At 37.2% G+C, this 144,179-nt stretch overlaps 4 protein-coding genes across 18 annotated transcripts; 3 read left to right on the top strand and 1 right to left on the bottom strand.

Moving 5' to 3' along the window:
* The first annotated feature begins 1,188 nt into the window (after nt 1-1,188).
* KIF2A (kinesin family member 2A) lies at nt 1,189-54,845 on the top strand. Of its 11 annotated transcripts, none has more exons than XM_090132570.1 (22): nt 1,189-1,633; nt 16,214-16,278; nt 22,448-22,542; nt 23,749-23,868; nt 24,255-24,309; nt 26,520-26,642; nt 27,194-27,294; nt 29,724-29,819; nt 30,473-30,527; nt 33,502-33,664; nt 36,899-36,989; nt 37,136-37,199; nt 37,607-37,698; nt 37,887-38,029; nt 39,314-39,518; nt 42,233-42,343; nt 45,402-45,469; nt 47,133-47,246; nt 48,080-48,230; nt 49,724-49,825; nt 52,363-52,498; nt 53,016-54,845. In XM_090132570.1, the coding sequence occupies exons 3-22, from the start codon at nt 22,465-22,467 to the stop codon at nt 53,099-53,101; spliced, it is 2,154 nt and encodes a 717-aa protein (XP_089988696.1). In that variant the 5' UTR covers nt 1,189-1,633; nt 16,214-16,278; nt 22,448-22,464; the 3' UTR covers nt 53,102-54,845. The 11 variants fall into 11 exon arrangements, with proteins under 11 accessions (XP_089988696.1, XP_031464084.1, XP_031464083.1 ...); XM_090132571.1 differs by lacking the exons at nt 1,189-1,633; nt 16,214-16,278 and adding exons at nt 1,918-2,303; nt 2,410-2,534; XM_031608224.2 differs by lacking the exon at nt 16,214-16,278 and having other exon boundaries at nt 1,190-1,633; nt 26,520-26,585.
* A 3,867-nt stretch (nt 54,846-58,712) lies between these two features.
* DIMT1 (DIM1 rRNA methyltransferase and ribosome maturation factor) lies at nt 58,713-66,191 on the bottom strand. Of its 3 annotated transcripts, XM_031608216.2 has the most exons (12): nt 66,036-66,191; nt 65,826-65,899; nt 64,940-65,026; nt 64,183-64,244; nt 63,981-64,074; nt 63,852-63,901; nt 63,014-63,137; nt 62,825-62,917; nt 61,002-61,066; nt 60,630-60,693; nt 60,051-60,157; nt 58,713-59,316 (listed from the first exon to the last, which is right to left on the bottom strand). In XM_031608216.2, the coding sequence occupies exons 1-12, from the start codon at nt 66,094-66,096 to the stop codon at nt 59,274-59,276; spliced, it is 924 nt and encodes a 307-aa protein (XP_031464076.1). In that variant the 5' UTR covers nt 66,097-66,191; the 3' UTR covers nt 58,713-59,273. The 3 variants fall into 3 exon arrangements, with proteins under 3 accessions (XP_031464076.1, XP_031464077.1, XP_089988703.1); XM_031608217.2 differs by lacking the exons at nt 65,826-65,899; nt 66,036-66,191 and adding an exon at nt 65,536-65,800; XM_090132577.1 differs by lacking the exons at nt 64,183-64,244; nt 65,826-65,899; nt 66,036-66,191.
* Nucleotides 66,192-66,669: 478 nt separating this feature from the next.
* On the top strand, nt 66,670-140,505 carry IPO11 (importin 11). Of its 3 annotated transcripts, none has more exons than XM_031608228.2 (32): nt 66,670-66,763; nt 67,249-67,309; nt 74,179-74,251; nt 74,560-74,703; nt 76,935-77,035; nt 79,988-80,060; nt 81,088-81,291; nt 84,075-84,207; nt 85,162-85,220; nt 87,273-87,321; nt 88,817-88,887; nt 89,406-89,598; nt 90,905-91,057; nt 91,350-91,393; nt 92,226-92,316; nt 93,750-93,797; nt 94,256-94,361; nt 97,590-97,716; nt 98,800-98,833; nt 99,024-99,064; nt 100,282-100,398; nt 102,358-102,471; nt 105,926-106,041; nt 107,774-107,850; nt 109,083-109,162; nt 109,558-109,638; nt 111,853-111,948; nt 113,364-113,477; nt 114,236-114,357; nt 131,156-131,251; nt 135,230-135,314; nt 140,129-140,505. In XM_031608228.2, exons 4-32 carry the CDS (start codon nt 74,566-74,568, stop codon nt 140,291-140,293), a joined length of 2,928 nt encoding a protein of 975 aa, XP_031464088.1. In that variant the 5' UTR covers nt 66,670-66,763; nt 67,249-67,309; nt 74,179-74,251; nt 74,560-74,565; the 3' UTR covers nt 140,294-140,505. The 3 variants fall into 3 exon arrangements, with proteins under 3 accessions (XP_031464088.1, XP_089986953.1, XP_031464089.1); XM_090130827.1 differs by lacking the exon at nt 66,670-66,763 and adding an exon at nt 66,897-66,915; XM_031608229.2 differs by lacking the exon at nt 66,670-66,763 and adding an exon at nt 67,027-67,048.
* LRRC70 (leucine rich repeat containing 70) lies at nt 119,196-131,128 on the top strand. The gene is made up of 2 exons (XM_031608230.2): nt 119,196-123,011; nt 123,519-131,128. The coding sequence occupies exon 2, from the start codon at nt 123,530-123,532 to the stop codon at nt 125,456-125,458; it is 1,929 nt and encodes a 642-aa protein (XP_031464090.2). The 5' UTR covers nt 119,196-123,011; nt 123,519-123,529; the 3' UTR covers nt 125,459-131,128.
* Nucleotides 140,506-144,179: the final 3,674 nt, after the last annotated feature.

The following is a 144,179-nucleotide window of genomic DNA, read 5'->3' as shown; positions in this document are numbered from 1 at the left end:
TCCAAGGCATCCCTTTCTTCTACTGTACTGACGTACCACTCAGCTTAGCATCACTGTTTTTCAACGGACTATAACTTTGTAAATTAAATAGACAATGAACAAACTAGAAAGTCAAAATAAGTTCTTACTGCCTTTAGTATCATAATTCCAGCATAAACTTGAATGTGATTCAAGACTTAAATTTGTCATATAAAAAATGAAGGGCAAGAGAAAGTTTTTAAAACTTATAATGCATTAAAAAAAAAAAAAAAAAAAAAAAAAAAAGTGCTATACTTTCATTCATACTTTTTTTTTTCCCTAACAGTTCACCAAAAGGGTGTTTTACACCGGAACAGATGCCAACACAAATCGCAACCAAGCAACCAAGCTGTGCAAGACAGTTGCTACTGTTTAACCTTTTGCCAGTTCCTCCCTGGCTCTGTTCCGTGTGCACTTGTATACATGCGTTCTGAAGGCCTGCAGGGGCCAAAAGTCACGAATGCCAAGTGGGTTGCTCTGGTTTCAGTGTGGGTCTGAAAGTGGAGACAGGGGGAAGCCATGCGGCTCAGAGGCTGAGGGGCCGTGGCCTGCAGCTCTCGGTGAGGCGTCAGCTCTCGTTAGGCAGTACTGGCTGAAGTGTGGATTGGGGGATTATTTTTAATAGATGGGCTTTGCTGGGGAAAGAAGAGGCTGCGTGCTAAGGCGTATTTATTGTGATGCTGCCCAAGGTGACCAGAAAGCTGTGAGAGAAGGGCAGTGTTAATCCACTGTGGCTTTGTGGCAGCTGGAACCACAAGGAGAAATCCAGAAGACAGCGTCTCGACTTCTTCTGGCATCAGGGTCACCACTCCGAAACGACGAACGCGCACTGCGCTTTGTTCCACACCGAGACGGAGCACGGGGCAGCGGCGGGGCGGAGACAGAGGGATGCTGCTGTCAGCGCGGCCTTGCTCGGCTTCGAGAGCCGCAGGCAGGCGGGCGAGCTGCTCCGCAGCGTCCTGTAAGCCGCTCCACCTGCCAGCAGCGACCCGCGAGCAGACGGCAGGCGGATAAAGCTATTAGGCTAAAACTTCAGAGCGGCTCAGCCACCATCTGGAGCCGCGCATTCGGGGACAGGTGCGGGAGGCGCAGCCCACCGGCCCGGCCCGGCCCGGCCCGGCCCGGCCCAGCGCACCGCGACGCCCCACGCGCGCGGCCCCGCGGCCGCCAGCAAACAGCTCGGGCGCCGCCGGGCAGCCCCTCGGCCCCACCTCGGGCGTCCCCGTGCACGCGGCCCCAGCACCGCCTTCCGCCGAGGCGGGGACGGGCGACTAACGAAGGCCGCAGCGGCTATGCCCCCGCCTCCCCGTCAGCCGGTCCCGCTGTGACGCCGCGGCGAAGCGCGCAGGCGCAGCGGTGGTCGGCGCCTGTTGTATCCGGCCGGCGCCTTTTTTCTCTCCCCCCCCCCTCCTCCCTCTCCCCGACCCTCCTTCCCTCCTCCCCTGCCGCTCTGCCAGAGCCGCCGCGGTCGCTCTCCCGCCGCTGCTGCGCGCGCCTTCCCGCGCGCCCGCTCGGCAGCGTCTCCGCTCTCCTCGGCTACCCCATGAAGCGATGGCAGCGGCCAACTTCGGCAAGATCCAGATCGGGATCTACGTGGAGATCAAACGCAGCGATGGTCAGCGCGGCGGGGGGCCGGGAGGGGCCGGGCCGGGCCGGCGGAGCGTCTGCCGCCGCGAGGCTGGGCGGGGAGGGGGCCTCGCGCCGGGCCCATTGTGTGCGCGGGGCCGGGGAGGGGCCGGGCCCGGCGCTGCGGTTGTCAGGGGAGCGGCGGCCGCCGGGCACGGGGAGGCTGCGGCAGCGCGGGGAGGGGCGGCGGGCGGGGGGCGCGCGGGGGGAGGGGGGGCGGCGTGGGGGTCCGGGGGGAGGGGGCGGGGGTGGGAGGGGAGGAGAGGAGGAAGGTTCGGGGAGGGGGCCTCGGGGGGGGCTCGGTGATGGAGGCGCGTCGCGCGCAGGGAGAAGTTCGCGTTCTCTCTGTCGTGGTAGCTGTGGGCTCAGAAAATGACAGCGCGGCGTGCGCTGGAATAAATGCCTTTGGACGCTGCCGTCTCCTGATGGAAGGCCCGGCGGTATTATTTCGGATGTGATTAAAATATGCGGGAAGTGCCTGCTCTTTGTGCCCGTGGGTGGCTGCTTCTCTGCTGGGACGCGGCGCTCCTCTGGCCGCAGCCGGTGTGGGGCCGGCTGGAAGCCCGTGTGAAGGAAGGGTGCTGTGCCGCGCTGAGGTGCCGGGTCGTGGCCTCTGCCAGAATGGGGAGGCACGTCTCTCGTGCCTTCGGCTCTGTGGTGTAAGTGGGAGTGTGTCATCCATTCCCAGCATCCTGAGGTCTGAGACCTCCTAGCATAGGGTGGGGTTCTGCTGGCTTCTTCTGGAAGATGTTTTATTTTCTCCAGTGTTCGGGAGCTTGAGAACAGCCAGATGTTTTGAAGAGGAGAAGACTAGGAGGTGGTCAGCGTGGTTTCATGAGGCAGAAACGAGCAGCAAGTCTTTGTGCGGTTTGTCCTTCCCGTCTCCCATAGTACGGTTCAACCCTACCAAAAAAATCAGATGCTCGGTGTTAGCTGGATGTGGTATTGCACCAAACCCTCGATTTGTGCTCGATGGCTTGTGTTTCACGTGAAGAATCTGATAATTCCAGTAGTTATTTGCATAACGCCTGTAGAGTTCAAGAGGCTTCAGAAAACTCCATTGTAGCAACTTGTACGACTGTTTTTCAAGGCCCATGTCCATTTTTCTTACATACTCCTGGCTGTTTTGGATGTCTTCTGGAAGATGAGGCATGGCAGTGCTCCAGTGTTTTTTCTTTTTTTTCATACTCTTCAGATTTCTCCTCACTTACGAAGCCAGAAGTTGAACATTAACTCTTGAACATAACAATGCTTAATTTTAATTCCAGTTAACAAATCACATGTTTTGCTGTATCATTTAAATATGAGATGCAATGTATTAAATATTACGCATCAGTAGCAGAGTAGAGGGACAGCATCTCAGCAGTTATTTTCATCATAGCACTGTAGGGTTTTGAGTATTTGCATTAGTGTGCTCCTTGTGTGAGCAGCCACACTGCAGAGTTGTACCAGGGTTAGCAGATCCTGGTTGTTGCAGTGTTTGCTTGTTTTCCATTGGGACTGACGGTAGAGATGTTCGTGGAGCACAGAGAGGAACGTAGAGACATATACAGAAGAACAGATCACACTAGACTGCATGTAGATGGCTTTGCTGTTCGGGAGGTAGGCTATTAGCAAGCTGGGCTGTGGTTGCACAGGCAATCAAGATTGATCTAGCTGCTTCTGACAAAGAGAGTGTGCCTCCGCCAGTTCTGTTGTTCTTACCGGCTGTCTCATTCATTGTCACCAATATCTTTTTTTCCTGATATAATGTATTAATTGCATCAATTTAGCGGATTTTTGATTAAGATAGTTTTCTACAGGATTGGGGAATTCAAATGACTGTCAGATGATCTGTGACCTCAGAAGTATCAGAAAATGCATGTTTGGGACAAAGAGAAGGTGTGAAGTATGATATTCTTCATTAACAGTGAGTTACCTGGGCCTGCCAAACCCCGAACTGTGTTCCATGTAGCATAAGGGCATGATATCATATGAGCTACCCAAGGCTGAAGCCACAGTTAAAATTCTTACAGAAATTTTCTGAGGAAGCATTATGTTGGCTAGTCTAGGCATTTTTTCTCATAATGTCTTATCTTAAGGAACTCCATTTCCTTAAAACTGGATTTACATTTTGAGAAATAAGTATAATTTTTAAAAATTTCTTTTATGTTTATTTGCTGAATAAAACTGTTTTTTTTTTTTTTTTGGTAATTGGCCTGTTTTGAAAAGTATATATTTTTTTCCTATCTTTCCTTCAGTTACACTGAATGCTTTTTAGAATCCAGATAATGCTTTATTAATTCCATTATTTTTCTCTAAATAATAATAATGAGGTAAGAGAATAGCTTGATTTTTTTTTTTTTTTTGTTATAAACATCACAGTTAAAACTTACCCTTCTTCACTACAACAATATTGCAAAGAATATGTGAACATATAAAACACAGTAAACGTGAGAATGAGATCAGAACCTTCTAGAAAGAAAGTTACATATTGTCATTTTGATAAGCTCTAATTAGGTTTAAGCATTTCACAAGAGACTTCTTATGTCTGAATAGAAAATAGATGGACAAATGGAAGGCATTATTGGAACTTACGGCCAAAATTGCATGAAAACCAGTATTTGGATAAAACCCAGCATTTTCAAGAACTGATGTTACGGAACTGCTTGCTGTGTATCTGTTTTTTCTCAGTAGGATTAACATCTGTAACTCTAGACAACTTTTATAACAATAATATTTCCAGTTACTATTGCATGGGATAACTTGTTCACATAATGTAAGACAAATCATCAGCTATTTGAGCTTTTTATAATCACTTCTGATACTGAAATTTATTACATATTTCAGCATAATTTATGGGTGTTACTTGAAATATGCTTTGATAATCTGCTTTGGAAATGGGAGAGAGCTTATTCATTTTAGCTTGTGAACTGCCAGCAGTAACTGTGGATCCAGTCACGAAAAATGTGCTTATACATTCAGGAGCTCGAGTGTGGGCTGTATGGGTGTTTTTCCCTGTCCAGAGATGCTTCTTTTTGAGGTCTAAAAACAGGCATTTGTCTGGTGATGAATTTCCCTTAAAAAATAATAACCCACTGCTTTGAAAGTGAACTTATACCCATGTATCCCCGCTTCTTATGCATTATCTACATTATCTTGTGCGAAGATCTATACGATTATGTGGAGAAAGAATAACTTGCATTTATTTTTTTTCCTTAAGTTCAGCATTTGATGAAATAGGATAAATCTGTTTTATGCCCTGCAGACCTTTGGAAAGCTGATTGGTATTTTTCATTTACTTTTCCAGTCCAATTGTGTTCTGTCTGTTTCTTCCTCAGGCTGTTCCTATTTTCTCTTGTCTCTATAAATCTGAAATACTACCTAGAAGAACAGAGGAATGAATTATGTAATTGCTCATTGGAAAAGGGGGGAGGATACAGTGGTGTTCTCACAGTGTCGGAAATAATGTAGCAGAGAAGAGAGAGGACCATGTAACAGAAGAGTAACTGAAGACTGGATAGAACCTCTAGGAAAAGGAAGATGCTGTAAGATAGAAAGATCATAATCTTGTTTTGTTTTGTTAATAAAAACACCAGGAGAACTGTCAGTGTTTGAAAGAGAAAACTTGAAACTGGGAAAAGAGCAGGAACTAGGAGCAGTTGTCATGTGGAACTTATTACCAGAAGACATGAATGCTGGAAGAATAGCATAATTTTAAGGAGGATGTTGGTACAGATGGTGGGAATATCCAGTTCTGTACTAAAGCCTAGAGAAACACCAAAATCACAGGCAGACATAAAAGGTAGTTTATGTTCTACCTATCTGTAGTTTAAATAACCTCTAACAGATGGGAGGCAGGAAGAAATCTTGTCTTGGTGACTGTAATTTTGTAATCATCTGCTTTGGATTTTCTGTCATGTGTCTCTGAAGCACCTGACACTGATGATCGTGGTCAAAGAAAATCCATTCAGTCCAAAAAGTTACTGGCAACTACTCTGTCCTTAGGCTTGCTAAAACATGGCAACTGTTGTCTTCAGGCACAAAGGCTACTAAATAAGGGTAAGAGCTGTGATTTTTGTTGTTGTTTCCAAAGCCCAATTTCCACAACGTAGGTTTGTCAGTGTCTACACCATCCTCTGTGTTTTGGGTAATCTGGTATGATGATCTTGACATTTATGTGCAGCTCCCAGTAGCAACAACAATATTATAGATGGTATAATACCACTATAAAAATTCTGTTCAGGCTTGGGTAGTAACCCTATTTTACAGTTTCCGAAAGACAGGTTTAAGTGATAATGTGCTTTTTTACTCTTTCCTCTGGTGACATGTATCAGTTATTTCACTGTGATTAAGTCTTTTTTTCTTACCACATTTAAATCATTTGACTGAATTACCTAATCCCCATGTAAGCCATGCTGACACAATGTCTTATTGTCCTTTTATAGTGGTCAGATCACACACAGGGCTTCAAGTCTGCTATTGTTGATAGGGCTAGAGGGTCTGACCTTCAGACTTCCTTATCCTGTTTGGGTTCTCATTTTATTGCACCCACACTTTTTGGGGATGGTTGCTACCAAAGTGTTGACCAGAAGGATGTGTTAAGTTTGCCATGTCCTTTGTAAAATCACTCTAAGCATTTGGTCTGAATGTGCAGTAAGTGGATATCCTTTGTAACCTGAAGATTTTCACATATTTATGTAGGTCTTCTATGTTTTGTATAAATAGCTCTTGAATGACAGGAGTTGAAATCCTAATCTTCAAAGAAGCTTCTCGTCTTTTTGTTCTGTGTTTAATACAGAGCTGTATATGGCTGCTTGGATTACACAGCTTATACTGCATGGTTTTTTCCTCTCTCCCATTATGTTACGGGGGAATGCTGTCTTTCATTTCTGTTCAGTAGTATTGTGCTTTCCCTGCACTTCCTATAGTAGCCTGTTGCAGGGTCCCAGTTTTACTCTTATTTTCTTCATACAGCTTTATGAACTGAAGTCTTTGTTATTATACAGTCTCATGACAGCATGGCATCAAGCATGGCTTTACACCTTGATGAGGTGGGAAGAGATGATGAATCATTGGAAAGAGGTCATTTCCGAGTGAAAACTATTGCTATTGCCAAAGTATCTGTAGGTGTTACAAAAGATGAATTACCCTTTGAGTTCTTCTAATGTACCTAGTTATTCAAAGACTGTAAAAAAAAGTTGAACAGTGTGAAGTATTTATTAGGGGAGTTCCTTTCTTGAAGCACAAAATTGAACAGCGTTTTTGTTGGCTTGACCTGTGGAATGTGCCATTATTTATTTATTTATTTTGGTGCTTGAGACTAACAGAATGGAAGAAGTTCATTTTGTTGCTTATTCTCTATCAAGTTCTTACTTTGTAGGCATTTATTGCTTACACCATCAGTATGATTTTATCTTTTTGAACTTTTCTCCCATTTTATCGTTTGTTCTGTACTCTTGCCATACTGTATCTTTGGGATCTTGAGATCAGGAATAGCATTGTGTTGCCAGCCCGCTGTCAGCACTAAAATAATGTTCACTGTGAATGTACATTACAGGGTAAAAGAATCCAGTGTCTTTTAGATAAATGTAAGGTTTAGGGTTAGGTTTTCAGAGTTAAGTTAAATTTCCAATGTAATGCAAAGTTAAAGTACAGAAGTCTGCAGTGAGGGTTCCTGAGCAGTCTGAATTTTGCTCAGTAGTGAGAAGGTGCAATAAGCAGACTGTATGGTCAATCATGATGAGAAGTCTGATATTTCAAATTTGAGAAGACGTCTGCTTTTGATATTTCTCATTATCTAATCATATAATTTCTTATCATGTCACTGTGGTATAGTTAATGTTGTCTGGACATGGAGGTGCTTTCAGTATATATTTCCAGATCTAGGGTGAAAGGTTCTGGTGGAACTGGAATTTTTTGTAATGAAGTTTAAGATTTTTAGATACTCACCTAAATTAAGCTTGTTGCAGTGATTTTTGACTATGGATGTGATTCCACGTCTGTTTTGACTGGCTGATTCTGAGCTTTTGTCTGCCCGCTGCGTCAGTATTAGTTTTTCATTAAATGTATGGGGTGAAGGGAGGCTAGGGAAATAAAACTATGTCAGTCCAGATGTAAGTTGTCATAAACTGCTATTGGTTATATCTATGAACCTGTTTGTACTACATTTGTTCTGATGTGTGCTGTTTCTTCTTTTTCTGTCCTGTTCCTTTCCATAGAACATTCACAGTTGCTATACTCTTGTTTCCATTTTTTTTTTCATTTTCACTCCAAGAATTAAAAAGACTATAGCTTGTTATGGTGTTCCAAATATAGAGATTGACAGATGGTTCAGATGATTTTCCTACAACCATGACCTCTGCAAAGGGATGCTTTGAATTCTGTAGTAAGTATGTAGCTATGAAATGGTGTTGACTGTGTCTGATACCCAGGAAATGTGTTTTATTCCTATTCCTGAAGGTATCATGATAAACAAGTCAATTGTTGGCTTAGAAAATCCATAAGCCATTGATTTAATAGAAGCTGGTGAAGAATATCTATTCTGGTAAATACTTTTCTAAAGTAAAACCACTGTTGGATGCAGAATATGGGGCTGGTGGTTCTTGTACTTTGCTACTCTTTTCTGTGCGTTGTTAATCTCCTTGGGGAAAAATAGCTGACTCGGATAGGGAGGATGTAAGAAGACTATACTGCCATTTGTCTGGTGGAGAGCGTTATGCAGAATTAATTTTGATGTCTTTGAGTTTAATTATTGCTAAATATTTTAAGTTAGATTTTTATATCTGTTAGACAAATAGCGATGATGCAAGTAAAGAATTGCATTGGAATTCCTTTTCCTAGGAAAGGGAATTAATTTATCAGATATATGCTTTTATTTATTTATGTCTGTGGTGACAGGGATTGTTTACATGAGCAGAGCATCCCTAGAAGACTTTTGATTACTATTACAGTCTCAATTCAGTTCTTCTTTTATGTTGCTATGAACCCAAGTTAATTTTAGAATTGCTTAGAGTATAGGAATAAGAGTTATTAGAGATAACTTTGCATAACTGTGCCTCTAACCAGAACTTTAACTGACGTTTTCAAACAGTTAAATTGTAATTAAGCTGTTTCTTTTCAGGGATGTTTGTTTTTTTCTCTGTAGTTTTCTTTATTTGAAGAGGCTCAGAGTCTGATATTATATTTGAGTCTTTAAAAGAGTGAGGGAAATTAGTACTTAAAGGCTTGAATATAATCAGGGAACTTTTTGTTCTTCATTCAAATAATACTGCTTTCAATGTAGCTTATTGTTTTTACACAGTGGTGTGCTGGCTGCATCAGGTATATTCAGGCAAATTTCAGGTTTCCCGTATTCATAGAGGGAAAAGTCTGCTTATTCTTTGCCACTCATGCTGTACTTGCAACGCTGATAATCCCAGGACACTGTAAAATGCAATTGTGAAATCCCAAGCAGAAATAAAATAATGTCAAGTATATAGCATATTGCATATAGCTGTAAATCTTCAGCTTTGGCTGCATTATTGGCAGTGGGATCATCATGCCTCTCATTTAGAAGGATACTATTTTGCTTTCAAGTTATCATTAGTTTCATAGACACTTTGTAGTTAAGTGCAAATTTGAATTTATCATGGCTTCCATCAGGCATGAAAGCTCTGTGTGATCCCATATGTGAGTATGGTCATTGTCTTCTTTTCCTGACCAGCTAGTAATTAGCAATTCCTAGTAGGTTAGGAATTGTCTTCAGTGGTAGAACCCACCAAGTATGTAAGTAGAGGGAGGTAGAGTGAAAGCTTTCTATAAAACTTTGTCTTTAGAAAAGCATACTTAGGCCCTATTTCTGGCTCTAGGCGAGGTAAACAGAAACTAATTTAGTCTGAAAAGCAGATGCATGCTTTGATTTCTACAATACTCCAAATTACTGATTAAGTTTTTGTTTTATTTGCATGCTCTCTGTACTGTATGTGTGAATTAAATTTCCAATTTTATCTTGATAGTTTAATGGAATAAGGAATTCAGGTGATGATGAAGGGGGTGAATGTAAATTCCAACCAGATGATTTTTAAGACACAATAAGCTTTCATCAAACCACTCAGAAGAATTAAAATAATACTCAAAGATCCCTTAGTGGTCTGATATTGAAATCCTATAACCATTCTAAGGTAAGACAAAATGCAGACTTTAAATGTGTATGAAATGTAAGGCTTCTGACTTTTAATCAGGGGCAATGTTTGACAGCTCTGAAATAAACTAAGTAATAATGAATATTCATACTTGGTGTAATATACTGCAAAATAAGAGGAGGAAAAAAGCTTTATTTGGTTGGTTAGATCAAAAAAGGAAAATAGTACTGAGTGAAAGCATCTGTAAGGGGTGTTGCTAGAAATCGGTGTGATGCAAGAAGCTATTGTTTCTGTGCAGCTATTGTCAGCTTCAGAGAAAACAGAATCATGAAAAGGAGGTCTGCCATTCATTTAAGCAACAAACAAAATGAGGAAGGGGGGAAGGGAGGGAGAAAACGGGCCAAGTCATCTCAGTATTTTGGCAGAGAGTATTCACCACTCTGTTTTAATCTACCATGATCTTAAATTCTGTTGTAGAAAAGCTGGAAAACTTCTGCAACCACTAAAACTCAGTGCTGTTCTAAAAAAGAGGCTTGACTGAATCTTTGTTCCTACAAAGATGTTGACTGAGCCTTTGTTCCTACATGCTATAACTGTAGTGAAACAAAAAGGACTTTGACCTGTAAAAATACACAATTAAAGACTGGAGTGGTAATTTCAGAAGCAGTTTTAAAACACTGCAAGGAAGCTGTCTGCAAAGTTGTTTCAAATAACTCCAAGGAATTGCTGACTAAATATGCAAGAAGATGTCAAATTATGTTTAGTCTTAAAAAAATAAAAACACAAGACATCGAATTATAAGAAGACACTGAATTATTCTTACAACTACAATTTGTAGTTGTTCTGACAGAAAAGATGTAAATGTCATTACCAGTAACTGAGGGAAAACCTTCACTTACACGGAAAAAGAAAAATGAGTTACAGGACAGAAAATACAAGAATATCATATGTTAATATCTTTTTTATCTTTTGAATGATATTTACAACTCTAATTACTTCCTCAAAACTGAGAATTGCAGAGGGCTCAAATAGGCCACGAGGGTAATAACCAATGGGACTTGGAAAACCTTGTGTGAATATTGGAAATCAGTGGTTCTATTCATTTGTTTTGTTTTGGGCTTTTCTTACAATTTGGAAAGGAGATTGCTTTGTGAAAATTAATAAGATTGCTATATGGAAAGTAAAGGATAATTTTTCTTTTAAACAACACTTTAGTGAAATTGGACAGTGTATGGGAACTGCTGAATCACTGCCTGAACCTCTGATTGATCACCTGAGGCAAGTAATGAGTCAGCCACAGGGGCACAGGTGAAAGGCAATTCACCTGTGCTGCAAGAAGGGGTGGAGCCTGGCCCCACCTCTCCTACACCCACTTAAGAGCTGACTACCAGTGGAGAAGGATCTCTTCTGGAGGTCCCTCCTCTGGAGTTGTGCAGCGAGCTGAGGACACGGGTAAGCTTTCTGTCTATTCTCTCTTTGTTATTGTAATCTGCTTTGCTAAACTCTCCAGTTTATTTCATAATTATAACATCTTTATATTCATTGACTATTTATTGAGTTGGACACTTATATATTTTTTTAGAAGCTCATTAAACGTTTCCATCTTTTTGGAATGTTGTTTCTTACCTTTAACTAAGCTAACCAGTGGTGTAACAAATGTCCTAGTGGAGCATGCTGATGGTTCATCTAGCATGCTGGCAGCAGGTGAGGTTATTCATGGAAATCAGGCCAGCGTTGCCGCTGACTGCACTCTGTTGCCTTTGTCTTTCATAGAATCATAGAATGGCTTGGATTGAAAGGACACAAAAGATTAGCCAGTTCCAACCCCCTGCCACAGCCTGGGCCACTAACCTCTAGGTCTGGTACTAGACCTGCTTGCCAAGGGCTCCATCCAACCTGGCCTTGAATGCCTCCAGGGATGTAGTGTTCACAGCCTCTCTGGGCAGCCTGTTCTAGACAGACCTCCTCACCACTCTCATTAAAACATTACCCTTATCATCCAACCTTGAGTTTAAAACCATTCCCCCTTGTCCTGTCACAGTCTACCCTTGTAAAAAGTTGATTCCATTCCTGTTTATAATCCCCTTTTAAATATTGGAAGGTTGCAATGAGGTCTCCTCACAACCATCTCTTCTCCAGGATGAACAAGCCCAGTTTCTTCAGCCTCTCTTTGTATGGCAGGTGCTACAACTCTCTGGTCATCTTTCTCTTGTATCAAGAGTTTTATATTTGGTATGTTAGAAGTCCATCTCTGTACAGTCTTGCTAAATGCGTGCTTATGGACCTACTATTTGTGGGCTTATTGAATACCCTTCTGAAGCAACTTATACTGCCTGACTCATCTCTTGTGGAAGTGAGATCTGAAAATTCACTGCTTTTTCACAAACGTGTTACTGCTTTCATCTGCCTGAAACTTGAATAGAGGGCTCCTAATTCTGGTGTTTTGGTGAGTCTGTAATTTGGTAACTATTATTTTATCTTTTCTGGTCATAAAGCTTAACTAAATCTACTTGTGGCCTTTCCCTCACAGGTGAGTGGCCTCAGGTGCTTTGACTTCTGTTTTCTTTGTTCTCTTCATCTTTTTATCTCTCTCTAATTCTGCTGCATGATTTTTTTGAGTTGTGAAGACTAGTGCAAACAGTAATTAAACTGGCTGGAGACAGCCAGGATCTATTTGTAGTTTCATAGTGCCACTTTGTTTTATTCTCTGGGTTCTTGAAGGTGGTCTGTGTTACTGGCTTTTGTTGTTGGAGCTACCTATTGAATCAGTGATTTTAGAAAACTGCAAACTAATATCTGGAGGGATCTTTTACTTGAGTTGTAACTTCTAGTAATGGCTTCAGCACTGTTTACCCCCGATTAGATTTTTCTCTTGATGCCTTCTTCTGTTTTGAAGCTTCTCTGCCATCTTTTTCTGCAGGTTTTTTTTTTTTTTTTTGAGAGTTCCTTACTGTTTTGGCATCTGACTACCCAAAAATCTGTCTTTCCAAATAGTAATACCTCAGGCTTAGTGTAATTTGGAGTCAGGCTGAAAGATAATATGTAAGTTTTTAGCTAAGATTTTTAGAACACCTGTATTATAAAGGAAAGTGACGCCTTCTCTGGCTTCCCAGAACTACAACACATAGGCTGAGAAAGGATCTGAACTGTATCATTTTGGTCAAAAGAGCCCTTCTGTGTTTCAGTAGGCATCAAACTTCTATCTTTTCCTGAATATCCCAGGACAACTGGCATATGCTCATTTTCTAAAAGCATTTTGGTGAGAAGCTACAGTGCAGTATTTTCTCTATTTTTGTACAGTCAGAGTGAACTGCCATAAAAAATTAAGTAGGTGTAGGGTCCTTGGGCATGCTGCACAGACTGCTGGGATGAACTGAAATGCTTGTACAGGTACATATCAAGTTTGAAGCTTGTCCAACATTTTCTTCTGAATTTCAGTACAGTGTTTTGTAAAGCTTAAAAATGATTAAGAGAAAGTTTAGTACTAAAGCTGTAGTGTGTTTAAGAAAGATGTTGATGGTGAACTTAATGATTTCCACTTAGCAGTGTACCTTTTGAGGTCTGTTTTGGAACTGGCTGGCTGATTTTTCTTCCATCCATTGTAGTTGTTCATTCCTAGTTATAACACAAAAAGCAACATTGTTCTTGGAAAACATTATTACTGTGCTAGAATGAAAGCATCAGCTCCGTGGAGATTTATGTCATGGGAAGAATATGAAATACGAAATAAACTGGGGTAGAACATAATGGCACTAAGTAAACATGCGTTTACTATAAAGTAGGAGTTCATAAGCAATAAGATCTAGTTAATCAACAAACACCAGTGTGAAGTGGCAAAGAAGTGCATGGAATTTCAGAATTGCTGTAATTTGGCAGTGGAGTTGTATGTCGGCTGTTGCACATCATCTCAGTTGCCAGTGTTGAAAAAGGAGATACCTGGATTGAAACAAATACTGGTGTCTTTTATGCTATTCCAGTACTGGTGTCTATGTACTAGTTATGAAAGAAAGAGTAGTGAATGACTGGCCATGTGTAATCTAGAAAAAAGTTTGTATGTTGACAGTGAGGTGCTAGTCCAACTTTCTGAGATGAACAACAGAGGCACATGGCAACGTAAAAGTGAATTGTGTTCTTATTAATAAAGGGTTTTATATAGTAGTTATGATAATATGCATTAGATATGATTGGACTGGTACTTCCTTCCAAGTTTTGTTTTTGTGGCTAAGTTATATGGTAAATTTGGCTGTTCTCAAAGTAATAGTTGACTGGCATGGTACAGTAGAAATAACTGCCTGATAAATATCTAGATATGAGTGCATCTGTTAGCTGTTGTGATATGATGCTTCTTTATGAATCAAGTAGCGTGAGGAACAAGTCTTGTCTCCTTCTGACACTGACACATATGGAAGCAATATGGAGCTGTAGCTTCCAAGTTCTACAGCAGTGAGTTCCTTTTTCAGTCTTTTGTATAGCTAATGTCATGACAGCCATTGATTTCACTGGCAATGAAAGCTTCTGAAAGTAAATAAAAGCAGGATGTGAGAAGCTCACTAATGTGAAATGTACTTTGAAATGAACCTACAAGAGTGCTGACTCCACACCTGACCTGGACGTGTATTGAAGAGAAATGAAAAACACTATGCTTTGCTGACAGGGGAAACCACAAACTTGCTTTAAATGTAAAGGGAGATCTTAGAGATCATTGTAGAAGCAGAAAAAACAATAGTCAGTTGCAGTGTGAAAAGACTGAGGAAGAAAGAACTATTGGAGTAACACAAAGTTGAGAGAACAGTTGAAGGATGCAGCCCTTGGAAATGCGTATGGAGGAGGTGTGGTCATGAAAGCAGTTAACAAACTCAGCTAGACTGAGCAAGTAGAACTACAGTTGAGTTGGTTGGAATGGAAGGATCTTGAATGCAAGGAGGACTAAAAAGTGCTTGTGTTTTGTTGTGCTGTTTGTATTTTGAAGCTAAACTTCAGAGGCATGTGAACTTTGTGGGTTGTCTTTTTTTCCCTCCTCATTTGTTTGAGAATCGTCAGTAAGATCTGTGACCATCTAGTGCAGGGAGAGACATGGTAAGCTCTGACAAAACTAACAGGAACTCTACCACAGTTGGTATCACTGGAGACATCTCAACAGAAATTCTAGTCTTTCTTGGAATTTTTCCTGGAGGATTTCAATAGATGTTGCTAGACAAAGAATTATTATGTTTCCTCTCAGAGCAGCAAAGTCCTTCCACCAGAATTCTCTGCACTGGAGTCTACAGCACAAGTGAGAGCTTTTTAGACTACAGTAAAGCTGTATTCACTGCTTCTTGATTTACAACTTCCCATCTAAACATACAATTAACATATTTTGTATATAACTTGGATGTATATTCTTTTTAAAAAAAGAGTGAAAGAAATTCTATTTTTGGCAATTTTAATTTTTGACTATCAAGTGGCAGAAAGTGTCATAGAACACGTCCGGATGTCTGTAAGTGTGCTAACACCATGTTAGTCCTTTGTGAACATGATTAGGAAAATCATGGCTGTTTCACAAATGGCCACAACAGTCCCTGGAGTAATGGATAGCAGTGGTCATTAAGTTGTACTGTACCTTTGTATTAAACTATCAAACATTTACTACTGATGCACATAAAAACAACTTTGCTTAGCTGTCCAGATCACTGTCTGAGCTAATGTAACACATTTGTGTTTCAAAAAAGTGGCAGTTACAGAGGATGTAACATAAGCTCTGAGTTTCCTTTACAGAGCATTGGATCCCTTGACATGACCATAGCCTGAGCAAGCTAAAAATAATCGCCTGGTTTTGAGCTGACAAGTCTTAAACAATTGTTCTATAATGGTAGGCTGTTCAGAGTCTTGCTGCTGTTCTGGGAGGGAGGAATGAGAAATCTCTAGAAATTATGTAGTTTTCCTTTCTGTAGCCTGATTGAGAGTGTGTACTTAGTTGTAACTTTTAGATCTCTTAAGATTTCTAAAGCTTTCTGAACTTCTGCATAAGAAGTACAAATGCAGTTTCATTTTAGGCCAGTTCACTCTAATTATTTGGGAGGGTGAGGAAGGCTACGGCCTTTCTCCAGCCTTATTTCTTAAGTTACTTGAGAGTGAAGAATGGTTTATGTGCTGACCGATGACTTAGCACAGGCTGTAATTTAGAAAATGCCAGCTCATGTTTACAGCTGGTAACTTGAGTTTCTGAAAAGTAACAGGAATATGAAAAGGGTATGAATTTAGTATTATAATGGATCATTGCTTCAGAGTTGTGGCAGTTTCAGGAAGTTTTGCAGATGGAAAATGCTGAGTCTTCTCAGAGGTAAAGATCTAAATATGGCTTGGGGTTTGCTACGAAGCAATAGCTGGTATTGCTCCTATAATGAGGATTTGTTAAAGTGTTTGATTTACCTAAAACATTTTTCTGCATCAGTGACTATTGCAATATGAGTGTTCTGTTATTTCTGCAGATATTTTTTTGCTTCCTTTACTACTTCTGAGTGGAGAGTTGATGTTTTCACTTGCATTGATAAGGGTGAGGATATTGTAATGTGTATTTTGTGGCTTCTTATATGTTTAGTCTTACTTCTGCAGTGTTGTTTTCTGTGTTTTACAGTCTGACACAACCTATTTACACAAATAATCCCCTTTTCAAATAACTTACTTTTTTGAATTCAGTAGCGGTGTAACTGTGTCCCGCAAAATTTTCTGTCTGCGATGTGAATTCTAATCACAGAATTGTTAAGATTTGGAGAAGTTCTCTAGGACTATCTCATCCAACTGTCAACCCATCACCATCATGGCCATTAAACCATGTCCCTCAGTGCCACAGATGCCTTTTTCTTGAATACTTCTGGGGGTGGTAACTACACCACATCCCTGGACAGCCTGTTTGAATGCATTAGCAATCTTTCATAGAAGAAATTTTCCCTCATATCCAACCTAAAACTCCCTGGCAAAACTTAGGACCATTCCCTCTCATCCTATCGCTGGTTATCTGGGAGAAGAGGCTAACTCCCACCTCACCACAACCTCCCTTCAGATAATTGTAGAGAGCAATCAAATCTCCCCTGATCCTCTTCTTCTCCAGACTAAGTAATCCCATCTCTGTCAGCCATTCCTCATAAGATCTGTGCACCAGACCCCTCAACAGCTTTACTGCCCTTCTCTGGGCATGCTCTAGGGCCTCCATGTCTTTGCTGTAATGAGGAGCCCAAAACTGAACACGGTAGTTGAATTGGGGACACAGCAGTGCGGAGTACAAGGTGACAGTTACCTCCCTGGTCCTGCTAATTACATTATTTTTGATATAAGCCAGGATGCCACTGGCCTTCTTCGCCACCTGGGTACACTGCTGGCTCATGTTCAGCCTATTGTTGAGCAGCAATCTCAGGTCCTTTTCCTTCTTGCAGCTTGGCAACCACTCTAACCCACGACTGTCAGAACACATGGGGTTGTTGTGGCCAAAGTGCAGGACTTGGCAATTAGTCCTGTAGAAGCTCATACATTTGACCTCAGCCCAAGTGACTGAGCCTGTCCAGATCGCTTTGAAGGGCCTTTCTACTCTCAAAAGCTGATCAACACTTCCTCCCAGCTCAGTGTCATCTGCAAACTTGCCATGAATTTACTCAAATGTATCCATCCGGATCATCATAAAGATGGTAAACAGTGTTGGTCTCAGTACTGACTTCTGAGGAGCACCAGTGATGACAATTGCCAGCTGGATTTAATTTAGTCCACCACCACTCTGAATGTCCTGACCATGCAGCCAGTTTTTTACTCAGTGAAGAGTGTACCTATCTACATCATGATCTGCCAAACACATGTGTAGAGGAACTAGAAATCAAGTGAAGAATCAGTGCATCACCTCTGTCCCTGGTCTTTCTTCTTTTGTCTTTGAGATGTCTGCAAAGATAGACTTTCTGTAATCATGTGCTTTTTAGTTAATCATAACATGCATTCGTGTTTGCATGAACATGTTTACATTTCATATTTTCATATCAGCTATAGAAAATACACCAAAAATGGGAGATGTCTTCAGCCACACTCTGCAGATTGATTTGGCTCCTGTGCTTTTAGCATTTGCTAAAAAGCTTGGTCTTGCTTTATATGCTAGACGAGGTTTATGCCAGCCTAATTGGTTGCTTGCATTCCTGAATTTCACAGCTGCTGTATTCAGCTGTGTACTAGAAAAATATAATGGCATACTGTTTGCAGAGAGCAAGAGGCAATTGTAAAGATGTAAATGTGCTTTCTGGCGGTTCAGTAACATGTAAACTCTTAATAACATATTAACAATCTCAAGGAACAAATTGTATGGGTACAATGCCAGATTAAACATTGTAGTACATATATTTTCTGTTTAAGCCAAGAATATTTGGAAGTTGGACATAAGTTTTTGTTTTTTTTTTGTTTTTAGTTCAATCCTGACTGTCTTGGCCAGGGAGTGGATGAAATCTGGCATAGAGATGGAAGAGTTATTGTGATTCTTTTTCATTATGGCATGTTAGCTTATTGTGCTTGTGAGAGGATTTAGTATTTTCTATTCATTCATCAGCCTACTTTGATCTCTTTTCACTTGCTTTGGCGAAGATTAAACCTTTAAAAAAGATCTTAATATTATTTATTCTGTATTGAAAATAATAAGACAGGGAACAGGCAACGTGATGTCTTTGTGATTAATGCAGTGTCACAGGTTTCAGCTGTGAACAAAATTTATAAAACCTGGTGACATGCTAATGAATATTATAATATTTTATACTCTGTTTTACTAACGTTATATCTTTCACATATCAGTTTTCCTTTGACAACTGGACCATGCCTTAAGACAAAAAACTATATTTATTTAAACTTGTTAGGTCTTGCCATTTCCCTTGCTGATGAAAAGTTTTTTGTGTCCTTGCAGCAAGCTGTTTGTAGCAATGGCAGAAGTGGCAGCACTACAGGAAAAGAAGTGGGCTGTGTATCTGTTTTGCTAGCAAATCAGAGAACTCATTAAAATAGTTCTACAGCAGAGTGTTCTTGAAGAAAATTTAATCACTAAGGGTTGTTTACTAGCTGCAGAAAAATTAACAGACAAGTATACTGAGAATGTTGCACGAAGAAAATTTGCACAGAAAAGTTCATCCAAAGAGCAGTTACAAAGAAGTGCAGGAATTCTCTGCTGAGTGAGTGTGCTTCAGCACGGTCACCAGCAGAATTAGGAAGTGATCCTGAGGCCAGGATGTATTTGCACAACATTGTTTGGGTGTAGAAAAAAGGAGGAACGTCAGTGCGTGGCAAGGTCAGCATGGCTGTGGTTCCTGCTCATGTGCCTGCTTTTTCAAAATCCATGCTGATGTGTACAGAGGAAAGTGAAGACTGTGCTCTTTGTGCATATTGCTTGTTGTGTTGAATGAGCATGGTGTAAACATGGCAGTGTGTGTGTCACCATTTATTTCCCCTCTGTGAGCAACTTAAGCACCAGAATTGCCATGTGAGAATCTAGATCTTGCCTTCAGTGTGCATGTGAGTGCTGGGACATGCATGGGAGTGCTGCTCAAGAAGCACAAACAGCAGTGTTTGTTAAAAAATAAATTATATGTGGTTCAGAGACATAAAAACTAGCAAACACTAGTTCCTTTTAAGGAAAGGAACCAAAGGGGGAGACTTTTTTTAATAATAAATTAACTACTACTCAACATCCTTAAGTGGAGAATTGAATCTTGTGCTTACGCTTGGGGCAAGTGCAGAGTTTAGAAGTGGTTATGTAATGTAATGTTCTCTGTGAGGTAAATGCTGCAAATGTGAAAGCACTGCTGCCTGGAGTGCCAGCTGCTGCATGCATCCCTCCATTTGCTTTTCTTTTGTCTGAGCTGTATTCAGTCCATCCCTCTGAATGCTACATCAGACTGCAAAGATCTACTCTACCTTCCTGACGCTCGCAGTATTTCTTTTTTGCCTAGGTGTACCTGGATGTGAATGATTAGGCAGCCTTTACAACAAAAGAAGTGCTAAAAACATACATCTGTTACTTGTGCTGTTAGGTGAGATAACTTGAGATACCATCTAAGAGTTTTCTTCCTTTCTGTCCCTCAGTGTTCCCTAAAAGGCTTGGAGTGTATAAATAATTTTCTCCGAAAGACTACCAAATTATGTCTGAGATATTTAAAATTCTGATTTAGGTAATATATGGAGGAGAAAACATGGGTGGATTTGGAGGCTGGAAGTCTTAGTAAAGGAGAACTACAGAATTGTTTATGATGACAAAGACTTCCAACTGTTAACCTGACCCATGAAGTCCCATTACTAGAACGTGTCCTTAGTGCCACATCTACAGGTCTCTTAACTGTCACCAGGGATGAAGACTCTACTGCTTCCCTAAGCAGACTGTTCCGGTGCTTGGCCACTCTTTCCACGAAGAAAATCTTCCCAATATCCAATCTCAGCTGCCTCTGTTGCAACTTGAGACCACTTCCTTGTGTGGTATCACTTTTCACTTCAGAAAAGAATCTGGTACTCAACTCACTGCAGCCTCGTTTCTCCAGAAAAGACAACCCTAGTTTTCTCAGCTGCCTCTTGTGTTTTTTTTTTTTTCCAGTTCGTTTAGCAGCTTTGTTACTTTTCTGTGTGTGAGTTCCAGTACCTCCCTATTCTATTTGTAGCGAGGGGCCCAAAACTGACTACAGCACTTCTGGTGTGTTCTGTCACATCAGGCTGAATGCAGAGGGACAATCACTTCCCTAGACCTGCTGGCCATATGATTTCTGATGCAGTTTAGGAAAGCATTGCCCTCTTGGCTACCTTGGCACTCAGCCGACTTGTGTTTAGATGACTGTTGACTGTCATGCCCATCATTTTCTGCTGGGCAACTTTCAAACTGGTTTTCCCCAAGCCTGCATCACTGCATGGGACTGTTATGACCCAAGAGTAGTGCCCGGCTTTTAACCTAGCTGAATGCCATATAGCTGGGTGCAGCCCATTGGTGCAGCCTGATCAGCTTCTTCCTACGCTCCAGCACATGAAAACTTGGCATTGTCTGCAGACTTACTGAGGATTCACTCTATTCCCCAATCAAGTCATTGATAAAAATATTAAACAGAATTGGACCTAGTACTGAGTCCTGGGAAACACTGCTGATGGCCTGCCAACTGGATTTAACTCTTTTCACTTAGGCTCTTTAAGACTGACTTCCCAACCTACTGTTTACTGGATAAAGAATAATCTGTTCAAGTCATTAATAGTCAGTTTATCAAGAATATGTGAAGTGGAGGAGACCTAAGCAATGACAGATGGCTAAGGGCCAAGGTGGTTTCATATTTGATGGTGGAAGCCTCAGCTTGTTTTGGGAGTGGCACACGGTTCTTTACCATTTGGAGGCTGGCTTATGATTGGGTGCACAGAGTTGGTCACTGAAGCCATCATTTGACTGTGACAGGCAAGTATAAGTGGATGCACACAAGTTGCTACAGTGTGAAATGTGGGCAGTGTGAGCTGTTTTTATGAGAATTACTAGGGTGCTGTTGGCCTTGGATAATTGAGTGGGAGGCTGTGTGGATATATGGTCTTCAATCAAGCTGAACGTGGCTTAGTAAGGGCATCTGCAGAGTTCACCAGATGTAGGAGTGCATAGGCTGTAAACCATAAATAATTTAAAATTGTACAGTTTTGAGGGAATTTATGGAAGGTTTAAGATGCATCTTGCTGTAAAGTTTTAAGAGCTTTGCATTAATTCTTTTTTTTTTCAATTCTTTTTTTTTTCTTTTGGGGAGTGATATTATTTAGAATTTATTTTTTACTTATCATTTGCATTTCCTTCTCAATTCAGCAGAGTAAGGGCTTGCTTTTTTGTGCAGTGGCTTGTTAAAGACGGGTGTCAGAGAAGCAGTTGCACTGGACTTTTGTTCTTTAGAAAGCTCGGTTCTTGGATTTTAGGGCAAAGCATGAATGTGAAATCAATGTGACACTTGGATCTTGATCCTTTTATGTCAGTGCATGGCTCCTCTGCTTTTGCAATTACTCCTTGCTACCGTATCTAGAAGAAGGGATAAAATATGATAGAAGTTAGTTAAAAAAATAATAATAATAAAAAAAAAAAATATATATATATATATATATACACACACACACGTTTAAGGAAAATCTTTATCAACTGAAACATTACTTTTTATTCTTCTTTATGCGGTCTTAGTGGCTTGAGATCTTTCACTGTGTAAGTTATATTGGTGGTATATTAGCAGTTGTTTATGAAACAAGGATTTATATTATTGTTACGAGCAACTTAATTTTAGCTGAATTACAGACTAATTGGATGGGTGTCAGAATGTAATCTTATGGCGCTTTACTGCTATGTCAGCACGTTTAATCTTGTATCAACCTAGGAAGGAGGCAGAAAGTTTTTGTGAAGTGCACCATAGTAAATTCTGTGCTGTGTTGTTGGAAATCTTAACAAAACTTATCATAGAAAAAAGATTTTAAGTGCTGTGGCTTTCAAACAGTGTTTTGTTTACTTACCGCTGTTTTCTGCTCCTTGAATTTTTTCATTGTCCCATTCTGCTAGCAGATTGTATCTCAGCCGACTTTCAGTATTTGACCAGCAATCATTTTTACTTACTCCCCTTTCTGTTTTAACCCTTTTGTTCCTGCCTCTCATCGTACAGGGGTTCAAATAAATTCTGAGATTTTTTTTTTACTTGCTAATAAGCGATCATATGTTTCTTTTCTAGGCCGAATTCATCAAGCTATGGTAACATCCCTGAATGAAGATAATGAAAGCGTAACTGTTGAGTGGATTGAAAATGGGGATACTAAGGGCAAAGAGGTAAACTTAATTATTTTAGAACCTCACTGTTTTTTAAAAATGCGTAGTCTCCATGAATGTTGCTTTGGAATTTGCAGTGGAAAGGAAGATAAAATACAAAACTGCATTTTTGGCTACAGGCTTCTGAATGGGAGCTTTTGGGCAAACATTGTCTTCTGTTGTATTAAATTTCACTTACTGATCTCAGTGTCATAGCTTTCAAATAGTGCTTTTTATTTACTGATCTTGAATCCAGCTACAAAGGCTGACCTCGTTAACCCCTTTTTACAAGTAGAAAAATCAGATTTTTTGAGAAGGAGAATGACTTTCAGTTCAGACAGGAAACTAGTGGGAGAAGTAGGTCAGAATTGCATTTGCTTGTTTTATTGAGGAATTTAACTGCTACAAAGTTTATTTACGTAACTTATTTTTGGCGGTAATTTTTCAGACTTCTTTGCTTTATGAAATGATGTATTTCTGTGTCTCAGTTATATTTTGTTGTTCCTTCCTGGAAGTTTTGAGCCTGCTTACCCTGTTCAGGGTGAGATTTAGAGAAGCATTTTAGAGATAATTACACCTTACCAGTCAGATGAAAACCTACAAAGCAAAAAAATAGGAGAATGTTCTGTGACTTCATTATCTGAGCTCATCCTTCTGGACACAAAGAATCCATACAGTAATTAGATCTTTGAAAGTTCCAGCCTGGGGAAATGACAGTCTAGAAACAAAAACTATTTTAAAGCCTTTAGAAAGCTAAGTCTCAATGGATTTTGAATGAAGAACTCTTTGATGAAAATAACATGGTAATATATTTAATATAGTTTCAAGTCACCTTTTTATTTTTGGGGTAGTTTTTGCTATAAAATACTGTGCAGCGTAGAATACTCGGTTTATTTTCTTCAGTAATGCTAGATTCTTCTGTTTTAATTTCATCACACTATTAAATTCTGAATATCTTTTCACCATTATTAATACATCTGTTTTCTAATAGCTGTACATGTCAACTAATATGACAACTAACACTTCTGATTTTTTTAACAAATTTGAAATGAGACATTTCCAGTTATAGAATTGCAGATTACAGTAGGATAAGACCTGTTGAGGAGTATTTTTGTTTATTTTGGGATATATTATGGGGTATATTTTGTTTATTTTCAAACATAACAGATATGAACAAGATGAATTTGTTCTTGAACTCATAAATATTCTTTCTGTTATTTTAAATAGATTGACTTGGAAAGCATATTTTCACTTAATCCAGATCTTGCACCTGATGAAGATATTGAACCTAGCACTGAGACACAGCCGCTACCTGCTCCATCAGCCAAAGTAAACAAAATAGTTAAGGTTGGTAAAATCTATTCATACGGAACTCATAAACATGTTGTTAATGCTTGAGTTTTTACATTTGGCTTCTGTCTGTGGATCTACTTGTTGAATATGTTCCATTTTTTCCCCATGGTGAATGAGGCTTTCTGAGAATCTGTTTGGCAGGGAGAGAGTTAGGAACTAATACAGCTAGATATAGCTCAAGGAAAAGATATATAAAAGGGGATTGTTTTGAAACAGTTTGTGTAGTTCAAATAGTCTCAATGCTAGGCTCTTCAGAGATGGATTTGACAATAATCACCTCTCTGTGTTGTATTGCTGATGTTATGCTGGAAACCTAGGTGAGGCTTCAGTTTATATTTTAAATTATGAGGTGGTCAAATATCAGATTTCTGTCTTTATAGGGTCGACGGACTGTGGCACCTGTTAAGAATGACGCCCCTGCCAGAGATAATAGAGGTAAATATTGTATCTTTCCATTTCAGGGAAACAAACAATATGGAAAGATTCTAACTTGGAGCTTTTCTAAGATTCTTTAATAATGACAATGTAGAAGACATGGTATATCATTCCTAGAATTAATCCTGTGTGTATTTAGGAATGGATGCTGTATGAACAATATTTATGTGCAAGTTGAAGCAACAAAGCATCGAGGAAGTTAAGGTGAATAAAATGAAGGTGCTGAAATTTGAAGTTCATTAACTGTGTGACATTAAATGATACATGGACTTTTTACAAATGAAAACATCAGTTTGCTTCAGCTTGATTGTTTCCATATACTACAAGTAGTGTGCTTAAAATTTTTTCAAGTTTTTGGCTCAGTTTTCTAGCAGTTAGTAGTGAAAAATTTGTAAAATCCACAAAAATACAACAGGAGGATAGATGAAATGAAGTATTAGATGAGTACAGATACAACACATTCATAATATGGAAAGGAGTAGTTATTACCTTATTTTTTCATTTTCATATCTGTTTTAAGCATAACTTGATCTAGTGATGGTGATCACTCTTCCAAACATTAATTCTGTATCATTAATTCAAACTTGACTCCATTTCATCTGTTTCAACTTACTTTTTAAGTGGGCTTGCATATTTTTCCAAGAGTTCAGACTTTTCTCAGGTGGACAGTAGAAACCACTTCCTGCCTACTGCCTTGTCTTCAGGGGTGCAAACCAAATCAGAAATATCGTAAGGAGAAAATAGCTTTTCAGTTATTATTTTCAAGGTAATATAGTCTATATTTGTGACATTTAGTTGATGGGCTCTCCTCTCATCTATATAAATTGTTATTTGTAGTAAATGCTCTTATTTGGTATGGAACTCTGCAACTTGCATTTCAGTAGGTACTGTGCATCTTACTATTTGCAGTGTACCTAAGGATTAGTTCTTTTCTTTTGTAATTAAGCTTTTCTTGACATACTTTCTTATTTAGTGGAGTAAATTCATACTGTAAAGTAGATCTGTCGTATTTGGAAGTGATCTGGGAGTTTTTGTCTGTTCTTTTTGAATGTTTCCACAGTTTTCTCTATGTTGTACAGTATGTTGGCTTTTGGAATGTCATCTCTAAGCTATTAATCAAAACTGTTACCTTCAATTTCATGCTCTTCTGGCAGAGCTCTTTACTAGCATGTACAAGAAACTGCCGAGCTGAAGCAGAAGCACTTGAAGCACCTTTTCAACAAACAAAATATTCAACTCTACCGGAGAGGCTTGCATGCTCACTCCTCACACTGCATTCACTGGGAAGAGAGAACATTGTGTCTTTAGAAAAGTGGCATTCTTATCACATATGGAATCAATGCAGAAATTTAGGTAGACGTACCCCTTTCAACTAGATCTCAAAAAAGTTTATTTCTTCCACTTGTAAATTGAGCTGCACTTGGCTGCCTTTCACTTTTATCCCTTTATTCCTTCAAATACTGTAGGTTCAGTGAGGTGAGACTATTTTTTTTAATTTCTTAAGAGTGAAAGAGTGAAACCATGGGTCCGTTTTCTTGTAAAATAAATAAAATTACAGCACTAAAGGACCATATATCTCCAAGTATATTCTTCATTCTATGTACATAATACGTTGTACTAGTTCTGTAGTAGAATGTGTAATAATTTGCACAGGCAACATAGGTATGTCATAGTTTGTGTTGGTGTATCAGAGAAAAATTTTCCTGTCATGCAAGGGGGAAAAAAAACAACTGAGTAGGAATTGTAAGAAGGTCTCAAAAAAGTACGGGTGCAAATAGAAGGGAGAAAAAATGATTAAAAGTTAAAGGTGAAGCAAATGGTCAGCTTACATCTCTTTGTTATAGAAATGAGGTAAAACAGTTATACATCACCTTCCCTAGAAGTATTCAAGAAGTGTGTTAGATGTGGCACTGAGGATGTGGATTAGTGGGTAATATTGGTGAATGGTTGGATTAGGTGATCTGAGAGGATTTTTTCCATGTTAATGATTCTATGATTCTATATGCATTAGAATAAAAAAAAATCTGCATACTGTCTTTAATAATGAACTTTTCTTGTATATATGTGTGTATATCTAACTTCCCTCCAATTCTCAGTAAATTATCTGTCAAAAGAGGCCTAGTTTTATCTTATCATAATAAAATATCTCAAAATTGGGTTGATACATTATTATTTAATATCTGGATCAGCTTTGTTCTTTTCTTTTGCAGTGGCTGGTTCTGCACGTGCACGGCCCACTCAGCTTCCTGAACAGTCATCTTCCTCACAACAGAATGGTACTGTTTCAGATATATCTCCAGTTCAAGCTGCAAAAAAGGAATTTGGACCCCCTTGTATGTAAACCGTATCTCAAGGATTCTTTCATCCTGGACATTACATGTAGATTCTCTTGGATTATGTTGCTGTTCATAAAGGACAAATGGTCTGTAGGCTTCCTAATGAAGCTTTTTCAGAGCACAGTGGCTAAACAAATGATCAGTTTTGCCATAATTGGAATTTATTTTTCTTTTATCTTTTGTTATCTTTTATCTTCGCATCATGAATTTGTGGGTTTTTTATTGTTGTTTTTTGTTTTTGTTCTACATTTGTCTAGACTTTTTTAATTCAAACCAAGAGATCACATGTACCTGTCCAAATGTTTTCTAAGGATCACTTTCCTTATATTTTTGTTTTTTAATTACTGTTCCATTTCCCTTCATTTATTTGATAAATTTTAGACACTGAATTCCTGTAATTATCCTGCACTAACCCTGATTTATTTAAAAAGATAGTAGATATAAATGTGTACCGATTATTGATTAATGAATATAATTGAAGTAGTAGTGTAATTATTAAACTCGCGCAACACTCTGAAAATATTTTAAATTATATCGTTTCCTCCAAGCACGTAGAAAATCTAATTGTGTAAAAGAGGTTGAAAAATTGCAAGAGAAACGTGAAAAAAGAAGGTTACAGCAGCAAGAACTGAGAGAAAAAAGAGCTCAGGTTAGTATTTTTAGCCTAGATCATACTTTTTTTCATTCTTATATAATTTTTATGAATGATGATAATCCTGAAACTAAATGTTTTTTCTCCTACATACAAATTTGATACGTCATTTTGCATTGCACACTGTGCATATTTGCATTGTTCCAATAACTTAGTATTTAGACAGTTTTCCCACTCTTTTTATTCCTACACAAATAATTGTGTGCAGTTACTTATTTTTCTGTGTATTATTCCATATATTTTTCCATATGTTATTTCATACAAGTGCTGACGATACCTATATCTTAAGGATAATATATTGATTAAAAACCATCAAGCTTTGGCTTGAGATAGAACAATTTATTGTAACATTGAAATTTCTGATCTTTGACGTTTTGTCAGATAAACATTTGAAGCTCAATTTGATTTTTATTTTTATTTATTTATTTTTACTTTTTTAAACTTCTTTTAAACTTCTTTAAAGTCTATGGCTTTAAAGTTTAGCTTTGCATCATGCAGGCAGGTTGGGAATAAATTCTTAGAAACTTGTGTGAAAGAGATGAATTTGCTAATCCTATCAGGAAAAAGATCTAATAATAAGTTAATTTCTGTCACAGCAGTGTAAAAGTTCAGCAAAAGTAGTAGTGTAATCTTGTTGGCAGGTTTGTGAGTATGTGTTAGTCTCTCTAAAGAGCAGTACTGATCTGCTGCTGACATAAGTACCACCACTGAGTATTTAATTCACCTAGTTTACTTCATGCTTTAATAATGTTTCTAAGCTGGACTAAAAGGACTGATGTTGAATTCATGTTTTCTCACTTTCCTTTGCTTAAACAAATACAAAACATAACTATATGTGAGGAACAAATAATTTTTATTTTATAACATGGTATGAAACCTGAGATTCTCTTATTTTTTCTGTGAAGACACTGTTCTGCTGAAGTCTTTGACTTCTGGATGAAGAAGATCTGGCTGTCTTGTTGACCTGTCTCTATCTTTTGTGCATTTTGTTGTGAAGTACAGTGATAATTAGGTAACCAGTGTCTTCTAGTGGGTATGATTTTTATGTGGAGTTAAAAGAACAATTACTTTTTTCTGCAATATGTAATAGCCTTTTCAGAATTATAGCAGGAAATATTTAAGCTATAATACATTTTATATAGACTTACTCTGAGTGGTTTTAGGTTCGCTGTATTTAGGGTTAAGAACATAAGCATAGTCAACTTCTAATTACCAGGGCGCAGTTTTGTCTGGGATGCGATCAACTTTTTCACAGATTCATAGACATCAGGTGGCTCTATTTCATCTTGTTAACCCCAGTGCAGTGCTTTCTGAAAGTGCCTATGCTACTTCACTTACGTGTGATGAGCCATGCAGAGCTCAGTAAAGTATGTGGACCAGAACGAGCTGAGTATGGCATCAGTAGGATGTCCTGAAACTGTAAAAACTGACAGGAAGGGGTATATAAGGAATTCTGCAGCCTTCTCAGCTTAGATGCTCTGGCTGACAAGGCTTAGGCTCCACGCACAAGTTCTTGCATGTTGTCACGGAGTTAACTAGATCAATGTATGCCCCTGACCCCCCCCCCCAGCCCCACAAAATAGGAAGGAAGGAAAAAAAAACAGCGGCAACGATCTATGGAGGAAAACTTATTTTACTAACTATGATTTTGGAATGCAAGATAACACAATATAATACGATCTAATTGAAATTGAGACTAATAAATCAAATAAGATAGGAGAGAGAGAATTCCTGAGACCGAGTCAAACCTGAAAAGCTTGGAACGGCTAGGAAAGCCCTCCAGCACCCATTGCCAGGCAGTTAGAGACTGCCCCACCTGGAAGGGCCAGATCCCATGATTTCCATAATGTATAGGGATAGGTACCTGGAATTGGAGCGTTAACACTTTAACTGCCTGTGCACTACATGATGTTATAATGCGGAATACTGAAAACCAAAAAACATGAAACCATGACACGTGTCTTTTTGCTGTGCTATTCATGGTTCCAAGTTTAGGGATGGGAGGCCTTGTGTGTCTGGATGTAGCATATTGTGTAACCTTGGGATTGCTTTTACTTCTTGGAGCTTCCAGGAATGCTGGAAGAATTGACAGTGTATCCAAATTACTGTAAGAGTTAATTCAGGACCAGTAGTAGAATCAAACTTCAACTCACTCAGATCTGTTTGGAGCAGCCAGAATACCTGCACTGTTTTGTGAAGCATAATAGCGCAAATAATGGTTTACTCACTTGTTCACTGTATAGTCTTATGTCTCAGATTGACTATAGATACTAAATTAATAGAAACAGTGTAACTATTTTCTTTTATGTTCAGTAAATTAGCTACATCAGTTAATGTGTATTTTTCTTTATAATTAAGTACAGAAGGTATTGAAATCTGTTAATTTCGGGAAAAAATGTAAGAAATTCTCTTGCTTACTTCCGTAGGATGTTGATGCTACAAACCCCAACTATGAAATTATGTGTATGATAAGAGATTTCAGGGGAAATTTGGATTATAGACCACTGACAACTGCTGATCCTGTAAGTATCCAGGCAGTGTGGGAATGTTTTATATATTTTTTGTGTCTTTTTAATGTTTTCACTATATGAATGCAGTTCTGTCTGTAAACATGAAAAACAAGTAGCTTAGTATTAGTATTCTTTATAGCATGTGTTTGTTTTTTCTAGATTTTCCAGGGATAGTAAGGGATGTGCAGACAATACCCTTTAGGTTCCCAGGAAAACCTCACTGAATGTGAAGATTTTTGATTATTTTATATATAGCTGAAATATTTGATAATGTTTGATTTTTTTTTTTCGAGCTGATGAGAGCCTTTGATTTGCATTTAAATCACATTATCAGATTTTTGTGGTCTGTGATCCAAATCAGTGATTGTAACAATTTCCACCAATAGTTTATCCAACCTATTACAGCTGGGTTTGCTTACTATGGTGCAGTATGTACCAAGTACTCTACAGCATCATATCACTATCTGCAAGTAATTTGGTTATTTTTAATGCATAGTTGTCCCTTTTAGTTTCTTGCAGATACAGTTGGCTTTTGCTGTTTATATGACTCACAGTCTTTGAAAAATCTCTTAATTAAAAATTGTTTAATTAATTCATAAATAGAAATAAAATAATCTATAACTGGAACTTAGAATCTTTCAGTGAACTGTATCTTTCCTTTATAGATTGATGAGCACAGGATATGTGTTTGTGTGCGAAAACGACCACTCAACAGAAAAGGTATGACCTTTCAAGATTTCGCAAAATTCTTTCTCTGAAAAGCTTCTGATTGCAGTGTCCTTTGTAGTGAGAAGATCTAAAATACTGGAAATGACACTGTTATACTAGGAAAAAATGTTTGAGGAACCCAGACAATTCATAGATCTGTCATAGCGTGGATAAAGAGAGGGACAAAAGTAATTTAACTGCTACCATTTTATAGGCTGGAAGTAGTCACAGAAATTGCATTTTTTTACATGGTTATCTATGGTGTGTTTAGTTGGTCTGGAAATTAATTCTGCTTTAATTTCTTGAGCATTCTTACATTCTGTTGGTATCACCTTTATTTTAAGTTATCCTTTAAGTAATCTTTTTATCAATGAGCTACTCTGTGGAAGTTTTTTTTGCCCATTTTTATATGTGCTTTTTTTTTAACCACTTTCAAGTCTTGAATAAAACATTGAGGGATTTAGATGGTGCCTAATGTTGATGTTCCATGATATGTTGGACACCCAAAGATATCCAGAAAATTTTCATAGAACTAATGGATTATGGGCGAACTGGAGATTCACATCTCCTATAATTGCAGCTCAGGTCTGAGCAAATGTTCTAAGGTTTATGAAATGTTACTAAACATCTGGTATTAAGTACTGTAATTAATCTACAGTGATGTATTTAGAGATATGTATGTAGAGTATTACAACTTCTTATTCATTAGGTTGTAGGCTGTAGTCAAAATTCCCAAAACTGTTTCAACTCTAGTTAAATTCCAGTGTTCCCATCAAGTTCTTCACCATCAGTGGGAAAGTAAGAATCAGAGATGTTTCTGGATTGGGACTCATCTAAATTCAGCAATAATTTAAGCTAATTTTCATCTTGAAAGATATGTCATTCTTTCTCTTTTCCTTTTAGCTAAAGGATTCAAAGAGCACCACTCTATTTGAAACAACATGGGGTGTATTTAGTGGTTTTGTACTGTCAGAACTATACTTTGAGGATTATCTGGAGCCAGCACTTCCAGAGGCATAGAGGAGAATTATATAGCAAAGTGAAAACGTATGCTGATGTCAGTATATAGTTTGTTTTATTTTCAATTTTTTTCTTATTGATCTGAAAGGGATTAACCATCCTAAAAACTGTTTAGTTGAAACTTTTTCATAAAGTATATAATAAAGATATTCAGTACACAATCATCGCCTTTTATCTGCACTGTTGCACAAAATGAAATTATGGTAAGTGACAGCAAATTGTTACAAGGAACAAGCTGGGATTCAGAAGTCAGATTGAAAATGGTATAAGTTGCATATTTTAGCTATGAATGATTACAAGCTATTAAGAAAATATTGCTGAGGAGATTTTAGGAAGATAAGCAGCAAAGCGAAAGGGGAGTTGGCATTGAAGTTATTTTATATTTTTTAAGAATAAGCTTTTTTTAAAAAAAGAAGGACATTAATGAGATAATTATGCAAAGGCGGAAGCAGAGAGGTAATCCAGTATTCCCATGATACAATCTTCTGAAAACGTGTTCTATTTTTGAGAGTTCGTAAGAAGCGGTATTTCTTATGCCACGTTTTTAAATAAAGAGTATGAAAAAAATCGAAGATAGAAGTGTACAATCCGCTGAAGAGGGGAAAAAAAGTTTGTATCCCTATTTCATGAAGGATATTCGAACATACTACCTTTCCATGTTCTGTATTTTGGAATTCTGTAAGATGTTCAAATCAGGTCTGCCAATCACTCTGTCAGCCTCATGCGGGTAAAATTATCACTATAGTCTTCAGGCACGAATCATTTTGTGAATTGACCTTGCAGAAAGTAAATCTTCAGGTTGATTCTTTATTTTAGTGAGGTATATTTACAATTGAGAGATGTATTTTGACGTTTCACAGATAGTATTCCAAATTTTCATCAGCAAGGAATGCAGGTTGCTAGAGCTGAGGGGGAGGTGAATGTCTAATTGCAAACTATTCTTAAAGAAGTAACAGCTTTTGACTGCTCTAGTGGAAAAGCTGTTTCTGTAAATAATTGACCTTCATATATTTGTTTTTACTGGTGTTCTTTATTTCTTGTCTGTGATTACTGAAGAATAATTGCATTTTATTTTATTGCAATGCAGGCATGAAATGTCATGAAGTGGTAACCATTGTACTGTTTGATGAATGTGTTAACTGATTAAAAGATTTCTATCTGATTGTATAAAGCTACATCTAATTTTTGAACTACATACCTTAAGAAATTTTATGTAGAATTGCAAGTAGGACACATTAGTGATCCTGACTGTATACAAAGGATCTTGATTTTTCGTGCATATCATGGACCACTTGCGTTCACTATATTTTGCCGATTCTTGTTTCCCACAACAATTAGCCATGAATTGTAGTTCTGCTTAGTAATTATAACCTGGGAATTCACTGTTGAAGTCACATCTAAATGGCTTTTGTTTTTTCCCATTGATAGAAAGCATCATTAGCATTTTCGGTTTCTGTTTACAAGATAATTTACTATAACATTTTTTAAAACGTTTACGTACTGTAACATTTGGATTTAGAGAAAATGAAATTGCAAAACATAAAAATAAAGATGGTCCTTCTAAAGGTGTTTTTTTTTGTATGTTGGACAGTCCAATTAGCAGCTGCAATGTCCGGTTTCTCCAGAGAAGTTATTTATAAAAACTCACAGTGTAAACTGCAGAAGAGTAAATAAACCTTGGTAAAAGAAGATCCATAGAAAACATTACTATAGAATACACTGCGAACCATAACTGATCTTTCTTTTTCTTCTCAACTTTTTAACACTTCTCATGAATTTCTCTCCACTGATAGGATGATTAGGTTTCCAAAATGAAATCTTACTTAGCAGGTTGCTGTTCAGGTAATAGTCCTTTGCACTCTTGTTATTTAGAGTAGCTGTGTTATGTGAGATTTTATAGAAGTGTAAACACTGGGTAGGAAAAAAGTGTTAATAGATAAAAATCTGTATTTCACTTATCTTATAGAAACTTTAATGAAAGACCTTGATGTAATAACAATTCCTAGCAAAGATGTTGTGATGGTACATGAGCCAAAACAAAAGGTGGATTTAACAAGGTACCTAGAAAACCAAACTTTTCGTTTTGATTATGCCTTTGATGAAACGGCTCCGAATGAAATGGTTTACAGGTATGTCGTATGCTTCTTTATGAATCTTTTTTTCTCATTTATTTACTATGTCAGTAACTGTGGACTTACTTTAATCCTTGACTCCTATTCTCTTTATTCCAACTTCTTTTACCTACATAATTAGAATATAATTCTGGTTATGCTGAAGTTTTCAGCTTCGATGTCATCTCCACCTCTGTTGACCTTGCTTCTGCTCTCAGTCTTTCTCCAAGCCCTACCTTGCTAAACTCAAGCCTGTATTGCCTGCCTTCTCAGTCAGTGAATGTTTTCAACATCTTCATTGCTATCCATCCGTCTAAGCACTATTTTCTTATTAGTTAGTATATGTGCAGCACCTGAAGCACAAGTCATTGCTACAGGAACTTGGAACAGAAGTGCAGCACCAGACTCAAATAGCTTGCTATAGAATATATGATAATTAACAAATCGGAAGACGGTGAATAAAAAAAAAAAGAGCATTGCTAGATTTTTTCATACTGCTGAGAATTCTGAGCTGATTTGTCTGTTGGAAGAAATTCAGCTGACGTAAGACAGATCTCTTTGGGAGCTAATTCATCTTGCTGAAAATGCCGTAACTTTCTGTTTTAAAAAAACAGCAGCAACAAAGACAAATGCGTGTGCAGCCCCAAGGTATTTGGGTCTCCTTTTTTTTTTTTTCCACTTGGACTTCTGTTTTAGTTTCCCATTTGGCACAGAATAATGCTCAGAATGGTTTGAAAAACCTTATCAGAAGTTGCTACTTGCATTGTACCATTCAGTGAATGGATTAGATACAGTAGTAAGCAAGGTTTGATGGCATGGTAGGTGCTAATTTTGGTATGCAGTTTAAATATTGTGAGTCTTTTTGTGAGGGATATTGGTATTAAAAAGGCGTTTGTGGAGATAACTTTCTGAATGTTTGGAAAGTGCTTCACGTTACCTCAAAGAGAAGTGCTTATTTTTAATCCAACAGCCAGGAAGTGAAAGTTAGTGTGATATCATGATCTATGGTGTGGGTGGAAAGGAAAAAGTACATAGCAAAAGATCTGTTGAAACATGTTGAAAATGAAAATTTGTTTTATTCTTGATAGGTGGAGGAGGATAGCAAAAGGCAAGCTCTTTTGGATGTTAGCGTAGCATTAGCGCAGTGTGGAGATTTCTCACTAATGTTTGTCTTTTGGTGACATCTTTTCTTGACACAGAAAGCCTGTGGGAGTGCCACCTAGTTTGTAAAGTGTTTCTTGCAACAGTATTTCTCCTGCTTGACAACAGTTCTTCAATTTCCATACTTCTTGTTATTCCTCATGCATCTTTGAGAGTGTACTTTTCAGTTGTGAAAGATTTTTTGGTATATAGCATCATCATATTTTTGTATCTAATTTCTTCTGAGTAATTTTCATTAGTTACATAATAGTGGTACTGTGAGAAAATATTCAAAGATGTTTGTATTAATACTGAAATGGTATATCTCTGGCCTAGGTAGTAGGACAGGCTTTTTTCTTTTCCTTCAGACAGCATGGTATTGATTACTACTTGAAGAATAGCTTGCTTCCAGGTCTCTAGCATAATTTAAGAGCAGAATATCATAGTGTACTCCCATAGGGGGGAGGAAAAGTGATGTGGTTACTCCAGTTTTCTTTGGTGCTAAAATTACTTTATTTCTATACTGAAAAACATTTTTCAGTTTGTCAGGGAGAAATCTGCTACTCTTCTTTTAGTATTTTTGTGTAAGCTGTATTTGAAGTGTTTTTGATGCCTTAAGCCACAAAACTGAGTTGCAGTTTTTCTTTAACGTTTAAAAAAAAAATGCTTACCTGTTTGCATGGTATGCATTTTGAATATTTAAAGGAGAATCAGAGTTTGTATTTTTGTAAGATCAATATTGCAAGTTGAGATTCTAGGTGAGGGAAAGTTTTTTGGCTTGGTAGTAATTTATAAAGTTGTATAATACTTTATGAAATCTTTTCTAGGCATGATTGTGTTTTGCCTTATTTAAAAAAAAAAAAAAACTTCCTTTTTTTATAAATGAAAATAAATAATTCAAAATTCAACTAAATAGAGATATTGGAGTATGCTTCTTAGGAGGATAGAATCATAGAATTGCTCAAGTTAGAAAAGACCTTAAAGATCATCAAGTCCAACCATAACTGAACCAAACTACCCAAATTCTGACAACCCTCCGTTAAATCATGTCCCTGAGCACCACATCCAAACGGTTTTTAAATGCATTCGGGGATGGTGACTCAACCATAGGTTTCTTAAAATTTGTATTTAGAGTATACAAAGAGGAAACAGATAAGAAAATATCTGGTTGAGGACATAGGAAGTACATGCTTGGAGGAAATAAGACTAAGGCTAATCAGGTATCTTTAGGTGTGTTTTTGATGAAAATTAGAGATTCTGTAATGCTTGTCTGCTGAACGGGTTGATCTTACCTGTTTACTCATAGTAATTTATTTGTTTGTTCCAAAGTAGAATGAAGGAGCTCCTAAGACCTCAGTGTTTCTATAAGCAATCATTCCTGTTTCTGTCACTAAACTTAGTGTAAACACCTTGAAATTTAGAGTGGATTGCAAACACTCTTATCATTATTTATTAGGTAGATGTAACACTCTAAAGGCTATCCTTTGCTTTTTCAAGATTTTCTTGAAGTAACTGTGTTAAGCAGCTAGAGGCAGTAACTGTGTGTTTTGTTTCTGTTGTGATGAACTTGGTTACATCTCTTCTTAGGCCTTTTCTTCAGCTTTCATAACTTCTCAAGATATTAAGAATCAGTGTTGTCTTGACCACATATCTTAATAAGTAAATCTTAGAAATAAAGTGTTCAATTTTTTTTCTATATTGGCAAAACCTAAGTATTTTTCTGTTTTACTTTTCTACTTACTTATCTTCTAATGCTGTCTCTGTCAGAAATTTTAGGGAGCTACAAACTCCATGCAGTAAGCTTTGTGTTGCATTATTAAAACAAGCTCTTTTTTCCCCGAGGGTTTAAAGAAGGATAACATTGTAGAAAAAATGGGAGATGTTCTTTAGGTATAAGTTCTGAAGGATATTTTAATATGTTAGAACTCCATTAGTTCAGGAATTAATTTGGAGACATCCTTTGGCCTCTCAAGGTACAGAACCAGTTTTGTCACTTCTTGCCTTAAAGCGTATATTGTCTCTGTGGTAGTGGAATCTTAAAGTATTTCTGTTTCTTATGTTTTTTTGTTAATTTGTTTTTTGTTTGTTTTGTTTGTTTTTTTTTCATTCTAGGTTTACAGCTCGACCATTAGTAGAGACCATATTTGAAAGGGGAATGGCCACTTGTTTTGCATATGGGCAAACAGGCAGTGGAAAAACCCATGTAAGTATTTCTTCTATATGTAAGCAATAATCTGTTTTTTTATGTACAGTGCACTTCACTAAATTCTATGAAAAACAGATCTAAGCTCTGTGATTTTTGTCATGTTTATTTTGGTGTTTGATTTTCTTATTTTTTATTTAATGTAGACTATGGGTGGTGACTTTTCAGGAAAGAACCAAGATTGTTCAAAAGGAATATATGCACTTGCAGGTGAGGCTTCATGGTCTGTTAGTTTTTCACAAGCAAGTTGAGATCAGTGTGTTGTTGTCCTATATTTTCTATAGTTTTTTGTACAAGCATTAGAGTATGTATTTTGTATTGCAGTGAGACTTTGGTAACATCAGAACTTGTTCCTAGATCTGTAGTCTTTATATGGTCAGATAAGTGTATAAATAGAGTTCAAAAATAAAATAAAGATTATGGTTGAGTTTACTACTTGGGGCCTTCAGCATTTTCCATTGTAATCTGGCAGTATAAACTGTAGTGACTTAAACTTGGTTGATTTATCATATCTGTTTTATTCTCAAATTATGAGAAATGCTGGCTTTTATTTAGTAACGAGTGTTAAATGAAAATGTGTAACTAAATTTTGGTTTATTTGGGGAATATATCCGCAGCTCGAGATGTCTTTTTAATGCTAAAGAAACCAAACTATAAGAAGCTAGAACTTCAAGTATATGCAACGTTTTTTGAGATCTACAGTGGTAAGGTAAGGAAGTACTTCTTCACAGCAAGATTGTGAGATTGTTATGTAATTATTGGGATTTTATCATCTGAATACTTTATTTCAAATAATTATTTATACTACTTTTCCAAACATTATGCTACAGGATTTGAAACAAATGTCTTTTAAAATTAATTCCTCTCTTACTATTTTTCTCCATCTCTTTCCATAAGGTTTTTGACTTGTTGAACAGGAAGACAAAATTAAGAGTGTTAGAAGATGGTAAACAGCAAGTCCAGGTGGTGGGATTACAGGAACGAGAAGTCAAATGTGTTGAAGATGTTCTTAAGCTTATTGAAATAGGCAACAGCTGCAGGTATCTTTCATAGCTTCCACTAATTTTTCGTTGTAAATTAATGAATTAGAATGCCTCTTGTTATTTTCTGTCTCTGCATAGTGATGGCTTTTTAATAGGCAGTTGGTTTTCTGAAAATATTGACTGCAAAAAGTAAGTCTACCTGCCTTTTGTATGAAGATAGTTTCTCTGCCTCTTAGAGACATGGCAGAACAGACTTTTCTACAGTATATGAAGTACTTGCGTTTATGTAACCAGCTTAGTGACTTAAATTCACATTGTTTGAAATCTGGAGTACTGCCAGATTCTTCAGATCTAAAAGGCTTTTATATGTACTGACAGAGGTTAAGCATAAAGTTTTTTTCTTTGTTAAAATGTAACTTCATTGTTTTTAAAATTAGTCTTTCACATGGACTGCTGCTTGATATGATAAAAAATGATATCAGCAATTTTACATGTAAGCTCTCTTGTTGTCTGGAATAAATAACTCATTTATTCTTGCTTTTAAAATGAAGGTAAAATACCAGATATCTTCAATTTCTTTATAAAGCTGGAGAGAGAGATGTAACTGTACCATGTGCACCAGATTATTAGGATTATATCTCTAGTGTCTATCAGCATGTTAGACATGCTGCCAGTGTAGGTAAGAAGAAACAGTACTCTGCATTGAAAGCATGTAGGTTATTCTGAAAGTAACACCTCTTATTTATTTCCATGGAAACTACAACAGATAGAGAGAGCCTAACAATGCTACTTGGTAGAGTAAATTCTCAGCAACAAAACACTGTTTTCCAGCATAATCACCACCATTAGCTTTGCATTCTTTGCCAGTGATGAACAAGAGCCTATAGGCTGCACTCAATAAAAATCTGCATGGCCATCTGGAACATGGCTTGTCTTTCATGTTGCTGTTGCCGCTGCTGAAACGTACCACCCACCATCTCACTGTGCTCACATCCGCTGTCTGATCTCCAGCAACGTTCAGCAAGGGTCAGTCTTTTTTTTCCACATGGAGGAAATTGATGACACACCTTTGCTTCATCTGCACTTCCGTACTATATGGCATTTTGTCAGACTGCCCCTGTGCTGCTATCTGTAACATGGCAGCAAAATCTAATGGAATATTGGTGAAAGGTTCATCTTCTACTGCCATACCACCAACATCTGCCCCTGATATTGTAGGCCAACAGAATAAGTTGAGGCATTGTTTTTGGACCAGCCCTCCTACATGTATTACATATATGTCTAACGTGTATGGTCCTTCACATCTTTGTATGTTCCCTTCTTCTCTCCTTTTGTTCAAAGGACATCTGGTCAGACATCTGCAAATGCACACTCATCTCGAAGCCATGCAGTGTTTCAGATTATTCTCCGAAGGAAAGGAAAATTGCATGGTAAATTTTCTTTGATAGATTTGGCTGGAAATGAAAGAGGAGCTGATACTTCCAGTGCAGACAGACAGACGCGGCTGGAAGGAGCTGAAATTAACAAGAGCCTTTTAGCACTCAAGGTAACTGAAATGTTTCCATTGCATTTGAGTAGGTGGAAGCTTTCTACATAAAATAGAAATGACCATTCAAACAAGTGTTTTTTCAGACTTTGCTTGTCTGCTCTGTCTACTGGTGTGACAGGTAAAATAATGCATTGATTTTTTTCCTCTGAATGCCTGAAGGAACACCTGTTCATTACCAAATAGAAACATTGCAGAAACTTGTACTATCACTTTTCATGTAGTTTAAAACAAAAACAAGCAACCAAAACTACCTTGAATTTTGAAGACTTTCCCAATGTATGTCTAATAATGGAAGAAGTGAGGAGAGTTAACTTTCTTTGCCACTTAAGTTCTGAAATAGTTACTGGAAATATTCCTACTTGTCTCAATATTTGTGTGTCTGTGTTTATATATTTTTTTAGATAAAAGCATAGAATGACATTTGTTCACTGCTGTTAATTAATTCACTGAGGAGGAAAACACCACAGCAGCAGTATATGCAGGAAGAATTAACAAATTAAGTTAATTCTTTAACAGTGAGACCTGTGTTTTGGCTATTCTCCATAGCAAACTGTGATACAATTACAGATTTTTTCGTACGTTAATCCAGAACTCATCAATAAATGTTGTTTAAATACTCAAATATGTTTTTTCTTCTGCTTTGCAATGTTCTGATGAGATTCAGTCTAAACTAAAAAAAAATTTTTTGTTTTGTTCTTGCTTCTAAACAAATTCTGCAAAACACAAAATTATAGTATGTCATTACAGAACATGGCATGTGTGGCATGTTGAAAAACTGGAAGCAGCAATTCCAAAACTGTAGCCTGTTTTGATGTAGCATCGAAATAAATAATGCAGGCAGCACTGTGTTGATTTTCATAACTTTTTTTTCCAAATGTGATTGAATAAAATTGTTTGGTTTTCCTTTTACTTAAGAAATGCATAAAACAAGCAATTAGCTTTAGTTAGCATACCCATACAACATAATTATTTTTCATACAATTCGTCTGTTTATTTACGGTGAAAAATTATGCTGCTGCTGTACTGGTGATTAAAATCTAGTTTATATGCAGAATGGAAAATAAAAAATCTTGCAAAAGTATCTTACTGTACCACTGTTAAGACAACTGTTTAATTTGATACTATAATTTTCCATTTTTCATCTCTCTCAAAAACATTGCATAGTTTATTTCATTCTTTTTCAACACTCTTGAAGTTATTTTCAAGTTCGTATTAAACTGGTGTTTTCTGAAGAGTAAACTTTGCTGATCCAAGATTTGCTGTTCACATGTGCAATGATCCAGTCTTAGCGTGTTCAGAGTTGATACAAAAGGTTATTTCTTGAATGTCTCTATGTGGAAGTAGTATTGTCATTTCTTTGTGTGGTTTTCTGAGCTATGATGGAAAGAACTAAAAACTATTTATATAAATATTTATTATCTATTTAAGTTTAAAAGCTGGGGTAGTCCTGCTATAATTCCTACATAGTTAATGAGACGATACAGTTTTGTTTTGTTTTTTTTTTCAGTTGTAAGCTAAATGAAAATCACTGTAATTAATTATAATAGCTTAATTCACTTGTGAGTTGCTGTACCAGTAATTCAGCATACATATTTGTTACTTTCTGAACTGTTTTTTCCTTATCTAAATATAGTAGTAACATACAAAATAATTAAAAGATTTCAATTTCTGTTTACCTGAGCTGTGCCCATTCTATAAAATTATACTCATGAGTTTTTTTTTAATTATTTGTTAAAGCTGGCTTGCCATTGTGTCCTACATCATGGTAGTACTATACTGAATCCTTTTTTTTAGTTCTGTTATTTACTGTTTCACAGTTGCAATGCTTTCTTGGACTGTTATCCCATGGTTTCTAGTATGAACTTCTTTTGGAAGAAGTTCGGACTTCTTATATAAGGAGTAATTTATTAGCAGGTGTTTGAACTCTGGACAGAAATGATGATTAGATTATAACAGTGGTGGCTTGCACTGTTGTACATAGTTGCTGCTGTGACTTTTATAGTAATTTCTTAGTACTTGCTTCTGCACCATATTTCTCACTAGAACTCTCCAAAAAGTTGCAAACATTTGTTTAGCCTCATACCCTTATAAGTAAGAGAGAAAACATTGTGACTGTTTTTTTCCACATGAGAAATATTTTAAAGCAGAAAATCGTATATATTTTGAAGCATCCTTCTAACTTCTACTAGGTCAGTATGAAACTATACTTCCTATGCTTGTGACCTGTGGAAACTTTTATACAGCTTGGGCTGTATATGCTGTTTTCATCTGACCTGTAAAGAAGGTCAGCAGCAGAGTCAGAATCGTAGCTATTGCTTTTAATTGGGAAGAGTTAACGCGTTGCCATGCAGACTTCTGTTGGTGGAGGCTCTAGGTCATTCAGACTTTATAGGTGGTAGTCAGATATGGTTGTTAGCCTGGAGGCTTAACAGCAAGACTGTATTTGTTGTTGTTGGATATGTATACGTAGAAGTTCTGGATCATGTTCAGGAAATTCTTCAGGTTCCTAGGTTTCTGCCTCTCTACTGAACTTGAGGAGGGGTAGAAACTGTAACACATCTTGAATCAAAACTTTAAAGGTAAATTTTAATGATATTTTAGAGAACAGCAAATTACTATAACATGTATTAACTGATTTTTTTGAATTGCATTTTTATTATGTGTTTTTCTTAGCATGTGTTGAATAAATACAAACCTCTTTGTTCCTTCAGGAGTGCATTAGAGCCTTAGGCCGAAATAAACCTCATACGCCATTCAGAGCAAGTAAACTTACTCAGGTGCTAAGAGATTCATTCATTGGAGAAAACTCCCGTACCTGTATGGTAAGTTTGTTTAGTTAACTGTATGTATTAAGGATTTCATAGAGAAAAGCTACTAATACAAGATATTGTGTTTAGAACTTGTCATTTGTTGCTGGCAATCTGTTGCATTTAATCTTATGAACCTAAGAAATCAAGAAAATAAAATATTATATTTGGAGGGATACTTTCAGCAGGGATATTTCAGGTAACTCGTTCCTCCTCTTACTGCTTGTTCTACTTTTCTAGCTAGGGACCTAGCTAGAATGTTGTTTTAGCTAGAGTGGTGTTGCTGTTGTTGGAGGCTTTTTTTTTAATATACTCTTAAACAATTAAGATATTTGTTTGTTGAATCAGAATGTTGAAAAGGTAATGTAAGTTGGAAGTATTGTGATTAGTTATGGCCTTTAAATGATGAAAGTAAATTTAGAATTGGTATCACAGGCATCAGAGTATGCTCTAGGCTGTTGGAGGTGGTGATAGTTGGGCTGTATGGGATGAGTAGTTGTATATTTTGTGTGTATTTGCATTGGACTGAAAAACAGAATTCTGCTGGGGAGTGGAAAGGACAGATGAAGGCATTAATGTTCAGTGGTTTTATTTGTGCCTCTGTAACATTCTACCCTGATGGAAATGCAAACTTTCCGCAACAAACAGCGGCTAGTAGGCTTGTTTGTGATGGCCACTTTTCAGACTTCTTGGAATCAATTTAAACACCACAGAGGTCTGCAGACCACAGCATGAAAACCACAGTGTTAGCACAGCTTTGTCTTCTTTAGCTTTTTAGTATGGTTCTAGTCTGAAAATGGTGATAAAATAGCATTTTTTATTATTCTTTTACTGTCCTTCAGTTTTCTAATAAAAACATGGGTTTATTTTCTTTCCACTGTCACATGACTTCACAAATCCTATTCAGAATCAGAAAACAAAAGCAAGACAATGCATTGCTAATATATCCACAACACAGAAGATTTGGAAAGTTAGGCTGTTAGGAACTACTCTCTATACATGGAAGGATTAACAGTTACGTGTATTTCATGAAGTTCTCACCAACACCCTTAACATTCTTAGAAGTGCTTACAAGATGTCTCTGTTTTGCTGTAGCCTTTTTATTTATTATGCTTTTGTTAAAGGTGCCATAATTTTTTTTCCTGTTCAAATACACAACAATCAATAATCATCAAAAATAATCCATGATCTAAGAGTTTTTAACACTTGATATATCCGATATAGATCATATTCCTTTATTTTATGTTTGATACATTCTTCATTAAGGAAAAGAACTCCCCCATGAAAATGAGTGGAAATGTGAGTTGTTTTTATTAATTGCACAACTACAGTTGTATCTCAAACTATCAGAAACATGAAGTCAGCATAAATATTTTGTCTTGAATGTTGCTGCAGTTACACTGTAGGATATTGTATTATTGTCTGAAATTCACGAGGTAGCTACATAGAATAGTCCTTTCAGTCAGTTCTGCATCCTGGATGTGCTGCAGTCATTGCTGAAGATTAAGGCCCCTTTATCCTTCGGACTGGGAGTAGAAACTTGGGTACTTAAGTGTTCTGAAAGGGACATCAATTCCTCTTTGATGGTTTAAAGCAGTGTAGATTAAAGATAGGAAGAATCATGTTACCGTTTTAAAGATATTCCTGTGTATATGTGTATATATAGTGCAGCCTTTTCCATCCTCCTTGGCTGGAATTATGTATGAGGAAGTGACTGGAGGGCTCACTTCCCAGACGAGGCTTGTTGGGGCATAAGAATATGTGATTTAGCGAGCGTTTCTGTTCAGTAGACTGAGTCTTGCTCCCTGAAAGCTGTATCAACACTTGCAGTGACACTTGCCTATAGCAGCTGTTCATATGTGCTTGAAGAGGTTGAGCAGTCTCCTGGCATTGCAGTAGTTGCCATGTGTGATGTACTCTGAACATTAAACTGATGGAAGTGATGCATGTACCTTTCTCATAATATGGTTTTGGAAGGATTTTAGGAGCTTTGAGATTTTGTTAATTAGCACCTATGATGCTTTACTATGTTTATCAGCATTAAAGACTTATGTGTGTATAGCTCTTTAGATTTTCTTACTTCCTCCCACTGCATAACTTTCCTTTCTCCCCAGTAGAAGAAATTCCTCCCAGGAATTATTTGCACATTAATGTCAGCAGCAGGATAAAGCAGAAGACTAGGATTATCTATTCTTCACCAGTTTTAGTCTCATGATGCTGTGCTGCCAGCGGAAAATTTATTGTGTAGAATTGTAGAGGTGTTTATCCTGGTTAGTGCCTTTATGGCTATCCTGAAAGGAGTAGAAATAAAAAAAAAAATAATTGGAGTGCTGAGAGAAGCTAGGACAAATAGCGATGCCACTGTTGTCTGATTGTTACTTTTGCTGAGTGCTGAAAAGAAGGTGAGATATTCTGGGTATGTTATTTAACCAGAAGAGGAAAATCCTAGAGGTTCCAAATATATGTGATAAGTTAGATATCAAGTATTATTTACGGATAATTTTCAGTTCAGAAAAAGAAAATGCTTAAGGAAAATACGTAAAGATACTAAACATATGTTTCAGTACCATTTTGGACAATAGCCAAAACATCTTCCAAGTCAGTATACTGTCTGTTGAATGTAGAACAGTCTTTGAAAATGCATACTTAAGGAAAAACTTAACAACAAACAAAAAAACAAAACAAGCAAAATGGTAGTGGTAGTATGGAGGATACATTAGACTTTATTTTTTACTGAATGGTATATTTCTCTTTTTGAGAATTCTTACTTTTTCAGTTTGAGTTTTGCATTTACAAGTTGTGTAAAAGCTGCCAGATGAGGGAAATTGAAGTTTGTATGGATTCCTAATGTTTCAGGTTACAGTTACACAAAAGCTGATCTGATGGTTCAACTTCATGTATCTGTTCTTGAGATGTTTACTATATATAGCTGCCTTAATACAATGACATTTGTTCTTGTAGAGGACCTCGCATGAAACTGAGGACTCTAGGGGGAGAAGAAAAGTTAATTTGAATTCATCTAGCCTTTCATCTGTGCAAAACAACCTATTAACATTTGGCATGTTTTCTGCAGATTGCGACAATTTCTCCGGGGATGGCATCATGTGAAAACACTCTTAATACTTTGAGATACGCAAATAGGTATGGAAAATGTTATTAAATACATGCTATTGATTACTGAAGTTTGGAATTCTGTTTTCCGTGATGTAGAATTGTTTTAGCTCTCTGAATATTTTTGAGTGTTTGCATTTGATAATAAGATTAAAAACAAAATAATGTTTCAGGCTCACATTTAATTCAGTTAGTCACTTTTTGCAGCCATAACAGAAAAACCAGTAGAAACTGCATTTAAGCAATTTTCCAGAGATAAGTGTAGTGTGGAATGCAAGGAGTATAGAAGATGCTGCTATTTTTGCCCCTTTTATGAAGACATCTCCTCTTGCTTTAGGGGGTTGTTGTGTACTTGTTATTCATAATGATTCTCTGGAGTGCTGGCAGGGATACATTTCTGTACTATGTTTTTTCCATCTTTTTGTAATTTTGAGGTGTTACAAGCCTATTTGATGTATCTTCAGCTAGATTATTCATTTAAAAATTCTGCTTTTGCTCTCGTCATGATTTTGTACTTCTGAACTGTAGGCAAATATCTGAGATAAACAGGGAAAGACCTAGTTAATCCTACAGCGATTATATCATCAGTGTAGAGAAATTATCACCTCCAGAGACTGTCAGCACCTCTGGATTTGCTGCTGCTACTCTATGAAAACATTAGCTTCTCTTCAGTAATTTTAGAAGGAGCCTTTCTCAGCTGTCGTTCTCTTTTTCTCTTGTGTGTGTTGCATTCAGATCTCCTAGAGTTTTCCAGCCAGACCTAGAAATTGCCAAGAACAAAGGAGGCAAGCTACATATGGGCTGTTAGAAATTCTGTTCTTTTTTACAGAATAGGCTACCATCTAGTGGCCTGGAATTAGCTTTTCTTGCCTGAATGAAAAGATAAGAGCAGAACCATGTCTGTCTTCTTGTGCAGCCCTGGCTGGCCACTAATGAGCAAAAAGAGTGGTGTAGAAGCTTACCACTGACTCCTCTTATAATCTGAGGTAGTGCCTGGAGCAAGGGAATTAGTAGCAGATCTGTCTGGCTCAAATTCACATTTGATTTCATTGCTTGTGAAGTCTCTTAAAGTTATGTAAAGGAGGGAATTTCATGTTGATCAAGACTCATTGGATTTTCCTGTCCCATATAGCATATGTTGAATTGATACCAGAGGGGGGGGAAAAAAAAGCACTACAAAAACATTAAACACCAATTTCTAGTATATGAAGTAATTGCAGTGAAACTTTCTTCCTCTTGGTGTCACATTTGTATATTGAGAGAGGGTAAATGCTTACCACTGTAAATTTGCCTCATGTTTTCTGTTTTTTCAAAGCTTTTTTTCTTCTAGCAATGTATCATTTTCATAATACTAGTAATTTATAAGTGCTGAACACCAGCGAGTATGCAGTGTAAGAAAGTGGGAAAGCCAGAAAGTGTTGTAGCTGTACTGGTGTGATACTTTAAACGGAGCAATTTGATAGAATCTTGAATGTACAGGAAATTTTATTAACAGCACAGGTGAAATCCAGAATTACTCTTTTGAAAACACTGCATTTGTAGTCTCCTGCAGATTAGCAGAAGTGTTTTAATTTAAAACTCCCTTTTTATGTTGTTAAGCTACTGAAGAAAAATATTAAACAAAGAGTTGTTGTTTTAACTGTGTTTACAAGAACATTTTCTCTTAATTTGCTGCTGTATTTTGCTGCTGCAGAGTAAAGGAATTTGGAATTAGTCCTTCGGACATTCCCTTCTCACAGGGTAGTGGCAGTCGCTCTGATCTCTCTCCTTCCTATGAGTATGACGACTTTTCTCCTTCAATCACCAGGTCTACTTCATTCTATACATGGAATCTTTATTTTTAAGTTTTCGTTTTGGCTATGTAATTTTACAGACCAAATTTTCATTTGTCCCCTTGCCTTGAGTCACGTATACTTTTCATTTTTATTTTGTTTGGCAGGTGATGGTTCTGCATGATCTGCAATCATCTTCCCAGTATTCTGTTCATCCTCCTTAAACATCCACCCTTTTTATCCAGGCTTGCTATTTTCCTTCATGCATTTAAAAAAAATAATAAAATGGAGATGTCACCTTTGTATATTTAGTGGACCAAATCTAAGAAGTCTTTGTATAGAATAATTAATATATTTCTGAAGTTATTTTAATCAGAGGATATATTTATTCTCTGGGATACTTGGTTGCAAATAATGATTTTCTTCAGAATTTTGGTGGATTTGCTTATAACAGCTCATGAGTACTGAAAGATTTTTTTTTTTAAAGCATATTAATATGCACAGAAAAAGAAACATGTCAGGCTTTGAGTATCGAATGAACTTTTCTATCATTTGTTTTTATTGTTAAGGAGTTGATGTTGAGAATTTGAAAATTTATGCCCTCCTAGCATTTTGATGGGGAGTAATATTTCAGTGAAAAAATGACTTGCTGAAACATGGACTTTAATCTATGTGTAACTAAAACTGAATGATACTTTTTTTTTTGGAAGTAATACATTTATGGCACATTAAATTTGTGAAGGTGACATCATCATCCATAGTAAATGAATTAAATTGCATATAAACCCATAGAGCTTTATTTTTAGTGGCGATGGCTACTTTGCATATTAAGTTACTAATTTGAAAATGAAATATTCTCTAATTGTAGAGTGAAAGAGCTAACCATTGATCCAAGTGCTGCAGGGGATATCCGTCCCATTATACACCATGCTCCCAGTCAGATTGATGACTTGGATACTCAGTGGGGAGTGGGCAGCTCTCCTCAGAGAGATGATCTTAAACTGCTTTGTGAACAAAATGTAAGTGGTTTATAGCATTATGTGTAAAGAGAAGATTGTAAATACAATCCAAATGCAAATCCAGAGTAATATGTATTTGTAGCCTGTTAGCAATTAAGTAGCTAGCATACATCTTCATCTTCTCATTTTATAGTTCATTCCCACAGAGAATTTAAAAAGTTTTTGGAAGGCTGAGTGAAGGGAGAATGCTTTATTTTTCTTTACCTTCCTTGATGATTAGAACTTTGAATGTCTTCACAGTGCCTGCTCTAGGTTCTGACAGTTATTTGGTGTGCATTTTTTCCACTGTAGCTTCACCTCATATTTGGCAGTTAACTGTATCCTGGGAAACTAATCCCTTTTATTTAAAACACTTGTGGCTTTGAGCATTATTTTTCAGGCATGCAGCACTTATTTTAAGTTAGTATACCTTTCTTTGCATGTAGGAATCATCATTCCTGTTCTAAAGAACTTGATTTTCATGGTGAGAAACCCCTGTTTCCGGTGTGGGAAAGCTGTACCACATTCCTGAAATGTCTTCCTGGGCTGAATGAGCAGGAGACTGTCTTCTCAAGGATGTTTTTCTTTCACTGCTGATTTTCAGCTCTTGTTTGGATTCCTTAAATGTTCAACAGAGATTAAAACTCAATCTGTAAAAATACTGCTGAACGATAGAAAAAAAAAATCAGTGTTTCTCAGACACTTGCTCTGCGGTCTTTGGCATATTTATCTCATTTTAACTCATTGATTTCTGAAATCTACCACTGAACTGTCAGACATTGTTTCGCATCATACTTTTTCATTGTTCACGTGAAATTCAGTTTTGCTATGTATTTTTATACAGACTTCAAAGGCATGGTATAAAAAGCCATACTGTCTTGCTAAAAAATTAATTGCAACCTACCTACTGCTTTCGTCTTTGATTGTTAACTACTGCTGTCTGCAGAAATCCTGTCTGCCCTAGTTTATAAATCTGTGCTATGCATTCTTCTAATGTATTAACTGCTTTATATTTTATAGATTTTTTTCTTCATGTTTATTCCTTTTTTTTCACCCTGAGAATGAACTTAATCCCAATTACTTGAAATGTATTGGCTTTATTCTTTTTTTTTTATTATTTTTTCCTACTTATTTCCTGTCTGTTGTGGTATCTGTGGCAAAGGCCTTGGTAGAAAATCTCGTTTTCATTAGGTATTGAAACCTGCTAGAAATTACCATTTTTCGCACTATTTTAACTATTTTAACTTGTTCTTCTAACGTGTTTTCTAGTACTCACAAGGATAAGTGACCAGAAACGTTTAATGAATGTGAATTAAATATAAATCAGTTGACATTTCAATTTTATTACCCTCTCCCCTTATTTTTAGGGAATTTCATGTAAAAAGTATAAAATTCTATGTGACAAGCTCTACTTTTTGATATTTCTTTTCATTCTGCATGACGTAATGGAACATATTCAGTGTATTTTCTGTAGCCACATTTCTTTCCAGGCTGATGATTTTAATTGTTTTTAGGAAGAGGAAGTTTCTCCACAGTTGTTTACTTTCCATGAAGCTGTGTCACAAATGGTGGAAATGGAAGAGCAAGTAGTAGAAGACCACAGGACTGTCTTCCAGGTAAAGCACAGAGCTCTGTTTCATTTTATCCTAATCTAAAAATTTGGATTTTACCAGTCAAAAGAGCATATCCCATGTATAATGCAAGATATAGTCTAGTCATTACTCTGCACCAAAGATTTTGTAATTTTTTTATTACATGAAGCCCATTGTAGTGAGCAAGTAGGACAGTCTACTTAGGAATGTGACTGAGAAGCAAAATTTTAATACATTTCTGGGATGACAGAAATGTATGCTTCTCTTTCATCTCAGAAAATGTATTAAAATTTTGCTTCTCAGACACATTCCTAAGTAGACTATATAACATTATTTTTCAACATAGTCACAACCATTAGCTACGTATTTTTGTCAGCAGTAAACAAGAGCCTGCATGCTGTGCTTGTCTGCATTTGGCACCTGCATGGCTGCTTGGAGCATGGCTTTGCAACATTGCTGTCACCACTGCTTGTCTCCAGCAATGTTCAGCAAAACATCAGTGAATACCAATGAGTGCCATTTTTTCATATTCGGGGGAATTCAGTGGCACACACTTCTGCTTTATCCATGCTCCAATCCTGCCCATGGTAGGGGAGGGTTGGAACCGATTAATTCTTACGGTCTCCTCCAACATAAGACATTTTATGATGCTATGATTATGTCATTCTGTCAGACTGCCCCTCATGCTGCCAACAAATACTGGTGGAAGATTCAGCTTAACTGTCATGCCACAAACATCCACCTCTGACATCATGGGCCAACATAATAAAATAGCAGGTGTTACTTTTGGAGCATCCCTCAGAATACTGCCTTCAAGTATCCTTCTGTTGATATCTTCCTTTAAGATACTGAGATCCTGAATAGACCAGTTTTTATAACTGCCTGTTTACTTCCTGTTCACAAATACGTAGAAGTTTTCACTTGCAAATAGTCAGGGTCTTTGAAAGGAATACTCCAACACAGTGATCATAAATCCTTTTACAGTCAGAAAATGAATTGTAATAGTAAGTTCAAATAGCTATTTTTCAGCAAGAAATGTGAGTTTCTTCTGGCAGAGAGTTGTATGGGAGAACTAGCATGGCTTCACCAAGGGCAAGTCCTGCTTGACGCAATTAGTGGCCATTTATGTTGATATCACTGCATCAGTGGACAAGAGAAGAGCCACTGATGTCATCTGTATGAAGTTTGACATGGTATCCCACAACATTCTTTTCTCTTAAATCGGAAAGATATGGATTTGAGGGTGGACTGTTCAATGGATGAAGAACTGGCTACAGGATCGAGTCAGTAGCTCCATGTCTGGATGGAGACAGGTGTCAAGTGGTGTCCCCCAGGGGTCAGTGCTGGTACTCATACTCTTTAACATCTTCATCAGTGACACTGACAATGGGGTTGAGTGTACCCTCAGCAAGTTTGCTGATGACACCAAGCTGTGGAGTGCAGTCAACACACCAGAGAGATGGGATGCCATCCAGAGCAACCTAGACAGGCTTGAGCAGTGGGCCCAGGTCAACATTATGAGGTTCAACAAAGCCAAATGCGAAGTCTTGCACCTGGGTGGAGGTAACCTCTACTATATACAAGCTGAGGGGTGAAAGGATTGAGCGCAGCCCTGCCAGAAAAGACCTGGGAATACTGGTGGACAGCAAGCTGTACACGAGCCAACAATGTGCTCTCTCAGCCTAGAAAGCCAATCATGTGCTGTACAAAAGAAGCATGGCCAGCAGGTCGAAGGAGGTGATCCTGACCCTCTGCTCTGGTGAGGCCTCACCTGGAGTACTGCATCCAGATGTGGAGTACAGAGACGTGGACCTGTTGAAATGTGTCCAGAGGAGGGCCACAAAAATGATCCAAGGGAAACACCTGTCCTACAAGGAGAGACTGAGAGAACTGGGACTGTTCAGTCTGGAGAAGAGAAGGCTCTGAGTTGACCTCATAGCAGTTAGTTATTAGCAGTATTTGAAGGGGAGCTGCAGGAAAGAAGGGGACAGACTCTTTAGCTGAGTCTGTGGTGATAGAACAAAGGGAAACGGTTTCAAGCTTAAAAGGGGGAAAATTTAAGTTGGATATAAGGAAAAAATCTGTACAGTGAGCGTGGTGACAGGTTGCTCAGAAGTGTAGTGGGTGCCCATTCCCTTAGACTTTCATGGTTAGGCTGGATTGGGCCCTGGGCAACCTGAGGATTGTCCCTGTTCATTGCAGGAGAGTTGGACTAGATGACCTTTAATGATTTTTTCCGTTTCTAAGGATTCTGTGATTCTAACAATGCTGTCATCATAGACAGTGGCAAATACCCCATAATTGAAACTGAAGTGTGAATGTAGAATCATGTAACAAGGTTGATGTTATGGCTATTGGAACGAAGAAGCACACATGTAGTTTTTCTGAACTGAAAATATGGATTCATTTTAAGACAGAAATTTGTTGGAGTGAGATAATTAAGCAGTAGGAAATACAGTCATGTTGAGTATAAGTAGTAATTCATCTCTTCATCTTAAAACCTGTACCTTTGCTAATGTTTTTTTGTTTTGCTATCTTTTTTTTTTATAACTGTTATCTAGGAATCTATTAGATGGCTGGAAGATGAAAAAGCACTTCTTGAGATGACTGAAGAAGTAGACTATGATGTGGATTCTTACGCTACCCAACTTGAAGCAATTCTGGATCAAAAGATTGATATTCTGACTGAACTTAGAGGTAGATTGCTTTTAATCGCTTTTCTTTATTAGTAATGTGTAGTGTGGGCTTATTTTGGGATATTTTCCTCTTACACTGTCATGTAATGTAGAAGTAGTGATTGTTCTGCTGCCTAGGAAAAAGTTCACATCTATATTCCAGTGTCAACGGTTTACGGGCTGGTTTGGCCCAGTTCCCTGGGGAATGTAGTTGTTCTTCTCTTCCAGGCAGGTACCCAGAGCTTGAGCATTAACAGTTAAACTCCCAGTGCCCCACATGATGTTATGATGTGGAATACCGAAAACCAAAAATCACAAAACCATGACATCAGTCATTCTGGTTTGGAAGAATAGTCTCTGTTACACCTCCAGGAAGTATGAACTTGTTTCTGCAACTTCCATTTCTTTTTCCTTTATTCCAAAATGTTAAAGGGATGAAAAAGAAAATGCAAAGGAGATGCAAAAAAAAAAAAAAAGTAGTTTCAGGATCTGTATTGGGCATAGGCATATCGGTACTCATTCTCTTTTTTTCATTATAGATAAAGTGAAATCTTTCCGAGCAGCTCTTCAAGAGGAGGAACAGGCCAGTAAACAGATCAACCCAAAAAGACCACGTGCCGTTTGAAAGGGGCCTTTGCTGCTAAAGGAACCCATGAACCCGTACTGCTGTAGCACACATTTGTTACGAAACCCAGTGGCCCTAAGAACTCAACTACTTGAAAGTGTAAAAACGTTAGAAATGTCTGTGGAAATGTCCTGTTTCTTATTCGCCTGAGTGACATTTTCGATTTTGTGTGAAATGCTCCTATGATGTCTACAAAATGCTTCTAGACCAGACAGCACAACCATGCAGGGTTTAGATCTGTGAAGCACTTTGTTTTAAAATATTTCATTTATTCAAATTGTGAATTTTATGTTTGGAAATATTTGCCATGTTTTTAACAATGAAGTAAAACTGTGGCTATTAAAAAAAATCACAGTATTTCCATATTACTATGTTCAGGTTTGTTACAGAGATCAGCTGTGCAGTTTTAAATTGTGTTTGCTTGCATGCTCACCTCACTAGTGGTTGTACATAACTTCTCTTCTACAGATAGCTGTGCTTACCATTTCCTGTTCTGTGCCTTGATGAAGGCTACTTAACCCTAAACATCCTCCTTCTGAAGCACAGCTTTAAGCAACATTCCTAATTTTGTCAATATAAATTACTTTTAGCGTATGTACATTTTTAATGTCTTTTGAAACTTTTTTTTTGGTGAGTAGTTCATTCATTTCACAGAATGTGCCATATCATTTAAACAGGAACTGCAAGAGCTGTTAGAGTGGATGAACAGCTGGACATTCCATCCTCCTTGTAAAAATATGGATTCTAGATTTATTTGAAAACCATGAAGAATGGTTATATAACACTTTTCTCAGTTAAAAAAAAGAAAAAAAAAAGAAAAAAAAAAACAAAAACAAAAAATATAAATTAGTTGATGTATAATAAAGGGTAATGTCTAAGTACCGAGGAGAGTTGTATCTTAGGATAATGCAGATATGCAGCATGTGGTATGGTGTGATAATGCTGTCAGAATAAAGGTACAATCTTACCTCTGTGTATGGCTAGGATAACTGTCAAAGTTTGGGGATCTAGCTAAATAAATACATTTTGGGGATCTAGCTAAATATACTGGCCTTTCACATACTGTTAAATTGGCTTTTGATGCATGACAGATTTACATGTACATTAACTGTAGTTTGCAGGTAGTTTGAGTAGCTCTGTTGCTTTAAAAATAGTAGCTAATACCTATTTTTCCCTTTGTATGCAGTGCCAGCAGCTGAAAAGTGGTGTGAAATTGCATCATTTAAGGATTTGCACAATACCTCTACCTAGTGCTAACAGGAATTCCTCAAGTAACTAAATTCTCACAAATGGCGCCATGTGTATCAGCACTTCTTGGTTGGTGGCACTCAAGTTACTTTTGTGTATCCAAAAGAGATTGACCTTTCATGTAAGAACTTCTCATCAAATGAAGAGTTATAGACCTCTCTGGGAGTTCTCCCTATGTCCAGGAGTTTCTATCAGCAGACTTTCCCTGGGAACTGCTGAAACGTTACTTTTGGAATACAAGCCTGTTTGCTTGTGTAAGGCCTAGAGGGAAATAAAGGGAAGGCAATGAAAAGAGAGTTAAATGAGCCAGGAATTCTTGTAGTGTTTAATGTTTGTATCTCCCATAGGAAGGTAGGCTATGGGAAGCTCTTGTCGCATCATGGTTAAAAGAATCAAAAAAACCTCTTGTGTGTAAACATGAAAACTGAAAAAAACAATGTAGATTTTACATAATGTGTTTAATAAATTAAGCTATTACATGAACTACAAATGAGAATTCTATCAAAGTTCTGTTTTGGGAGGGTGGTACTTTGTCAATATGTGAGTTGCTGTACTTTTGAAAAGGCCTCTTGATATTTTTGAGTGGATTTTAAATTCTAGAAAGTAACATTCTGTGCAAATTTGTAACATGGGAAGAAAGTCCTCAGAGCACTCAATAGCAATTTGCATCCTGCAGAGACCTTAAAGAGACATCACACATTTTTTGAGAATTTAGTTGAGAACATCATTCATCACAGTCAAAAGAATAGTGGAAAAAAGATAAGGCAGGTAGCTTTTGTTAATGGGTGGCAGTACAGGTTACTGCAGGTATGTCCAATCTCTGGCCCAGCTCCTGCCCAGTGCTATTGTGGCAGCAGCTCTGCCCTGCCAAGTGGTCCCACCTCCCACAGCAACCAGTGTTGTGCAGTCAGCACTGTCTGGGCTGAAACCAGGGCGTGCGGTGCAGTGCAGCACCAACTAAAGTCTGTGCACAACAGCAACTAATGTGCATTTTGGTACACTGGCTGAATGCAATACTGTCAACAGCAAAAAAAAAAAAAAAAGCAGCAAGCAGTTGCAATCCAGTGTTCAACTCAAAAATCCAACTGTCTCTTTACCAGACTTCTATAAGCCTTTACCAGACTTCTATAAGCCTTATCTTAGCAGAGATAAATATCCCCTGCTTCACAGTCATGCCTCATTCATGTTGACATTTTTGGCAGTACTTAGATTTGTGAAAAACTCTTTTCAAGGACAAAGCATGGGAAGAGTAAAATTTCATCACAAAACTGATAAATGCCTTGAGAGCTCACAAAGAATTGCAGCCATAGCCAATGAATTAGTGTGATATGTTTTTCACAAAAACAGGGTCACATATCTCACTATTTTTATGTTGTTACTGCTCACTTTATGGTTTGGTAAGAAATATTTTAAAATACTCCATTATTGATGTACAAATAATATATTTTATTTGTAGCTTCGTTGAATGCCTCCAGGGATGGAGCATCCACAGTTTCTCTGGGCAGCTGTTCCACTGCCTCACTGCCCTCTGAGTAAAGAATTTCTTCCTGGCATCTAATCTAAACTTTTTTTTTTGTTTAAATCCATTCACCTTAACTATCACCATCTGCCTGCATAAAAAGTTTTTTCTGTTCATAAGCTCCTCTCAAGTACAGGCAGGCTGTGATTGTCTCCCCCCAGCCTTCTCTTCTCCAGGCTGAACAAGGAGAGCTAGCTTCCTCAGCCTGTCTTCATAGGAGAGGTGCTGTAGCCCTCTGAACTTTGTGGCCCTCCTCTGGACACACTCCAGCAGCTCTACACGTTGTGTTTGGGGCCCTAGGCCTGTATTCAGTGGTGTGGGATTATGTCAAAAGTCTTACAAAAGTCCAAGCAGCTGATGCATTTCTTCCTCCTCTGCTTGATTTTAATCCTGGGAAACGGAGAGCTCCCACACTTTCAGAAAGATGTCCTTAAACAGCTGCCAGCTCTGCTCCATTCCTATACTCCTAAGCAGAGTTGTTTCCCAGGGCATTTCACCCACTAACTCCTTAGAAAGCTGGAAGTTCACTTCCTCAAGTTCAGGATCCTGACTCTGCTCTTTGCCAGGCCCATATTCCTCAAGATCACAAACTGTCAGGACACGGTTGTTACAGCCCAGACTGTCTCCAAACTTAACTTTTTTAATTATCTACTTCAAGTTGCTGAGCACTAGGTCCACTAACACTTCACCTCCGGTTCAGACATCCTGCGTGAGAAACAGTTGCTTCCCTACTATTCCTCTCTACAAACCTAGAGACACAGCCAGGCTGTAGATCACAGTGGGTACCAAAGAAGACATGCAGAAAAGAGGCAATTAAATTCCACCTATTTTCACTGATCCTTGTGAGTAACATGGCCTGTACCAGATACTGGTACCAAGCTGAAATTGCATCTAGTATCCATTAAGAGACTGACTGTGTGATATATCCTGCTGTACTTACTGGATCTACACCAAAACTGAAGGAGTATGAACAAATATAAGCAATTGATGTGACACAGCAGTGAATGACATGGCCCACTGCTATGATGGGTGGGCAGTACTTGACTAAGACAATCGTATTCTATTTCTTGTGTAGAGCAACACAATGCACCAGAGAAACATTTGTTCCTTCTGTGTTGTCTGTGCACATTGCTTTTGCTACATAACCATGTAGCAACATGTAGCTAGAATTGTTAAGTTAGAAAACAAATAATTCAGTTTTCTGAAACATTCCTTCCTCATATGCATGTACCTGAATCACTGATTTTTAGAACTCTGTAAAATGAAGGTGAATTTTGAAGTACTTTTTGGTTATCTTTCTTCTCTATTTACTGTGGTCTTATAGAAGATGAGATACCACACAAAACAAATGACTAATGTTAGTTAATAGAGTTAGTTATGCTCTCAGCTCTGCACGATGCCACAGCACTATAATAAATACCATTTTCCTGAATCTTAAGACAGATCAAAGTGGATAATGGCAGCTGTGTAGAGTTAACGCAAGCTTCTTGGGGAAAACTATGCCTTGTCCATAACAACAGACATGTAATCAAAACACTAAGTCTTCACTCAGTCAGGACATGCAAGTCATCACTTTGAGGCTCAATGAAAAGTGTTAAAACTCCCTGTTTTCTTACAAAAGTAGCTTCCTGACTTTACTGAATCACAAAATTGTAGGGATTGGAAGGGACCTCCAGAGATCATCGAGTCCAACCCCCCTGCCAAAGCAGGATCCCTACACCAGGTTGCATAAGAAGGTGTCCAGACGGGTCTTGAATATCTCCAGAGGAGACTCCACAACCTCCCTGGGCAGCCTGTTCCAGTGCTCCGTCACCCTCACCGTAAAGAAGTTCTTGCGCACATTGGTGCAGAACTTCCTATGCTGCAGTTTCTGGCCGTTTCCCCTTGTCCTGTCTCCACACACTGCTGAAAACAGTCTGGCCTCGCTACTCTGCCCCCCACACCTTAGATATTTATAGACCTGGATCAGATCCCCTCTCAGTCTTCTCTTCTCAAGACTAAACAGACCCAGATCACTCAGCCTTTCTTCTTAGGGGAGATGCTCCAGGCCCTTCACCATCTTTGTAGCTCTCCGCTGGACTCTTTCCAAGAGATCCCTGTCTTTTTTGTACTGGGGAGCCCAGAACTGGACACAGTACTCCAGATGAGGCCTTACCAGGGCAGAGTAGAGGGGGAGGATCACTTCCCTCGACCTGCTGGCCACACTCTTTTTAATGCACCCCAGAATGCTGTTGGCCCTCTTGGCCACAAGGGCACACTGCTGGCTCATGGCCAACCTGTGATCCACCAGGACACCCAGGTCCCTGTCTGCAGAGCTCCTCTCCAGCAGGTCATCCCCAACTTGTACCGATGCATGCAATTATTCCTCCCCAGATGCAAGACTCTACACTTACTTTTGTTAAACCTCATCTGGTTTCTTACTGCCCAGCTCTCCAGCCTGTCCAGGTCTTGCTGAATAGCAGCACAGCCTTCAGGTGTGTCAGCCAATCCTCCCAACTTCGTATCATCAGCAAACTTGCTGAGGGTGGCCACTATCCCCTCATCAAGGTCATTGATGAAGATGCTGAACAAGACCGGACCCAGCACCGACCCTGAGGAACACTGCTAGTTACAGGTCTCCAACCGGACTCTGCACCGCCAATGACGACCCTCTGTGCTCTGCCAGTCAGCCAGTTCTCAACCCACCTCACTGTCCACTCATCTATCCCACAAGACAGTTGACTAAAACAAAAATCTGTAGATTCTGGTCATACATTAAGACTGCCGGTCAGCTGGTAATTTTCTGCCAATTCCTACAAAGGTTCAAAAGCACTAAGACAGGTGGTAAAGGAAACAACATCGACGTTAGGTGCCTCATGTATGTTGTATGATGTTTTCATAACTCATACAAAGCCCATAAGACAAATGCTCTTGTTTCTGAAATACACTCAGTAGGATTTCCTTAATCCTTGGAATGCCATTGGCTCCTGGAGGACAAATGGAAGACGTGGTCATTTCAAATCAAAAGGAAGCATTTAACTGGAAATACTACAAATCCATTTTTGTTGCCGGATCAGATTATACCATATTGTAGGAAGATACTGAGATGAAGTTCATGATCAGTGAATACAGATTTCAGTTATGGCAGTATCAATCTCCGTGTCTTTGAGTATACTGAAAAAAACAGTTTTGTGTGGAAGTCCAGCACTTCAGCCATGAACGAACTGAATGCTTTTAAAATATGGAGTAGTATCTTCTCTTCTGTTGTCTGTGATAAAATAGCACATCTTATTCTTAATAGGAACCAAAATGTGAATGCTATATTCTGCTGCTTTTGTGAGAAGAGCTTCTCCCTTTTCAGTCACGTGGGATTAGGTAAGGCTTACAGAAGTAAGTACAGTAGATCTTTCACTCTTCTGGTAAAGTCTATGAGAAATGGATGCCTTCTGAGTTGAAGCCATGCAAGAGTCTGAAAAAAGTGAAATATTCATGTCAAAATTTCTACTAATTTATACAGTAGATTAAGTCATTTCTAAGACATGCTTACTGGCAAACATTCAAGACAGCACAAAAGCATCCATAATTAAATACAAACAAGAATTGTTACACAGCTTATATTGGAAGTTACTACTAAGTTTGGCACTTTAGAGATACAGGTACATTTCCAGTGCAGTTATTTACATTGCATCCTACTAGGTTTGCTACATCTCTGTAAAGAGCAGAAACAGCATTGACTGTAACACTAACAAACAAGCAGGAATTTTAGATAATTCCTGTTCCAACTTAAAGTTAATAGCCAGAAGCCAGAGCACAATATAGTAGGAAATTACAAATATCTCCAAATTATGGTATAGATTAAGGCCCGATCCTGAAAATAAGTAAGGGCTGTGCAAGCCTGCAGAAAAATGACATTAGGCAATTATGTTACTAGAGACGTTTTTAGAAAAGATGTAGAAGTGCTCAGCACAGACATTACAGGAATAGGGATCTTTACCTAGTTGCTTACAAGTACTGTAAACAGCAGTTAATATACATATAGAGTTTAAGTGCTTCATATTCAGATTGGAAAGAAAAGAGTGTTTGGCATTCAGTGAAATGCAGGGACACTACTTTTCCTATGTGACTCAATATTAATCTATTCAGCATAGGTATAGAAGCAGGTGGAATTTGAAAAAACTCAAAAGGAAGACATAAAAGAATTACCGAATGAAATCATCTATATCCATGGAGCGGGCTCGTTTTTCAGAGTAACCTGTATCTTCTAGGACTGTCTGTATTTTCTCTGAAATTTTGAAATTTTCAGGTATTTCCTGTCAATGGAAAATAGGATTGAAATTAATTTTCTAGTCAAAGTACAGAAAAATATTAATTATCTTATTATTTCCCTGCTTTTAGAAGACTTCTCTTAAGCAATGTAAGCTGTATTTTTTTTCCCCTATGGATTACTGTATTCTTGTGTCTGAAATTATACCTTAGCTCATAAGCGAATCACTAACAGTACTGCTAATCTGACCAAGTTTTCTTAGCAGGCTGTGAGGTCACTCCTTGAGACATGTACAACCTCTGTATTAACAATGTCCTCAGATTTAATTTTTTTTCAATTTAGTAACAGTTTCAGATTTTTCTTTAAGAAAAAAAAGTTAAATTCCTCCCTTCCCAAAGCCGTCTCAGACATGCTTTTGCATGTTGAGCCTTTCCACTGTGATTTTTTTATTCTTATAGTATTGGAATTTAGGTCACAACACACAGGCTTAATATTTAATGTATTAAAAAGGAACTTACTGCATTATGTAAGGAACAATGAATTCGGTAATTGTGATCCAGCAACTGCTCTACAGCACTTGACCTAAAGGAAATGTAAATCTAGAATGAAAGCTGATCTTTAGTTTCTTTGTCTTTCTGTTAGACTTAGTATAAAAATAAACTAATGATTACACAGAGTTGTTCTTTTTAAACAGATGCCTGTTAAAGAGTTTACTCCTATAAGTTTCATTCTGTAAGAGTTTGTATAAACTCAGCACAAACTCTCCTTCAAAGTTTATCCCAGACTCTGATGGCATGCATTTAACAATGCCAGGCATTTTAACAAAGTGAATAGTGAATTGGATGAACTCTCAAACTTTGAAATTTTTTTCTCGAATAGAAGTTACTTACTTGAAGGCTGCAGAGAGCGTCTTGTTTTTCCTAACAAAGGCTATCCTTACCAGACCATCCCATTCCTGAAATTGAAGTGTACAATATTTACTGAAAGGAAAATACAGCTGCTACAATCAGAAACAAACACTTGATAATTTTGCAATACTAAATGATCTTTCAGGAGAGTACCTTTCTTAAGAATGTCATGAAAACCCATACAATCTTGGACAGAGCAATACAAGTTGAGAAGAAAAAAAAAACCATGTCACCCAATAAAACCATTTGCTCTTTCCTGTGGCCAAGATTTCCAGGTGAAATTTTAAGTGCTGAAGATGCAAGATGCTTCAAGAATATTTGGATAGTGCTGGACAAGGCTGAAAAAGTCTTTAAGATCAAAGCATTTCAAAAATCAACTCCAAAAATACTATCTCGTAGCATCTATCTTCTGAGACTGTGAAGAGTGACCTGAAGACACTCTTTTTATCATAAACAACAAAGTCACCAGCGAGAAGAAATTTCTAGGGGAGCACTACGAGAGGTACATTATGAGTTGCAACTCCCCAGCTGATATGGAGTGATTATCTCAGTCTTGTCAGAAACAGAATCATTGAACGACTTATGTTGTAATGGACGTTAAAGATCACTTAGTTCCAACTCACCTGCCATAAGCAAGGACAACTTCCATGATATTGGTTACCCAAAGGCCCCAATCAACATGGTCTGTAACATCTTCTTAGATGGGACACACACAGCTTCTCCAGGAAGCCTGTGCTAGTGCCTCACCACCCTCTGAGTAAAGAATCTCTTAAAATCTAACCTAAATTTCCTCTTCTTTAGTTTAAAACCATTTCCGCTTATCCAATCTGCCTCTGTAAAAAGTAAGTCTTCCTCTTGTTTATAAGCTTCCTTTATGTAAAAAAAGACAGTAATGAGGTCTCCTCATAGGCTTCTCCAGCTGAACAAGACCAGTTCCCCCAGCCTGTATTCATGGGAGGTGCATTGAAGACATCTGATCATTTTTGTGGCCCTGTTCTAATCCGTCCCAACATCTCTACATCCTTCTTGTGTTTGGGGCTCCAAGACTGGATGCAGTACCTCAGGTGAGGCCTCATAAGGGCAGATTAAAGGGGGACATTCCCATCCCTCACCCTGCTGGACACCCCGTTGATGGAGCCCAAGATACACTTGGCTTCCCAGGTTGCAAGTGCATGCTGCTGGTTTGGATCAAACTTTGCATCCTCAAGGATCCCCAGGTCCTTCTCTGCAGGGCTGCTCTATCTGCCACAACCCAAGTGAAACACCTTGAACTTGGCCTTGTTGAACTTCCTGAGGTTCACAAAGGCCCACTTTTCAAGCCTCTCCAGGTCTGTCTGGATGGCATCCCTTCCTTCTGTTGTATCAACTGCACCACTTGGCTCAGAGGGTACACTGAAACCTACTTTCCAGATTGCTGATAAAGATCTTGAAGAACACTCATCCCAAGATGTTCTGGGGGGAGACCACTCATCACCAGCCTCTACCTGGACATAGACCTGCTGACCACAAACTTCTGGCTGCAACCATACAACCAATTTCTTTACTGAATAGTTCACCTCTCAAATCTACATCTTCCCAATCTATACATAAGAATGTGGCAATGATAGCACATCAAAGGCCTTGTGGAAATTCAGGAAGATGACATCATTACCCTTCCTTTGTCCACTGATGCTGTCACTCCATCCTAGAATTCCATTCAAGTGGCCCTTGGAGAAGTTATGCTGGCTGTCTCAGATCACCTCCTTGTCATGCATGCGATATAATAAGTAGTATGTTACATTGTTAGTAGATCATATGATGCTCACCTGGAAGTTGATGGGTGGTGGTGGGTTCTTTGGCTCTATTCTGACAACACTGGATTCAACTTTAGGAGGTGGCTTGAAGTTGTTCTTTCCAACCTGTTAGAAGTTAAGCAGCTGCATGATCAATCTGCACATCTTCACATTCATAGAAACACAGTTTTCTCTTCAATAGCTTTATTATGTAATGCATACCTTCATCAGATGGTCCACTCGAGCTAATAACTGAGTATTAATAGAAAGTCTGCAGTACAGCTTACTTCCTGGTTTTGCAACCAAACGAAGTGCAAATTCTCTTTGAAACATAAGTATTGCACATCTGGGAGAAACAGAAATGACAAATAAATTCTAAGTTTAATCAACTTTTAAGTCAAAAGCCAACTAGTAGAAAACACATCTTTTTCCCCCTCAGCACTTAAAGGAGTGTGCACACTTGCTTAATTAGCTTGGACTGTTCAAAGAAATCTCAATGAAACCAGTCAAACTGTTTCAGAGCTACTACAGAGTTTGATTATTTCAAGTGGATGAAGATCAAAGAGACAGACTAGTCTGAGTTTTGTGTGTGACTAACAAATAATTTTGAGTATTTCTATGACAAATGTTTCAATCCCAAGTTCTCTAACTCCAAAAACTCACCAGTAACATCACTAAAACTAGTTTGTCAGTGACACACTGAACAACACACAGAAGTACGTGGTCAACTACATTTTTACACCTTATGGACAATAGGAAATGTCATGGCTTCAATTTTACCCTTATCAACCTTACTGCCTAATGTAGCAAAGCATCTGAAATCTTACTATGTGCTGCTTATCCCTGGAATAATAATCAGTCACAACTCTAATGCAAACAGGACAAATTCTTCATTTCATCAGATGGACACCCACTTACCCAAAGACTAAATCCTCCTTGAGCACAACACATTGACATTAACTAATCTACAGGCATTAGCAGTTTCCACATTACAAAAAACAAAGAAAGTAGGAGGCTTTTTCTTCTATCCAGCATTCTAGAGCACTGCTTTTCCACGTACCTGAAAAAGGGTCTATGAAGCAATAACTTGAAAACAAATGGCGAAGAAATCTGAGGAAAAGAGTAGTAACATCAGTACAACTTCCCAGCAATTATGAAAAAAAATTTTGTCACGTTGTTTACTCTATACCTGGTAAGGCAAGTTGGCTACACACGCATCAAAGAATGGTAAGTCTGTTTTCAAGACATCTCCAACCTTGATTTCAAGTTTGTTTGCCAGACACCTAAAGAAAAGTAATCTGGGGTTACCTTCAAATAAGCATGTTGCTAGGGTGTTTGCCAAAGCAGCTCCAATGCTTTAAGTTCACGTAATTTCCACAGTTGATACTTACGTGCCTTGGACTCTTTTCTGAAGTTCACCCACAAGTCTGGGATCAATTTCACAAGCAATAACCTGAAAATAATGTATATATTTGCAATGCTTCATATGAACTCCTGACTGGGTCTAAAATTACAATTGTAAAATAGGTGTAAGCAAGTGTTGCTACAGGATTAAGTAGCTCTTCAATATTTTCATCAGGCTATGTGTGTTTTTTTTCCTGCCTGTCTCACGATGGTCTAATCCCAGCTCATGTTCCCTATTACTGGGTGAACAATCCAACACTTGGTGAATTCTGCTTCATAATGGTAGGAAGAGCTGACATCAAAGGATCAAAAAGCGATGTCGCTATGAATGTCACAAGCCAGTTATCCCTATGGTAACCCAGGTATCCCTGCTTAAAACCCAAAAATTCAAAATGATCGTAAGGCCCCCCTTCCACAGTCCGTATTCGTACTGAAAATCAAGATCAAGTGAGCTTTTGCCCGTCTGCTCCACAGGAGGTTTCTGGCATCCCTAAGCTCATTTTTAGGACACCTGCATTACGCTTTGACGTGTAATAGATACAAAATAAATTGATAATAGCAATACAGTTTGACAAAAGCATACATGAATTACACAAATAGACAAAAACTCACTGGAAGTACGAGTACTGAGAAAAATATAAATCAGGTAGTTCTACTTACCTGGATGAGACAGCAAAAGACACTTCTGTTTGCCACACTCTAAGCCATAACATGATTTAAGTACAGGAGGAAATCCACACTTACTTTTTTCACTTTCTCTAGCATCTTTACGGTCAGGTTACCAGTTCCAGGGCCTACTTCCAGAACAACGTCTGTACGCCGCAATGCAGCCTAAGAATAAATAGCATCTCAGTATTTTTCTAAAACAAACCTCTAGCAGTCATTCAATTCTAAAATGGAAGGTATGTGCAGCTCAGTAAAAGCATGAATTGAACTAATAGAGAAATATAAAAGTAGTCTAGAAACAGAAGGGAGAAAAACAGTGAAAACAAGAATGTCCTACAATTGAATTAAGTGATGCTTAGATGAGTACGGAAGAGTAAGCACGCAAATACCATTTTTTAAGAAATACAGTAAAATGTAAGAAATACAGTACAGAAAGACATCTCTGCAACCATAAAAAAAGACATAGACAATAAAAATGTATCAAAGCACGTTTTTAAAGCAAAAATTCCTTCTGCTCCTGAGCCCAACTCTGAAGCTGATCACCTCCCTCAGCTGATGCCCTAACAGCGGGCTGAAAGAACTTCTCAGCTCTCTGAATGACAGCTGTTAGGTGCAGCAGGCACGGTGGGCACTCACTTCCCCTGACACACGCACCCACACCAGCACGGCCTCACCATTACTTTCACAGAACCCCAGAAGGGCTGAGGCTGGCAAAGCTCCGTGGGTCCACCCAGCTCAACCTGAGCAGAGTGCCCAGGCCCACGTCCAGGCAGCTTCCGGAGGTCTGTAAGAAGGGGGCCTGCCTCCTCAGGCTGAGTAGTCCCAGCTCTCTCCCAAGAGGAAAGGCGCTGATGAGACGCCGTGAGCTGAACACCTCGGGACGGCAGAACCGTTGGGGTTTCGCGCGGACACCCGACTGCCCAGCGGCGCCGCGAGCACACGGACAGCGCCCTGGGGCACGCACCTTTTCGATGATGCTGTTGACGACGAGGGGGTTCTTCAGGATGTGCTGCCCGGCGCCGGTGTTGAACAAGATACCTGCGGCAAAGGCAGACCGACAGCTCGCACCCCGCGCCTGCCCGACCAGGAGCCGCGGCGAAACGCGGGCGCTTTTTTCCATTAAGCCCAAGAACCCTCCGACGCGTCCCCGCGCCGACAGCCCGGCGGCACTCACCGTTGGCGCGGCCCTCCTGGAGCTGCTGCCGCGGCCGCTTCTTTCCCTTCACTTTAGGCATGGCGGCGCCGCTCCGCACCGCGCACACGTGCGGCCGCCGCGGGACGGCAGCGGGACGGCAGCTCCCGTCGGGCAGCGCGGCAGGAGCGCGTCACCGCGGCGCTACGGCGGCCGCGCGGGGGCGGGGCGCTCTCGCGCCGCGGTTGTGTCCCGCCTCGCGCCGGGGGGCGGCCGCTCGAGCGCGGGGCGCGTTCAGGGGTCACAACGAAATAACTCAGGATCGAGGCGCTCTGTGCGGAGGCAAAGCATGAATTTCTGCGGTAAACGCTCCGCTCCGCGCCACAAACAGAGCTCCGCGCAAAGCGTCAGCCTCCTCCAATCACGCCGCACCCCGCCGAACGCCGCCCAGCCGAACGGCAGCACAACGCGCGCCGCCCCCGCGAGGGCGCCCACCCCGCGCATGCGCGGCAGAACGGCGCCTGCCCGACGTTGCGGCGGGCAGAGCCCGTCGACGTCGCGCGAAGATGACGTAAGCGCGGCGCGCCGGGGAGGCGGGGTGCCGCGGCTCCGGCGGTGGGTGCCCGCGTGTGGCGCGAGCTTCAGAATAGGCGGGGGCCGCGCGCACGCCCCGCCCCGCCCCGCCCCGCCCCGCCCCGCCGCGGTGAGCCGTGAGCCGTGAGCCGTGCCCCGCTCCCGCGCCGCTGCCGTCCCGCGCGGGTGCTCCTCCGGTACGCGGGGCAGGGGAGCGGGCTGCCGGCGGGCGGGGCGCGGGGTGGGGCGGGGCAGCCTTCCGCGACCCGCGGCGTGGCGTGGCGTGGCGGGCAGCGAGCGGGCGCGGGGCCGAGCGGCGCTGGGCCCGGCGCGCTGCCGTGTGGAGGCGGTACGGGCTGGCGGAGTCCCGCGGGCGGGAGCGGGGCGGGAGCGGGGCGGGACGAGCGGCGGGAGCGGCCTGCGCCGGGCAGGGGGGAGCCGCGAAGTTGCGCGGCGTCGTGCGGGGCTCTCCGTGGCGTCGGGTGGGTGCCGCTGTCGCTGTCGTTGCGGCGGGCCGCCGGGACGAGGACTCCGCGCCGTCCGCCCGGCCCCCGGCTCCGCGCGGAACGGGTCCGACCGGGCAGCGCCGAGGGGACGGGGCGGCGCGCTGCGGGGGGGCGGCGTCCCGCGGGACGGGGCAGGGCGGCCGCGGCTCTTACGCGCGGCTGTTTTCTTCCCGCAGGCTGACGGCCGACGGCGAAGCAGCTTCTCCCCGAGTCGCGCGGAGGGCCGGCGCGGCTGCGGTGAGTTCTGTCGCTCCTTTTTGTTGCCTTACAGCACGTGTGGGGCGTTCTGAGCAGCCGCCGCTGCCTTCGAGCGTCCCCGTCCTCCAAACGGCGCTCCGAGAGGCGCTGGCGCTGCGTGGGAGCGCCTCCCGTGGTGTGCGCACCCCGGGGCTTCGACTTCCTGGAGCTCCGGCGCCCGCCTGCCCCGTCGTTGCCTGTCCCGCTCCATCGTTGTGCCGTTCTGCAGGAGGTTGTTGCGTGCCATTAATCCGTGTGTATGCCGTGCTATCGGTGCTTATCGCCCAAACTGGACGTGTAAACTTTGGAAAGCGTGTCTTCAGATGTAGGTTTTAACTGTCTGCTGGAATGGCTTCGTGTGAATTAATTTGATTAGTTAACTAATTAATAATTAGTTTAATGCCTCCGCATGAGAGCAAGCTGAAACTTGCATTTTTATGTCTGCTGTTGCATGCTAGTTTGTTGTGAAGCATTCAGTCGTGTTTTGAAATGGCAAAGGTGAGCTGAGTTTGGAAGAAGTTAGACGAATAAGATGGGCTGTGTGAGTTAAGTCATCATGAGAAGTTTCCAATGGCTGGGAAAGGAGAAACATAACCCTCATTTTTAAGAAGGGAAAAAAAGCTATGCAGGGAACTACATGCCAGTCATTCTCACCTCTGAGACTGGCAAGACTGTGGAGCAGATTCTCCTGAAGTCCCTACTAACACACAGAATCACAGAATCACACAGAATGACCTGGGTTGGAGGGGACCTCAAGGATCATGTAGTTCCAACCCCCCTGCCTAGCAGGGCCACCAAACATACACCTTTACTAGATCAGGTTGGCCAGAGCCTCGTCCAACCTGGTCTTGAACACCTCCAAGGACGGGGCATCCACAACATCCCTGGGCAGCCTGTTCCAGGACCTAACCACCCTCCTAGTAAAAAACTTCCCCCTAACATCCAACCTAAATCTTCCCTCTTTTAACTTAAAACCATTTCCCCGTGTCCTGCTATTATCAGCCCTTATGAAGAGTTTACTCCCTCCTGGGAGTAAGTTCCCTTCAGATATTGAAAGGCTCATGGAAAATGAAGTGATTGGTGGTAACTAACATGGCTTCACGAGGGGATAAGTCTTGCCTGCCAAACTTGGTGGCCTTTTACAGTGGAGTTACAGCATCAGTGAAAGATGAGCAGCTGATTTCATTTACCTGGTTTTGTGCAAAGTGTTTGACTTTGTCTCATGTGATGTCCTGGTCACCAAAATGGAGAAAAAATAATTTGACAGATGGACCACTTACTGGATAAGGAATTGGTAGGATAATTGTACTCAGAGAATTGTGGTCAACAGTGCTCAATGTCCAGGTGGAAACTAGTGACAAGTGGTGTTCCTCTCAGCTGAGTTCTGTTTAATATCTTTCTAGGCAACATGGACAGTGGGATTGAGTGTACCCTCAGCAAATTGGCAGATGACACCAAGCTGGGTGGTATAGTTAACATACTAGAGAAAAGGGATACCCAGAGGGTATCTGGGTCCAGAGGGACCTGGACAGGCCTGAGAGATGGGCCCTTGCCAACCACTTGATGTTCAGCAAGGCCAAGTGCAAGGTCCTACACCTGGGTCAGGGCAATCCTAAGCAGAGACACAGGTTGGGTGGAGAATGGCTTGAGAGCAGCCCTGAGGAGAAAGATTTGGGAGTGTAAGTTGATGAAAGGCTCAACATGAACCAGGAAAGTGTGCTTGCAACCAAGAAGGCCAACCACATCCTAGTTTATATCAGGAGAAGAATAGCCAGCAGGTTGAGGGAGGTGATTCTGCCCCGTGATACCTGGAACACTGCATCCAGTTCTGGGGCCCCCAGCACAGTAAGTGCATGGAGCTGTTGGAGCAGATCTAGGTGAAGGCCATGAAAATGATCTGAGGGCTGGTGCATCTCCCCTACAGGGACAGGCTGTGGCTTCAGCCTGGAGAAGAGAAGGTTTTGAGGGGACATTATAGTGGCCTTCCAGTACCTGATGTGAGCCTACAGGAAAGCTGCAAAGGGACTTTTTGTAAGGGCATGTAGCAACAGGATGAGGGGAAATGGCTTTAAACTCAAAGAGGGTAGATTTAACCTGGATATTAGGAAGAAATTCTTTACTGCGAGGGTGGTGAGACACTGGAAAAGATTGCCCAGAGAAGCTGTGAACACCTGCGTTTGTTCAAGGCCAGGCCGGATGGGGCTTTGAGCAGCCTGGTCTAGAGGGAGGTATCCTTGTCTGTGGCAGGGGGTTGGAATTAGATGATAGTGAAGGTCACTTCCAACCTTACTGATAAAGTTTGAAAATATTCCTTCCTTGTCTTTGTTTTTTCTGTGTTGTTGGTGCTGAGCCCTGTGACATGGTTTTTCCTGAGCTGTGTCCAAACATACTCCTTTGAATAGTTCCACTATCATTTCTTACTGCCTTCTGTAAGGAGTTTTTGGTCAGTTTGCTTTCCGTTTAACCTTATTTTTAACTTTTTCATTTTAATCTTAGTTACTACTGTAAATACTAATGCCAGCCTTTCTCACCACCTGTCCCTTATTCCTGTGTTCCACCTTCTTTCTTTGCTCCTTTTTCCTTCGCGTCAGCTGATTTTTATTTCAGATCTGTGTTTTTGTTTCACCGTACTAATAAGTTTCTATGTAAATTCTGTTACAGTTCTCGTCTACAGTTTGTGTCATTAGCAGCAAAGGAACGAAAGCATCAAGATTCATTCTAACAATGAATTCATAGATTTGTTTATTTTTCTTTTTTGTTACAACTATAATTGGGCAAAGAGTAGGCAATGTTTCCTATTTACACAAAGAAATAATGAGCTATTCTTGAAAATCTTTCTAAGGACTAACATGCAGTTGTTGTAGTGATTCTGGTCACTAGTGTAGTTGCTAGTAATTTTTATGGAACATTGAACAGCCACAATACTTGTAGGTTTTTTGTTTGTTTTTACTGCTCAGTAGAAATACAAATATCTGGTGTGATTGATACAGGTACTATAACCTCAGGAAAAGAGGCTCATAGGAAAATGATGGAGAGAGGTCGGAATGACTGCCAGCTGTTCCTGAAATTGAAATGCTTACGGGCACTGCTGATGGCTTGTGAACATCGACACCAATGCTAACTTTCATCTGAAATATTTTTTTAGAAGATGAGCCATTGCTGGTTCTTATGTCTGTTCAGAATAGAAATTTTGTTTTTCCTATTTTCCTCAAAACAAATGTGCTGGAAAAAAGTCTTAAGTTTCTAGTTGAATCTCCCAGTCTGTGGCTGGTAGCTTTAGCCCCTGTAATGTCATCTGCAAAAACCTGGACAGTCATTCTCACCCTCTTTGTGCCTCTCATGTGGTCATTTTTAGGTATCTTTTCAGCTATCCTGTAGCTCCCATTTTACCAGACTGAACAAGTACTCAGTCTCTATTCATAAGTCCTTTGCTTGACCCCAGTTCCATTGGTAACTCTGGACTCTCTCCAGTTTCTGCACTTTTTTTCCCTTCTTCTGGGGAAGGGGAAAACGATGACAATACTGAAGACTGTGTTAGGAGCAGTATGTTACGTGCAGTGTCCTCCTAGGTACTGCTTTGTAGAGGAGGGTGGTAACACACCTGGAGCCACTTGCCATGTTCCTCCTAAAGCTGTCCAGTATGTAATTAACATTATTTTCAGTGAGAACACTGTATTTTGTGAAATATTGTCATCAATTTCAGAAGATCATAATTGAATCTGTTTCTGTACTTCATTACGGTGGAAAATATTTCATTGAATTAACAAAAGATAACAGTTGTACAAATCAGCTGGTTGGGCATGTATGAGCTGTTATGCTGATTGTTTGGAGTGTGAAAAAAGTTAAGGTTTTAAATACTTTCTCATAAAATCTTTTGTCTGCAGATATATAGCTGTTCTTGGCTTGTTTTCATAGTGTGATTCTAGAATTTGAATGTATTTGAGTACGAGAAAGAAACTGAATCCTCACCTTCCTTCAGCTTCAGGCAGCTAAAGAGTGCAAGGGCAAGCATAGGTTTTATTTATAAACTGTAACCAAAGATTGCCCCATCTTCAGCAAAGTCACTACCTTCATTTTTGTTCTGTTGTTCATGTCAGTCTCATCCAGTGTGAGGAGTCAGAGTCAACAGTGCCCATTTGTGGAGGACTTGACATCTTGGGGGCTGTTCAATTCAGATGCCCTACCTCTAGTACGCCCTCAAACCAGGGTCTTGTGAGGAAGTATCACTGAAGGATTGTCCTCTTCTGATGCATCTGGTGTGGTCTTTCTCGGAGACAAAATAATTAAGTAAATTTTTATTCTGACCTTTTTAAGGTCATTCTTCTAGCACTACCTGCCCATTTTTTAATGACTTTTTTTTTTAAAGTGAAAATATAAACTTTTTCAAGAATGTGTGTAGCTTTGTAAATGCTTGTTTTTTGTTGTTGTTGTTTTGTTTTGTTATCTAGAATTGTCAGGTATAATTTTGAAAGAAGAAAATGGTGAAATCCTCATGGGTTTTTGTTAATGTTGTACTAACTTCAGTGTTAGTCATCTGATGACACCTGTTCTTGGCGAAGTGTGTGAAGTTTTAGTGATCAGACTGTTCACGAGGAAGGAAGTAAAAGAAAGAAAAGCTGCCTTTTTTTTCCCCGATGTCCTTCTTGCATTGAATATTGATATCAAACGTCAGGGTGTGTGCCACAGAATCAGTGTTGACAGGCACGCAGCTTTCCTATGGCAGCTCATTGTTCGGAGAACACTGAGCAAACACCCTACAATGAATTTGTTTCAAGAGGAAGAAGTTACTTAATGTTTTGTATAGACAAATGCACACACTGCAAACTTAGTAATTTTTAGAAGTTCCCTATTGGGTTTTCATTTCACAATGTAACTGATACTCTGCTTTTTTTTTTTTTTTAAATTTTTTATTTTATTAGGTGCTCCATAATTTTACTTTATCAGGTCTTGTTCAGTGGCGTAGGATTGTGGGATAAGAATGTATTTCTTTTGGAATGAAAATAGTTTGACTTTTAAATAGAAACAAATGAAGTCATCTCAAATACAAACTATAAATTTGGTCTTGCAGGAATTGAGCTGTGATTTCCTCCATAGTGCAAGCTCTATGCCCACTTCTAGCTTTTCTCCCATTTACTTCTTTTCTTCCTTTCCTTTCAGTCACTGCCTTTTTTAGGTCCTCCGAAGCTCTGTTAGCTAGACTAGACAAACTTCCTTTATGCAGTGTTTATATCAGAAAAATCTGAATATACATTTTATCGATGCTTTGTTTGTGTGAGCTTATTTTACTGAAGTTCATAGTGCTTTGCAATAGAGATCCTATTGTGATCCTTCCTTTCAAGTTAATCCTGTGCTTTTCTGTATTGTCAGTGTGTTCCTGCTTTCTGGTGAATTTTGGCAATTCGATGAGGCAGACAGTCAGAGGTGTTCAAGATATAAAATATCTGCAGAAAATAAAAACATCATGTTATTTCACCTGAATACCTTTTCATACTCCCTGTGATGTCAATAACGTTATTTACAGGCTTATCATTTATGATTATTTTAAATGGAACAATGAACCTATCAAGACTTCTAGTATAACATTAGAGCTTTACCTTGACAGTATTCTTTGTTCTGGGCACTGTTCCACAAAGGGAAAGCAAGTTCTAGTTAGATTTTACAGTGTAAATCAAGGTCCTGGTTCCATGGAAATTGATGGTCTCCTAAGAAGCAAGCTGAGAATTTGAGTGTTTAAATTTGTTGTGGTCTCATAACTGTAGGAAATTTTTAGGGAATTTGTAGGGTGATAAAGATAAGAATGATTGATAAGTAGTTATGGAGAAATAGAAAGTAGTTTGGTTTTGCAGCGCTGTTAAAGCAGAGACATACAAAGATGTATTGTATGTAGGATATAAAACAGAAGGTTACCTGTTTGTTCTTTTTAGTTATTTCTGCTAAGAGATTATTTAATGGCTACCTAGTTTTGAAAGTATTATTATTATTATTATTATTATTTTGCATTCTTTTCTTTTTCTTTCTGTCTTTCTTCTTCTTTTTTTTTTTATCTGTGTGTTTTTAACTTCAAAATCTTCAATTTTTCATTGAGGAAGACATACGTTGTGAGCTCTTTAATCTTATTTGTTTTTTTTTTTTTTGATGTTACAGTGACGTTTTTCTCAAAAATCAAAATTTCAGACCTGTTTCAGAATAAGGCTTGATTTGTGACTTTCTGAATATCACCCTGGCAAGTTTCTACCTTATTTTTTGTGTGAATGTTGGAATGATAAACTTTGCTTTTTAGTATTGAACAAAGGCAAATTCTCAAGCCTTTTCATAGAAACAGTCTGTGCTTGGTAGTTTATTTAAGAAACTTAAGTATAGAAATATTTTAACTCGGATCTGTATTGCAATAAGTTTATATAGGTTATAAATGAAAAATTTTACAGACAGAAAATCAGTTATGTTAACTGTCAGATATCATTGTTTTTGTATATGTTCCTCTTTAATTCATTGTAATCCTTATTCTACAGTCATTATAAATGTAATGTCTGCCTTGTGTCATCCAGAGAGTAATGACTTTGTTTTTCTTTACATGGTGTAAGTATGTATTTATATTTGAAATTAAGCAGTTGTCATTCACAGTTTTTCTGATTGGTCTATTGTATGCTAAATAGATAATGAATACATATATGTTGAGAAAAATTCAGTTTCATAGATAAAATATGTCTAGATGTTAGATGGACAGTTGGACAGCTGGTCTTAGAGATCGTTGACAACCTTAATGATGCTATGAATTATAGAAATTAACTAGCTGAAATATATCAGCTTTTCTTGAGGGGCAAAATTATTTAGAAAATAGCTTTTAATACTGTACATCTTGCTTGTTTCAGGTAAGCTCATGGTTTTACCTGCTTGCTGCTGAAGTTCTATTTGCAGTTTGCTCTGTCTGCTGTGCTTCACAAGGTAACCAATTTAATATCAAAATATTTTCTGTAATCTTTCGAATCTAGTAAACATGCTTGTAGTTATAGACTTAATGCTTGCTTTTACTGTGGAGAATTTTCTGAAAGTAAATTAGTTTAATCTGTAAATTAGTAAGTAAATTAGTTTAATCCTTGACAGTACCTATGAGTGGGTGTGATGTTATCTTACACAATGTAGTCTAATGAAAAATTAGTACAGGGTGTTTAGATAATGTGCATGGAAATTACCTGCCTGCATTTGCTGTCTTTTATTCGTAAGTGTTTTTTTCTTTTTTAAAATGCTTTCAGATTTTCATGGATCTCAACAGTGCAAGCAGTATTGTTTTGCAAGTCTTGACCCAAGCTACTAGTCAAGATACTGCAGTGCTGAAGCCAGCTGAGGAACAACTGAAGCAGTGGGAGACACAGCCAGGCTTTTACTCTGTCCTGTTGGTAAGACAGTGGAAAAAGTATTGTTTCTTAAATTGTCAGCAAGTTGAAGGTGACTGTTTAGAACAGTGTTGGATAGTGACCTCTGGCTAAGGGTGGCATTGAGTTGTCATGGTCCAGCTTGCTGGTGTCCTTACACAAGCTGTGCTTGGCATTGTCATCACTGTGTCCGAGGAGATTTGATTCCCAAGCATTCAGGTAAGGGAGAAAATGGAACTTCTAGCAGCACGAGTGGTTGAGCCTCTAGTGTTAAACTTATTGTGAGATAATAGAAGATAATAGAAGGCCAGGAGGACCCCTGCTGAAGGAACTGCCTTTACCACCCCCATGAGGTAATAACATTTGTATGCACGAAGGCAGTACAACCTTTGTTGTGGAGGTGATGCATATTGTGACAGTTTTCATAGAATAAAAACTCCTTCATGTATTCAGTTTGATACCCAGGTAGTATTGATTTCCTTCTTGTCAGCAATGGAGGGTTTTCTAGGGAGATTAGATGACTTGACTGGTAGTAAGGTTACAGGAATAGGAAAGATGAGAACCTTATTTTACCACTATTGTTGATGAAACAGATCTATAAATATGATGCAAGGTGATGAAGTACATATTCTTGAAGAACCAGAGAATCTCTGCTTCTTTGTTTAACTTCATTAAGGCACTTAGACTGAGTGGAAGAAAAGGTAGTTGGTACCTTCTTGGTGGGGCAAGGGATTAAGCAGATGGTTGTAAATGGAGAGTTTTAAGACAGTCAATCCGTATGGGAAAGGGGAATAATGTAATTACTAATGTCAGTCGTCTTCTGGGATAAAGAGAATAGAGAAAACTATAGTGTGTGATGAAACATGTATCTTTGAATCTACAATAGTAGATTCTATTGTGGAACTTAGCAGTGATGTGACTATGCATTTTTATACTTATTTTGAAGATGTTATATACCTTTTAATGAATAGAGATGGAAAGGCAGTTAGAATGCTTGTTTGTTTTGTGTCCTTCGCCAGTTGTATGAGTTTTAATTGCTTAGCTTTGTTCCTGTAATTTCTGTGGCAACATTGTGGCTACAACCTTTGATGTTTATCTAATGGTTGCCAGTTTTGAATCAATATCTTTGTTGGCTTGTGTTTGCCTTGTAGTGATGGAGCTTTGTGGCTTTTTTGTTGTTGTTTTGAGCATTATATCTAGAAAGTTGGTATTATTATAGAAATTGAATTTGAGAGAAGTGCAGTTAAGTTCTGAATTTATAGTGAAAATGCTCGATAAATATTTTCCTGAGCATTCTGAAGGCTGTATTTACAGTTTCTTCAAACATGGTATTCAGTAATAACATGCTGCCGACCTGAGTCCCTATGGTTTTCATGTTTTTTGTGGGCTTCTGAAGTGAACTGATTTAAGTGGAGTATAGAATAAAACCACCGACTTCATGCCTGTTTACTCACTGAAGAAGGCAGTAATGTCTCATGCCCTCAAGAAATATCCATTTGATACAGTCACCTTTTTCCTAAAGTGACAGTGGACACAGCAGAAAAGCTGCTGTCCGCTGTGGTACCTGTTTCAAGTTTCCACGGCTTACCTTTATTTCAGCTTTTCCTGTTTAGTTAATTTTCAGAAGCACTGTATAGAATAATTCCTGTATGCATTTATATGCATTTATGTGTATTTGTTCATACATGTATGTAGCAGTATGTGTATGAATGAATATGTATGTATATGTCTTTAGCAGTTGAAGCTAATGTTCAAACATAAAGCATAGGCAAATTGACGGTTGCTATCCTGTCAGTTCACTGTTTTCTCGTTGATATTGGTAGTCAGGGAGGTTCTTGGCAGGGTCAAGAATAATGAGGAAATCTCCTCAAGGACCTTGGAAGTCTACACAATGCAGAATAATTTCTTACTTCAGTCAGAATCTGTCTATTTTGTTGAAATAATTTTGTTGTAATAATTCATTGGTGCTGGTGATTATCTTTTAATTCCCTGTTCTACCAGATGAGATTAGAATTATATTTACATTCTTCATTAGACTTATATTTTTCAAATTAAATTTTAAGGCTAGCGCTGGGCATTTCTGTAAGCTCTTAAAATTAGTTTTAACAGGTTATTTTGCTTGTCTGTCAAATGCTGACTGATGCAGTTTGTTTCTATATACCCTTATACACAGAATGTGCCAATGCATGTTTTTATACAGCTTCTTTCCTTTCTGTGGCATGTTGGATCACTTTTAACTTTTTTTTTTTAAACAGAACATCTTTACCAATCATGCCCTGGATGTGAATGTCAGATGGTTAGCTGTGCTGTATTTTAAAAATGGAATTGATCGCTACTGGAGACGAGTTGCACCACAGTAAGTTCTGACTCCCTTCCATTTAACCTACAATAGGTTTTAGTACACTTCCCCAACTGATAATGAGCTAATTCCTTTGTAGATAGCAGCTGCTTTGGAGTTGATGTTGAAATTGATTAAAACTTTACAATGCTGGGGCTCTGTCTGCTCTCATGTTACTTCTCACAACTTTTTTTCAAGTTTTGCTTTAAAAAACTGAGCTACAAGTGTGTTTTGTAGTCACCAGGTTTTGAAGGAACGTTATGAGGTTTGTAATTATTATCTAGATTTTCTGATAGTGGCAGATACGGTAGGTGTGAAGACTCCTGAAAAGGTTGTGTGTGCAGATTTCATATAATTCAGAATTCTCATTATATTCATGGGAAAGAGGCAATAGCTAACACAATAAGAAATTCTGGTCTTCCTTTTCTTCTGTTGTATCTGTTCTGATAATACATGACAAAAAGCTCTCCAAAGAAGCTACAAGTCTAGTCAGTATTAAGCACTGAATATTTTACTTAAAAGTTACAGTGCCATTATAATTTGTTGCAAAGAATTATGTAATTCATAGAATCATTGAATGGCTTGCTTTAAAAACCATGTACTTCCAAACACCTACTGTGGGCAGGTTGCCACCCACCATATCAAGCTGCCCAGGGCCCCATCCAACCTGGTCTTGAACACCTCCAGTGATGGGACCCCTACACCTTCTCTGGCAGCCTGTGCCAGGGCCTCACTGCCTTCTGACAGATAACCTATTCATATAACCTATTAATGTAGCTTTAATTCATTTGTAAATCAGAGCTAAAGAAAGTTTCTTTTAAAGCAATAATTCTTGAATACTTACACACATGTGAAGAACATTCCATCTCCAGGAACAGTCACAGTATATTAAATGCCTCTCTTACACTGTGTTCAAGTTTTCTATGAGTCTAGCAGCACTAACTTTACCCCATTTCTGCCGAGCGATTGTGGCTTTACAACTGCTATTTCTGTATGGAAGGAAGATTTATATTAAGTCGAAATTATTAATTATTTGGAAAGTAGAATGGTTGAGTGTTTCATTCTAATAAGATTCATAGTTACAGAATTCTAAGTCATAATAACTTCTTTAAAAAGAAAATGATCCTTCTGAAATACACTGCTTTCTGCACGTTTGCCTTTGCTGTCTGTCATACTCAGGCTACTTATTCTTTATTTGTGTTAGACTTAAAGCAGCATTTTTCAACAAGTAGTTTTAGAGATAGGCCTTTGAATGTTCTTTTGTTCTGTTTTCTCAGGCAGCTTTCTCTGAGTAGATTCTAGATTTGTGTTAGCCTGTTTTCAGGTACTATTTGATCTATCTTTTGAAAATGTTATCAGATTGTGGTCTTATTTCATAATTTTGTACATTCTGGGCTTCTTCAGAAATAACTTCTCTTGAGTCTCAGTGGTACTGTGAGTTTCTTTTCCTGAAAATATTGTTGATTTCACATATAAATTATTACTATGAAGTCCCATCTCTTGTGGACTTTGTTCTTTAATTTGATCACTGTATTAGCAACCTTCATAGTATCTTTCATCATATTTTCATTTGAATGCTAATTTCAAGTAGTGTCAGATTTAGACTTCTAGTTTGTGAACTAATACATCCTAAAAACATGTATAAATAAACAAAAGCTCCAGAGGAACTTTCAAAATCTATGGGTAAGTATTTTTCAGTGCCATAAACACAGAAAAATATGAAGAAACTTCAAAACTGCAAATTGTGGAAGACTACAACTTAAAGACTTTGAGACTTAGCAGTTTTTCCTTTGGTGTAATTCCACACAGGGGTAAGATAACTTACTGAGTAATAAGCACTCTTCATAACTTCTAGTTTGTCTGGAGTTGTAGGCATTTATTGCAGTTGTTTCCTGTGGTTATGAACTCTGTAGTGCATAAATAAGTAGCTGGAGTTCTAGTGTCCAGCAGATGTCAGTGTTGGACTATCTGGGTGGTAAATTCTTTGGAGCTCCTGTGAGTGGTTAGAGATTTGTGTATATATATATATATGTCACGTAAAAACACACTATAGCCTTTGGATCCTAATTAATTTCTAAATTCTTTAACTTTCTGTCCACTTTGTTTATCATAAACTTCTGTATTAAAGGGGTTTCTTCTTTTGCTTTGCTTGTAAATGTCAAAGCTAAGTGATAATATTTTTACTTGTAGTAATGAATTGTAGGTTTAATGTTTTTGAAATGTCCATTTAGTATGCTTGACAGAAAAGACAGTTCAGGCAAGGGCTCTCATGAGCTCACAAAATAAAGGAAATCATAAAATCGAACAATTGAAACACTTTCTTTGTTTGCTGTGCTTCAAAAAGACAGATCTCTGCAATCACTGAAATGTGCAGGCTGTAGTTAATTGAGATTAGATTTCTTAGGTACATTAATAGTGCCTTTCATGTTGTAGAAGCTATTCAGATTATGCCTGTGTATCTGGAAATTTTATGCTGCATTTGGTAATTACAAACACAACAAAAATACAGGTACAGTGGAAATTTTTCTTCTGTCAGTAAATGAAAGTGCTTGAGTCACAATTGTTACAGTAATAACTGTACACCAGCTCCTTAATTACAGTCAGTTTTTACTTCGTATAGTTTTTCTTGTCTAATATAGCTGTGTATCTTATTTTGTATGTGAACTTTCTCTTTTACCAATTGGGTTTATGTAGGTCACAGTAAAACCTGATGCCAAAAGACCTTGTAAATACTTGAGCATTTCACTTTTCCTTCAAATACCTTGAGATAGTTGAAAAACAAGGGATGACCTCTTCATAATTTACATTTGCATATCATTTGCTTGAAATATATATATTTCAGTTTGATAATCTTCACCTAGTGACTATAATGCACAAATTGTAGTAATTGTCTAATAGTAGTGACAACTCTAAGTAAGGATTGAGTTTTGTTGGAAATGAAATTATATTCTAATAAATGTATCCTGATAGTGCTCTTTCTGAAGAAGAAAAAACAACATTGCGTGCTGGACTTATTGCCAACTTTAATGAACCAGTGAATCAGGTCAGTGATGAGTAACTGATTAATACTTGAATTGGTTTTCTTTCTTTACAAAATATTTTAAAATAATAATAAAATTTACATGTTTTAATTTATATGTTGCCTTTCGTATACATCTTCATGTTGAAGTGAGATCCTGTCTCATAATATATATCTTAGTTCAGTGTTCTTTATCTTTTGTTGTTGTTGCTTAGTTTTGGCTTTTGTTCTTCTGTTGCTGGTTGCAGTGACAGTTTGTTACCCTTTGCTGTTTATACAGACACGTGGTGAAATAATTCAGGGAATGGATGTAACCCAAAAATGTCTTTCTCCACTCCTCCTCCTCAGTGACTTTCTTTTTTCAGATGTGTCTATACACTAATCTGTCTCTCAGTGTAACAGCACTGGGAAGGGTGGTGGCAGTGGTGTAGCAGGAATGAACTGTTGAGAATGCTGCTGCATAGACCCACCTAAGCAGTATTGCTGCCCTGTCTCTAATCACTGCTTAAGTGAACTTACATAAACATAATAAAGATTTAGTAGGATACTGTCTAGTCATATATAATTTAAAGTGATTCAGCTACTGTTTTGAATAGAATAAAGAGTTACTGTTGAGTTTTGGGCCGTTAACATTAGCTCTAAGTATTCATATGCTAGATGAATCAGCCTTCCTTCTGCTAATGGATTCCTGCTTATACAGATTTGAGATTCTGGGAGGAATTATTAGCTAATATTTTAAGCTAGTTCCTAGAGAACTTTGATCTCTTTAGTAATCTTTATGCAAAATTTAAACATTACTGCCAGTTTAGCATTTTACTTAATATTTAATCAGAAAGTTGAAGAAATTGTTTTTCTGTGCACTTCAAAATAGCTTCCGGGAAAAAAAAGAAGATGCAAAAACTTGATAAGTCCATACTAGCTTTTTTTAAATTCAAGTTTTATTGGGCTGTTAAATTCTGCAGTGTTTGTCTCCTGAATGATCTTTGACTTTATGGTACCAGTGTATTGTTTTGATTGTTTTTTTGTTTTGTTTTTTGTTTTTGTTTTCCAGATAGCAACTCAGATCTCTGTTCTGATTGCTAAAGTTGCCAGGGTGGACTGCCCAAGGCAATGGCCTGAACTCATACCCACACTTCTAGAATCTGTGAAAGTCCAAGATGATCTTCGACAGCACAGAGCATTACTTACATTTTATCACGTTACGAAGACCCTGGCATCCAAACGACTTGCTGCAGACAGAAAACTTTTCTATGATGTAAGTAACATGATACAGTATTGCACAGCATAAGCAAACAACTTGTTGTTTGGAAAAAACTGGTCTTATCTCACAAATGTTATGACAGATTCAGCTGCTTCCCAGGCTACATGTTCTGTGACTCTACCACTTTAAGTATGCTGTCACTTCCCTCTGGTTAGCTGAAAATGAAATAATGGCAGTTTCTGTGGACTTTTACATCTGCCGTTGAAACAGAAATGTGCTTACTTTGGGCATATGTACAATATGAAGTGCTTGAAAGTCAATTTCTATGTGAAATAAATGTATTTCAAACTTTTATTCAATTTTTTTTATCTGATTTGAGTGTTTTTATAACGTTTTGTTTAAGAAGCAGAGTTTAATCTGCAGTACAATCTGTGTAAATCAGGTGTTTGTTAACATATTGTAAAGCAGATCTTACAATATATAAACTAGCACCATTTTTGGAAGAGTATTCTGGATCCATATCTCAATGGTCTTTAAAAAATGCTGGATTTTAGACTCCAATACCACAGTATTTTTTCCTTTGAAAATTGTCCGTTGAAATGTCTGTGATGATTTGGCTTTCATCAGATCAACTTCTTTCTCCAGGTTAATTGGAAAATAGCATTTGAATGAAAATACCAAATCTTGTCTCATGGAGTTTGCATTTTCCATTGTGAGTCTGCTGTTTAGAATGCAAATTTGTCTTTGGCTATATTTGCAGTCCAGTCTGGAGTTAGCCAGTGATTTGACGTAATTAACTGCATGTAGCAAATTAAACATCAGTTTCACTGTGTTGTACACAATGGAGGAAAAAAAACCCAAACACCTTAATCTGAACTGTATACATCCACAGCTTTTTGAGCTTCAGGTGGAAAAAGAAAATTTTTTAAGCATGTGATACTATGATATTATTGATATTTCCTGCTAAAGGGAATTCACATCTCTTAATTGGCATGTGACTTCTCTTGGACAGTGGAACTTTTCTCATAATAAATAACAGAGCTTTTAAACATTTTTCCAATTTTTTAGTGACTGTACTTCAGAATATGTGTACAGAATATGTGTAGGTGTTTTTCATTCTAATTCTTTCAAATTTTCATAATCTTGAGGGGGCATTTTACCTTTCTAATATTTCTCTGAGCTTTTAAAGAATAACAAAACTGACACATTTTGCTTATTGTTTTGTTGTGGTGGTTTTTGTTCTTGTCCTAGGAAAGGCACAGACTTTCAAAGACTACCTTCCTTCTAGTACTGTTAGTTTGGGTATTTTTGATGATTCTTCACTCATATTTTATTTTCTGTTTCAAATTTTTTGAACTCCTTAAACTTCATAAGTAAAGGAGCAGCGAGGATGATGTTAATTCAGCTCTTGTATTTGTGATCATGTCTTCTTTGATGGTTTTTCAGCTATTAAACAAACTCATATGATCATTTTCTTCTATGCAACAATTTTTTTTAATTTCTGAAAAGCAGTCTTCAATGAATGTAACATGTAGTGTTTGCCACATCTGATCTTTTGTATTTTGAGAACAGTATGGAACAGTAGTACATGGAGAACTGAAGTAGTAGAAGCTGCAGTATTATTTCCATAAAGACATATTAGCAATATCATTCCTTACAATTTATTTTTTTGCTTTAAAAATATTTATATTTTCTACCTGCTATCATGATTCTTTATTAAAAAAAAAAAAAAAGGAGAAACAGCAGCTTGATGCAATATATTTGAATAAACTAACAGGAAATAAATTTGATACCAGATGTTTGTCCAGAAATTACTTTTTTTTTTAAATCATGGAAGTGCGAAGTTCTGCACAACTTCTGTCTTACTCCTTTTATGCTTTAGAGATTGACAACTATTTGAAGTATGGTCCAGAATAGGAAACTTCAGTATGAATCCTCATGGTCATTGGCAGCCTATAAGATCTAACACTGAACAGGTCTTCCATTTTTGATTTTACCATTACTTTTCATCTTGAGCAGTTTTCATGTATGATAATGCTTGATGTTTGTTCTTCTTTCATTACTACCACCATCAATCTTTACCTACTTCAATGATTAAGGAAATTTAAGGCTGTCTAGCTCTGTGACTAGATCTTTATAATTTGCTTTATTGAAATATCTAATTGATATTTAAATGATTTCAAATGTAAAAAAAAAAAATGTGATGGGTCCTCCTACTGGGTAGTGCAGGTATTTGTGGTTCTCTTTCCCCAGTTATTGTTAATAAAGCAGTTATTGTTTTAAATACTGCCAGTCGTGCTATATTTTAAATTGTGTGAGGTGAAGTCAGAGTTCGTAGCTATCATAAAAATTAGTTTGTGGAGGCATCATTCAATACAATTTGATTAGATACATACTCCTACCTGTATTCCCAGAGTAAGTTGATTCAGATGTTACTATGCTGTGAGACAAATCGCTTAAATCCAGTGAGAGGAGGCAATCAGGAGAGCTTTGAATTTTTGGAGCCTATTCTATAGCTAGAATCAGTGAAAATCAAGTAAGAAAGGGGGCTTATATACTTTCCTTTAAAGTGTTAGAGTCACAGAACAGGTAGCCTGGGAAGCAGCTGAATCTGTCATAACATATTTGAGATAAGACAAGTTTTTTCCAAATGAGAAGTTTGGAAAACATCTTCTGTACAACTCGGTACAACAAAGCAGTAAGTGAAACACTGTTGTCCATATTATACAAGAAGGTAGAGTAAGTAATTTAAGCCTCAACTGGCCTTTAAAATTTACAAATTTATCATAGTAGGCAGATTTGGGAAATTAAATGCATTGTTTATCTTTCTTTTTCAGCTTGCATCTGGAATCTATAGCTTTGCATGTTCCTTGTGGAATCATCATACAGATACATTCCTCCAACAGGCTTGCACAGGGAATGAAGCTGCTGCCTCAAATTCATTAGAAAGAACTTTGTTGTCATTGAAAGGTAATAATATCAAATGATGTTAAATATGTTACAGTACAATTCTCTTCACTTCAAATGATCAAGACTTGTCTGGTAAAGAGTCTTAATATGTAACAAATCGATGCCTATTGGGTAAACAGGCCTCTTTTGGCATGCTTTTAGCAAGGCAGGATGAGGATGGTGCACTGGAAAAAGAATAAAGTACCTTTGTTCCTCCGTATGCACTGTTCTGATATACTTGTGGGAGGAAGTCAAAGTTCAGGAGATGAGAAAGTGGGGGGCATGACAAGAAGCGTTTTTGTGTGTGTTATAATGCAAGTTTGCATCTGTTTATCTTATTTTAAGCACATAACTGAGGAAGCTGATCAATAAGTTTGTGTTAAGTTCATCTTATGATCAGTGAAGAGATACAGCCATATCAGTGAGTTTAGATTTTCAGATCAATTTAGACTGATGCTCAAGAATTTATCAGTGAAATGAATGTGTGTCTGTGCTGTACTTTGTCATACTGAGGAAATAAAATATTTGTGTGCATACCTGCAATGTGGTTGATAACAGTTTTTAGACATGTTGGAAGTTGTGGCATAGGGCTGCTTTGGGTTTCTGGCAGTAAAAAGCCTGAAAAAATTAATAAGGTGATGTATGGGCCATATCTGACTTGTTCCTTTTATTAAACCAGCTCCTTAATGGGTGAATATGTAAAACTTTTTACATGTGAATATGTAAAACTTTTTCAGAATTCTTCTTGCTGATTCAGTAACTTAGTGTTTACTTAATTAGTTTTCACATCATATATTGAATTTTAAAATAATTCAATAAGATTATCATCATGGTATGTATGGTAGGACCAACTGAAAACCCCAAATTAATCTTTTATTTGGAGAATTGGAAGAAATGCACAGCAACTAGGCATGTTATGAAATCTCTTGGAGCAAGGGCTGAGAAAATTCTACCCAGTAATTTCTTTCCTCCTAGTGCTTCGTAAACTAACAGTCCATGGATTTGTAGAACCTCATCGAAGTGTAGAGGTGATGGTAAGGAACATTAATCTGTTTTTATACTTACATTAGAAATCTTCAGTTATTGTTTCAGCTCTTGGAGCATGTTTAAAGGTGGTTTTAAGCATGCCTGTGCAACCTTCTGGCTACCTGGGCTGTGCTGAGCAAACAGAAATTGTCTTGGGACGCATAACACCAGGTTTGCTCTGAAAGTAATGCCTCCTATTTATTTCCATGAAAACTACAAGACATAAAATACAGTAATACCATTTGGTAGAGCAAAATCTCAGCTGTAAAACATTAGTTTTCAATCTTGTCATCTCTATCAGCTATACATTGTTTCCTGTGATGAACAAGAGCTTACATGGTGTGCTTCTAACAGTCTGCACCAGTGAAGGTGACCCACTGTTTCTGCTGCTGCTGAAACACACCACCCAGTGCCTCACTGTGTTCACGTCCACTGTGTAGTCTCAATGAATGTTCAGTTAAGTGTCAGTGAATGTCAGTGGGTGCCATTTTTTCTGCATGGTGCAATCCAGTGATGCACTTTTCTTTCTTCCACACTTACACATCAGACACCATTTTGTCGGACTGCCCCTCTGCTGCCATCTGTTTCATGGCTTCAGATTATAGTGGAATATTGGCAGGAAGGTTCATCCTCAACTGTCATACCACCAGCATTTACCTTCAATACCCTGGGCCAATATAACAAAATAGCAGGCATTACTTTTGGAGCAGCCACCATAAAATCTATGATATCAGTTATGTGTATCAGTAACAAAACTTGCCTTAATCTTTAATACTTTCTTATTAAAACAAAAAATGCACAACAAAAACCCAGAACTAGTGGGACACTTGGCCTTGTTTTTGTGAAATTAATGCATCAGTCCCTGGTTTGATGGCAGTGGCTGCACTTCTTAGTTAGCTCTCAAGCTATTTGTCAGAGATTTTTGGTGAAATGTTACTCCTGTACTTCAGCCTTGAAAACGGTTCTTCACAAGTAAACGTGCTGCTGAAAAGTGATGATATGAATAAGGCTGACTGTGAAGTGAGGAATGTTTTTATTTTTTTCTCCTGCAAGAGTGGGCTTATAAAAGTAGAGAGGGACAGTCAGATTTTTGAGTTGAATGTCTGGCTGCAACCTTGTACGCTCCATTTGAAAACACCTAGTTTGTGTATTTATGTTGCCTGAAAACAGAGTTGCAAATTGCCAAAAAAAAGATGTTGTTATTTTTTTACATTCTTGAAATCTGTTCCTTTAAATTCCTTTATCAAAACAGAAAACACAGCTGCATATTTTTTTGCTGTTCACAGGACTGTGTTCAGCCAATGAATCGAAATGCACATGTTGATTTGCTATAACTCGAGCTAGCACTGCACTGTGCCCTCCCCATGTTCTGCCTGCAGCTCAGACAGCACTCATTGCATGCTGCTGTTTGGCTGCTGGGGAGCAGTGTGGGTATGGGCCTGGAGCTGGGCCAGTCAGTGGGGGAACCTGGTGTGGGGCAGAGGCTGGGCTGCAGTGCCAGCTGGGCCAGGCTGTGGTAACCCGTGGGTTGGGCTTGTCTGGTTTAAAGAATGTTCTCACTTAATGATGAATGTAATGCCATATTTGTCCGTGATTGGTATTTTCTGCTTACAAGATGAACGCTTGTGGTATGCAGCCCATCTATGGAAAGGAGGAAAAAAAAAAAGAAAGAGAGAGAAGAAACCCAAACTTTTCCCTTATCCACAAACTCTTTCGGCTTTGCTGAAAGGCACTCAGAAGTTGAGGGCAGTTGTATGCATCCAATTAGTTGCTGTGTTCAAGAGGAAAGATTGTAAAGCATATGTCTATATTTTTGCATACGCATTTTTGCTGCTTATGTGGTATTAGCAAGGTCAGTTTAGAATCAGTTTGATAGCTACCTAATTATGTGTTTCATGGGGAAATTACTTGTCCACTGTAATTAATTACTTAATTAAAAGTGATCAGGAGATGTCTGAGCTGGTAACATGTCAGAACTGACTTCAATTTTACTAACTTTCTTCTCATATTGTACTACAAAATAAGCTTAATCTTTAATCATACACTTTTATATTTTTCAGGGTTTTCTACATGCACTGTTTGAACGGCTAAAGCAGTTTCTGGAGTGTAGTAAGTGTCTTAATGTTTGTGCCTCTGTTAGTTAAATACTGGAATTTGGATGTAAGAGTAGTGCAGTTATATCAAAAACGTAATTTTGTAACTGCTGAGCTAATACTTTAAATGGTTCTGAAATGGCACCGGAAAGATGTCAAAATTTTGCTCTAGTTCCACCAAAACTATACCTGTTGTAACGTCTGTTTTGGAGAGAAAAAAGAAAATATCTTAAGTGATGGAATGACAAGATATAAATGTAAAAATGCATAGATGCTATTAAAACTCAGGTAATCTTGAATTCTCTTGTTGTTTGGGAGAGTTTTATGCTTTTCATGTTTCCTGGAGTCTGCCATTTATTTTGGCAATTAGCAGATGGGAAATAATGACCACATTTAGCTATGTGCACTTCATACCTCACAGAGCAGACAACCACAAGTTAACACAGTCAACAGAAGCATGAGCATAGCTGGCTAGTGTTACTTCTTCTGTAAGGAAATTACCAAATGCATGCAGTTGTGGTTTAAGCTAGCAGCATTCAGCATAATTCATCCACAGTATAAGTTTTTCATTCATGTGAAACTTGTTAGGACATTCTTTTAGGATTCAGCAAATTTATTTTCAGAGATTGAATAGAAGTAGGTTTTTTTATTCAAATGAAAGTACTTGACTCAGGAGCCTATACTTAGGTAAGAGGTGCTGGTCTGAATTCTGAGCTTTGTTTCTAGGAAATCTTATGGAAACTGCCACTTTGTTTGATGCCAGAGCAAAATTTCTGTTTGCTCTTCTAAAATACAAGTGTTTTTGCATTCAGCTGTTTGCTTGTTCTGCTGTACCATAGTCATATTCTTTCTGTCCCTTTGATTTTTGGCTGGTCTCCAAGTATTAAATGACTTTAAGGCCATCCCATACTGGAGTTTGATGATTGTCATAGTTCCTTAGATCGTAGAGTATTCAAGTGTCCAAAGTAAACTGAAGTTTAGTATTTCCACTTCCTTATCAGTAAGCTGCTTTGCAAAAGCAAGCAGAACTATCTAAACTAAATTAGAGTTTATTATATCTCCTTTTTTTGCTTGTGTGCCCTCAGTATGGCTCTTTTCTATTTTTTATAAAAGCTGTGTCTTCTACATGTATGTGCAAAACTAAGAAGGATGTAGTATATTCTTTGTATGAGGACATTTTAATCTTTTGTATGTTTTGTTTATTCCTTGTCTGTGCTAGCATTTTGCTTGTATTTTATCTTTGAGCTTTTACTGTGAACTATGTTTTGTTCAGATCAGTTACAGTGAGTTTTTCTGCAACTCAGAGAAATGATTAAATAACTCTTTTTTCATACTCATAACTTTCAGTTTTATAACTTTGAGTTTATTCTGCTATAGCCTTTTCTCTGGCTTCTATAATCCCTGAACTACAAATAAAACAAGTTGTTCTCCATTATTAATGTCTTGAAATGTAGTTACCAGAAAAAAATAAGCCTGAAAAAATGATTGTTGTTAAATATCTGATTTATCAGGTAGAAATATACGGACAGGAAATGTATGCAGAGATCGTCTAGAAAAGACTATAATTCTGTTCACTAAAGTGGTAAGTAAATTTTCTGGTTGCTGAATGGTTTTCAGTAGTAGAAGTCCCTTTTCAGTTATGTCTGTTTCTTAAAACCAGTAGGTCACAGATCTCTTAAGGAAAGGGAGGGTACTGCAAATTCTTTGTTGTAAAGTACCCTTCCCTTTATTTTTTTCAGAAATGTATCTGCCAGTCTTGAATCTGTTGTATTTAATGAATGGGTTTTAAATGTGTGAGGTATGTTTTATAAACTGCATTGCTCCCAAGCTGGTCTAGTTGATAACAAGTATAGTTTTTGTTAAACAAAATGATCATCTTGAATATGAATCAAGAATTTCATGGAGAAATTAACTCTTCATTAACCATAAATAAATAACATTCATTAACCATCTGTACCTACTTTATATGAAATCATAGAAAATCTAAATAAGTGAGAAAAACCCACCTTGTTTTTTGATAGTGTATGAAGGCATTTATTATGGAACTTGCAGAAAGGTCATTTGATTTATCTTTTTGCTCCTCTACTTGCTTAATTTCAGCTTTTGGACTTCCTGGATCAGCATCCTTTTTCGTTTACGCCTTTAATTCAGAGGTCATTGGAGTTTGCTGTGAGCTATGTTTTCACAGAGGCTGGTGAAGGAGTTGTATTTGAGCGCTTTATTGTACAGTGCATGAATCTTATCAAGATGATTGTAAAAAACTATGCTTACAAGCCATCCAAATATATTGAAGGTACTGCTGCTATTTGCTAAAACCATTTTTTATCTTGAGTATTTTCCTAGTAATTGCCAGCTCTTAATTTCCTTTGATGCATTCAGTACTTAGCAGTTAGTGCTTCTTTCTCTGTATTGATACTTCTTATTAAGGTATATGGGCATTGACTTGCAGAAGTCATTTCAAATTATGATCTTTAACTTAAGAAAAGTTTAATGAAATTATTTGGTGTTGCAGTTAACTAATTCTGAAATTCTGAAATACAGGAACACATTGAATTTATGGGATGCAGTGGAAAACAAAAGTTTGTGTTCTATTTCTGTAGGACTGTTGCATCCTGACTCTACATACATACCTCTGTAAACGGATAATGAAAAATAGTTTTCTTTAGCATTGAACAATATTCTTATTTTTTAAAAATTCTATAGTAGTTTGACATTTGCCCAAAATTAAAAAGCATTTAGCATTCTCTTTCTAATTGGAGGAAGTTTTGTGAGTGTTGTATTGTCAGAAGGACTATGCATGCCAAACATTTAAAGTCCTTCAAAATCATGTACTTCAGTATTATTCCATAATTTATAGAAGTGTTCTAAAATCCAGTTTTTGCAAGTAGAAATTTCTATTAATAATCAAAGTTGCATTTGAATTTTTGAAATAGAAGTGTAGTCACTTGAGGCATGAAGAACATAGTATATTCTAATAAAAGCTGTAGCATTTGACATTTTGAAAATTTTGTGATTTAAAAAAAAAATATAATACAGAAAAATCATTTTTCTTAAGTTCTGACTGACATATAGTACGTATGCTGGTTGTATAGTATGCAGTATTTTTATTGCTACCTTCACTAACTGTGTTGGCTGTGCAGCATGCAGTATTTGTATTTATTGCTACTTGCTATGAGCAGAGTGAACTTCTTACCAAAAAATATACACTAAAAAAAACAATTAAAAAAAAGCACAAAATACCCCAAAAACCACCACTCTAGATTTTTAAGACTATATTTGGATATGCTTTCTAAATAGCTATAAATGAAACTATTTGAAGTCTGTGTGTCTTAATTGATTTCTTCAGTAATGCTATATGTAAAAGAATAATATTAAAGCAACAGCAAAACTGTTTATCTTAGATGTTGTAGCTGAAAAGCGTTGTAACGCTATTCAGTATGATAGTTCTGCTTGAGAACTCTTAAATGAATTTAATGAAGGTCTGCCATGAAAATAGCCTTTTTTTTAATGAGAATTTCTTATCTGTTATTTTCTTCCTTGTACTATTTGATCAGTAAGCCATTTAATTGTAATCTGGAGTTTTATACATTTCATTTCAGATAGCAGTCCTGAAACTCTTGAAGCACATAAGATAAAGACAGCGTTTTTCACATATCCAACACTAATGGAGATATGTAGGAGACTAGTCACTCACTATTTTCTGCTGACAGAGGAAGAATTAACGATGTGGGAAGAAGACCCAGAAGGCTTCAGTAAGAAACATGTTGTGTAGTAGGCTGTAGTTTATTTGGATACTGGTGTAAGAGTTTCATATGCACATTGCCTCTAGAAATTACCTCCTACAATATTTGCTAGGTTTTTTGTTTGTTTGTTTTTCTTTTTGATGTCTTACATAGACATATGCTTCATCCATAATGTTTCCATAATGTGAGATTTCTCAGTTGTCCGTGACATGTTAAACATTTGCATATCTAAATTCTAAACTGTAATTGAGCCGCAATTTAATTGAAGTAACGCTTTCTTCTTTTCTTTGTGAAATAATAGCTGTGGAAGAGACAGGAGGAGATTCTTGGAAGTACAGTCTGAGAGTGAGTATTTCAATTTGAAATAAAACATTCGACATCTATGAGTGCACTTTTACCTAAGAGAGATTATACTTGGTGGACAGATAAGCTCATACTTTTTAAAAAATTAAGTAATTAAAATTTCATTTGAAATAGCATAAATTAACTTCATATGTTTACCAGTATTGGAACGTTCTAAAATGTACTGGAAACTATGCATTTTTTTCCCATTTTTGAGGATGGAATTTGCTTCAGCATTTGCATACTATGTGTTGGTTACTAAGTCCAGTAGAAGTTTTCTCTTCTTTAAACTGGCTTTGTCAGATGTGATGAATGAAGAATGTTTCAGATGCATGTCTACCTTTTAGTTCAGACCCTAGTGTGCTTTTGGAGTGAATCTCTCTGTTATCTATGCTATGCTTTGTTTTGCAAAGAGAACTCATCTTATTTGCTGGGTTACTTTCAGATTAAAACTAGAAAAAACAACCCTGCACATCCAGTGTCTTCCAAAATGCAAGTATGCAATCATATCAATTGATTGGATTAATTAAAAAAAAAAAAAAGAGAAAAAAAAGAAAATCTGAAATATCTACAGTTGCTGGCTTCTCAATTCTTGCTGTTTCACTTCACCGATCCACTCTTGTACGACAGAGCTTGCTAACATAGACACTTTCATCAAAATTCTTAGATTCTGTGTAATCCGAAATGGTATTGCATATAAAACTGATTTTCCTGAAGTATGTTACATTTTAAATTATGACCTTTGGTGTAAGATATTTGGCATGTATGAAATTTAGCCTAAAATACATTTTAATTGCCTTATTTGATTCTGAAACAGATTCTTTCAATTTTTCAGCCATGTACGGAAGTTCTTTTTATTGATATTTTCCACGAATATAATCAGACTCTTACTCCTGTACTTTTAGAAATGGTTCACAGTCTGCAAGGTAAGTTGTTTAAAACATACAGGAACAAAAAATGTAGCATTCTTTGCCTTTTATAAACAGTTTATGAACTGAAATTTCTGTGAAATGTGAAACAATTTTACTTTCTGATATCTGATGTGGTGAGTGAATGTGAGTGCATTCATGTGGTATTTTTGAAAGCATGTTAGTATATTAAGACTGCTAAACTTGGTGTAAGGAAAATGCAATGTGTGTATAGGTAGAGGTAATTCTAGATGGCTAACAAAATTTGGAGCATTTCTATTTTTGTGAGCTTTCAGACTTTCTTGAGAATGATCGATCAACAAGTTTAATAAAGTCTAAGTTGTTTTTAACAGGAAACTTCAATCTTGCAGGGCTTTATGTTAATTCGTGTTTATGTTAGTTCTGCCATGTTTATGCAGAAGTTAGGGAAAAATAAACCTTTTAAAATGAAAGCTCAAATTATATTTGTTTTTAGAGAGTAAAGAGTACTTTCTAGTTTGAAGAATTTACTCTAAAAGCTTAACCTTTTTTGTACAAAATCTGAAGTCTTCATATGCTGAGAAATGATTCAGGTTGTTTTTTTTTTGTTTGTTTGTTTTTTATAATACCATTTGTAGTCCATTTATAGGCCATGGAAGATTATAAGTCATAACTATCACTTTTTCTCCAATCATTTTGAGCTAGGTTTTGTAAGGTTGCATTGTACTTTATTTACTACATTGTTTTGAATTTGAACTTTACAGAGTGGATTAGTACCTACTCTGAAATAGAAACTACACTCAAAAAATAAGAATTTCTGACTTCACATTCATAATCTCTTCTTATGTATTTTATGTCTATAAGTTGCTGGATGAGTTGCTGTGCTGGAAATGCTATAAGGCTCTTTACAAAAGTTAATTTGTTTCCCATGAATTAAAGATACTGCTTTTATGCTAAGAAATGTACTCATGCTTGCATTTCTTGCTCCTGTTGCCCCTAGTAGTATTTCCCGGATATTTTTTATTTGAGACTTAAAGTACTAAGTGGTATTTAGAATATGTTAATTCTCAAGACTTTGGAAAATGTTTACTTATGTTTACTTTACTAAGCACATGTCCTCACGTGTATTAGTATTTGGAAGCTGAGTCTAGGTAGTGACAGCTGGCAGTAGTACCACATAGTAGACACAGTCTTCTGTTGTTTGTGGATTTTGAGTCTGCTCATTAAAATACGACCTTCTGACTTTTTGTTGCTATTAAAATTGCTCTGAGAAAATGAGTCAGAAGTACAGTATGAAAACAGATTTTATTTCAGTACATTTTCTGAAAAAGATGTCAAAACTGAAATACTGAATTGTAACTAAAAATAGTGAAGGTATCTTGATTTACAGCATGTTTAGTTCAATTATAAACTCTTAAACAAACAGTTTTCTGGCATTATTTTAGTTATACCTTTAACTATTTGTCTTGTAGGAACTACCAACTTGGAAGATACCAGTGCTATACTGATTAAAGATGCTGGTAAATTAAATTTTGCTTTACCTTTGAAGAAACAGAGCTGCTATTGTGTATGTGCTTGACTTCTTAAAGATGATATGAAGATCTATTCATATAATAGAAGCACTTATATGAGTTATATGAATTGCAACAGGTTCATGAAGATAGTCTAACTATTTTAGAAATGAAAGTATTTTATGTCAAAAGAATTGTCTGAGGGCTGTAACAGAACCATTCATAATAGAATGAATTCTTCATTGTCCATACAGCTTTTAACTGCTTTCAGCAGTCTGTAAGTTTTCTTCTGTCATAACTTTTGCTAAAATGTTCTTGATAGCGTTTTTGTGAGTATATTCATTAGTTTTTATTTTCTTTTTTTCAGTCAGGTTATCTTTTTTTTTTTAATTAAATTTGCCTCATTATTTATAATGACAGATGAAACATTTGAGCAAACAATAAGCATAACTATTGATTTTCTCCAGTGTATAATGCAGTTGGACTGGCTGCTTATGAACTGTTTGATAGTGTGGATTTCGATCAGTGGTTTAAAAATCAACTGCTAGCAGAACTTCAGGTTTCTCATAACAGGTAAATATTTTGGACTGTTATATATTCCTCATTTAAACATGAATTCTTGATACAAATCTGTAAGATGCAGTGTCTCATTATTGTAGACCTGAAAAATGATCAGTATTGAAACGTACCCGTTGAATGACCAGAGTATGAAATATGAACAGATAAACAGCTGCTGATGTGATTATGAAGCTTGCCTGTTGTTAATAATATTTAAGCTGTTATCAGGTCCACTTTCCATGTTCTATTAAGATATTATAAGCCTTCCACTTTCAGCTATTTAACTTGATTAAGCTTTCTCAGGACAATCAGATTTGCTTATTTAAAAAGTACTTACTTAGGCCTCCTGAGTTCCCATAGCCTTTTAAGGAGCCAAGTCTCACTGAAGTCTGTGGAAGTGATTTTTCTGTGAATATCTTAGCTAAGGTACTGATTTGATCTGTTGTTGCTTTCTGTTCTCTTCAAGCATAAGCCAACTGTAGCACTCTTCGGTTCATTCTGCCAGAAATAAAGTAGGGAAGTGACGGCACATTTGTGTTGGACAAGTGTGCATAATTAAAGCTGATTCTGTGTAAAGAGTATTTTATAGACCATTTACATTTTATAGACCATTTATTTGGTAGGGGTTTTGCTTCCTACCAAATTCCTCTTCAACTGGATGACTTTAGTGTGAGTACCTCTTTCCTTTAGAATTTATTTTATGGTATTTTGAAAGATAGTTTTTGGGATCTCAGAGCAGAGATAGAAAGACATCACTGTCTGTCTTAACAACTGTTTTGAAGAACAGTGTTCCTCCCTGTTCCTCAAGCTGTCATCTTTCTGCCAGGTAGGACACTAAATGCTATTACTTGTGGTCTTATCAGGTGGGTTCCAAATCACCCTTTGACTCTGATTAATTAGGTTTCATTTTTCTCATTAGTCATTGAAAGTGACCCTAACGTCCTTTGAAAACCTTTCTATTTTTCTTCTGTATTTGAAAATTCAGATAACTGTTAAGTCTGGTAAAATGAAATATTGAACTAATTTATATGCTAATGCCTATAGGAGCTACTATAAATTTTAAGTCATTTCCTGCAAGGAATAAGAGTTACTAGTTGGCTTTTTTTTTATTTTTAAATGGCAGTTTTAAGCATATTCTTGGCAAACACAGATGAATTGCATGTGCAGTGAGAGATGCTCCTAAACTCAAGAAAATTAAAATACTTGCCATTACAGTACATTTTTTTTCTAATTACTTACATTTGGCTGTATAAACTTGATTTCGAGTTGTAGAATAATTACCACAGTTGTTTACTCAGTGTCGCCTAGTATTTTTCTTTTTTTCTCAGTAGTCTTAATAAAACAGGATTGCAGCTTCATTCTGCTGCCCACCAGTGGTCAAGTGCTATAGTGCTTGGCTAAATGTCAGAAGAACAGAAGATTCAGATAATGTACAGATGCTTAATCCTTTGCTGCTGTGCTCTAACAGTGCTTATCTCTGAATAAAGCTGCCAATTGTATTTATAGCTCATGCTGGCTTTGGCATATTTATGGCATCTACCCACGTACCTCAGCATAAGTGAAAACTGGCAGGAATCCTTAATGGTTGATTTAGTTATATTTATAGTAGGAAAGACACCTCATCATACTGTTTGGGTGGCATTTGTGATAGCTCAGGATGAAATATCTATGGGGACAGGAGATTACAGTAGAGGTCAGTCTATAACTTTGAAGCCTTGCTTGCTTGAACAGCTTCTGCTGCCATTGTAACTGGAGACTACCAAGGCAGTTCTTACCTTAGGGTTGTGCAGCTGCTCAATGAATGCATGGTGAGAGCAGCACTGCTAAGGGCTGAGAAACACATGCAGTGTGTGCAGCGCAAAAATTTTTTGAACCCCAAGGAACCCCTTGTCACTGAATGTGACAAGGCACTGGAACAGGTTACCCATTGAGGTGGTTTATGCCCCGTCCCTGGAGACTTTCAAGGTGAGGCTGAATCAGACCCTGGGCAGCCTGATCAATCTGTGGTGTCCCTGATTGTTTCAGGGGAGTTGGACTAGATGGCCTTCAGTTGTCCCTTCCAACTTCAAGGATTTTGTGATTCTAAGATTCTAAGGTAATGAAAAAGGGTCATGTTAGAAGTGCTGCTTTAATGGCAACTTCAGGAATAGATGAGCAGTTCGGATAAAAGAGATTAGAGGGTATGATCTGCTCTTCCACAGATGGTCACATTTTATGCAACCATGATAATGACCAGCTAGGTTAAGTTTTGGAATGAAAACCTGGGTGCTGCTAGAAGTGACCAGATTTGCTGTGTTTTGTTTTCTTTGAATATCTCCAGTTATTGTGAGAGTGATAGTCGTATCAACTATGACCATAGCAGTCAGTTACTAAATCTTTTCCAATCTGAATTATTCTATGATTCTGCAAGGAGTGGGTGTATATGGAGAATGCAGATTAGAGGTATGGATTGTGCTCCAAGTATCACCGGAGTTGAGAACACTTGCTATTGGCAGACATCTATGTACTCTTGTCAAATGTCATTTAAAACTTCTCTTCAAATGATAGTGGTTTGAAAACAATCTAAGACTGTTTTCCAGAAAAAAAAATAATACTTTTTTCAACAATCTGAGTTTGATGATGCTCCATATCAGGCATGAGTATTCCAAGAATGGAGAAAGTTGTTTTGACACAGGTGCTTAAATAAACAGTAGGACAGGTGTCAGGAAGGTTCTGTCATCTGAAAGACATGCTTCAGTGGCATTTGGTAGGAAATTGTTCCTGCTTCATTGTTACTCAGTAAATCTCAAGCAAAAATAGAATGTTATTCCTCATTAGCTTTGTGTTCCAGTCTGATGAAGTGCTGCATATATGCTAGTTTGACAACTTCCATACTGTCTGAAGGTGTGCTTTGTCAATTATTTTATAGCTATGGGAATTTTTAATAAATTAGATTTATTCAATGTAAAGAAGCCTCAGTAGGTTGTTTAAATTGCTGTCTTGATGACTTATAAAGCCAGAGTTGTATAAAATGAAAAATACATTAAAGTAATGAGGCAAAATAGATTGTTACTTAAAATCCTTTGGTAGGATTTGTCTTGCCTAACTCTTTATGTCTGCAAGTTAAATATTGGTCTTAAAAAACTAAATCTTCTAATAATTGTCTTGGGGAAACTACTTATCAGATTTCTTCTTCAACAAATTATTTTAGAACAGCAAGTGTGAGTTAATGAGTACTTTTTTTTTTTCCCCTTCTACTTTGAGATATAAACCAATACGCCGACGAGTAATTTGGCTGATTGGACAGTGGATTTCAGTAAAATTCAAATCAGACTTGAGGCCTATGTTATATGAGGCAATTCGTAACTTGCTTCAAGACCAAGACTTAGTGGTAAGTGTAACTAAGTGATGTTTTCTGCTACACCTAACACTGGTGATATGTAAATTCCGTGCTTTTTGTAAAGGTTGTTAAAAACTCCATAACACTACCTTTCAAAGTCTATCGTGTTTTGTAGAAAATAGTATGTTGGGAAGTTCTGGGAGAGTCCACTTCTGGAATTATGGTAACAGTCATGAAATGTTAAGATGCTCGCTAGGTGATAAATGTGGGAAAATAGTTGTCAAAAGCAAATCTGTGCTGTTGTTTTTATTTTTTTTTTAAACAAACGTGTGAAGTATCTTGTGAGAAATTAACTTGCAGATACTTTGTGTAGATAAGAGTTGTTCTGTGATACTGTCGATGCAGAAATACAGTGCTTTTTAAGCATTGATGTAGCTGTTCTCTGCTGGCCAAATACAGGAAACAGCATTGATTGTTAAGCCAGATGAATAAAACTGGAGTTTCAAGCAGCAATTTCCGTTTACCATCATGTAAAGTTAAGTTGAGAATCTGCATTCCTATTTCTTTGTTTTAAACACAGCTAATGAAGACCAAAAATCCCACGAGAACAATCAAAAATGAAAAGCAGAGCTAGCTTGTTATTTAATTATTACTAGTTGGCAATCCAGCAGCTCTTTGATTCCATACAGCTTCAGCAGAACAGCATAGATTTCCTTGTAAGTATGTGACTTCAAAGCAGAGCTTCCCAGACACCCACCAAGAAAGAACATGCCACTTGTGGAATTTATCTATTTGCTTTTTGTGTGACAGCAAGACATGAGATAATCCCAAGTTAAATTCCTTCCCCTTTATATGAATTTTTGTCACATGCTAGATATTTTGTGTATTTTTTTCTTGACCTCTACGGTTCTGCTTGAGCAGTTTGTAGTATCTCTAGATGCTGCAAAATAAACTGTAGAGGACCCTAAAACAAAAACAAACAAATGTGTCAGAGTAAACTAAACAAATCTTTTACAGGACTGTAGAACAAGCACGACAACTGAGTTATCAAAACAACAGGTTTTCAGATACTATGCTGAGAATCAGAAAGTTTAATGGACGTAAGGCTGATGTGTCTTGACTTTTGTCTTTCAGGTCCGTATTGAAACAGCTACAACGCTGAAGTTAAATATCCTTTTATTAACAAAGATGCTGCTCAGACATTAACAGAGATATTCAGAGTTGCTGAAAAATAAGGAGTTTTAAACTTGCTGCAATTTTTTTTTTACTTTGTTACTGTCACATATCCATGAAATGCTTGCTTATTGGACTGTTGTATCTGTGTGTAATATGTATTACTTTCCTTAATGGCTATGTACCTGTAGATGACTTTGAATTCAGAACTGACCAATTCTTACCGGTAAGATCATTTATATGAATGTAATATCATGAGCTGGTAGATTTATGGTTGATGATCTCAGAGGTCCTTTCCAACCTTGGTGGATGTATGATTCCAACCTTGTATGATTTCTGGAGGAAAGCGGGAAAAACAATGTAATTTCCTGTTTCATTTGTGTGTATGTATTTGCATTTACTTGTACTTTGCATAGGGCAAAGCATGTAAAGATTCATACTGCTGCTCTTAATATTTTTAATGTGCAGTATTCAGTCAGACAATTCTGAACTTCTCTATTGTGTGATGATTAGAATCTCCTATTGTTTACTGATATATATATATATATGAGAGAGAGAGACATGTATGTGTGTGTGTGTATATATATATATATCAGTGTATATAAGTATGTATACATATATATATATATCGTGTTATCAGGTGCTAAAGTTTTTCATACTGAGTCAGTATGAATGCTGTCTTTAGTGAATACATCCCCTTTCCACTCTAACTTACTTTCAAGTATGTCTGTTTCAGACTGTACGTTCCAACTTGGTGTTGCACATCAATACTAAAGATAGATGTGTTGTTAAAATAGTACCTTAAAGTCACGGACTAGTTGTTCTCCTATTTTGGTGTTCATTACAGTGATTATTATGGCTGGCATTAAGTAAACAGTGAAATGCTAGCTATAAATACGGCAAAGATTTATTCTCATAATTTAAATTTAGCTTTGCATTCTCATTGCATTATGACTTATGTATTAATTGAAATTCTTTTGGGAAAAATCAACCAATTACAGGATTTAGAGTATAGATGTGCAAAACATATGAGATTTTAAGGTGTCTTTTTCAGTTCAAAATCTGAATTCTATCTGTTGACCCCCGAAACTGGATGACCATACCTTTGCTCTGATTGAAACTGTGTTTTTTCTGCTGAGATGGTCTTCAGCCTTATTTTATTTATGATGTTGTGGTTATACTTACTGATACACCAAAATGATGTATGTTCACAATGATTACATATTTGAACTGTTAAATAACAGTGTATCTGATTTCTTTATTTTCTTTAAACTGTGAATGTTAATTGTGCATTTTTGGAAAAAATAGCATTTTGCACACTTTATAATCGTCTTTCGTAGTTCATAAATGTCTTAGTGTTATAAGCACACTGAAATACTACCAATTCACATCATTAGTTGCATTTTTTATTATCTAATGCTTTATTATTTCTTTTTCTTATAGTATTTGGAATCCATGTTTACACTGCTCTTTCAACTTCTTCAGGAAGTAACAGAATGTGACACAAAAATGCATGTACTTCATGTTTTGTCTTGTGTGAATGAAAGAGTCAATGTACAGGTACTTTTTTTTCCAGACTTCAAACAGCATTAGCCTTGTACTAATACCACAGAGAACTTGTTTTAAAGTTTTCAGCTTGTACAAAATTAGTAGAAAAATATCACTGGTTACTAGACTGGTTTTAGTTATGGTAGATGCCTGTAATATTTATTTAGTCATCTTCTAATTTTTAGTTCCTTATCTTTTGTCTAATATTGCTTTTTTTTTTTTAGTTACTACTAATCTTTTAAAACTTTAATATTTATATTTGACATTGACTCACCTTTTGGAGTACAGAATGAATTCTACTGCTTATTATAATGTAATTCTTGCAATTTTGAAGAAGTTTATATTTCTATCCTAATCATGTAGTCTTATGTCTGATCTATAGTTTTATTGAACTTTGCATACTGGGAGACATTTTGGGGGACAGAAAGCTTTACATTCCCAGAGACAGTGTATTTCAATTTGTAATTTCTCATTGGTATGGATAAAGATGAGGATTGTAGGAGAAGCCATGACAAAAATGACACATTTCCTTGCCTTTGTACATAGTATGAGCCATAGGAGAAGTGGGAAAACCAAGTCTTTACAAGTCTAACGTTAATCTATTTGTCTTCTACAGTACTTAATTATAAATTAAGTTATCGTAGAGCAGAGCAGAAAAATTTCGGTTAGGACAAATATTTGGTCATTATGTAATCCCTGTTTGCTCACATCATGATTAATTGTCAGATTCTTCAGGACTGTTTCTAGCTGAATTCTGAAAATGTCCAAGAATGGCAATTCTGCAGTCATTGTTTTTGAAAGAAATACTGACATAACTGTGGAGAAGAGCTAGCGGGTGGCTGTTGTTTTAGAGGGAGAGGTGTTGGTGATTTCCTTTCATTTCTGTCTTTATTGCAGGGTAGATGTAGCACTCCAGTGATTCTGTGTTTCTCCCTGGAGCTGGCATTGATAATTAACTTAGTGAAGAAAAAATGAGTGGGAAGTGACTCATTTATTGTAATTTCCATCAAAAATTGTGTATAATTTCTTTCAAATATTTGTCTCAATTTTAACCTATATGGAATCATCTACAAAAAGAAAAAAAGAGCAAGAATAGACATACTTCTCACTGTTTTTGAAAAGCTTCTTGGATTTAAAATAAGTGATTTGGGGTGTATAGGATATAATTGTTTCTGTATTTAAGAATTCAGATACATGAAACAAGTTAAATTTACTTTTGCAGCTACTGTACTGAATATGAAATACTTTAATTATATCAGAACATGAAAATAGTTGTACGCATAATCTTTAGGAATCATAAAATGCTCAATTCAGAAAACAAAGAACAACACTGAAAACAAAACTCAAGTTATGAATTATTCTGTTTATAGATGTTGAGTGAATAGAAATACATTTAAAATGTATGATAGGTGACTTCATGGATATTTTGTGTGAAGCTCAGAGTATGTGGTTCTTTACTGAATTTCTTTTTTTTTTTTTTTTCAAGAACACAAGGATGGTGAATGTAATATTTTAGCAGTTTCAGATTAATGTCCTAGTGTGGACACCTAGTGTGTTCAAAAGTTTCTTGTACAGTGGCACTCCGCAACCACTTTTAGATCTAAAAGGATTGTTTTTCTTCCTGAGATTACTTCTGGTCGGTAACTGTATTGTGATAAAGATATATATCATAATGAAAACATCTTCAGTTATCAATTTAAGTAGTTTGTTTCCTGTTTTCTATATAAGCATTATAGTCATCAATAGTTTGCTATAGGTTGGATGCTGTATTTAAACCACTGTTCAGTCGGAAATCAGCTCAATTGCATAGAAAAGAATACAGTGTTTTAGGAAGAAGAAAGAGAAGTCTATTAAAGCAGTTGTATTTTTTACTATGACAAAAGTAGCTCTTAAATATCCCCAACATTGTTTCTGGTAAGTTAATGACCTTGTTTCACACATTAAGAAACACATTTGTGTGTTGAATTTCAGATACGACCGTACGTAGGATGTTTGGTTCAGTATTTACCTCTCCTTTGGAAGCAGAGTGAGGAGCACAATATGTTACGTTGTGCCATTCTAACTACCTTAATCCATCTTGTTCAGGTAAGGTGTCAAAAGCACACAAAAATTGCTTATGTCTCAGCAGTATTCCTGAAGGAGAGTTGCCTACGGTTTGTGTGTATCATGTTTTTTTACATATGTATTTATATAGATAAACATGTAATGTTTAGATATACTTTGGTTTTAAAGACTATTTCTAAATGCTGTTCATATTGCTGTTGTTCATAAATGCTGCATGTTATTTTCTTAAAATAAAAACATGGTGCTGTGATAATGGAGATAATCATGGTTAATGTTAAGCATTCAACTATTTTGCATCTTGAGGCTTGTTCAGGAAATGCAGTTCTGTAATCAACTTTGCTTGTGTTCAGGAGAACTGAAATTTTGATTTTTGTAATCGTATAATTGAACCTCTTTTATTGTCCATCAAACAGCTAGTTCTGTCTTCCTTTGTTTCCTGTAAGGCGTTAGGAGTGTCAGTCTCTTCTTAAACAGAGTATATGGTTCAGACTTGATTTTGTTGTGGAGGTACATCTCTTTTTCCCATTGTATTCCATTCAGCTCTTGGGGATTCAACATTTCTTTTTGCATACTTTATGCAGAAAATAAGCAGTTTCTAAATCACAGGTCAACAGATGAGTCGTGCAGATAGTGTGGCTTTTCAAAATGGGTTTTAATTCAGTTTATCATCAAATGTTTGTTTAAATTCTAACATTTTGTTTTAATGTCTTTCTGAGTTTCCTTTGGCATTAACTGATTATGGGTCAACTTGTATATTTAGCATTTTAACCCTTCTATTGCTGACTATTTGTTTTTACCATTGACTTTTTACTGTACAACCTCCATATATTTTTTTATTTTTATGTAGCATTTGGGAAAAAATACCTCATCTCTTCATAAATTTCCCAGCTTTTATGTTCTCTTTGCTTTGTGCTTGTGTTATATGGAATAGAGATAATAGCAGCTTCGAACCTCCTTTGTTGTATAGTAGATTCGTATTACATACAATTGTATTTCTGTTTTAGACTTTTTTTTCTTCTTTTGAGAATTCATCTATTCTCATAAGCTTCATTTTTGAGCATACTTGAATATTTCCTCTTTTTCAATATATTTTAAAATGCTATAGTCAGACCTATCAAAATGTCTTTCAGCAGGAACTACTATCACCTTGCCTTTGTTAACAAGTGCATCTAGATGCAATAATAAAAAAGTAATAATGCTGGGAAGTGAATATAGTGATTTTCAGACCATTTTTTTTTTCTCCTGCAGTTTTTTGACCATCTCTTTTTCAGCAAGTTGTATTAAACTTAATACTGCCAGAATATGTTGTTGCTACATAAGAACATTAAATTTCATAGAATCATAGAGTGACTTGGATCAGAAGGGCACTCAAGAATCATCAAGTTCCAGCAACCCCAGCACAGGCAGAGTTGCTAACTGCTAGATCAAGTACTAAATCAGGTTGCCCAGGATGCCTTCCATTGTGGCCCAGAACACCTCCAGGGACAGGACATCCCCACGCTCCTGGGCAACCTGTTCCAGCACCTCCAGTACCATAGTTTTACCTGTAGTTGTTTACAGTTGCCTATAGACTTGCTTTTCAAGACCCAGGGTAGTATTTTGGGTGCTCGCGTGGGGCATGAGATCTTTTTCCAGCCATCTGGTAGTTGCTTCCACCATTGTAAGCACATGACATTTGCCATGGTGAGTTTGTCTGATGTAATCCACCTGCCAGGCATCCCTGTACTTATATTTCAGTCATCCTCCTCCATACCATACCTTATCTGCTTGGCTTGCTTAGATATAGCATGATTCACATTCACAGATGAGCTGAGCAGTAGCATCTGTGGTCAATTAAATTCCTTGATCCCAAGCCCATCTATATGTTGCATGTTTTCCTTGATAGCATGAAGCACCGTGAGCTCACTGAGCTAGAAATAATTCAGCCTTATGTTGCCAATACACTTATACCTGAGCATCTTCAATTTTAGCAGCCTAATCTGCCTGCTCCTTCTTCTGATGTTTTTCAGTGGCATGACTCTTGGGTGCATTAGTCTCTACATAACATACCTTTACTACCATGTTCTTTACTCAGTCAGCTACTGTTGTTGCCATTATAGTTGTTTCTTAAGCCACGTTTTCCTAGTTCATTGAGTGTCTTATGGTGCTTAAAATGCAAGAAATCTGAATAACTTTTAGACCCAGATTTTGCTATGTAATTATTAATGACTATACTATGCAACATTCTATCTAAAACAATATGTGGCTGTATTGCTTACAGAATCCATACTATTCTTCCTTAATATGAATGGTATGCCATCCTAACTTCTCCCCTCCAGACTATTGCAAAAAAGATGTAGTAGAACTAGCAAAGATTGAAAAGGGATTGTAGAATGTAGACCAGTATCAATACAGGAAGATGCAGAATCTATAGACAGTGTTGGGGAAAGCTTTGACTGAGGGGATATTATTAGCAGTCTACAAAAACAGTCGCAGAGTAGCAAAAGTGATTATACATTACAAATGAAAGAATTAAATAGTGTTCTCTTAAAATTCAATTTAGTTCAAACATAGTATGTATTTTTATGTGTCACATAAGTTGTGAAACATTTTGTTACTGGCCTGTAAGGAGACCAAAAGTGGTTGAACACGTTTATGGAAGATTCTTTTACTTCATTGTTGTCTTTTTTCCTAAAAATGTTAGTTTTTTGGAACAACAGCAATAATAATAAATTATTCTACAAAAGCCTTAACTGAAAAACAACAGTTCACAAATATCTGATAAAACTATTTTTATCTGCACAAAAGTAGCATTCAGCCAGGCTCAGTTTTCTTAGGTAGTGATACTGCAAAGCAGTGGTAGTTTCCAATTTAAGAATTCAAACCTCCATAAAATGAGTTTCAATTTATGAGTGGTTACCTTCAACTCCCTGCCACCCTCCAAAAAATCATCCAACCAAAAAACAACAATAAAAACAACCAGAAACCTGTTATCAATCTCTGAATCTTTGTTTCTAATAAGAAAAAGATAAGTGTTCCTCCTGATTCTCAGAATATATAAAAGTTATAAACTGTGCCTAGGTCCAAAGATTAATTTCTTTCTTGATCTTTAATGTAATTTAGGCATTTACACACTTGCTACTTGTGAGAGCTGTGGCTTTTCTGAGAAAGAGTATGACCAGTGTTTCTTATTTAGGGAACTGTTTTGTATAGAACTTTTTTCTTGCAGACTGTTGATGAGCTGCTTGTTCTCAAAAAACAAACAAAAAACCCAAAACAAAAAAAAAAACAAGCAAACAAACAACTGAAGATTTGTTGAGAGAAAGCTCAAGCACTTTCATGTATGAAATGAAGTTCAGTGTCTGATTTCTTAAATGGATATTTACGCCTGTGAATAGAACAGTATCGCAAATCTTTTTCAGTTCTATTCTGAAAATTCTTGTTAAGGTTTTTGAAGCATTTCACCTTTTAAATAAAATGTTGTTTACTTTTATAGGGCCTGGGAGCAGAAAGCAAAAATCTCTATCCTTTTCTACTTCCAATTATTCAGCTAAGTACTGATGTTTCCCAGCCTCCGCATGTCTATCTTCTAGAAGACGGTTTAGAGTTGTGGTAAGAATGTTTTCTTCCTAATTCTAAGTGTTTATTCTTTTTTTATATCCCCAGAAGAAAAGAAGGAACATAACTCTTAATACAGTTAAAGCTTTTGTTTATGTTCTGGATAACTTAGCTCAACATCATCTTATATATTTTCTCAGAACAATTGAGGTTAAGAAGTCAGTAAAAAAAACATGATTAAAACTAACTAGTTCAGTAGGAGATCCATTTTCAGATAGTTCATAGCAAGCTATGGTTTTATATTGATAATAAACAGCAAGACAAAGCTGACACTCTAATGTGCGTACTAAACTAACAATTTGACACACTTGACTTGAGCACAGTAACCCACTGATTATCAGAACTGGTTGATAGAAGAGATAATGGAGTTCACGTGGATAAAATGCAGAAGCTACTTTAAAAGGTCTCATGCTCTCTGGTGGCTGAAGATTAAAGGTGGTACTACAATCTGCTTACCATAGGGCTAATTGCTGATGTTTCTGATGCAGCTAACCCTCTGAAGGGAGGAAACTGTTTTCTAGTTCAAATTCGGCACAATATAATTTTCCAGCTGAATAAGAACATATTGAGTTCGTCTTGAAATAGCAAGGGATTCCTGAGATCAGAATTGTAGATAAACATTTACAGTTCAAATGCCAAACCCCACTGAAAGATCTGTTTTATATATGGCAAAACTAAGGTTTATAATGCTGTCAGTGAGGAGGAAACAAATTTGAAGAGCATTGTGTTCACGATACTTAACACAAGGTTTAAGATACCAGATCAGGACTTCCATGTTACTGATATTGATCTTGATATGATTATTCCCATCCTATGCTAGAGATTGTATACGTGGTATTTTAAGATGTTCCAGAGCAGGCATATCCAACCTGTGGCCCACAGGTAGCCCTAGACGAGTAGTAATTATCCCAATTTCCTGTTGCTGCACCATAATAGAGACTCTTCCCTACCAAGCGGCCTGGTCCCAGAGAGGTACCCATCACTTAGCAGCAACCAAAATATAGGCCCATGTTCTAGAGCATCGGAGTGATATGGATGGAGCTGGCAGACATTGGTGGGATTCTAACTGCTTGTTAAAAGAGGAGGGGGCCAGCTAAGATATTTAACTAACATAAGCCTGGTTGGTTGAGGCCTTGGGCAGCCTGGTCTAGTATTAAATGTGGAGGTTGGTGGCCCTGCCCGTGGTGGGGGGGTTGGAGATTCATGATCCTTGGGTCCCTACCAATCTGGCCACTCTGTATAAATACAATAATCCCACACCTAGATCTGAACACAAGTTAGAATACATTGCTGTGGCTTTAAGCATGAATTTTGTATGTAGTTACTCTTCTCAAATGTGAGGAATTTTAAATTTATGTAAATTGTGGGACCATATAGTTGTCATTTTATGATAATCGATGTATTATTTTAGACCTAAAAAGAAAATGCAGGGGAAAAAATTAAAGACTTGAAGTGTTTGTCACAGCAGTTGTTCCTTTGAAGTGTGCACTGCACACGTTGTCCTTATAATAGCAAAACACATCAGAACGGTGTTCCTGCTCTTGGCATGAGCCAAGCCTCAACCAACACATGTGCTGTAAAGAACTGATACTATATTTGAAATATGCTTCAAGCAATTGTTATAGTTATTTGTGGTTCCTAGAAGGTACAATATTTATGTCGGTCAAAGCAATTACTTAATGTTTTTCATGAGTCATATGAAATATTTCACTTAATCTATTCTTAGGTTAGTGACACTGGAGAATAGCCCATGTCTTACACCTGAGCTCCTGAGAATTTTTCAGAACATGTCTGCCCTTCTTGGTGAGTGTTTTACTAATAAAAATTTGAGTTTTTTTTTTCCCTACTGTCAGGAGTGTTCATGCATTAAATAATGCCACTGTGACTGCAAAAGCTAAGGGGTTAGCAAAATTTTAACTATTCAGAAAGGAAGAATAAGGTTTTTGTTTGTCTTTCATATCTTCTTTAATATTTTTATGTACTTGCTGGAGTTGTGGGTTGTTTTTTGTTTTTGTTTTTAAATAGCTTGAAGCTTCTTTGTACTAAAGAGACAAATTTCAGTTTGTCATTTCTGAGATTTTTAAAGAATTCCTAAAAATTTTAACACAAAATTTTGATTTTAATGATATGGATCAATGGAGTATTTTGTCTGCTCTATTTAAAACCACAGTGATTTCCAGTGTGAAGAATTGAAGTTTGAATTAGGTTTTCCATAATTCAGCCAATAACTATGTAGGAAATTTTCAAACTCCATAAAATTTTTGAAATTGTGGTTGACAAACAGCACTGAAATTAAATTGTTGTTTTGCCTTGTTCCTTGTTCTCATTACTAAAAGTTGCTGTATTATGTGATAGCATAAATAATATAGTTAAGTTGGGGCAGTTTACCTTCAGATGAGGTTTTATACAGGCTTTTGTCAATATTTTTTTTTTTCCAATCAGAGATGGAGTTGAGTGGTGAATGCATAACAGCCCTTGCAATGTAGTTATAAACCAATTTTGTCTGTTAGCACTAGCATGAAACTTCTTGTGAAGATTTGAAACTTTTTAGTTTTGCTATGATTTGTGTTATTGTTCTGGAGTGATTTTTTTTTTAGCAGTGTTTCAGATGCTGCCTGAGGATATTTCTTTTTTCCTCTCTTTCTTAAAAACTGTTGCTGTATACCATCTCTTAAATCTATGCTTTCTTTACTGAAGTACTCAAGATATGGTCTAATGCTCAGTGTGTTTTAGTCTAAAAGCGCAATGCCACTTCATTTGGTATCTAGGTGAGAAGATCAGGCCTGCATCATTACTTCACTCATTCTACTCAGCATTTACCGACTCAGATATATGGATGCAAATAGGATAGATGATTTTTAAATAATTGCAGGTCTCTTGAGTATATGTTTCATTTGTTCTGTCTTTCTTAGCCAATTATCACAACCAAAACGACTTTTTTTTTTCCTAATTTTTAGAAATTAACTATTTTAGTGGTATTTCAGATGGCTATGAGTTTCTGAGTTGTATTTTTTTTTTTTTTTTTAATTTTCCAGAGCTGAGTACAGAAAACCTCAAAAATTGCTTTAAGATCATCAACGCCTATGTTTTCTTATCATCAACAGAATTTTTACAGGTATATTGCCATTTTATAAATGTCACTGTAGGCTTACTGGCATGAGACATATACCAACATTTATGCATTTGTTCATTTATGTATTTATAAGCATGCTATTTGGATTCATCTTTATGGCACATGCTGAATACCCAATAAAATCAGATTTCAGAAAGAATAGAATTCCTGTGACTAATTAAGTAGTTTCCTGCCTGAAAAGATCCTTTGCAGCGCAGTAATTGTCACTTTGTTGAGTTTAACAGATTAAAGTTATGATCATAAATTTCATCAAGAAATGAACAAGAGCTATTATGTCATGTTTTCAATCCTTGTCTGTTAGAAAATTGACTAAGATTGTTTCAAAATTTATATGTAGATATAAAATATATAATAACTCATTTATCTTCTAATTTCAGACATACGCTGTCGACTTGTGTCGATCATTTTGTGAACTCTTAAAGGACATAACTACTGAAGGTCAAGTTCAAGCTTTGAAGGTAGAGTACAGAGAAAATGTTAAATACTTAGATCTTCAGCTCCAAGCATTTGTATTCTTGCAAGACTTTTCTCAGGATTAAATAATATTTTTAAATATGATGAGTATAGAACATGTGGAAGAAAACAGTTTATTTAATGCTTAGTATTACTGGAGTTTTTTAAACTACATATAAAGTGTGTATATTGGGAGCCAAATACATATATATTAAAAAAAAAAGAAAAGACCCTACATGTATAATAATGATAATGTGATCCCAAATATAGCACTGTAAAGAAATAAAAATAAATCATTTGATATGCAGTTCCTGTACCATCTTTGTAATGCTTTAAGTCATATGGTTCCAAGGTATTTTTCTTAATATAATTTTAAAGTAATCTGAGTCCTCTTTACAGATGGATTTAGATTAAGAGTCCATGAAATCTTTCCCACTATATGTAGATTACTAAAGAAAGGAAGTTAATGAGGACTTGTATTCCTATGAAAGTAGGTTTTTCTAGAGCATCGTAGCAGCACACTTCAACAGCTATATGATCAATACCTGTATGGCAAATATTATGCTATCTTTACAAAACCTTGAGGACACTGGAACCACAAAACAAGGGCTGTGTTTGGATCCAAGTAACTTGATTGTGAATGTCACTGAATTTATGAAGTTGAAAAAAAACAATCTAGGTTGTTCAATACTGGAATTGTAAAATAGAGAGGACTACCAAACATAAAAGGTATTCCTACTTATAATTAGAAAATAAACAGGCAAAATTTATCAGACTGATTAGTTATAAAAGTTGTGTTAATTGTTTTTTAGCTAGTTTCAGAATTCACAAAAAAAAAAAAAGTACCATTACTTGGATCAAAATGAAACATTAAGAAGTTACTCAACCCTCAAAACATTTCAAAATTGTCCTTGTGTTTTAGTAACCTAAATTTAGATAGAGTATTTCTAATCTTCATATGAAAAGGTAGATAATTACCTAATTGTTGTATCTAGTTCTTCTGTATCCTGTAAGTCGTTATTGACCCCTTTGGTCATACAAACAACATTTGGAGGAATAGGGAATAAAACAGTCTTTTTATGCACCTGGAAAAATTAATGATTTTGCTTAGATCCTAAACTATTTAAAGCTCTGGTCTCTTCACCTCAAAGAGCTTCCAGGTAGAACTTGGCAAAGCTCAAATAGGAGCAAGTAGTATTAGCAAAGATTTGAAAAGATTCTGTACAAGGAGAAAATTATTTAGCCAAAACTTTAGGATCCTTAAGAGATGAGTGGGGGGAGAAGCTATATTTCTCCCTTATTGTAACAGTATGTTAAATGTCAGAATTGAGAGAAAACGTCTTTCAAGGCAAGAGACAGGGACTATTAAATGAAACTACTGTGAATAAGGTTCTAGAGAGGGAGAAAAACAAAAAAAAAAAACCACCATTTTTACATATACATAAATTCAGGACAGACTGGGCAAGAGGAGTCCCTGATGAAGTCTCCCTGAACAGAAGGGAGGTGAGGACTGAGATGAACAATGTAGGGAAATACGTTTATATTTCCTGCTTCTTACTCTTTTATATGTCTGTATATGGATATATGGTCTCCATTCTGCATAGAAGAGGATAGGTAGCAGCTCACTGTTCCTACAGTCTCTTTGCTCTCCATCTTGATACATGGAAAGAGCCCAGACATCTGTGGAAAGGCCAAAAAAGCATAGAAGAAAATTACTTCACAACTCATGGGAAAAGAGAGAGCTGAGAAGCAAAGGATTAAGAATATAAAAACTGGGATGCCAGGTACTTAGAATAGTGCATATTTAAGATCTCTTACTGTTGGTTACCACATGCAAAGAGATGATAGCTCCTAATCAATGGATCTCCAAAAAAAGCAATAGAACATAAGTATGGAAATAAGCCTTAAACTGCTGAGACTCCTCCCTTCCAACGTACTTCATCAAGCTGCTTTTCCTGGGGCCTGGATTTGCTAGCTTTACCAGGTTGGGAGGCAGCTGAGGAGGACATACTTGGCTAGGTTGACCCTTGATTTGGTTTCACATTTGAAAGCAGGTCATGTTTGCAGCACACTTAAGTAGAATATACTTTCAGCAGTTTTGTATTTTGTTGGTACTCAACAGTGAACTTCCTATCAGAGTTTTTTAGTATGTGTGTTTTTAAAGCTTCAGTTACAGGTTTTATGTGTGCTTTTTGTCTAACTTATCTTTTGTTCTTAAGGTTGTGGAAAATGTCCTAAAAGTAAATCCTGTTTTGGGTCCTCAAATGTTTCAGCCTCTTCTACCATCAGTATTCAGGGGGATTATAGATGGGGAGGTAAGAGTTGCTCTTTGTAACTTTTCTTCACTTTTCCTGTTGAACAGGGAAGTACCTTCCTTTGTCCAGTTCAATTTTCCCATGATTAAATTTCTCTTTTTCTCTAGTTTAAGACCATCTGATTGATTTTTGACAGCTATTTTTAAAGTTCATACATAGTAAAGTAGTTGTAGAAAAATCGAAGAGTACTCACCACCTGTTTTCAGATTCAGTGTTTGTTTTAATGCCACAAGTTTTATTTCGCTTTTCCTTCATTATTAACACTAAAAAGGTGCTATGATTCCACTGGTAATATCTAGTCAAATTCTTCGTAGATGTTAAGGCATTTTGCTGTGCTTTTTAAAAAAATGATATACTGCTTTTTAAGTGTATGTGCCCCAGAGAAAAATAAAGTAGGAGGGAAATTGAGTTGACCTTCTTTTTCTAATCAACATCACTGATATGTTAGTCGTGTGGAAGAATGTGAGAAGGCTTTGTGAGGTGAAAGCAGCTTTCAGATTTTGTTTGTCTTTCTTCTTTCTCTCTGCTTTCAACAAATTTGCATGCTGTGCAGAAGACAGTAAAATGCAGTATGCTTCAAACTTGCAGTGCAGACAGGAAGAAAAAATAGTTCTGCTGTCTGAAATCTGTGCTACTAACTTTTGATCAAAAATTCCACTTTTTTGCTTTTAAATTGAAGGCGTTCTCATATCAGTATTTCACTAAGTTGTTTCCAAGATCACACCAAGTAATACTACTTAGCATTTTACTTCTTGCTGTGCAAAACACACAAAAAAGGACTGTCTGAACAATCCTTTGTGTAAACATTTTCAGGTAAATGTTGGCATTTTGTTTTTCAAGTAGGAAATTCTGCAAAATTGTTACTGCTTCGTTATTAAATGCTGGATTTATTTGTAGTTTCTTGTAAAATGAAAAATGACAACAAAGATAACCAAATGTTTATTACTCTATGCATTTTAGATTGCAACTATTTCAAAGTTGTTTTTAACAGATTCTTTGTGGTTCTTTCAGAGATAAGTTAAGAAAGGGTTGAATTTCTGAATATAACTAAAATTGTAAACAGTATTTTTAAACTGTAATCAGTTTGAAATGTAATCTCCTAACAATATAGTATGTTGCTCATTTGTAAGACGTAGGGGTTTTTTTAAGAAAGTAACATCACCTTGCATGTTGTGGTAGCTATTTTGGAATAAGCAGATACTGGTTTGCTATAGTTTTCATATTGTGTCAGAAAATTTTCTGGTAATGATTGCTCAATACTGTGTTTTCAGATAATTTCAAATTGTAATTTATAATTTAAATTATATAGAGGATGCCTTTGACTATTTTCCATTAATTTTTTTGCTATAAGCTGTATTTTTTTTTAATATTCAATTGAACTAAATGTTCTTTGTTCTGGTTTATTTTCGTTTCAGAGATACCCAATGCTGATGTCTACTTATCTGGGGGTCATGGGTAGAGTTCTTCTACAAAATACAAGTTTTTTTTCATTACTTTTGAACCAGATGGCATGTGAATCGGGCCAGGAGGTAAGGATGTTTGTCTTGGTGTTTCAGCTGGATTGCATATGAAAGTCACATCTTTAAACATGAAAGAACTTTTTCCTGTGCTTTCCATGTTTGTTCTTACCTGGTCCAAGCACATTCCCTTTCTCCAGCTTTGTTCCTTCTCCTGAACATCCTGTAACAAGTTTTACACTTTCCTGCAATTTGCTTAAAACATCTCATAAGAAATTTTATGCAGTCTCTAAATTTTCTTTCTGCTGCATCACACAGTAGACCCAATAAGCTCTTTTAGTTTGCTTGATATTGTAGGGTGAGAATTTCTTTTTGTCCCATCTTGAATGGCTTTGCACCAGAGATAATGGTTGATTTGTAATCCTTCTGTAATAGTTCCTAGGAACAGTTTGTTCAGCATGCTCAGTTTTCACTGGAATTCCTTTCCCAAAGTGTTTTGCTATGTTTTGAAGAAAAATTTACTAATTTTCTTACCCTAGGTTTCAAACGCTCAAAGTAAAGACTCTTTTTTAATTACTACCAGTGAAGATTGAAAAAAAAAAAAAAAAAAGGTCAATTTATGTGTTCTGAGATTCTCATATGAGAACTGAGTGTTTCAGTGTTCTGAATCCATGTTCTGGTCTGGGAATTAATTTTAACTTTGAGGTTACAATTATAAGGGGGCTCAGGGCCTGTGAACACTATCATAATTAATAAAAGAATAGGAAGCGAAACAAAGTACATCTGTTGCTGCAGCTTCTCTCAGGTATACATAACTATTTCTCTTGCAGTTGGACCAAATTCTTGGTAACATGATTGAAATGTGGGTTGATCGCATGGATAACATCACTCAGCCAGAGAGAAGAAAACTTTCTGCTTTGGCACTGATTTCACTTCTACCTTCACTGAATAGGTGAGAGAATTTGAAATGCTATAAAAAGATTACTTTGAAGCTGCTTAAGATGGTTTGGAAGACCTTTTACAATTCCACAAATTCATATTTAATTGTAAGTAGTTTTATTATGTCCTTATTTGGGCTAAAGAAGCTTAAAATACAGAATTTTCATGCTACGTACCCTCTATAGAGCCTCATGGCAGTATACCTATAAAATTTCTTCTGTTTCTTTGAATGTGTCATTTAGCAAAAGTGAGGAAACAGCACTGTATCTTATTGCACATTCTCATGTGAATATTTGACTAGCTACTTCTATCGTCTTATCATCGTGGTTGTTTTAGTTGGCTGATTTGTCCTTTGGTATCCTTTCCAGGAAACAATATTTATTCAGTCCTGCTTGAAGTTGAGGGCAGATCTTAGTATTCATCCTGTTTTTCCACTTCATGAGGCTGAGTGGAAGATCTGCTGTGAAAAGCTAATAGAGGTTTTGCACTGTATAGCAAGTAGCTGACACCGTTGCTCTTTGATCAGTGGATAAAGGCACATAGAATTTGTTCAGTGAAAATTCTGAATAGTGTTGCTCTGACTTTATATTGTCACTAATGGGATTCCTGTGTAATTCTTGTTTAGATAAGAGTTCTGTTTGTGATTATTTTCGGATAATTCTTCTCTGCTTTAAAAGTCAGAAGTAGAATATTGTGTGAGTTTGTTTAGTCTGACAAATTCCCTGAAAAATATGAAGTATTTTCTAATGATAACTTAGGTGTTGCTTACAAATCCTGAAGTTGTACTAATATTTGTAAAGCTATGGAATATGTAGTTAGTACCTAAAAATCGAGGAACTTTTGTGTATAACTTAGATTTGTTTCACTGCTTTTAGTGTGAACATGAAGCTTTCATTTTTCCCCCAGATCTCCATAGACATCTAGCCAAAAGTGAACCAAGCAACTGCTTTCCGAAAGCTCTTTTGTTTTTCAGTAAACGTAAATGTTATCACATATTTGAAACATTCTTCATGAGATGTAAGCTGAAATTTAATTTGCTGAAATACATACCTATCTTTCAATGAAGTGCTTTTCATAGGGAGGAAGGAAAAAGAATTTGTTTGGATAACGTTGTTATTTTGAACTACCTTAAGCTGCTCTGAATTTCCTGCTGCAAGAGCCAATTATTTCTGGCAGTTTTCAACATAATAAAACCTCTGCAAATGGCAGTTTTATTTTTCTGGTATTCAAATTACTTAAGAATGCTTATTCTCCAGTAAAAGCAGCAGCTTTTTACATATTTCTGTAGAGGTTACAAAAATTTTACTGGACAAGTAATAGGCTGCCAGAGCCAAAGATAAATTCAGACAAAGTATGTGAAATTGATTTTGTCAAGTGCTTGTTCTTTCTACTGAACAATGTGAGTCACTGTTCCGGGCATTTCATAGAAGTTACATTACATATGCTTGCTGCATCTCACATCTGAAGCTTCTGTTAAAATAAAATTTTGCAAAATTACACTCCTTTTGCAAGCTGGTTTGCACTACTTAAGCAAAAATATATTAAACTACAGCATTGAATCAGGATATTCAACCTTCTCAAGAGAAGATGATTATTTTTTCCTTTAGAAATACCTTATTAACTGGCTTCCTGAATAGGTGTTTCTTCATATATCCCAAGCAAGTACAAGAATTCTCAGCTGCAAAAGTGGAACAGGTTTTGTGTCCTAGAGATGACAGCAAGGCTGGCTGGTATTGTACCTCTAAACTGTATAGTATTCGTTCATTGTATTTAGGTAGTTTTCTAGTTAGTGGTCAAGTTCACAAATGTATATATATGGACGGACTTGTGACTTTCTGCATTTTTGGTGAAGTGAAAGCTTCCTTTGTTATTCAGTTGAAACAAGTATGGCCAAAATCAATTCCTTTTTAAGTATATTGGTCCCTTTGTGTAGTATCAGCACTGTCCCTCCAAAAATAATGCTTTGTATTTATTTCTGTGCTAACTACAACAGATGTTAAAAACACAGTAACACTATTTGGTAGAACAAATTGTCAGCTACAAAACACTGTTTTTCAGCATAGTCACTGCCATTAACTGTGCACTTTTGGCAGCAATGAACAAGAGCTTTCATGCTGCGTTTGTAAAAATTGCACCAGCAGAGGTGATCCACTGTTTCACAGCTGCTGTGATGATGTCATTCTTAGGAAAATGTTGCCCAAGCAAATGAAAGTCAGAGGGCACCAATTCTGGACTAAACAGTGGATGTGCTAGGACAGTCCAGCCAAGATTGGTAATGTGCTGTGTTGTCTTCAGAGTGGTATGGAGTCTGTTATTACTGTGTTGCCTTCTCTGGCCTGACTCTGGAAATTTGAGCCTTCAACTTAGTCAGCATTGAGATGCTGCAGTCAAAGTTGTTGATTTGTCTGGGTTCCAAGAAATCCAGAATGTCTTTCCTATTCCAAAAGATAGTGCATGTCACTTTGCCCACTGAGGGCTACGCCTTGTTTTTTGATGGGAAATTCACGTGTTACCATTCTGTGGACTCATTTTGCATAGAGGTGATACCTCATTTTATATCCATTTAATGATGCAATACAGGAAACTGTTACCCTCAGCCTTGTATTAGATAAGTCTTGACAAAGTTGCGTATGATGTTCTTTCTCTTGCTACATGAGCATTCATGGGACCCAGCTGCCACAAACTTTGATACCCCAACATTGCCACCATTGTTTCTATCACATTGAAACTGATGCTAAGCACCATACACAGTTTCCCGGTCATGATTAGCATCTTTGAGCTGATTGAGATACTCCTCATCTGGTTGCATTACAGCTGTGCCTGGCATCCAGGACATGGCTCATCTTTCATGTCTTTGTTACCAGTGCCAAAACACACCATCCACTGTTTCCCTGTGCTCATATCCACTGTTCAGTCTCCATCAATATTCAGCAAGTGTTGCTGAATGTCAGTGGGTGATACTTTTTTTCCACATGGAGGAATTCAGTTCCACATCCTTGCTTCATTCTTACTTCCATGTCAGATGCCATTCTGTCAGAGTGCCCCTCTGTTGCTATCTGTCACGCAGCAGCAACATGTGACTGGATATTGATGAGAAGGTTCAGCCTCTACTGCCATGCTGCCAGTATCTGCCTCTGACATTGTGAGGCAGAGTAATAAGGTAGGAGGTATTACTTTCAGAGCAGCTTTCTTACAACATTTTGGAACATTGTGATTCCAAATAGTTTATAATTTATTTTGCAAATCAGAGGTTGTTTTAATTCTTCCAGTTACTATCTGAATGTCTTGGTAGAACCCAACTGACTCTGGAAGGTATTAGAAAGCAAATGGGATGTTTTTGCTTCTATTAGGAAATGTAAGCAGCAGATTGGAAAAACAGGGTAACAGTGATCAGGTTAGCTTGGTGAGTTCCCTAGCTGTAGTCATGGGTTGCATTTGTTGCACAGTGTTGGAAGATAAACACTGCTCTTTTGCTGGTGTCACTAAAGCCAGGCTTTTTGTTCATGAAAAGTGGATTACCACCATTTTTTTTTTTTTTTTTACTGAAAGCTGTTGAAATCTAGGTCATAATTTTACATCTGTGTTTCAGTCTAGTTTCAATTGTTAGAAATTCTTGCAAAATTTCTTTCAAGTCTCTTAGATATCTGCTGGATAAGGCTTCTTCAGTGTCTGCTACTTGTCCAACAGCAGCATTTTTCATTACATCCTAGGCATTTGTAAGTTCTCTCTGCTCTCAGAGCAATGCTGGATTAGAAAAGAATTCTCATTACTGTATTAGACTGTCTGTTGAAAAGAGGTTGTTGTGGTTTGTGCTGATAGCTGTAATGCTGTTTACAGTGAGCAATATCCTTGTTCATATCTGGGATTTGTATTCCAAGCTGGATTTCTAAGGTATCCCAGCTCTACCCACTCTGCTTTCATTGGAAAAGGGAAAGCACAAGAAATGTGATGCCACATACTATTCTATTGTCAGCTCTTCTTAGCAGTTTTAGACCATATCAGAGTAGAATGGCATTGTGATTTTTTTTCTTGTTTCATAAGGTTGTAAAGCCTTGAAGGTTTTTATTGGCTTCTGATGTCTGTGTCCTTCAACTGATATCTATTGAAGTCTGGCCAAAGTCTGACCTGTGAAAGGCTGTGATTTTTATTTCAGGATTAAAAAGGAGTTAGCAATGAATGAAAGTTCAAGACTTTTTTTTTTTTTTTTCCTTGTCCTATAAAATTTCCATCATAAGTGGAGGGTAAACCATAACAGGAGGTCAGTGAATACTTTAAGATAGAACATGCATTGTGATATACATGAAGACATATAACATGGACTTGTTGTCTGCATAAGTTTTCCAAATCTGGATATTGACATTTGTAACCCTTATTTGTTAATATTGATTCCTGGTGGATGCTTTCAAATGGAAAGTAGTTTGATAATTTCTATTGCCAATTGTTTTGATTATTCTGTCAGTTTAGGCTGTGGTAGCCTGTTAATACATCTGAATTTCTTGTTAAAAATTTTTGTGATACTGTTTGGGATAAGATGTGTTGGTTGCAGATGATACTGTTAGTAGTGGTTAATGGAAAAGAAAAAGAACAAATGGTTAAGTCAAAATACTAAAGACTTCAAAGGCAGTGACTCAAAGATTTAAGTAAGAAGGTAGTAGTTTCTTAATGTGCTTCTTCCAGTGATGTTTCTGAGGATTATTCTTTTGAGAATTTGGCTGTACACTTATTCTGCTCTTAATTTCTTTGTGCTGTAAATTCTCAGAAGTGCCTTCCAAAACAGTTGACTAATTTTAATGATCATTCTCACTGTACTTAACATGTAGAGTGAGTAGTACAGCTCCAAAATAGAGGCAACTTTTGATATATTGAGTTTTTTAATTTCTTATATTTTTCCTTTGTCATTTTTGGCACTTGAGTAGCTTGAATACTATTCCAGTGTTCATATTTCTATTGATTCAAATGTATTTATCTGGAAAAACTGTTGCGAGGAAAAGGTTAAAAGCCAAAGACATTTTCAGGTTTGTTCCGCTCATATCTAATCTTCATGTAAATGAATGTCTGCATTTTCTTGCTGTGCATCAAATCTGATATGTCACCCAGTATGATTTCTGGCAGTTATAATTGACATTCTGTGAGTACAAGTACTTATAGCATGCAATTATAAATCTTCATTAGGTTACATTATTATAGAAGCTAATTTTTCTTTGTCATTCATTAAAGTTACTTTGTTAGAAAAACTTTTATGAGGCTGTCGGTATGGGATGCTAGGAAATGGCAAGAACATGCCTATTATGATATACTCCTTCAGAGCTGTTATATATTCGTTTGTAAAGCCAAAATTTGTTACTTAACTGTTTATATCATCCAATGAAGAAAGACAGCCTACTTTTGGAGCTAATGCTCTGTCTTCCACTCCTCTTTTTATTTATCAAGTGAGATGTGTGCTCATTCATATGTAATCACTTCTCTCGACCTGCTGGCCATGCTGCCAATGGCACGCCAGGATCTCATTGGCCTTGTTGGCCACCAAGGCACACTGCTGGCTCGTGGCCAACCTGTTGTCCACCAGGACACTGAGGTTCTTCTCTGCAGAGCAATTTTCCAGCAGATCATCCCTTCACCTGTTCTGATGTGCACGTGGTTATTCCTCCCCAGCTCTAGGACTCTCCTTGTCCTTCAGCAAGGACAGGGCGGAATGGTTTTAAACTGAGACAGGGGTGGCTTAGGTTAGATATTAGGAGGAAGTTTTTCACCCAGAGGGTGGTGATGCACTGGAACAGGTTGCCCAAGGAGGTTGTGGATGCTCCATCCCTGGAGGCATTCAAGGCCAGGCTCTGGACAGTCTGGTCTAGTGGTTAGCAACCCTGCACACAGCAGGGGGGGTTGAAGCTAGATTATCTTTGTGGTCCTTTTAACCCAGGCCATGCTATTCTGTGACCCTAAGTTGGCCTTGTTGAGCCACATCAACAAGGTTCCAGAAAGTTAGTTACAGCGATTGAAGTTTGGGAATTATTTAATGCATGTTTTTTATATCTTTGATGTTTAATTGCATTTGTATTTATAATTCTTATCTGGTTTGAACAGCATACTAAATATTGTAGTGAAAAGTGGAGGCTAGAGCCACAGATACATTTTTTTTTTTTGTCATATCACATCCATCTCATTAATGGCTATTCTGTTTTAAGTTACTATTTTATTCACAGGCTTACTCTTTGGATACTTTGTCTTTTCTTGTTGATTGGCATAACTAATGTTTTTATTGCTAAAATAACCATTTACTGCAAGGTGAGAAATTTACTTTCCAGGTGAACTTACAGTTTCATAAGCCCTTTCTGTCATTTTTCTAGATTTTAAACGGAAGTAAAATTTATGAAAGGTAGACGTATGTATTTTTTTATCCTCAATGGGAAAAGTAATTCTGTAGTTTTCTCCCTTTTTCTCAGCATGCTGCAAGTCCTCTTTGATTCTGCCTTTTTATTTAATAGTAAAACTGCCAAGGATAAAAAGGAAATTAAATTACAAACATTGCTTCTATCCTTTTTGTGGTACGTGTTTGCATGTAGAAATGTTTTGCATTTTGAGTGTATTAAGCAGAAATGTTTCTGCTGAGCGATTAGTTTCGTGTTGCAGCTTCTGTGTCTCCCCTTCATAACAGTTACAGTTGCTATTATATGAGAGTCCAACAGTGCTCAGTGGAAAACAGGAATTTTCAGTTACTGAAGCAGCAAATGAAAACTTCCTTCCTCCCCTCTCCTTCCCCCCCTTGGTTAGGCAGTAATGCTTGAAGGAATCTCTCCCATAGGAATCTCTCCCATATTTTGGATATTTTCCTTATCATCACAGGGGCTGTACATAGCTATTTCATTATTCAATGTTCTGAGGATAATATGCCTATCTATTTTATTTTACATAATTGACTCTGTAGAACATATTAAAAGAAAAGTCAGATTTGAAAATGAATAGTTAATTCCAAAGAACAGTGTTTTGCTGTTGGCTTAATGGTCTCAGAGTAAAGAACTAAATGCTCTGCAAATTATGAGTTTTGTTTGATACAGGCTATGCCTAAATTGGACCACTGACTAATCTTACTGGTTCTACTGATTTTGGTTTTTATTAGATATTTTAAAGAAAATTAACACTGCTAGAATTAAAGATGATTAAATGGTTGTTTTTTTAAACTTTACTCTCCATCTCAGTGGAGACTTTTGACTAGCTCTAGTTGAAAAACACAGGAGAATTTTGGTTGTTATTGTTTTGTATTTTACATTTTAAAAAAATGCTGTTTATGGTTAGAATGTATTTTTTAAAAGCTTTAGAAATGTAAGTTTCTTTTGACAGAATTTCAAAGACTTCTGCTCCTAAAGTTTGTCTTGTCCATCTATTCTGCTTCACTTACTTGTGTGCTTCCTGCATTTAGGCTTGGATTATTGTAGACAAAGAAGTTGAATGATACTTTGCCCCTTATGTGAACTTATGCTTTGATACTTCTGTAGTGTCTTTTGTTTGACTGTGGCTATTAATGTACTTTGGCATCACCATTTTGCCAAACTAATTGTCTCATGTCAGTACAAATAGGTTGTTTTTTGGTTTTTTTTAAAGTTACAGTGCTGTTTTTAGGCTTAATCTCTAATTTTGCATCTGTTTTCATTATTTCCCCCTAACTTTGTTAGTGCTCAGTCCTGTGACAGATAAGCTGAGGATGTGATGTCTGGTCCATAAGAAAAGGGACTATTTGCAGTATACATGTGCACTAAGTTCTCATCTGCACAAGGGACACTGAAGGAAACTGAAGCCATGGACCTAGGCTGTGGCTTTTATAGAATACAATGAGCTGCGCAGACAAGTTAGCTTAAAAACGATGGCCTAAAATGAAACTTAGCTGTGTGCCTGGATCAAGTCTGAGGTGCAGCTTAGAAATATATTATAATTACATAATATGCATGTGCGTAAATATATATTTAAATTGTATGTAATGTAAATATTCCACACAGTGGCTTATCACAAGATTCTCACATCCAAGATTTTTGAGGCTTCCTGGCTCGGATGAGGGGGTTTGCCTGGCTGGCATGGCTGAGGTGCCATGGCAGTCGTTCTCTAGGCCTTGCCTTCCAAACACCAACGTTCTCCGTTTTGCAATGCTACACTTGCACGAAGAGCAGTTTTGTTATTCAGGCAGATGGAACAATATAAATTGCTGTTTATTTAATAAAATATTCTCTGTCTGGAAAATACAGGAATTTACAGATAACATAGCAGTAGAGTTATGGATATGCTTTATTGTAATATCTAACTATCTTGACAAACCTTTTTAGAGCTCTCCTATTTTAAAAAAAAGTTTTTTTTTTCTTTTAAGGCGGCAGTTGAAGATTAAGATAATTCTTGGTTTTCTAGAAACTGCTAGTTGAGATTTCCTTTCCAACAATACTTCTGAAGCACAGATAAAATGGCTTCCTGCCTGACAGTTTCCTGTATCCATGGCAACCTCATTTTAACTGCTTCTTACTTAGTTTCCTGAATGAACAGTTGCAAATCCAGGGGCAAAATGTGAGAGCTGTGTTACACAGCAGTATCACTTTTCCAAGCGTTTCGCAGATGGGTATTGTCAGCTGGTAACAGCCTAGCAAACTGCAAAACAATGAAAGAACAGAAATAATGAACTTCAGATTTGGGGTAAGGAGTTGTTTCTGCTTACTTTGAATGTAATTCAACTTTGTAAAAGGTAAAATTCAAGCTGTAAATGAAAGGAAACTTGTTGGCATTCCTACTTGAAAGCTATTGAAAAAGTTCCTTGTTATTTGTAACTACTTAAAGTAGTTAATAAACGGTATTGTGAATTCACTAGAAGTCATTATTTTGGCAGCTTTCATTCTATAACCAATTAAATATTTTTCCAGCTATTTTGGCTGTCTCATAGAATCTTATGATCATATTGTAGAATCATCTGCTATTTTGGCAGTGATTTGTTTCACTTTTCATTTATGTTGAATTTTTTTTCCCATATAGTTCAAACTCACGATAAACTTAAGTTTTACTTTGAAATTGCTTATTTGGCCTCACAAGATATATTTAAAATACCAGTCTTGAAAGTAAAACTTGTTTTTTTTTGTTGTTGTTTTTTTTTAAAGAATCCTATATTTCAAATGAATAATGTTCATAAACTTTTTTTATCTCTACTAGCAAAGTCAGAAATGAGTGAGAAGGCCAAAGACAGGGATATGTGTGGACTACAAAGTTTTTCACCCTGCACAGGAGCATTCCTGCATCTCCTTAGTGGCTTACTTTTGTTGCTGCTCCAGAAGGAGGTTCTTGGCTGTCCAGCTGTTTGCCAGCTCTGCACAGGGAGGCAAGTTACCTGTCGTAACTTGGGTCTTTCAAGCATTCCTCGGAACTTCCCTAAAACTACAATTCTTGTATACTTCAGTGGGAATAATATATCACATGTCATTCCAAATGAATTAACAGGCCTTCAGAAACTTGCTGCACTTTACATGGATAATTCCAGTATTTCATATGTACACCCAAAAGCTTTTGTGGATCTTCCTAAACTTTGCTACTTGCATCTAAATAACAATAATATTAAACGCCTGGATCCAGGAATTTTTGAAGGTCTTTCCAGTCTTCATTATTTATACCTTCAGAATAATCAAATAGCTTTTGTTTCCCGAGGATTATTTAGTGATCTCCTTTCTGTTAGATATTTAACACTTCAAAGAAATCGTCTCAGTATCCTTGGAAGTGGAACTTTCTTAGGAATGAGAAATCTTCGAACACTTAACCTAGCCAATAATAAGATTTCACGGATATCATATGCAGCATTTTGTCATCTTGAAAATCTTGTATACTTGTTCCTTGAAGGTAACAACTTAACACTTGTGCCATCAAATGCCATCGGAAGGCTCAGAAATCTTGAAAGACTTTCCTTATCTCACAATCCTATTAGATCAATACAGCATTTTGCATTTAAAGGACTTAACAAGCTTAGATATCTGTCTTTAAAAAGTGTAAAGCTAAAACATATTGCTGTAAATGGATTTTTTGGATTAAGCAACCTGAATCAGTTAATCTTAAGTTATAACGATTTAGAAAATATAAATTCCAGCACTTTTACTTCTTTGAACAGTTTAAGGTATCTGCAGTTAGACCGAAATAAAATAACAAGTATTGGTGACAATGCCTTTGAAAAAATGGGGCAGTCACTTAAAATCCTCAATTTAGCTTTTAATAATATTACAGAATTGCAACCTAAAGTGCTTAAACCCTTAGTGTCTTTAACTCATCTACACATAAATTATAATCCATGGAACTGTAGCTGCAAAATGCTTGGGTTACTTAAGTGGCTGGCATCGTCTCCCATTTCTGTTAAAATTCTTTGTCAGAATCCTCTCAGCATGCGTGGCAGACCTTTGCATTACATCAAGTGGACTCTGTTTGCAAACTGCAGTAGCCTCACTGCCAGCCCAGAAGGAGCCTGGAATCTAGAATCTGCAGATACCCATCACAACCCTACCACTTTGCTGATGGCATGGCATAAGGGAAACAGGCGCAGTCCATTTGAGCAGTTTATTAAGGCAGATACGAAATACATTACTCTCTGGGAAGGAACTGCAGTTACATCTGCTAGCCCTTTACCTCACGGAGAAAACACTGTTGCTGAAACTCCTTCACAGGCACCTACAATACTCTCAGTTTTACCAGTACAAATACCAGCACAGATTATACCTGTTACTGGAACCATAGAAGTAAAAAGTTTGTTTCCAACAGATGCTGCTCCTGTATCATTACAGACATCCGTACTTTGTACACAACAGGTTGAAAAGCTGAATCAGGCCTTTGATGTTTTGCTGTCCTTTTTCGTTCTGGCTTGTGCTGTGATCTTGTTCCTAACCTACAAAATCATTCACTTCAGACAGAAACTGAAAGTGCTGGAAAACTCAGGGGAGAAACGAATAGAATATTACGGTTTTTATCAACCTGGCAGATACAACATAAATGACACAGTGCAGTCTCTAACTGAGAATTCAGTGGGAGATTCAGAACTGGACCAAATTAGGCTGCTCAAGCGAACAGCATCTGAAAGTCAGGCACAGGTCATATTGTTTGAACATTCATCATTGTAATTTACCTCCGTTGATTTGATGTTAATTTTACTCCAATCTGGAATGTCAAGAAGTCAAGAATTTGATTTTCTAAAAAAAAAAAAAAAAAACAGCTGATTAATAGAATTGTGAAAAATAGTGTAATTTGGATTTATTTGCTTTCTCAGTGTTCTGAAGTTCATTGATTTTTATTAAATGTCATTTAAAATGATATGGATTATCTATGTTCCTGTTGTAGGGTTCTTTGAACCTGTAGCGCAAGTATGTGTTCAGTGGAGAGAATGTTCATATAATTTATTTTGCAGTACTTATGGATATTAAGTTTCTGGAGTAATTACATAGCTAACTTGAAATTAAAGTTAACTAGATCATGAAGCCAAGAAAGCTGGGGAATGAAAAGAGAGCAATGCTTAATGTATTTATTGCGTACACAGTTTCCTGTTCTCAGTCTGTATAACGGCTGTATTAAAATGTGATTTTTAATAGTCTGTATTTGTATCATTTTATGGTCATAACTATTAGGAATTAATATGGAAGCTAAATATTGGATTCAAAAATTGGTAACGTTTGTAATATCTCTGATAACGGAAGTGGTTCATTATTGTCTGTAAAAAGATAATGTCATCTTTTGTTTGAGGGAGTCTTTGGCTAGATGAGGGGTATAAACTGGAGAAATCTATTGAGGATACTTAAGTATTTGTATATTTTGAAGTGTTAGATCAAAACATGTATTCTTAGAGAAGACTACATTCTAGGATTGTGCTTGAAATGATGGATATTATGCAAACCATGTAGTTTGCATTTGTTAAAACTTTTTCATTTTTATTTACAATATTGATGTGTGGGGATGCTGTAGGGTTTCTGGCTCCAGCCAGACTTCTGCCAGCGTAGCTAATGTGCATGGCCATGTTGTTGCACTCCCTATCACCCCGTTTGTCTGTTTCCAGTGTGTTTCCAGGGATGACAAGATATTTTCTGCTGCCAGTACAAATGTAGACCTTGCCTGTACTATTACAGGTGTGAATGTGGAAGTCTATACTGTGTGCCTCTGTTGTTGCTTGCTATGTCTTTCTATTGGATATAACAAAATCTAAGTTTTGTTGAGATTTACTTTCATTGTGTTGTAGTGCTGTATTTTACTCTAATTTAATGTATAATAGGTGAACTATTTCTGTCTTATGGAACACTTAATTCTGCTAGTGGGGCAAAAGCTTAAACTGTTTTGAGTTTCGTGACTAGAAACTTTGTTTTATATATACCTTTATAGCCATAAATATTAAATGTAGTGTGGTTTTTTTGTTTGTTTGTTTTTTAAGGGGAGAAAATGTTAATTACTCTCAAATTCATACTTAATTTTTCAACTCCGATACAGTGCTTTACTCCTTATCTAACCCCTTTTAATCCCTTCTACATAATTGGTTGTGGCAAGTTCATTGGGCATTTTTGTGTTTTGAGGTTGTTTTTGTTTTCATTTGGTAACAGCTGTACTGTGTGTAATTCTTCAGTAGTCAGTTTGGTAGTCTTAAGTTCTTTATCTGTTAGCTTTCAATTTTATATGGCTGTCTTCAGAAGTAATGGACTTTATTAGCACCTGAGTGATTCTAGTCAAAACTAATTAACTAGGTTTTCTTAACTAGTGATGCTGATATGCCCATGTGAGAGAAGATTTCATGGGGAGTGGGTAGAGGCTGAGGCAGAACAAACCCAATTCTCAAACCTGGGAGGCTGCATTCTCCTTAGCTGTTCTCAGCAGAAGACCACAGTTCCCTCTGAAGGTGTTTCCTTTTCACTGGCAAGCTTCTGTAGGAATCATCTTCCAGATGTGTGTTCTATCATTTCCAGTGATAGAGTCTAAATGAAATTGATACTGGCAGCATGATCTCTGTAAGTGTTGCTGGGACAGTCAAAGCCATCTTATGGAGAGGAGTCATCCTCCAATAACCAACTTGTAAAAAACTTCCAGCTTTGCTGTACAAAGAAATTGAGGGGTGTAACTGTGGGAAAGTGCAGTTTTTGTTTGGCACTTAGTAACTGCCAAGTTAAATGTTCACACTAGGAAACAGGAATATTGTGTCTTTGTGTGCTTCATATGTCTGTTTAAATCACTGGAGAATAGAGAATTCAGAAGTTTCAGTAGTGCCTGCCTACATGAAGCAAAGTGTCTATAGACTTCCACTTAGTCACAGTCCCTTATTAGATTCTCTTTGTGAAGCTCATTATCAAGTTTACGGTCAGCCATAGGATTCCCCTGGAAATGCTGTCTGAGATGTGTCGTTATCATTTTAGGAGCTCCATAGCACTGCACAGCGTCTGGAGGAGAAAAAAAATAAACATTTACATTGCTCATAGCATGTATAAAGTAAACTCAATTTGTCCCCTTCAATCTCTTTCCATTGCTAATGAAATAAGAATAAATAATTAATCTGTCTTGAATTAACACCAGTAAAGATATGAAGCTTGTCCCTTTTTCTAATTTTGCTGCTTCATCCTGGCAAAAGAGAAAATCTCTGCTTTTCTACTGCTTCCTTTTAATGTCTAGAAGAGAAAGGTATGTCTGCAAGTAGGTATGCTTGCCAATAAGAATGTTTTCTCCCTTTCTGATAGACCAAGAAAGACGTATAGGAGACAGGAAGACGACTTTATTTACATACTACTAGCAATTTGTTATCATTGCTCTTGTGATTACAAAAATAAGGTCTTAACTGCATCTTTGGAACTGGATCCTGGACTGGTTTAAATCCTAACTAGCAACTTCATACAAGCTGTAAACCTCTAATTCCAGTCCTGTCTCTTGATAATTCTTGATAGGTACCGAACTAGGTTTTGTCCTCATACTTAAAGGACCCTGGGGGAGTTACAAAATCAGTTATAACTTTTTGCTGTTACTTGTTATCCTGCTGACCTTGATTAGATGCAATTGAAAGGTGGAACTGCTTAAATGCTGCCTTCATCCTGAGCTGAGGTTTTTTGTATGGACAGTATTAACTGTTCGGTTTTGTAATGAAAGGTCAGCAAAATATGGTGTCCCTTTCTTTTCTGAAGCCACTCTTAAGAACAGCATGTTTCTTAAAACAACCAGTCTAATTTTAGACTTCTAAAAAGAGATTTCCTTGATTTGCAAGGCTCTTTCCCTTTCTTCCATGAAAATGACACCTAATATCTCATTGTGTTGCTGCTGAACTTTAGCCCAAGTTTTTTTTGGTTGTGGTTTTGTTTTTTTCAAATCACAGTAAACATATGCTGCCTTTATTTCCCCCCAACATATGTCTTACATTCTAAAAATAGTTCTATTGTTTAATGATTTTGGACTTGATAAATGTTTCAGGGAGTGTCCGATAGGAAGAAACTGTGTCTCCTTTCAGGAGAAAAAGGAGAGGAAGGGAAAAAAGATGGTTTTATCTTCACTGAAAATTGCAGGTAGCTGTTAGGTTATTTTGAAAGGCCATCTGTATTCTGTGACACTGCTTTCCTCAGGAAAATTACCATTACATTTCTATTATTCACTTCAAAAGAAGTAAAATAACATCTCTATTTTATGCTATAAGATAATAGCATTTTCAAGTAAAGAAAACTCTGATTTTTCAGCATGCTTTGCAGTTAATTGTCAGGAGCTGTATTTGGAATTTTTAGCCGCCTTCTTCAGTTTCTTCTGAATATATCACAGATCACTGGATACACAAGTTAACTGAAAAGGGCTTCCCTCCCTTTGTGCTTTTCCTATTAGTCTGCAAGCCTGGCGTAGAGGAAAAAGAAAAAAAAAAAAAGAAGTTAATGAGCACAGTGCTTACTTTTTTATATTTTGGTTAATTAACATAACCCCCTTGTATAGATTGACCATAATTAGCACTTCCAGCAGAAGAAAAGGCTGTGCCTACTTTAGGTTAAACATTTTTCTCTCTTCTCTCCCCTCCAAGTAAAATTATGCAGTTCCTCTGGCAATTAGGCGTTCTTCATGTGGCTTGAAAGGAACAAATTCAGCTACCAGGTAGCTGATAGAACTATGCTATTAATTAAAATGCTGCATACTTACAGAGCGTAGCGTACTCCTCCGAGATGGAGTGTTCTTGGTTGAATTCCCCACATCCTCTTCAAAAGGAATGTGAGGACAGCTGTTTCCTTTCTTACAATGGAAAATACCAACCACGGTATTGGGGATTTTCCTAGATGTATGTTATTAAAGGAAAAAAAATGAAGTATGAGGAAAAACAGCTCTAATGAAGGTAGGTATGCTTTGTAGGAATCTAACTCAACTGAAGAAATTCTTAACTCTGAGGGCTTATTCTGCAGTCTGCTAAACAGGCAGTGCTCATTTTTTTTAGGTTGTTTGCTTTCTGCTTTGGATGAGGTAGGGAAGCTGTTTGGCAAGGGACAAAGTCTTTTCTAAAATGTAAGTGGCAACAATAAGAGGCCAGACTGAAGGAGAATTCCATCAGTTTTCATCCCTGAAAGTGCTGGAGTTTCAGCTTTCAGCATTCAAATATAGTTCTATTCCTGGCAATTGACCATAGCTGAATAAAATTTATGAAAAATTTTCACTTGAAAACAAAATGCTCATGAGCTGAATCATAATCTTATAAAAACAAAGTTTAAATAAATATTTTAATAGACTTAATGTTCAAAACTTGATAGGCTTTTTTTTTGCCAAGGCATCTGTTTTGCAATGTTATGTATTTAAAATTTTGAATGTCTGCAGCAACCGTCTCTGGGAAAAATGAACCCTGAAATTCTGAAATTGTGCTAATTGATATCATTAATTAATAGCAGGGACACATGAAAGAGTTATCATTTACCATCACTGATCATAGTTTTCCATTTATTTGCCAAAAGCTGAAAATGTTGTTCACTTGCAGAGTGCCTGAACCCTTATGTAGCTTACAGAATAGGAGTCTGTGCACTGATGGCCAAACCCAGAATAGCAGGGAATACATCAGAAGTGGTGGCAATCAAGAGCAACTTTCCCTTAACTAGAAGCTGCTGGTACCTGCTTTTTCATCTGGGAGTCTGGGAGGTCATGGTTTCATGCCTTCTCACACTACAGGCATATGAATTCGCAAGGCAGGGATGTGTGTCTAAAAGATTTAGGAAATTGGTGTCATTTGGGATGCTTGGAGTATTCAACCTGGCCTTCAGCTTCTGTTGGAGAAAGGAAGGTGCTCATCTTTATTTCCTTATTTTTTTCAGTCCCTGGTGCTACCTACCAGCTTTTTGGTCTGGTAATTCAAATGACAGGAGTTAGCTGTGCTTAAGTAGAGCAGAAATGTGCTTCTACCTTTCTAATTAAGAAAATTTGCTTTTGTAGGAGGAAATACCTTTCACCTCATTATGGAATGTCACTAACCTGTCCAGGAGGTTAAAGAAACGCTCATAAGGCTGAATAGAGAGTGCAAGACAGAATGTACTAGCTTTACATGCTGTTTTTTTTGCATCAGATAGTGATGTTAGAAAATATGCAAGTGTGTTAGAAGCAGAAGCAAGTACTCTGACCTTCCTAAATTTTCAATGACACATGGCACTTCATTCTAATAAAATGCTTCTCTCATGAGTTTGCTAACTTTGGGTCTCTTATGTAATAAAGAAAAAAGTTGGAATTAGCTGCTTGATAGCATGCTCAGCTAAGTGGTGAGCAAATAAAACGCTGCTTGGTAAACGTGCCTTACGGATACTGAACAAATTCCCTGTCCGGTTACTTTAGCTAAGACACTTTTCTTTCTTTTCCAGTGTTATCCAAGATAAATTTTGTGGTATCATCCACGTTACGTTGGAAGGTCTGTATGATGTTATGACTGAAGATCCTGAAACAGGAACTTACAAAGAGTAAGTGAAAAATGATTTTTGGGCTTTACAATACTAAGAGTTTAAGTATGTTTTGACAGCAAATATTCATAGGTGGTTGAGATGTGCTTATAGGAGTCTATTCTTGTTTTTTTTTTGTTGATGTTATAGCAAGATTGGAAATTTTTCTTCCTAAAAAGAGTACTCTGGGAGGTTGGGGCAATGTAAAATGGAAATTAATTTTATATTTTGTATATTTATAATCTTATAACATTCAAAAAGTCTGTTAAATGGTGGCTTAAAATATGAATATTCTTAGCTTTGCTTTGGTTCACTTGAGCCCAGAGTTTCTTTGAATGTGACATCTGGAGTTTAACAAAGATCATTCCCTAAATGTGTCATGTATGTTGAATGTACCCAATGTACTCAACTCTTTGTGGTGTGAAGTCACTTGAAAATCTGCTCCTTAGGCACAGTTTTTGCCAATCAGTGTTCCACCTACCATACTAGCCACTACAAAGCATATCTGAAAAGGCAATTTTCTGAACTGAGAGAAGGGCTTGTTTATGATGGCAAGACCTGGGACGCTCAGAGTGCACTGCCACCAGCTCTACCCTGGTGGAATAATAAGTGGAATTATAGAAAATCTGGAGAAGTCAAACCAAATGAAGGGTGTTTTAGGACAGAGATTTTGTTTTTTTTTTTCTTTCTCTTATGATTATGTAGTTTTAGAATGAAGAACAGTAAGGCACAAATAACAACAGTAAATGCTCCGCAGGATATCCCTACAGACATAATATATTCTAATAACAGTATTTACTCTGTGCTAAAAATCAAACATTTTCTAATTTTCAGATAATTCCCTGGTGACAGAACAGATTATACTTGGGATAATTACTAAATGCTTAAGGGGATGATTTCTGGTCCACACTAATACAGTCCTCATGCATGCTTTAATTTCACCTCCCCTTGAAAGAAATGGGTTGCATGCAAGTGTCTGAATGGTTCATACACACTAAACCTGAACTATGCTCATGAATTTCTTGCAGAATGCTGGTTGACCCATGCTAGGCATTTTTCTCTATTTATCAGTGTAGAAGATTTAACTGCAAAGCCTGAGAATATGCTTCGATGCTGTGCTTTAATTATTATCAGAGTCAGTGCAGTAAAATCCCTTCTGCACGTGTTGCTTTCTATCAGAATTGGAAAGTAATAAAACTTTGTCACAGTAAATTTTGTATATTAAGCTTGAATACCAGTAGAACTTCTTATTATTCATTCCAACCTCTGGACACTGTTTGTTTGTTTGTTTGTTTTTTAACAAGATAGAGGCTCAGATAGAAGCTCACTGAAGTAGGGACATGTTTATGTGGGCAGATGCCATGTGTACATTGTACATGTACAAAAGGCTTTGGCATTTGTGTTAAAATTTTTGAAGTAATCTGAAAGTAAATAAAGTATGCAATTGGAGCAATGTGTGCTATTGTGTGTCTCCACATTGAAGAGTGTATTTAAGCTTGAACAGACACAGAAAGAAATTTGATTGTGTATCCCACTGATTATCATAACACTCAGCTACTTTAGGCGGAAGATTGAAAGAACATGCATGTTTAGCACAGGAAAATTAAGACTGAAACAATATAGAGCTGCAGTCTGTGAAAGATGCAATAATGGTAAGCACGCACAAGGAAAACTGTACAAATGAAATGATAGCAGTGGCTTGAGTATAAGCTGACCCCAAACACATTTACATTAGAAACTTAATGAAATTGTTGTATTGGTGCAGTGAGGCTGGTGGAAAAGCCTCTCCAAACACAGAGATGAAGATCTCACTGGGATCACACTTGGGATTTTGATCAAGATACAAAGATGATTTTAGTGTCCTGACTTAAAGTAAGATGGGGTTTCTAGAAGTTCTAGTTATCATTACAGTGCCAATTGCAAGAAGGTTTTGTGGACTTCAGGTTTTCTGGAAGGGGAACTTTCTGTTGTTTTAATGTTGTCTCAACAATACTAAATAAAAATGCATGTTTGTCAATGTCATAATCATGCACTTTTAAAAATTTTATTAGTTCGTTATTTAGTTCTTACAGTTATACTCTTTGTGTTTATGGCTTTTTTTCAGACCTCAGAGGCAATATTATTTTGGATATTTTGACATTTTTATATTTTTGTTTGTTCTTAATGCTGAGTTCAGAACCCCATACTATTTGAAGGAGAGAACAGATGAGATTTGCTGTGTTTCTTTTTCTTAATATCTAATTCTTTTGCTTCTATGTTACCATTTGACTATTCTGCTATATTGTTTAGAAAGTGTTTCATACAGTTCTAAGCATATGTTAATGGAGAACTGTATATATATATATAAAAAGTTCAAGTCTTAACTTTTCATGAAGTCCCAACTTTTTTTTTCATTTTTTCATTTCGTTCTAGTAACAGTTATCCCTTAAAACAAAAACAAGTAATTTGACTATAGCTGCAGGAACTTTTCCCTGCTAATAGAATATATAGTACAGGAGCGTAGGGCCAAGACAGATTAATAATGTATGTGTGTAAATGTGGATTGTTTGTTCTTCCTGCCATGCAACTACCTAATACATGGTTGCAAGTTACTGCCACTTGAATGGTCTTACATTCATTTTTAAAGTAGCAGAATATTGGTGGGAAGGTTCAACCTTCGGAACCCTGCAGAAATCATGGGCTGATGTGATTAAAGTAGGAGGCATTACTTTTGGAGCAGGCCTTGTGTTTACATACTTTCTATACTTCAGTCTTGAAGTTGTTGAAAAGATTTCTGAATTGATACACCCAGCCAAAAATGGCAAGTTTTTAATTCTCATTTTATTGTTGGAATATAAAATATGTAGTATATTGTAAAGCACTTGTATTTAAGGGTGTTTATTTGTTTGGGGAATTGTTGCGTGTCTGAAGGTAAGCTAAAATAATGTATATTATATTTAACACAACCTAACTACTTTTCTTCATTCTCCAGCGTGCAATCTCTTGCCCTGTTACTTGAATAAGAAAGCAAAATTCCACCCATTAACATTTTAATGTACACAACACTAAAAAAACATTGCTTGGGATATGAAAGTTATTCACTCTCCTATATTCAGGAAGTAGAAAATCAGTTTAATTAAGGGAGTGACACTTTAGAAATTGTTGTCACTGAGAGTTCTGCCAGAGCATCTCGCTTTTCTATCAAATATGGACATCTCAATTAAGTTGCAAAAAACATTAATGTTACTTAGACTCACTAACCATATGCATTCTCTTCCTGTGGTCAGCATCAGATACAAGAAAAAAAAATTGTTTATTTTTAGCATCTTTCTGGAAAACTGAAAACTAATATTTTTCTGTGCTGGTGAAGATATCCTCTTAGGAGATCATTGTGTTCTATGGTAAAAAGCAAGAGTACTTTTAGGTTTATTCAGTTGGACAGTGGTTTTTGAAAGCAACCCCAAAGCCTTTTTTCTTGCGCTGCTGCAAACTAAAATATCAGACTGAGATTATCAGGTCAAAATTTCTGATGTTCAAACAACATTACAAACATTCACAAACAACAATCTGATTTCTCTAGATTTATTTGGAATTCTGATGACTGCTGCATTTCTGGTACATGGTTTTGCTGGAGAACCTTTTCAGCCTGCATCAATCTCTGAAATTATAAGTGCACTAGGTTCCCCAGGGAGGTGGTTGAGTCACCCTGGATGTGTTTAAAAACCATTTGGATGTGGTACTCAGGGACATGATTTAGTGGAGGATTGTTAGTTGGGGTCGTATGGTTAGGTTATAGTTGGACTTGATGATCTTGAAGGTCTTTTCCAACCTGAGCAATTCTATAAGTTTTAATATACCTATGTCATCATTTCAGGATAGCTATTTCCCCATAAAGTGTAGCTCCTATTTTCAATTAAGAACAAAGTATATATAATTGATTGCATCCTGTGTTTTTAGAAATGTTTTAAAGTAACTTTTAATGACAGTGTGCACTCAAGCTATTTTTATTCCCACCCTTAGCTGCCTGCTGCTGTCTCATTTTGAAGAGCCCAAAGTTACAGAAGATGAGGAACCTCCCACAGAACAAGACAAAAGGAAAAAATTGGTAAGCTTTAGATGTTACTCAGTTATAGAACTAATTAGGTAATTCACTCATACAAGACAAAATTCTTTGCCTTAGACTTGGTTTATTTTTTCTTTTTGAATTCATCTCTTGAATCAAAAGAAAGAAAAGGCTCTGATGACAAACTCTGCAGCCACAACATCTATGCTTCTGCATTCCTTTTGAGTCTTAGAAAATGTTGCCAAAGTAAATATAGTCTTGTTACAGAATCTGAACATTGCTAAGAGGACTTTTTGAAAAATACAGGAGAATAAATCTTATCAAAATGTTGTGTCTGATCAAGTTTCCCAAATTTAAAACAGACTCTTATTATACTGAATTGTGTGCTTTGCTTGAAGAACTGTATGCCTGCATAAAACCTTTTTCTATTGTAGATAACTCTCTGTGGACCTTCCCACAGATTGCGCATCTGACCTAATCTAAGGCTCTTTTACAACAGAAGCAGTTTTGTAAGAGCTCAGGGAAACTGGTTCCTCACTTGCACAGGAAACTGCTGTGCATGAATGCTGTAGAATAAACTGATCAGCTTGGTGTTGGGTAGTTGCAAAATGTTGAACTGGTTGATAGAGTGGATGTGTGTAGTCCTGTTGTGCACAGTAGCTCTTACTGACCTACCTCAATTTGTTAAACTGTTGTCTGCCTTTGTTTTGTTTTTGTTTTTTTTTTTTTTAATAGTAATCAGTAAGCAGATCCTTTTGTAACAAATTGCAGAAAGTCTTGCATACAGTTCAGCTAATAGTGGTGCTTTAAGACAAATTCCTGGTGGCTTGTAATGCCTTATTTAAAGAAAATGTATTATATATTTCTGTAATTCAGTTACTCTTGAAAGCATCTCTGGACTTGGTTAAAATTGGTATTCTTCCAACTTACAGGTTTAAGTGAATTTGTGTGCATGTTTCAAAATGATGTATTCATTCTTAGGGATTTTGATTTTTCCTGAGGTACATATCCATGTTGTTTAGAGAGTTACCTACTTAGCTACAGATATCATGTCTCCACAAGTATATACGATAAGGACATTACATATCACATGTCAAAATAATATACATGGGTAGAGATATGTTTATTGAGAGATCTCTAGGATCGCTTCGTTGATATCTACAAATGTAGATTTAAATAGATGTGTATGCATTGGATTTGGTAATCAGATTGTAAAGAAATTAAGTGAATTTAAATTTACATTCTTTTTGTGTTGTTAGTGTCCTTTGAAGATACTGAAATGAAGTAATATTCTTTTGGCTAACACTTTTAATAAGTTTCTCTTGATTTTATACTTACAGGTAGACTTTAATAGTTTGGGCATGTAATTGGTAGTTTTGACATGGTAGCTTTAACATGGGCTACCATGAATGTAGATGCATGGGAAGAATGAAGAGCTTGTTATTCTGTGGCTAGTGTCAGTCTTTCATCCTAAATTGTACAATGCAGCAGTATAGTGTCCTAGTGAAGGTAATGTTGTGGGATCGCATTTAATATGAGGTCACTGGCCATTTGGGTAATTGTTTTTATCAGCAATTAAAGAGAAGTGGCTGTACTATGGCAGTGAGGGCCCAGAACCTGTAATGACATGACTCATGTTATGTTTTAGATACAAAATACGTTTTTCTTGAGGATTGCTGCTTACTTTCTTTTCTCTTGAAGGAATTGCTTGTGTCTTTCTGTCTGCTGATCTTTAACATGCAACTTGACCATGCTGCCAGCCTTTGTTCCTTGAACGTTTTACGTAGAACATGCTGTCATACATTAAAACAAATGCAGAGGAAGCTGCACTAATGTCATAATCTAGATGTATCTATGTGCATGTTTTCTAGGTTCCTAAGCATTAGAAAATCCTTGCTCCTTTCAAGCCTCTGCTATAAGAGGCTCATCTTACTTACCTTGTTGCCTTAAGTAGCTGATTATTCCTGATGTATTTCAGACTTGACCTTTCTCTGTCATTTTTTCAGCTACAATAAATGTTTGGTCTGTTCTTACTCTGTTCTCTGCAGTAACGACTGGTTGGTGTGATAATCTGGAAATTCATTCTGAATCCCAGGTGATATCATTCAGTATACATTTTTCTGGATAACCTCGCGTTTGTGAAAACTTCTGTTTAGTTCGAATTGTGCTGCTGGTTTTAGAGCACAAATGATACGGATCATTTGGATAGGTTACTGGCAGTGGTTATTGTTTGACACTGGGTTTTAAAAGCACCACTAGGATTTGATTTGAAAAGCAGGATAAGAAATAGAACACCTGAGATCACTTCCATCCACCTGCACTGGAATCTTCTTTCTCTCTGTATCAGTACCAGCATGCACAATTTCTGTGATGTTTAGAACAGTCAGTAGCAGATACCTCTGGTGAAACAAAGGTGGGAACAAATAGTTGAAGTGAAAAGAGGAAGACAAGGAACCACCTAAAGAGAATCTGCAATTGTTTTAAGAAAGCTTTCTGTCTTCTGTCCTGTTTCCGTCCTTCCTGCAAGAGGTTTGTATCCTCTTACATGTTCTAATGCTGAATCAGCGGCTTGTATGGCAGGGCTCAAAAGTTTAAACCCAATAAGACAATATTGAAAAGATAAATAGGACTCTCTCTTTGAAGGTAATAAGATTTTGCAGGGCCATAAATGTGAGGAAAAAGTATCTTGGTCCGTGTGAAGTATCATTTCCTGATGTTTCACAGGGTCTGGATTCTTTTCTTTGATCTCTTTATCCTGTCATTGCTACCTCTCTTCACTGTTTTGTGTAGCTAGTAATTACTAAAGGTCGTTTTAGTGCTTTAGAAGTTTATGATGATTTCATGTAATCTGCATTTGCCAAATAATAGTATAGTTTATTTTAATTGTGAATATGTTGAGGAAAATATGAACAGATGAAGAGTGATTCATGACCTTGCATTGCATATAGTATATAGACCTACAGTGTTTTTAGTACACTTTTAATATATGTTTTCATGAACTCTAGTGTCATTGAATCACAGATCACTTTTTTACTTTACTCTAGTGTAGAAAGAGACTGGTTAATTCAGGACTTTGTATTCCAAGGAAAGTAAATAGATAAGCAGTATTGTAGTAAGCAAAATGAGCACGTTTGATGTGGTAAAACTTGGAAAATGTTTACTGCATTGTTTGGGATATGGCTTTTTTTCTATACGCTTAGATCTGTGACTAATTTGTAGATTAATCCAAGGCCCATTGAAATCTGTGAAAAACCATGATATTGTCTGTGTCCATTTTATATTTTTAGACCATTTTTAAAACTAAAGGAAGGTTCACTTTCTCATGCTGAAAAGATTGTATCTTACCTTTGAAATGTAAAATAACTAAATAGCATGAATTAGGTGAGGGATCAAAGGCTAAGACGACAGTGTTATTAGCAATACAGAGGGAAGGATGAGGTTTACAATATGAAAGTTGACCATAATAAAAAAGTACTTACCTTTTGTGATAAGAACAATGTTTTGAGGTGTTGTACTTCGTTTTTATTTTTGTAATAAACCACTAATAGGCAAACACAGTTATTTATATTACAGTTAGCGTTATGTTCATGTGGTTTTTTTCAGTCAGCATTTTCACTAGTTTTGGCTATGTCATTATTTAGTAAATAAGTAAGTCTTGGAAGTTTAGTGTCTCCCACTCCCTGTTAGAGTTCAAATATTTTTCCTATCATGCTGAAATAGAAAGTATTTTCTTTATGTTCTACTGCAGTTTTTTTATTTCAAACACTGTGCATGTATGCAACACTGTGGCGTGTATGAATTACTTATGCAAGCACAATATCATAATTTTGTTTAAGGTTTTTTTTTACAGAATTAATCTGTTATTGTTAGTAAAAAATGACACATCTCATTTAGTGAGAGTGACCCATGATTGCCACTGTTAAGGAAAAGTGAAGATTCAGTCTCAGTCTGTAGGCATCTGTGCTCTTACTGATGATGTGCTGATGTTCAACCGTATTTGTCAGGCCAGATAGCTTATTAAATAAGGAGTGCTTTCTATATTGCATTCCTATTTGATACAAACTCCATGTGATGCTAACTGCATCCCAGAGCTTCTAATAAGAGAAGAATTAAATGCCTTATTTCGTATTTCTGATTCAACTCAGCAAGGAAATTTGGGAAAAAAAAAAAAAAAGTACATTACTGAAATGTAATGGGTTTCAATGTATCCTTTTGTATAGAAAAAATCCTCTGTGCTTTTCACTTTAAGTTTTTATGGGATGGTTGCTAAGGTGATGTTATAACTTGTGATTTGAGCCATACGCGTTGTGAAAAAAGACTGAAAAGGAATAAAGTGTAGTTGTGCAAGTTGCATGTGCCCATTTCTGCAGGGAAACTGAGCTCAGGAAGTTTCCTTTCTCAACAGACGCTGAGATTTAGTATTACATTTTCCTTTCTGATTTTGCAGCATTATTAATGCTTGATATTGAGGCAAGCAGGTGTTCAACCGTCTGCAGTAGCTTTGTATTTATTTCAATATCCTACTTCTTTGTGATTCCAGGTGCTCTTACCTGCTCTTCTGTGAATCTTGTGGGCTGAGGGACATCCATGTCCCTCTCTTCTGACTTTAAATCATGAATAGCTCCTCTGCCAGCAAAGCAGCTTTGAAGTTGTTTTGTCATACAAAAGGGTGTGATCTTGCAGCAGACTGGGTTCATGGTTTGAGACTTATTTCCAATAATTTTAAATTGACATTTTTTCTTTTGCTTCTCAATTACAGAGCAAGTATTTATCTCCTGGGCTCAGCTTACTGAAGAGGGAGTATTTGAAGAGTATTTCTAAAGTTCATTACATATTTCTTTTCTCTTTTTCTACAGCTTGCCCTAAAGGACCCTGTACACACTGTGTCATTGCAGCAGTTTGTCTATGAGAAGCTAAAGGCACAACAGGAGTTGCTGGGTGAACAAGGCTTCCATGCGCTTATGGAAACCGTGGATACAGAAGTAGTTGCACAGCTGCAAGAATTTTTACAAGGCTTCTAAATAAAATAAAAGAAAAACCAAGATTTTGTATGTTCAATTTAACTTCCAAAAAATAGAAAAATATTCCAGCCATCTCTTGTATGAAAGAGCCTACTGAAAGCTGAAAATAGTTTGTGTTAAAAAAGAAAAAATTCTTTTGTTTCTTCACTGTAAGATTGATAGAATAAATGTAAGTTGGCTTCTGACTACCGTTTGCCAAGTGTTCTGTGTGTTATTTTTATGTATATGAAGACAGATGAATTGTATGAGGAAACACGTGTAATAATATTTGTTTTCTGTTCTGTTGATGGTAGGAAAAAAACAAACACACAAAAGTGTTTGATTTCACAGAGGAGAAGAATGTGATTTCCGATCAAGTTCTGTGCCTTATACAGAATTGCTAGTGACAGCATTTTTCTGCAGCTGCTTTAGTAGGGAACTGTTTCAGCAGGAAGTACTCAGTTTTTAGTTGGGGTTTGTTAAACATTATATGCGCAGATAGACCTGCCTCTGTCTAAGAACCTAGACTTAATAAAAACTGAATACTGCTTTTTCCTTTCAAAATAAAAAGCTGCCAAATGTGAATGCTCTCACAAACTGAGAGGGTTTATCTGTACTGTAGGTATTTAAGCTATCAGTGTTAGTGTGTGTCTTACTTGGTGCTGAGTAGTGTCCTCTTCATAAGAGTGATGATATCCCAAATCTATTGAGTCCATTTGATCTTTAGAGCAAGCCCTGTAGATATAATGAGGATATTAGGCTCAAGAAAGATGATAGAGAAATCTTGAGGATTGTTGGTGATTCAAAGGCAGAGTTCTTCCTTCATTCTTGTCTATTTCTCAACAGAATGAAGTGAGGGGAAGGGGAATAAGGAGAAGCCAATTTTAATCTAGTTCTCCTACAGTGACTGACATCTTAGGTAGGGTATCAAAAGGGACAGTTGTTTCTCTGTAAGTGAACTTGGCACAGCACGTAACTGTTCGTTGTTAGTTCCATGTTAGTTATACAACTCCAGGGCAAATTATGATACTTTCGAAGAGGTAAACGTAGAAGTGTTAGGCTTCAGGAGGATGCCACCCTTCTGGCTTGGTGTACATGAATGCTTTGGCACCTGGACAGGCTTGGGCGGTGGGCCTAGTTAAACTAAGTGAGGTTCAATAAATCCAAGTGCAAGGTCTTGCACCTGGGTTGCAGCAACCCCTTCTATCAGTGAAAGCTGGGGGATGAAAGGATTGCGTGCAGCTCTGCTGACAGTGATCTACGGGTGCTTGAATGGCAAGCTGGAGATGAGCCAGCACTGTGCCCTCAAAGCCCCAAAAGCCATTCAGATCCTGGGCTACATCAAAAGAAGTGTAGCCAGCAGGGCAAGGGAGGTGATCCTGCTCCTCTGCTCTCTGCTGGTGAGACCTCACCTGAAGTACTGCGTCCACGTGTGGAGTCCACAGTACAGGAGAGACATGGACCTGTTGGAGCACATGCAGAGAAGGGCCACAAAAATGATCCAAGGGATGGAACACCTCTCCTACAAAAACAGGATGAGAACTGGTCTATTCAGCCCGGAGAAGAGAAGGCTCTGGGAAGATTTGAGAGTAGCCTTTCAATATCTAATGAGGGGCTCTAAAAAGGAAGGGGACAGACTCTTCGGCAGGGCCTGTGGTGATTGAACAAGGGGAAATGCTTTCAACCTAGAAGAGGAGAGATTTAGACTGGTTATATTATGGTAAGTGTAGTGGGGCACTGGCACAGGCTGCCAAGAGAGGTGGTGGATGCTCCAACCCCTGGAGACGCTCAGGATCAGGGTGGATGGGGCTCTGAGCAATTCTCTCCTCTCAGGAGAATTGGACAAAGCGACTGTGAAGGGTCCCTTCCAACTCAAACAATTCTATCATTCTATAAAGCACTATCTGTAAATTAGAGAATGAAGCCTGCACTGATGTTATTGGATTCATAAGGAGTGACATTCCAGCTCGTGTGGTCTTGAATGAATTTTCCTCTTTCCTCTATGACTAAAAGCTTCTTTGCATGGATTAACATTCACACAGCTAATATCTCTATTGCTAGTTCCAAAACACATTTAAATAGAATCTATTTAATAGATTTAGTGGCTTACTTTCTGCCTTTAATGAGATAGCAGTGCATAAATAGACTTGAAGGTGGAAGTACTCACCGAATGTCTACCTTTCCAGATGGATTTTCAATGTTAAATAATGAAACTGAGTAGTTACTACAGTTGTAGGTAGCTTTACAACTACTTTTGCTTATTCGAGTCTCTTAGTTAACATCTTCTACCTCAGCTTCTAATGCTGAAGTAAAAGAAAAATTGTTGCCCATTCCAAATTTGTTGATGCCATGGAACTAACTTTGGTGACACTGTAGCATTATTTTTCAGTTATGTTCTTAGGATTTCATCAAAGCAATGCTTCTATGCCTGCATGCGTGTTACATGCCGTAGCAGTACCAGGTAGTGCTGGATTTAATACCATCCCTGGCTTTTTGTTTCACAAAGCTATATCATATACTGGGAGATAGGAAGGAGCCTGATAATGTATACCAAGAGGCGTACCCTCTAATCCAGCGGTACAATTCAGTATCAGCATCTGGCTGTTTTGTCACTTTATAACTGTCTTCTTGTCTTGCTACTATTTCCACGTTCAGCTATGCAAACTGAAGGATGCTGTGATGATCTTCTGAATTCCTTCAGAAGAGAAGATAATTTCCATTTGATTTGTTTCAGAGAAAAAGAGATTGGATTGTAACACAGATCACAGATCACAGAATCACAGAATTGCCAGGGTAGGAAGGGACCTCAAGGATCATGAATCTCCAACCCCACTTCCACATGCAGGGCCGCCAACCTTCCCACCTAATGCTAGACCAGCATTAGGTAACACTAAATTGTATTTCTTGAGGTTCTAGAGAATGTTGGTATATAACTATCCACAGAAGGAAGTTTTCATTTTTGTCACCAATTTCATTATTCTGAAAGTTTTCTTACTTTCTGTCCTGTGTTGTTTCTCTCTCTCCTTCACAAAGTAAGGAAGCTCTCTAGAGGTTACTGAGTAACTAATTTCAGTCAACTCTGCCTTGTACTTGTACTTAAATTGCTCTCATTCAGAGCCTCAATCTTTTTCTTTTTCATCAAAGATATATCACCAGAGTACTTAATAATTGTTATTGGAAAGTCTAAGGTCAGATGGCTGCAATTCAAATAATTACCTACAGATCTGAGACTTGGATTGCATTAATTATTTATTAGTTACCTGGGCAACTGCAGTCTCTTTATTTTGAGGGTTTCCTTTTAAATTCTAGTCTTCCACCTCCACTGCTGAAGTGGACTTTATCTGACTTTAGGAGAATTCAGCCACTTTGACATGCTTTCTTTTTTTTTTTTTTTAATTTTTTCTAGAGATGACCCACTGTTTAAAGGTAGAGATACTTCATGCTTTTAAAAATCTTGCCAGACAACCATGTTCTTGTTCATATATTCATAACCATATGAGCTTTTTTCTGTACTGCCCTTCTGGGGAGAAACAGTTTTGAAAAGCTTTCTTCAGAGACCATTCCCTGCTTTCAGTGGCAGAGGCAGCTGGCTGCATCTGTCTGCAAAAGGTGTTTCAGACACATTATTTCCTACCTGGGACCAGTGAGATTTTAGAAGAATTGCTGCAATTTGTCTGCACATTACTTGCATGTTTTTGTTCATCTTACAGACATTAGTGTACCCAGTGTAGAGTTCTGTATGATTCAGGGCTTGCAAGGCGAAAGGGATTACAGAGGTGGTGGCATTGCACTGGTAGGGCCTACTTCACTCTGAGCTGCTGGGCCCTGCTGGTGCTAACACTGCATGGCGTTGCTACACAGCACGCAATCTCAGGCCACACAGCACTACCCGTTACCTTTCACTAAC

This window comes from Phasianus colchicus, chromosome Z (genome assembly GCF_987193195.1).
Source record: "Phasianus colchicus chromosome Z, bPhaCol1.hap1.1, whole genome shotgun sequence".
Taxonomy (NCBI): domain Eukaryota; kingdom Metazoa; phylum Chordata; class Aves; order Galliformes; family Phasianidae; genus Phasianus; species Phasianus colchicus.
Note: the sequence above shows the minus strand (reverse complement) of the source record. Positions and strands in the feature narration are given on the sequence as shown.

Coding starts and splice junctions, on each gene's coding strand:
- KIF2A (XM_031608223.2), top strand. CDS start 1,570: ATGGCAGCGGCCAACTTCGGCAAGATCCAGATCGGGATCTACGTGGAG. Junction 27,295..29,723: donor TGAGAGAAAAAAGAGCTCAG/GTTAGTATTTTT, acceptor TTACTTCCGTAG/GATGTTGATGCTACAAACCC. Junction 29,820..30,472: donor CACTGACAACTGCTGATCCT/GTAAGTATCCAG, acceptor TTTCCTTTATAG/ATTGATGAGCACAGGATATG.
- DIMT1 (XM_031608216.2), bottom strand. CDS start 66,096: ATGCCTAAAGTGAAGGGAAAGAAGCGGCCGCGGCAGCAGCTCCAGGAG. Junction 64,245..64,939: donor TGCTAGAGAAAGTGAAAAAA/GTAAGTGTGGAT, acceptor CATTATTTTCAG/GTTATTGCTTGTGAAATTGA. Junction 64,075..64,182: donor CAGAAAAGAGTCCAAGGCAC/GTAAGTATCAAC, acceptor ACTTTTCTTTAG/GTGTCTGGCAAACAAACTTG.
- IPO11 (XM_031608228.2), top strand. CDS start 74,566: ATGGATCTCAACAGTGCAAGCAGTATTGTTTTGCAAGTCTTGACCCAA. Junction 109,639..111,852: donor GTCAAGTTCAAGCTTTGAAG/GTAGAGTACAGA, acceptor TTTGTTCTTAAG/GTTGTGGAAAATGTCCTAAA. Junction 114,358..131,155: donor CTTCTACCTTCACTGAATAG/GTGAGAGAATTT, acceptor TTTCTTTTCCAG/TGTTATCCAAGATAAATTTT.
- LRRC70 (XM_031608230.2), top strand. CDS start 123,530: ATGAGTGAGAAGGCCAAAGACAGGGATATGTGTGGACTACAAAGTTTT.